The sequence below is a fragment of the Tinamus guttatus genome, unplaced genomic scaffold, assembly GCF_059628265.1.
Source record: "Tinamus guttatus ecotype Peru unplaced genomic scaffold, ASM5962826v1 Tinamus_guttatus_pri_ptg000685l, whole genome shotgun sequence".
Taxonomy (NCBI): domain Eukaryota; kingdom Metazoa; phylum Chordata; class Aves; order Tinamiformes; family Tinamidae; genus Tinamus; species Tinamus guttatus.
The window spans coordinates 40,912-183,480 of record NW_028289219.1 but is presented as its reverse complement, the minus strand read 5'-3'; the positions used below and the strand labels follow the sequence as shown (position 1 = coordinate 183,480).

Below are 142,569 nucleotides of genomic sequence, written 5' to 3'. Positions count from 1 at the left end.
AGCAATTTCACATGGAAAATGGCCAAATTATTTCCCGTGTTCAGTAGGGATCCGTTTTCCAGAGAGTTGTCTGCAGCGTTTTTGCACTTCGGGTCTGTTCTGAGATCTCTTGTTTGTCACTGTCCCTCTGAGTGTTTTTTTCTGGTGTGCAAATGCTGGGTTTGGCTGTCAGAAATCTGGGGACGTTCGTCCTGAATGGGCTGGGGACACGTCCCTGCGTGTGAACGTCCCTCCCTGGTAGCGTGGCCTCGGAGCAATCGTTTCTCCCACAGACCGGCAGCTGCGGTGCGGCAGGGACAAGCCTTTTTGGTGGAAAAAAACAGCTTTTGTGGGAAAAAAAAAGCCTTGCTTCTCTAATTGAGAGCATCCCTGCTCAGACCCAGGCTGGTTTCCTTCCCCAAGCTCCTTCTTGGGGTGTCCGCCGCTGGGTTCCTTGCAGAACCTCATGTCTCCTGCAGCACCCCAAGGGACGGCACGGAATTAGCGGCTTCTCCGGCTCTTTCTCCCGCCCGGGCACTCGGCTGGAGCGGGGCCAGGAGATGCTTGGCCGGCTGCGGTGACCCTGCCCTCCGCGCCACTCGAAATAGCCGGGCACGGAGGCCGCGGGGCCGCGGGAGGGACAGGAAAAGCGGTGGGTGGCAATTTGTGTCCCGCTCCGCGGTGCCGCGGGGGCTTCGGTGCCCGCTGGACGTCGCCCAAGTTTGGCTTTGCCCTTATCTGGGGCCAGACATATTGTTTGCACCGACTTCATTTACTGATTTACTCAGACACTCCTTAGAAACCCAGAAGTCAGGGGAGTTGCAGATAGTGGTTTGGGTGTGGGGATGGAAGCAGCATTTTTTTCCCCCCTCCAAACCCAGGAGAGCGTGTAATGAGAGTTTCAGAAGAGACCAGGTTGTGAGCACGGTTCTTCCAAGCCAACAGGAGTGCCCAGGACTACCTTGCGCTTGGATTTGCCCTGTGCTCAAGAAAGATTACCCTTGTACAAACAATTTTGCTTTGATTTGGGTTTTTAATGCTTTTTTTTTTTAACAGAAGACCAACAGAGAGGCTTGTAATGTATATCTTGGTGTCCAGCTGCCCTCTCCAGATTCTTTGGTTAATAAAAGTGTGTGTTCCCCTCTCGTGGCTATAGCTCTGCCAGGGAGGAGTTGGTATCTTGTTAAACGTGCTGTATAACCCATGAGTAGGATGGGGCCGCTGGGTTTCGGGCAGGATCTCTAGAAGGAGCCCGTCACCAGGGTGCTGGTGGCTGCCCCGTCCCTACCAACCTCCCCAGGTCCTGGGTGAGTGCCTGGGAGATCAGTCGAGCTGGGTTTGAAGCAGCTCCTCTCTCCTCCGGGTCTCCTCCAGGTGCTTCCCGGTCTTCCTTCTCAATGTGTCCCACTGGGCAATGCCTTGGTGGGCCTGGCATGGATGTTGGCCCTGGTTGGCAGCTCCCGCCCAACACACAGCCCAGGGAGAAGCTGAAGCAAATCCTGGTGTTCCTCTCTCAACCTGGAGCCAACTCCTTAGGTCACCCTGCCCAAAGTCGTGCCAGGAGCCCAAAGGGGAGACAGCTTAGCCTTGAGGAAGAGGAGAAGCTCTGTGCCGTGTGCTTCAGAGAGAGGTTCTGTGTTTGATTTTCCATTCCACTTCTCGGACAGAGCACCCAAGGCTCAGGGATTTCATCCCGATGGGTTCACCTTGTTTCACACAAATAGGAGTAATGGGAATATAGTTTATGGAAGAAGAGGGACAGAAGGGGGGAAAATCTCCCACAACTTCAGCCATGGAGCCAGAAGCTTCGCTGGGGTAAATCTGTGTAGTGCTAGAGGCTGCCCCCACATCCATTCACACCCGGGTGCGAAGCGAAAAGGATGTGATAAATGTGCTTGGAAGGGAAAAAAAAATAGTCTTTCTGAAGAACTTTCTGTGCTGGTTTTAAAAAGAAAACATGAAAAGATCCCGGTAGAATTGCTCCGTGTCCCACGAGCTGTTTAGACCTTACAGGTGGACGAGAAGGGCTGGCTGCCAAATACTTTTGGTTTAGAGGGAGTGGTGGGAGTGCGTTCTCCCGAGCACTCCTAGAAAGGCTCCGCGGCGCTCGGCGGCTCCCGAGAAGCCGGGCTGCGCCGGCGGCTCCGCGCTGCTCCCGCCCGGCCAGGCACCCCGGGACACCCCTCCGCGGAGCAGGAAGGTGGGTCGGACGCGGGGCTTCTCCATCTGCGCCGCTTTCCAAGCGGGAGTTACGAGCCCTCCTTTCCGGGCTCCTGCGGTTTGTTTAAGCGAGGGGGAAGCAGCCTGGATTTCACGCTCCGGGGCTAATCCCGCTCTTTCGGAAAATCTCCGCGGCGCTTTCGGAGCTTCGCGGCTCCCCTCCGTGCTCATCCCTTGCCGCTCGCATGAATGTTTAATTGCTGCTTAAAACTCCAGCCTGTGATTCTCTGATTTTCGTGTTTGGTATCTCGAAGCTTTACCAAGCCCGGAGCTTTTGGCTGCGTGTCAACCTCCCAGCGAGGCAGCGTCTCAGTTTATGGGGCTGGTTGGTTGTTTTTTGTTGGTTTTGCAAGTCCGGCTCAGCTATTTGTTTGTTTTAGATGGGAAATATTGGTGTGAAAACATATCTGCTAATATCTCCTGCTGGGAGGGCTCAGAGGAAGGCAAATGATTAATATTTTTCTTTAAAGTGATTTTTGCTTCCATGGTTCCTTATTAAAAAATGAAAAAAACTTCCAGCAGAAAGGATGAAAAATTCTCTTAAATAGTTAAAAAATGGTCTTTTAGTAGATTTAATGCACACAGGATAATTGCAGTGAAATGCTTGCTTAGAAGTGTAATTCTGGCAATAGATACCACTGGCTGGTGCATTTTGGGTGCAATTCCAAGCACTCGGTGCTCCGGTGCCTGCGCAGAAAGCAGGACTTGTCCGGGGGAACAACCAGTATTTTATTACTTTATCTACAAGTGTCCGGCCGTCCCTGTGCGGATCCCAGGCTGACACCCCTGCCTCTCTCCTGGCTCCTCGTGCAGACGCCGGGATGCGCCGCGCGCCCCAGGTAGGTTTTGATGTTTTTATTCGGTGCTGTGCCCGCCGTGCCCTCCCCGCGCGAGGGATCGGAGCCGGCGTGTTTGCGCGCTGAGCATTAGCCGTAGAAACCCGGGATTTTCCAAGCCAGCCTGGGGCTGTCCAGCACCGAACTCCCTCCGCCGCCTTTGAAATTCCTCCTCTAATTAATTAATAAGTGGCAAGTTTCGCCGGTGTGATTTCAGAGCTGTTGCTTTTAATTAAGTAGCAAGCTGTTAGATGTGTTCCGAGCGCTCAAGTCGCGTTCCCCTTGTCGTGTTCCCATCACATTTCCCTGATGGGATGCTTTCCCAAACTTGGAAGTACCAAGAATGGCAAAGGGTCTCAAACCGGATCAAAATTTACTATCACTAGGGGCATGAACGGCCTATCGTAGCAAACAGGGCAAATATAGTGCACAGAAATCTCCACTTTTACGCTGTTTCACCAGTCTCAGCCCTGTAATTTTTTTTCTGGTTGAAAATCCTTTTTATCAGTATATTTTTTGCTAGAGAATAGCTCTCGCCCAGCTGCACCGTGCCCCAGGTTGGTCCCACACTCTCCCTGCATGGTTTATTTTCTTTTGGCTGAGCCCTTTGGAGATGAATAGAGGGAGGGGAGCCGGGCCTGGGTTGTTCCTGCCAAGAACGATTTGGAGGCATCTTTTTATTAGTCAGAGCTTTTTATTCCTTACTGGAAGTCGTGCCTGAGAGGAAGCGTGGCCTGATAGCAACGTTGCCCACATGTCCGCGTGATCTTCAAGTATCACTCAAGTGAGCAGCTTTCCTTAATATATATATAATGATAGACACAAACATAAATATATATATGCTTTTCTTGTTGCTCTTGTTTGATGGTTTTGTTCCTCATCCCTCAAAAGGAGGCCCCTTAAAAAGTCAGTGCAGGGCACCCTTTTGGCACCCCTGGAGTGGGGTGCCACCACCATGTCCCATCCCGTGCCCAGGCACCGCGTGGAGATGGGCTCAGAGCCGCAGGGCTAAGGGCTGTCCTGGTGCTCAGCATGTCGGGCAGCCGCCCAGGGCGAGGAGGAGACATCCCATCCCGTGAGACATCTGCTCCCGGCAGGAGGAAGGAGACCACTTGGGAGAGATGCTGGCAGCGGTGGGAGGAGGCAGGGCGGAGGCGTGGAGAGGCGCCAGCTTCCTCGCTATGCAAACAGCCCACACCCAGGCTGCGTGTTTATCCCCGCTGCGCCCAGCACCGTGGTATCTGGGCACCCTTGGGCAAGGGGCGCTGAAGCTGGGGGAGCAGATCCGCTGCCCGGCTTCTCCAGCAATGTGTCTGGGGGGTCCTTTGGACTGCTCACGGCCGCTTTGTAGGATAGTCTTAATGGTTCTGGTGCTCACCTTGGGCTGCCAGATCCGCTTGTTGCCTCCTGCCTGGCGCTCAGGAGCTCCTCGGAGCACACACGGCCTCTGGGCTGGGGTGGCTCCCGCTCCGCGCTCGCTGCAGCCTTCAGGGGCGCTCCCCGCTCCCCCTTGGGTGATAATAAATGACGTCTTCCCTCTCCCACGGGTTTGGGGGTTCCCTGCATCCTCGGTGCGGCCCTGAGGGTGCCAGGCGGGCACCCCGCGTGTGCTGCTCGGTAGCAAAGAGCCAACCTCACAACCCGTTGCGTTGTGCTAGCAACCTTAGTGAAAATTTGGGTGCTGGCTGACAGCTGGAGCCTTCAGGGGTGAAGGTGGGAAAGCTCCTTCTGGCCTCCAGGGTCACCAGCATGGACCATTAACGAGTCCTTTTGGAACATATCCCCGATCCATCCTTCCCAGAGCGCAGCAGGGGTCTTGTGGGGGCCACAGCAGGGCTTGGTGATTTGCTAACCAGGGCCAGCCAGCTGCTCTGCTGGTGTTTGCACCTTGTTGTCTGTCACCACACACTGGGTTGGGTTTTTCCTCTCTGTGTGTTGATAATGAAGGAAGAGAGAAGAGGAGGAGAAGTGGGAGAGGAAGTGGGAGAGAGAGAGGGAGAGAGAGAGGAGAGGAGAGGAGAGGAGAGGAGAGGAGAGGAGAGGAGAGGAGAGGAGAGGAGAGGAGAGGAGAGGAGAGGAGAGGAGAGGAGAAGGGAAAGGAAGGGGAAGGGAAGGGAAGAGGAAGGGGAAGGGGAAGGGAAGGGGAAGGGAAGGGAAGGGAAGGGAAGGGAAGGGAAGGCAAGGGAAGGGAAGGGAAGGCAAGGCAAGGCAAGGCAAGGCAAGGCAAGGGAAGAGAAGTGAAGAGAAAAGAGAAGAGAAGAGAAGAGAAGAGAAGAGAAGAGAAGAGAAGAGAAGAGAAGAGAAGAGAAGAGAAGAGAAGAGAAGAGAAGAGAAGAGAAGAGAAGAGAAGAGAAGAATTAGGCAGGGTATTTTTCCTAAGAGCTATTTAGCTCAGGGAAAAAAAAAAAAAAAGAAAAGAAAACACAGTCATTTTATTGTTGGCGTTGGATACTATCTAAGCGGGAAATTTCCCCTCCTGCCCTACTGGCAGCTCGTTCCCCTCAGCCATTCCCGTGGCCTCACGGAGGGCGTGCGAGAGGCGGATGAGTCACCTCTCCTAATCCCTGTCTCCTGACTGCCTTGGCCCTTCCAGACTTTCTCCGCGGGCGCAGCGGTGGATTCCTGGTGCAGCTGCGCGTCGTGCACAGAAATAATCGGTGTTTGTGAAAGCCGAGGCAGCGGGGTGGGACTGGCTATATGTTTCTGCCTTCAAACCAGAGGCAGGCCAGGTGATGAAACCTGAGGCAGAAACTCAGCCGAATTTGGTGCTTCTCGTTTCCCAGTGACTGCCCGGCAATTACTGCTGCTGTTCTCACAGTCTGTGCCGAGGGGCTGAGCAACAGCAGCAGAAAGGGAGTTTTGGATGCTCCCCTCAGCAAGGATTAATACCCCAGTACCATAGCGAGATGCTGGAAATATTAGAAGGTGACAAATGGCAAAAGAAATAGACCGCATTTCTTTCCTTTATCGTCGTTTCTTCCATGTGATGAACAAGCCTGGGCTCTGTTTTCCCTGTAGGGAGGTGTTGCTCTGTGTCTTTTTAACTCTCATTTACTACAAATGAGAAAAATCTTCAGCATGGACTCAGCTATTGAGTGGGAAAAGCTCCTGGCCCCTTCAGATGCCAGGGGGCTCTGAAGATTGCAAGGGACCAGGCCTGGGAAGCCTGGGCATCCTAGGCCGGTGGGAAGGGTTGTGATTTACCCTGTTGAGTGAAGTCATCTCAGGAGGCCTCCGATGAGGCTTCCCAGGGCTGTTCAATGCCTTGACCAGTGCAGGGCAGCATCCTCTGTGCCTTGATCTCCCTCACCATAAAATAACTCGGTAGTCGCCTCTCTTGGGTCTTGGTCTGTTTTTGGAGGGTCGCGTGGATGGAAGGTGGCAAAGCGAATGCCAACTGTTGCATCAAAACGGGGTCTTAAGTTTCCCACGGACACTTGTTTTACACAGGCTGTTGCAGAAGAGAAGGAAGGCTGCAATATTTGAGCTTTTTCTGCTGCACACACACACTTTCCAAACAGTTTTTCTGCAATTAATTATAGCGCAATTAAAGCCGAACGACAGTGCTAACTAAGGGCGAAATCTTGTGAAACAAATAATGTTTGGGTTGATTTTGTAATTGCTTCAGGTTCCCCAGATACAAATTACACTGTCAGGGCTCCAGATTTATGGGAGAGCTATATACACACAAATAACTCAGGGCAAGAGCGCGCTGGCTGCCGGCGTGGGTTGCATGTGCAGACGTCCGTGTCCCGTCGCTCCTCCTCGTGGGCAACTCCGTAAGGATGGAGAAGGCCCTGCCTCCATGGTGGAGCATCCTGAGACACGGTGCATGTGCTAAGACGTGGTTGGCACGCCGTTTCCCGCTCTCCTTTGCTTCCAAGGTGTTTCCAGAGGTTCTCCAGGGGGTGAAGGTGCTGCCCGTGGGTCTGGTCTCTGCCCGGGTGCACAGATGCCACAGATGATGGGCCACTTCTCAGACTACGTCTGGGACGTCCTGCTGCAGAAACGTCTCCCTTTGGTTTCTCTCCCAAAGCAAAAGGCCTGGAGCAGTTTGAGGATGATACATTCCCTCCAAATCTTCCCCTTCCTTTCATTCAAAGCACATTTCCTTGGGGATGCGTAGTCCTCGGGAGCCAGCGTTTCCCACCTGCTCACAGCTCCTGCCGAGCTTGGCGCTCACTACAAGGAGCACCCACATACCCTGACTCCTAAAGGCAATGGGAATACGAAGCAGTTGTGCCCTTATCTGCTTCTCCAAGGGGGACCGAGAGTTTGATTTCCAAGGTTTGTTTCCTCTGCTCCGTTTTCCAGACGTATAAGGAATACCGAGCATTGTTTTTGCCATTGGGGCAGGAAGTCTCTCATAAGATTAGAGACCTGAAGTGGGTGTTTTCTCACTTTTAATTAAGAGAAGCAAAGCTGTGATTTTTTAGCAACAAAATCCTTCCTTCCAACCGTTTGGAGGTCATTTGAGTCAATGTCTTTCCACAGATGCAAGCAAACCCCAAAGTATTTTGACTTTGCTGCCCAGCTGGAGTTTAAAAATAGGGAGGCATGCTTCTAAAATGTCACAAGCTTAGGTTAAAAACAATGAGAGGAGTTAAAAAACAGCCGTTCTTACCATTAAACTGTTTTGTATTCTTTTTTTTTTTAATTTGCTTTCAAGTGCTGCTGCATTTGGGTTTCTGTGTAGAAACCAATGGCATCGTGTCATGTTAAGACCAGAAATTCTCAGCAAAGAGCAAAATGCAGCAGCTGGAGCTTGGATAGAAATAGCGAGGGCCACCAGGATCTCCGTTGCACGGCGAGAGCTGCTAGATGGACTTCAAACCAGTTTAAATAGGCCCCGCTTCTGCTCTCGGCTGCAGGGCTTGCAGTTCTTGACTCCATGGGGTTGCAAATCCTGCTGGCTCTCCCCTTCTCTATGGCCTTCGGAGCAGAATTCTCATTTTGGAGCTTGGGCAGCCGGGCGCAAGCTCTGTTTTCCCCTCGTGGAGGAAGGAGCAGCATTCCCAGCCGCGGTGGGTGCAGCATGAGGCCGCTCCGCCACTAGCCAAGGGCTCCCCGTGGGATTTAGCAAACATCTCACCCGCCACCACCAGGTCCCTTTTTGCTCCCCTTTTGCTCCCAAATTCAAATCCGGGATGTCCCGGCAGCCCCCAGTGCCTCTGACCCACCCGGTGATGCTAAAACCAACGTGGGTGAGAGCGGAGGAAGGAGCCTTGTGCTGATTAATTTGAGCCCGCACTGCTCTTATCCTGGTTTCAAAGTAATTGTCTCTCTTGTCCACAATTTTCTCTCCTTACATTTCGCTGCATATTTATTAGGTTTTGCGAGGCTATCTGCAGCCACATTAAACCAATTTACTCCTTGAAATGTCTGACCTTTGATCTGCCAGCCACTGCCTTTCAGAGCCAGAAAAAGAGCCTTTAATAACATGTCACATGAAAGCCTTGCTACCGAGCCTGTCACTTCCAAACCCACCTCCAGTTAATAAAGTATCAGATGAATCAATTATTGCCTAATAATTGTTAGATATAGTTTTGTGCCGAACAAGGGATGCATTTGCCTTACTTTTTCCCAGCTGCTTTATAATTCCCCCCGAGACAAAACCGCTTGTTCACACACATATGCACAGACACAAGGGGTATTTCCCCCAGCAGTGCCAGGTCAGATTTGGTCAGTCGGCCACTTTTGCATCTCTCCTTGACACAGAGGTAAGTTGGGGCACTGTCCCCGCGTGCTGCATCTCCTGGATCTCTCCAGCCTCCCGGATCCATGGAGGAAGAAAGGGCTCAGCGAGCCACACCACACTTTGCTGCATCGTTTGGGCCTTTTCCCAGACAAGGGCAATGAGTCAGGGAGGGCAACTTGACCATCAGGGCTAGAAAGGAGCCAGCAGAGAGCTCTGCCCATAGACCTGTCACCTCCGTGCTCCTCCTCATGGCTCATGTCCTGTGGGGAGATGCGGAGAAGACTGGTCAGCTCCCGTCATGGGTTCATCCACGCTTTGTGTGATGATGGGAACGCTGTTTGGAGGGTTTGGCTCCGTGACTCCTGCAGGGATGAGTGTTGGTGTTCATAGGATCGAGTGCCCACAGTGCTGTGGCTGATACCTGATGGCCCAGGGTGCAACGTTGGCAGTTTTTTCTTCCCACACCCTCTGTTTTCCTGCCCTGGTGACTTCACCGTGTTAATACGCTGTCCTCCCACCACCCCAGCACAACGGGTGCCAGCCTGGGGCAGCCTCCAGCTTTTTTGGCAGCACCATGTCTTGTATCGGGGTCCTCTGCTCAGCCAGAGGGGTTTTGCTCGTGCTTTGGGCAGTGTCCCCAACACTCCCCATCTGTTCCCTGTTACAGGCATCGATTCTGCTTCTACTGGAACTGGCAGTGAAACAGGCACAGGTTTTATGGGGATGAAATGGGCCAGTGAAGTTTAATCACAGCAATTACAGTTTCTGTCACCTGCAAGGTTCTCCGATGCATCACTCTGAAACAACATGTGGCCCCGGATCTTCACTTCACTCAAAGTGACATTTTTGCTGGGGCTGGAGCAGGCGGCCTCTTGGAGGAGAGTGTCTGAGGGTAGAATCCATCCTGGAGGTGGCCTTGGCAGTTTTTTTTTTTTTTTGTCATTTATGTATTATGTATTTTCCTGCTGCTTTTCATCTCTTGTGTGGTTGCTTAACAGTGCTAAGCATTCAGGAAATGATGGCGAAGGGATGATAAATGCAGAAAGCATCCCAGGTCTTCTCCATCTGCTTTAATCTTCCCAGGATAGCTTCCTTCTTTCCATGTGGGGAGGGATGTGCTCCTGGCATCCTTGGCTTGCAGAACCTTGTGGCATCAGGAACCCAAGTCTGCAGTTGCAGGGGAAGAGAACCCATCTCCAGCTCCCCTGTGCTGGCTGACCCGGCTCTGCAAGGACTTGGTTGCAAGTCTAGGGTTCATCCTCAGGAATGCTCATCATATTCGCCATCAAAATGGGAAGTGTAAAAGGAGGGGGAAGAAAAACAGGGAAGCTTGGAAATATCATGGGCTGATAATTCTTTCCTTCACTCAGGTGAGCAACAATCCTGGTGCTGTTGCTGTTCCCCTGCCTCTAAAACTCACCTTGAAGGAACATCTATTTTTATGAAATTCCAAATTTTATATGAGTTTCAGATGATCCTAAAGATCTTCATAAACTTGCAGACCTGCATAAACACGCAAGTGTACCAAAACATATTTCATGCTTTGTATTATCAATTGCATCTCAGTTGGAGGAACCTAATTTACCTTCCAGCTTTAATGTTGGCTCATGCCTTGTGCATTCATTTTTGCTTATCCAGTGAGAAAGGCCAGGATCACTTTTTATCCAGTTTTGTTTCAAACCTAAGTCTCAGAGGCAAAGTCAGCCTGGAACAAGACAGACAGGAAGAGGAGCTGGCCGTGACCATGGAAAGCCACATAACGGTGTTGGCTTGGAAGTCCAGTTCCGCTATGGAGAGGGCTATTAGAGGCTGAATGGACACTCCTGGATCTCCCGCCTCTCCTGGGACTTCTGTTGTCAGCCCTGAGTCATCCTGATGGCCTACATGGTGTTAAATGGGCCGTATTTAAGGCCAAAACCTGGTCTGAGTCGGATGTCACAGCCCCTGCCCGCGTCATCCCACACTGGCCCCACACCCAGATGTAGCTGTTGGGCTTGTGTAGTCTCACAAAGTGGGAGCACAAGCTCTCAGCAGGGAAGCTTGTGGCTCCCCAAACCCACCGCGTGTGTCTTTCTGTCCTTGCATGGGTCAGGTATCAGCGACCCTCTTCACTCCTTCCAACAAGGAGAGCCCCAGGTTGGGTTTTCCAAAACACCCCCGCTGCCGCTCTGCCACTCTTACCCCCATCTTTTCTATTCAACATCCAAGCGGGAGCATCCCTGCATTTCCCAACCAGCCCGGCTCCCGCTCCCTGCTCCAGCGGTACTGCAGATGGGTCCCAACGTGCCCCAGCAGCTCCAGTGCGGGGAGGACCAGGCCTCCTGACCTTCGCTTTTCCTCCCTGCAAGATGAAGCTAATACTTACTGCCATACCTTGCAGCGACGCTGCTAGCATGAATTAGTTAATAGAGCAAATCTCACTCGCCTGCCTCCGTGAGGGAAATTGCAGCGTGGCTGAGTCTAATCTCATTTACACAGGTTCGAGAGTGGTGCAAAGCCAAGATTTATGCTCCCAGTTTGCACTGATGTAAATGGAGAATCCGACCGCTTACATGAGCCCCTGGTCCCTTATTCTGTGTTTCCGAGTGCAGGAGAGGGATGTGGGCCTGACGCTGGCATTGCTGATCCAATCTTTTAAACTGCATCCTGCAAAATAAAAATATTTCTGTGCCCTTCTCTCCCTCATTGCAGAATAACAGGTGGGGAGAAGGGAACTTTTCACCCTGCAGGAGCGAAGGATGCAATCTGTGGACTTCCCACTGACCATGGTGGATTTTGGATTACGGTGGAATTAGGATTCAGCCCTGAAGGTGCCCAATGGGATCATCCTGGGCTCTGGGCCGGAATCCGGCCCTTGGGTGGTGCAAGCCGAGGGTTTTTGCCAACGCGACGTGGATGTTTTCCTCTTCTCCCAGCGATGCTGATCCCTGGCTTCCCAGCTGAGGCGAGTCTTGGAAGCCCATGTAATTCCAAGGCTCATGGTGCCATCTCTGCAAAGGTGGATGGAGTTTCTGTTAATACAGGGGAAATATCATGAGGAGCTGGGCTACAAGGTGGTGCACGAGCAGTTTCAGAGGGTGCTGGGCTGCAGCTGTGTTCTCCTGCAATCACCTCTACACATGCAGCTGCAGTGGAGCCACATGGGTTTTATTAATAGCAGCAGAGCACAGGGCAAGGTCAGGGGCTGCCTTCACCCAAAAGTCCCCAAAAGTCCCCAAAAAACCCAAGCTGGAATCCACCTCTGGATCTTGAAGCCCTGGATACCTCTTCATAGGAGCTGGCGCTACGTCTGTATCCCCCGCTTGAAGAAGTCAAGACATCTGTATGGAGCCGGCATCTACAAAGCTTTCTCTGAAGCAGCTCATGTTTGCTCTTTGGCTTGGCATCTTTTTAACAGACTTGTTTGCGCCAAGTCCCTCCTGCCCTCGTGTTTTGGGCAGACGCGTCTGGCGGAGGGAAGCTTGGTTGACTGACTGGCATCTCAGTCAGGATGTTGTGAAGGGAAAACAGACAGGTTTTACTCAGTCATGCCTCAAAACAGAGGTTCTGCGGTCAGGCCCGCTTGCATCCAGGTTGATTTTGATCCCACCGTTGATTTACAGGAAAGTCCCATGTGCTCGGGGAGGTAACACAGCAGAAGGCAGGGCTGACACGTCACCCAAACAGGTTGCTTTGATGTGCAGTGCGTTTCGCTCTGGCTGTGGGTGGAAATGGCTCGGAGACTCTCCGTGCTAATGAGGGAGAGCAAGGGTTCAGGTGCCCCCTGCCCTGCCCGTGTGTGGGACAAGGCCTCGGAGGAAACGTGGCTTTTCCTCCTAATGCATCTGCCTGGATTCCACCTTGGAGCAAGAGTCTGCGTCGTGCTGTTGATGCACAACGAGCTTTGGAGCAGGAGGAACCTGCCCGAGCGCCCGAGCACGTCTTCGGGCAATGTGGCCCTAGTGCCAACACTGCACCCTCTCGTGCTCCCTCCATTTCCCACCAGCGTCTCTGGACTCTACCTCCAGCACTTCCTTCAAAATCTCCCTCCTGTCCTCTCCTGGCTGTTCTCCAAGAGACAAAACCCTTGGGAGCAAACCCTGGATGGTGCCATTCATCCCATCAACTCGCACGTCATCTGAACCAAGGTCGTACCCCATTTTATCATCCCAAGCAGCAAGTGGTGCCGGGAGATCCTGGTGGCATCCATAGCAATCAGACGTGGTGGTCAGGGCAGGAAATCCCTAATCCAGCCAAGACCCCGGTGGGTTTCAGACTGGAGCAGCACTGGTCATGGGCTCGTCTCTCCTAACAGCCCGTTGAAGCTGAAAATGCTGTTTCTGGCTCCCCCTTGCAATGCTCTAGGTGTGGAATTCCCCTTTCCTTCCCTATGCAAGTGGGTTTGGTGTAGTTTTCTGTGCTGGTTTATTGGCGTGAAGTTAAAGAGATGTGGGTAAAATTAGGAGGCTGAGAAAATGCATGTCTTGGATGGGTTTATTTCCCCCTTTCCAAGGGCTGTTGAACTCAATGGTTACAACAGAATACTTGTAGGCAGGCACTTCATTTTAAATCCAGGAGGAGCTCTGCTGTGTTTTGCTTTAGGACACTCCAGCACACATGCCCATGGGGTCAAACGGAGGGATTGGTGTGTGTCTCCTCCAAGAAGCGACCTGGCAAAACCCATGGCGTGGTTTCCTACTGGAAAGCGGTGCCGGGAGTGTTGGCCACCGTCTTTCTTGCCTTTCATTGTGATGGATGGTGTTGTGCAAAAGCAGTGAATGGAAAATATGTGTCAAGGATAAAGAGTGATACTTAAAGGACAGGAATAAAGCCTTGCTTGTGCGAAGAGCCCACATCCAGTCTGCGCTGTTTCAAATTAAGTTTTCGCTTTCCTAAAGGCAGCAGACAATGCCTCACTCAATTTGGTCCCCACTATCATTAAAACTCGAGTGTGTTGTCTGGATATAGTGTTTTGCCCTGCCTTAAGAGCCCTAATCTTTTTAGGGCCATTTCTTGGAGCTCTCTGCAGACGCTCGAAAGCCTCCTTGCCGCTGGAGTGAAATACAATCCCTGTCTCCGGGAGCGTTACCTTCCCTTTGTCTTCCGCGAAGACAGGAGGAAAATAACCACTTAGCAGACGCGCCGTGTCTGAGTTTCCCCGCGTCCCCGTTGCCGCTGTCCCTCGCCGCGTGCCGCATCCCCCCGGGCGCCCGCCCGCTGCAGGATGGTGCCGACGCGCCGTCTTTGTCTGCCCGACAATTCCCTGCAATTTGCCGCTCGCCGTTTCTTGCGGGCTCCTTTAATCCTTCTCGATCCTTATTTTTAGCTCGGTGTCCATCTCCCCGAGCTGTTTGTGTTTGAAAAGCCCCGCTTTGCTGCCGGGGTTGCCGTCGCAGAGCTGCCCGGGGACAGGAGCTGCAGTTCGCGGAGGCGCCGACTTTCCCCCTTTCTGTTTTCCCTTAGGATCTCTCTGTAACCTGGCTTGGTTTCCACGAGCCCAGGAAATCCACTTGTCCTTCGTGCCAAAAATGTCTTTTTGCTTTCCTTCAGGGGAAATCTCCTGGATCTACTACGCGGGGAGCTGTGGAAGCATGAGCAAAACCCCCAGGACTGCCCTGAGGCCAGCCCTGCAATCCCTGCTCCTTTGGGTGACTTATTCTGTCCTGGTTTCAGTGACAATCATCTGACTGGCTCCCAAAACTCGGTAGGAACAGGATCTGCACGTTGGGCCAACACTCTTTGAGCAGCCTGCCAGCAAAGCTGGGTTTAGGGACAAGCCACCCAAGCATCAGGCCCACAGGCAAGGACCATGAGCACGTGGTGGCACCCAACGTGTTGGCCCCTGCCTGGGCCCATCCGAGTCCCACAGTGCCTCTAACTGTAGGATAAAACTCCGCCGTGGGCAGAGAGCCAGCTGGGGCTGATCGTCCAGATAAGGTGGTGAATTGTGTTTTGGAAGATCTCTCTTGAAATTTTGGCTCTGCCGTAGGCTTCCTATGTGGCCTTGAGCAAATCACCACATATCTCTGTCCCTCATCTGCAGAAACAGGGCAATCTTTCTTTTCTCCCACTGTTTATTTTGGGCGCGAGCTCTTAAGAACAGATTGCTCCTTCTCCTGCCTTGTTTTTGTGGTGCCGGTGCAGGGCGAGTGTCCTGCTCGTAGCTCTTCGACGCGGATGCAGTATAAATGGTTATTGCAGTTAGTAGTAGTAATAACAATAAAAATAATAATAAACCCGGCACCTTGCGCAGTAAAAACCTAATCTCATCTGAAGATGCTTCGCACTGTCATAGCGCAAACAGGGGCAGCACCGGGTATTTTTATTTACGCCACCTTTACGCACGCTGTTACGGTTCTGCCTTGCTCTTCTGATCTATAGCTGGGGAATTCAAATCCTTCTCCTGCCTGCAATCAGGATTTGGAGGTTCCAGCTGGACTTTCTTATCAGTACAAATATTTCCCGGGCTGCTCGCGCTGACTGCCCTGAAGGCAAATAGCAATGTCCCATGCGTAACCCCGTTGTCCGGAGCCGTCCGCCCCGTCCCTGCTGCGTCAGCCGGAAAGATGCGTTTCGTTTCTCCCTGTAGGTCCCTCTCCTGCATTGCTAATACTGCAACGCGTGTTGCTCCATGGGAATGCTGCCTGTCCCTGTGGGAGCCTTTGAGGCTCTGTGTTTCTTCCCAGAAGTCCTTCCTCGAATCCAGCGGACCTCCCATTCCAATAATATGACCTGCTTTGCCTGTATGCAATATTGCTCACTGCTTCCTGTACTGAGACCCAAAGAGCATCAACTCTGCCTTTTTCTAGGGGATACCTCCAGGTAGATTCGTCATCATCATGACTCCTTGCCACTTTTAACGAGCAGGTGAGTTTTTGCTGGAAAAGCCTCTTGGCTTTCCTGGCCCCAGGAATGCTTAAGAATAGGTCTGGAAACCCTCTCATGTTGGGGTTTGTTTCTTCCTTCTCCTCCTAAGCTGTGCTAATGGCTGGAGGTTCAACCCTGGAGCTGCGTCTTTAATTACAGTTTCCGTGAGCATCGCTGCAATTGCCCTGTGGTTTAGGGAAAGCCTGGGATCTCTGTTAACAGCTAACAGATCTTGCTGCCAGTGTCTCAAAACGGCAAGAAAAACACTTCTGCTATCTCTTAATAACAATCTGATTTGCTCTGTTGCCTTTCAGCATCAAATAGGGTCTTGTTGCTATTTCCTTGTAATAAGTGGTATTTTTTTTTCATTATTACTCAACAGCAAAACCTTTTCCAGCTCACTTTAACAGCAGTGGATTTACAGCTATCAAAATAAACTTGGGCGTGATGAGATCTTGTCATTTTAATATCAATAAAGAAACTTGCATGACTTGGTAGCTGTAAAAATGTAATTAACAGCTTAGATTTTTTCACATCTTCTCTTTCTGCTTGTTTTGAAGAGGGAAGGGATGGAAACTCAAAAATCCGTTTTGGGGCACCCCATCTCACCTGTAAAAAAAATCCCCGCTCCTGTCTGCGCCGCGGCTTCTTTCAGGGGAGGAAAACAACCAGCGAGGGCCGCGGTGGCCTAGACCTGCCCGAAAGCCCGTTCGTGTCGGGACACATCCTCGGGGCTTTCTAGATGCACGGAAAATGCCGGCGTTTCCTGGTTGCAGAGACGGCGCTGGCTGATTCGGGGCGGGCTGGTAGTTGTCGTCGCAGGTCTCTGGGTGTGGGCGAACCCTTGTATAATGCCCACACCCTTGGTGCGGCGTCGCCCTTGCAGCTCAACCTCTATTATTATTACCCAAAAGCTACACACCCTTCCGTGCTTCTTTGTTTTTATTAGGGATTGCTCGGCCCTCCGAGCACCTGGCAAATCTGCCGCTGGAGCTTTTGGCTCGTTTTGGGTGGAAAGAGCTCGGATGTTTCAAGGATGAGGAGCAGTTGAGATGGAGGGTGGAAAGCACCTGGGGATGGGTGGGGATGGGGCATGTAGCCTCGCCGATCCTCACTTTCCTCCTGAAGTGAGTGCTGTTCCCTGCATTACCCTGGCTGGCCGTGGTTTCCCAGCCCTCTGCAAAATGCAGCTGGTAATAACTACCCAACGGCTTCTTGCACATGGTACGGGCTCACGAAGGCGACCGGTTATAACCAAGAGTTTATCCAAACAAGGACTGTTCCTTCCAACGGCTTAGGGAAGATGACAAGGCCTGAAGAGCCCTTTTATGTGTCCCATTTGGCCTTTTCTGTAACTATAGGCGTTATAGTTTCTGTAACGCCGGATTTCACGTCTTCTCCACCCTGGCAAATCCGTGGTGGCTCCTCCACCACCGCCGAGCAGCCAAGCCTCACAAGCACATCTGCAGGGCCAGCACCCCTCTGTCAGCACCTTGAGGCCTGTGGTCCCTTCTCTGACACCCCCATTTCTCATTCCAGGGAGTGTTTTGCTACTTCTTCTTGCCTGAAGCAGGGGGCTCTATTTAAATGAAGCACCTGCAAGGCAAATTCGCGGAGAAGTCTCACCTTCCCCACGCCACATGATTGAATAGGGGGGCAAAGATGCAACCCCCTTATTAGAGTAATATAATTTTCCATCTCAAATGGGAAGCAGGGATGTTTTAATGATTGGGCTCATTAGGTGGACTTTCCACTTAAAGTGTCTGTCTGGCAATTAAGGCTGAGGAAAGCATGACGGATGACCACACCTTCTGTGACTTAATGGGGAGTCTGAAGGCTGATCTTATTATCACACTGATACAGTCTGTGATAAAAAAGAATTTAAGATACTCTCCTGAGATTTATTTGCCCATTAGGAAGCTGCCAGGAGAAGGTGAAGACAACTCGTAAGGTCAAAGCTGGAACAGAGGGAAGTACTAAATGCCTGGGACCCGGGTGAGCCGTCGGAGGGGACGGAGGACGCGGTTGCCTCTCTGCTCGGAGCTGCTGGAGGGCCTTGGAAAAGCCGCCTGATTTCTGCTGGTTGGGTTAGAGGCAGCGGGCCGTGGTGCGGCGCAGCGGGGCGGCACGCTCGCCGTTCATCATCGCCGCGCCGCCGGAGCGCGGCGTCCCGGGCACGGCGTTTCCGAGCTGCACCTGGGCAGGACGGTTGCATCAGCCGCCGCCAGGGCCTGGTGCTCGCGGCTCCTCGGCAAAGCGCTCCCGGGAGCCCTCGTGTTCCAGGGAATGCTGCAGGCTGTGCCGACGGGAGCTAAGATAGACCCGGGGAGCTGCTGACTCCAGCAGCGGGAGGCGAGGCGGCTTCACCCGTGTGCTTGCAGGTGGATCTGCTCTGTTCCACTTTTAATTTGCCCATTTTGACCTTTTTTGTGGTTGTTTCTGAACATTCTGAGAAACAGCACCGGGGCGGGATCTGCCCGTCCTTCCATTAGAAGCACAGGGAGAAGTTTGGCAGGAAGCCCCTGCAGTCGGGAGGCAAAGCCGAGCAGGGACCAAAACTGGAAGCAAGGTGGCTCTTTTAGAGAAAGGCACGGGCAGAATTTCCCTTCTCCCACATCCTCCTGGATCCTCCGTGATTCCCCGGCCGATTCTGCCCGCTTTAAAATGTGACCCACTGCAATATTTTACTTAAGCCTGGAGTTTAATGGACTGGAACTTATTGTAGAGCTCACCATGAGGGCTCCAAGCCTCCTGTTGGGTACCATTTTAGTGAAATTAGCTTGCCATAGCTTGTCAGTGAGTTTAACAGTGCTGATGGGTTGAACGCCCCAGGATACAGGAGCAGCCTCTCTTAGCTTTGTACTTAGCTTTAGCTTCTGTAAATACAGTTGGGAGAGATAATTCAGCCAAATATGTTTCAATGCAAAGCGAAGATTTGACAACATAAACACTTCCATGAATTTGGGTCAGTTTTGTCGTCCTAATGCAAAAGTTGTGGGAAAGGAAAACATTTCATTTCAGCGTTCGTGGAGCGAGGCTCGGGGTTCCACATGCAGGGTGGTTTGTTTGCTTCCACATTGCCTTTGTTTTTAATTAAACGTGATCGAAGTCAGATGCCCGGAACTTATACAAAGCTTTTCATTTCGGGACGAGCAAGAATTGAAGCTGACTTGGAGATAACTTCTTATAATATCTGCAGTGCACGGGGCAGAAATCCTGACTGTGGTCCTGCGTCTACATCACCCGCAGCAGCAGCAGAGCCTCCTCTGCTCTCCTGCCTCTGCAAACAGGTAGTGCAGGATCCAGCCCCGTCTCAGTGCGCTGAGCAAAGATTTTGGGACTTCTGTCATTTCTCCACTTTGTCTTTGTGCCAAACTGAGTGTTGGGGGAGTGAAAAAAAGCCATATATTACTTAGATTTGTGTGAAAACTAAATAATTGAATATGAAGGCATTGGCTTTATGTCTTTCAAGGAATCCTTTTGAAGTTGACTCTTTTGACCTTCGAGGCCCTGCATAATTTTTCCTCTCCTCTCTCCTCCTCTTTGTTGTTCCTTACCCGCCTGTAATCCTCTCTCCTGCCAGCTTCCTTCCTCTCCTCCCACCCTGCTCCGGGACTCCATTTATCCGTGCCCCGCGTTTGAAGCGCTCGGTGGCTCATATGGCAGCTTCCTCCCCCTGCAATCCTTCCTCCACGCTCTCCTCCATCGTGAGCATTTCCTAACCCGCCTTCATCAGCTGGCGTTTTCCCCGGGCTCTTCCCCTGGATTTTTTTTCGTCCCGAAATGCTTTTTCCTTCTTTGGGAAATCCTAAATTAGGGAAACATGCCCTATTCCTCTCCCTGGCCACGTGCAATGCATTCACCCATGGTTTTCAGCTGGGCACGGGCTTTCTTTGCTCCCCATCTGGACACAACAAGACTCCACTCATCTGCTGCCGCTACCCGGATAATTAATAACTGCGTGACCTTCCTGCACCGCATCCATATAATACTAGGGCTCGAGAGCGGTCTGAGGCTGCTTTGCCCTTCTCATCAAGCCCAGCTGTCATCCCCTCTACCGCTGGTCTCGGTAGGGTGGTCACAGCAGGTCAGCACGGTGATGATCAGAGCCAGGAGGATTTTGGTAAAGAGGTATAAGCCAGTGAAAAGGGTCGTTTGGGTGCTGTATAAAAAGCGCTACCGAGCTTCAGTTTTAGCAGCTGAGGAAATTGCTTTCTCCGTGGCTCTGCCAGTAACCGCTGTGCAGTTTATCAGGAATCGGAGCCTCGCTGGGAAGCGATGGGAAGGCTCAGCCGACTTCAACGGGATGAGCAGGCTTCTTTATGAAGAGTGAATTTAGGTGGGAAGAAAGGATGTGTGCTCATGCACAGAGGTTCGCAATGCTGTTTAGCATGAAAATGCTGGTGCTGGAGGTGAAGGAAATCCTGCTTGTTTATTCCCCTTGGAGGGAGGAAGATGGATTTGCTCCCGGTGCAGGTAAATGTCCATAGGGATTTCACAAGCATTTAAATTCCTCCTGCAACTAGCAAGTGAACTGAAAAAAAGGGCAGTGGTTGGTTTTATGAAGAACTGCTCTTCTTTCGCTAGGGATAGAGTTTGTTTTTCCACTGACACATCTCTGACAAATACCCAAAGACTGTGTGACATGGGAAGCCAAGTGATTGTGTTGTCATGGTAAAAGACTAGTGAAAGAAGAGCGAGATTTATATCGTGGCTGCTCAGAGGGCTGGAGGAAAACATGGCCCAGAGCCATAAGTCATGCAGGCCTGGTTGATAGGGCTGCAGTTTTTGCCAAGTGTGGGCTGGTTGGTGGCTTGCGTGAAATGGGCTGCATAGTCTTGGCCCAAGTCTTGGTGGGCATGATTCCACATCACAGAAACCAGCAGTGCAGCTGACACTTGTGCTGACAGTCTTAGCAAAAAGATGAGTAGCTGAATTGGCCCTGAAGATTAAAAAAAAAAAGATAAAAAAAGAAGATTTTTACAGCTGGAGAATAGCTTCCTTCTACCAAGGAAAAAAGAAGAGCAGATGACCCTGGGCTTGTGGCTGTGTCATCTCCTCCGCTTTGTGCCTCGGTTCCCTTACCACAAAAGCAGGACACGGAGTTGGCTGGCTCTGGTTGCTGAGGACCTTTGGAGGCCTCTTGCTCAGGCTTCCACCCAAAGCAGGTCTTAGGTCTGGCTTATGCCTTTGCATCAATGAGTTTTGGGTATCTCTAAGGGCAGAAGAAGCCTCTCTGGGTCCATGGTCCAATGTTTGCCCAGTAAAATATGTTTTTCTTATATATGATCATAGTGAAATATGTTTTTCTTACATATGATCATAACATCCTGTGCTGCAGTTTGTGTCTGTAGCACCTTGTTCTCCAAGAACTCCACCTTCTCTATAGCTGTTCCTTAAGTAGTTGCATAAAACAACGAAGTTCTCCCTTCACCGTCTGGTTTTTTGGCCCGAACAAACTCTACTCTTACACTGTGTGCTCCAGCCTCCTAGCCACCTTGCTGTACCTCCAGAATGACAACCTTTGTCCTGTCCTGGAGAACCCTAGCTGGACACACTCCGCCAGATCTCATCTCACAAGTGCCAAGAGAGAGGAAGATCCATTTCCCTCCATATCCTGGCAGCACTTTTTCTAATGCAACTCAGCGAGTGTCTGGCCTTCTTCCTGCTGACTCCGGCCCACCTTGTGGACCCTCAGATCCTTCTCCACAAAGCTACTGTCTGTCCAAAAGGAGATGAGCTCGGACACATGTGCTGCTGGCTACAGCTGGGCTTTGCTCAGCCTCACCTTTAGAAACCTTGAAGTCTGTTAATGACAGGGGTGAGGTGGCTGGAGGAGCCCAGCACTGCAGAAAACCCGGGGATATCCTTGAAGAACAATTTTTTTTGGTTTCAAGATTGTTCTTGTTCAGAGCAGATGCAGCTCGTGTGGCTGCTGCTCTTGCTGATGAGGTACCTGCCCTGTGAATATAAAAAGGAAGATTTCTGTCTCCACTGCTGCCCATCCATCACCTTTCACAAGCACTAGAAGCAAAAGGAAGAATAAAGGGAATAACAAGAAAATAAAGAAACATCATAGCTAGAAAGCTATCCTGGGTGTTTCACAATTCTATAAATTATACCCTTCCCTTCCCCTTTAATCGCCAGGCATATAAAATACGCTGCAGCAGAATCATATTGTTCACATTAAAGTTTCAGAAGAGAAATACAGGTCCCATCTGCCTGTTTAGCAAAGCAGGGCAGTGCACGACCGTTTCTTTTTTTTTTTCTTCCCCTCAAAATCTACTTTATGGCTGGAGTTTTTTCTTTTAGGGGTGGTCATTCATTTCATTTTCTCATTTCAGCTTGAGTTTTCACAAGCAGCCTTATCTTTATTCTCTCTCCAGACCTTATCCAATGCCTCCAAACTCAAATCCACAGATTTAAGCAGAGGCTTAACCTGTCCTAGATGAAGGTCAAAGCGGCTTCAAGGTCATTTAGGTCTTTAGAAAAGAGAAGCCAAGGTCATTTAGGGGTCCTAGCGGGAGGTTTCTGCTCTGGGGCAGGACAGACACTGTTTGAACAGCAATGGTTGGCAGTAAGAACTAAAAACGAATAAACTGCATGGTGCTAGGACTGTGGGGACATCCCAGTCTGTGGGGCATCACTGCCCTATGGCCTATCATGAGCCGTGTGGAGACACATAGAAATAGTCCGAGCAATTGCTCACAGCACTGGGCCCTCAGACATCCCTCCTCTCCTGCAGAAAGGACATGTCCCTTATGTTTTTTTCTTACCACAGAAGAACCTCATTTTTATTCAGCAGTGTTCAGAGCAGAACCGGTTCGAAGGAGCGGGACTCTCTGGTTTTCAGCCGTGCCTGGAGATTTACACTTGTGCTCCTGCTGCCGTTGAGGTTGCCCTGCCGTGAGTGTAAATCAGCGCGTGCTCCGCGCGGCGCACGCGGTCCCCACGGGTCCGGGGCGGCCGCGGGAAGGAGACTCTGCAGAGTTTGCACTGGCTCTTCAGGGTTTCGTGCTGTTCAGTGACCATAGAAGAGTTTTTTCTTTTTTCTTTTTCTTTTTTTTTTTTTTTTACCATCTTGGTCAAGAAGCTGTTTGGTTTGATATAGGTTCAAAGTTTATTTTTAAGCATCATATGAGAAATGTGGTGGAGGAAGCCACAGCTGGTGCCTTAAAATAAATGGAAGAAAAGACGGCGCTGCAAAAATATTCTGTGATGCATGTGCTTCGTGTGCAGGCCGTGAAGGAGCGTGTCCCTTGGTATGTGCAGCACGGAGGAGCTCTGGATGTTTAACTGCATGCAGATATTTGCAGATATAAGGTGCTTTTATATGACCTGGTGGAGCTCTTGGGCAGGTGGCGTCTATGGGTAAAATGCCAGCAAGTCCATAGCGAGCTCCAGTCCTGCAGGACTTCTGGAAGTGGAGGTAGAAACCAAACCTAGCTGATGACCTACCAAGCAAGCTTGTCCCCAAGGCCCTCGACAGGTCCTCGGCAGCTGTGGAAGGAGGATTCAGGGTGGTTTGGAAGGAGGTTTCCCCACGTGTAGGAGCAGATTCCGTGAGCCACGGCTCATCGGTGAGTCACCATGTGGGTCCATGCACATGGGTGAGCAGCAGGGCCCGGCGCCCGGCCCGCGCGGCCGCCCCGCGCACACCCGGCACACAGGGAGCTCGTAACCGAGTCACTTCTTCCCCAGCTGACGGGTGCTGCTGCAAACACGGGTTTCCCCTCGCGTGCGGGGACTCGGGGCTCCCGCTCCGCAGGTATGCGAGCAACGCGGACACGGCCCCGCGGCCCCACAGCGAGCTCGGGGCAGGGTTTGCAAACAGAGGCGGCGTCGGGATGGGGCTGAAGTGCGTTTTCAAACGTTCTGAAGTGCCACATGGAAAAGGAAAGTCCCGGCGTGGCCGTTCCGTGCCAGCCCGCGGTGGTGGCGAGTGCTGGAGAACCGCTTTGAAGGGCAGCGTTGGCAAGCGTTGCGCTCCTGCCCATGCCTAGGAGTGAAGGAAGGGGTAGATGTGTCTAAAAAAAACACATAAAATGCACGGCGCTGCATCCAATCTGGTTTTGGTGAGTGTTTTCCCTGACAAACAGGGAGAATAAATTAAAACCTTTTAAAGGTTATTTTGCTAATGTGATGCATAAATAAAGCTGCATAATGTGTATTAAAAATGCCAGGGACGGGAGGCTAGATGGGTGGACAGAGAGATAGATCTTTTCAAGTGTCTTGTTTTATTGCACCCCTTTATCTAAGGAATTTTTCCTCAGCTACAGAGAATTCACAGTAATGCGTTTAACACTGCCTGGCATCTCTGTGCTGAGAGAGGAAACGCAAAGCAGAGACAGGGAAATGATGAGGACAGTGGGGTAAAATGCTGAGGCTTCGTGCCCAGGGTGAAGACAGTGTCTTGGAATAGCACCGGGGTGCCGTGTACACATGCAACGTCCTTTGTGCACACATGCAATATCCCTCTCCCGTGCACAGACCCTGCATTTCCCTTCGCGCGGGACGGCAGGAGCGAGGCTGCTGCTCTGCTCGGGAGCTGGGAGCCAAAGCGCGGGCAGATATCGACACGTCACGCTGCTCCCCGAGACAGATCTGCAGCATCCAGTGGGTTTTCCTGGAAGCTGCAGAGCTTTAACTAGGCTGCCTCAGTCATAGCTGCACCTTTCCCGGTAGGTAGGTGCAATCGGAGCCTGCACACATGCAGCTGTGCCCATGGAAGACGACGCCATCCCACGCCGCTCCTGCACATCCTGCAACAGCCCTGGAGGCACCTCAGCCAAGGTCACTTACCCACGGCAGTTGGATGAAACCTGGCTGCTATTTTCGCCCAGAATTTGCAGGGGTATTCGAAGGAAGAGCCAGTTCCCTCTGGCCAGGTAGAGGGTTTGGGCTAATTCACACGACAGTCATGCAGACCGTTGTAAAACGCCCTTGTCCTCAGCTGCACTGGGGTAAATGCAGGGTAGCAGCGGTTAAATCACTGTAGCAAATCTGTAGTTACACCAAGGACAAACAAGAAAACTCTTTACCCAGCAAAGCCAGACAAAAGCATAAATTTCATGTGTTGGGTTCCAGCAGACCTGATTCTGGCTGCAATCAGTGCCCTTTAATTCAAGGCCTCCTTTGGACACCCCCTCAAGTCCAACGTTCGAGCAGTCCCAGCTACTTCACTTGAAAATGTTTCCTTGTAAAAACCCTTTGCGAAGCAGCGCATGTGTTTACGTTATGGTTATCACACATGTAATTTAATCTGACATCGTAATGACAGCATGGCAAGTTCAAAACGCAGCAGTAAATACAGTCGTTAGGGGGGAAAAATAAGAAGAGAATCCCAGCCCATCATCCCAAATGCCTCTTCACGTCATGGGAGGGATCCAGACAGAGTCCAAACACCATAAGCATTTCTGGGTTCCAGTTGGAAACTGCCTGGAGTTCAGGATTGGCCAAAACAAACACGTGGGACGATGCGGCTGCCTTTTCTGCTTTTCTCTCCTTTATTTTTCCCTTCTTTCTGAAGGGTCCCCGCTCTGAAAGCCCCACGAGGAGCGAGATTGAGGTTTTCCCCACACTTGCCCGTGCTGTTCTTACCCTGCGGTGTGAAACACCCCTTCCAGCCCCGAGCTGAACCCTGCCTGGAGCTCTGAGGGTTTTTGCACGCCGCCGGTGTGCAGTGCTATATTTAAGGGTCATTTGCCAGTTCCATTATAAGCCTCATTTACAAGCTTGTTGTTTTCAGTCGAATCAGACTGTAAGTTGGTGCAGGCTTGGAGTCAGCTTGGATGTAGGATTTGCCTTGCTGGGGGGCCAGTCCTGCCAGCCCCTACTTGCTTGCAGAAGTATTAGCTGAGAAATTATACCAGTGACGCCTATTTGCTCCATGGATTTGGGTGAAAGAGACAAGGCTGTGTATATCTTTCTTCTGCTCCTTCCAGGTTAACCCTTGGCGAGCAAGTTCAGATGTTTGGTCTCTTGGTCTTCAACAGCCTTGGCTCTATCTACCGAGTGGGACATGGGTAGACCCCACTGAATGTCACCAGCTGCTCAGGCACGTAAAGCCCTTTAGGATCAGGTGCAGATCTGAACCATTTAGCTGCTTTTCAGCTTTCCAACAGGTTGGTGGAGAAAAGCAGTGGCCTCACTCACCGAAGGAGTCGAGATACAAACGAGATCTGAATCTGACCCATGATCTTTAGCTAAATTGCTCTGTAACCTTGAGAGATGGATTAAAATCATCCCCTGAAGAGAGGGAGTTGCCGCTGGATATTCGGTGCTTTGGCCACACTGTCGGGTTATGCTCATATATTACCTGTGGTCTTCAGAGAGCTCATTAAGCAGTTGGTTTACATGCAAAGAGTCTAGATGAATGCATCATCCCTTTTCCCCAACTGTCCTTGCAGATGTCTGTCAGGGCTTCCTCTGGAAAGGGCCAACCCAGGGGTTAGAGAAATTATTTGAGTTTCAGCCGTGATTCAGAGAAGTGCCGCTTTGCAGAAAAATGATACTGGGGTCGGAGGAGGACGGGGAGACGTGCTGCTCGCTGCTCTGACTAATGCCCGCTGCGCTGGAGCTGGACCGTGTGTGACTGGGTGAAAAACAGCTGGATTTGGCCCAATAGATGTTCCATCCTTTCCGCCTTGGGCTTTTTCTTTGGCTTCATAAGTGTGTTGTTTCTGGAAAGTTGATTAAACAAGAGAGTAGGGTTTGGTCAGTGGTTTGGGGACTCTAAAGTAGTTAGAGAAAGATGTGCAGGGACGTCCTGTTTGCGAATATCCCAGTGCTTGGAATTAGGCTGGATTTTATGGTGTGGCTCAGAGCGTGTCTCACACGACGTTGGGTCAGCACACGAGTCCCCCAGCATCTGGGGACATCCAGATCAGCAAGCTGAGCCGGGGGCTTTGGTGCAGCGTTTGGGATGGACCTCGCTGGAGTGAGGCTGCAAATGGGTCATATAGGAGGTGAGGAGAAACACAGGGTTTCTGGTGACACTGGAGGGAAACGCTCCAAGCGCGGTGACCCTGAGCCCCCTCTCCCGCCACGCGGAGGGGACGCTCCGCCGGGACGGAGCCGCGTGGGGACGGAGCCCGCGCGGGCGCTGGGGCTTCCGCGGAGCCTCATCCCGCTCCCAAACACCCGTCCCGAAACAGCCGGAGCTCCCTCAGCGCCCGGGGAGGACGAGGAGGCCGCGGGGGCGCGAGGACGGGGCCGGACGGGGCGTCCCCGGCCCCGCGTCTCCGCAGCGCCCGCGGAGGCCGCGGCCAAGCCGCTCGCCGTCCCGTCCGCTCGGCAGGGCCCGCAGCCAAACCAGTTTTCCATGGTTAAACTGGGCACATTTTCCGTCTTTTTTTTTTTTTTTTCCCTCGTCAGGAAGCAAACCCACCCAGCTCGCTGCTCAATAGGAGGCTTTTATATACATATACATATATATATATATATATATATATATATATATTCTTTCTTTTCCTCTTTGTGGATCTGAGGAGAAGAGGAGGGAGGGAGGCGACCTTCCTCACCCCCCTGGGCTTGCAGGGAGAGCCAGGGCCAGCTCCAAAGGCTGGAAATGGCTTTTCCCAGCTCAGAAGGCCGTGCTGCAAGGGGGACAGCCGTCCCCGAAGGGTGGCAAGTGCAACCCCTGGGGATGGAGGGGTTTAGTAACCTGATGGCACCATCAGAAACAGAGGTGGCTCCATGGCCATAGGTAGAAGGATTGGGATTGAGTGTGGAGCAAACACAGGTGCAGAAAAACCTCCTGGACCTCCACATTCCTCGTGGACCTTCACATTCCTCGTGGACCTTCACCCAGCTTGCTGGAGATGCTGGGGGAACCCAGTGGGTGGCTGCAGCAGTGACTGATCCTTGGGCAGGTCAGCTCCAGTGCAAGAGCATCTCTGGTGAAACGCCTGGGGATCCTCCTCCTGCTCTCTCTTTTTCCTTTCTTTTTTTTTTTTTTTTGCTTTTAGTCCTCCTTTTTCCTCTCTTCCTCGCAGAGCCCTGCGTGGGAGTGAGCATGCATCACCTGAAGTCCGACTGAGTTTCCATGAAAGCGGAATGGTTGCAGAGCATGGATGGAAACTCGGTGGCGTTATGCTAGACACGCTCCCCTTCCTGCAGGATTTATATCCACCCACAAACACTGGCATGTCCTGTGTCCATATACTTACATCTATGGTACACCGTCCGTGCACAGGGTGGAAATATTTGGACACCCGGGTAATTTCCCGCATCTCTAAGACTTTGTTTTATATGGACTGGGACCCTGGAGCCTGGGGTAGGAGCGACACGCTCAGCTCGTGTCCAGGGCCACGAGGGCAGAGGGCTATAGTGAAAAGCTGAGCCTGGACCTAACCACCCCTAAAACCTCTTTGCGTCCACCCTGCCCATGGTTAGATGTTCGTGTGAGCTCTGAAACTGGGGAGGAATCAAAGTAAAAATGTGGCCCTTCAATTACCAGAGGCTTCGGGCCGGGCTCTGCCTTTGCCAAGGCTCTTGTGCGCATTTATGTGGTAGATTCAGGGATTCGGAGGGTGCAGGGTTGGTGCTGGCACCTCCAGCTTCATCCTGCAGAGCTGCCGGGCCCTGTGGCCGGTCCCTGAGATGTTATAAAGCCCCGTTTGGGCTGCACTGGGGTGCGAGACCTCAGCGGAGAGGGACGGGGTTGCCCACGCGATGGATGAGAGAGGAGACGCAAAAGGCTTTGGGGAGCTCGAGCTGCAAATCCTCACAGAGCGGTGGAGGAGCAGGCTGGAGCGAAAAGCCAATAGACGGATCGATGCCAATAAAAAGAGAGAAATCTGCTAGCTTGTTGGAAGCCTTTACTTAAAATGCCGTGGGTTTGGGCTTAGGTCCTGGCAGCAAATTCCTGCTCCTAAGTGCTGGTGCCCCTCTTGGCTTTTGGGATGGGTTATCAAAGTCTGCCTTTCCATGTCACCTTTCCAAAGGAAAGGGGGAATTTCCTGCCCCACCACACACTGGGGATCATCGGACAAGTTGGAGCAGTTGTCCAACCCACTCTGAAGGTGCCTTCTCCACCTTGGTTTTGGGATTGCCTGGTGAGCCTGGTGGTGAACACGTCCTTCGGGTGCCTGCTTATAGGGAACAAAACAACCAGACCAGAAAACAAGACAGTCTTGCACAGTATGTGTAAATATATATGGTTGACATGGGCTCAACCTGCCAGCCGCGCGATAGATGTGGTTAACGTGACGCTCTTGGCATCCTTCCTGCCCAGGCATCGCTTTGGAAACCGCTGCCCTTGCCTGCCACGTCCGGATCTGCACAAAATCCAGGAATTCTGTATTTTTTTCATTTTGTTTTTCTTATTGGCCTCAGTCATTAGGCGGATGAGCTTCTGCATAGCCCTTAGCAAGCAAGAACCTTTCCCTCCTCAGTGTCCGGCTCCCGGCGCGGGCAGTCCCAAGGGAAAGGCTGGACTCTGGCTCTTCCACAGCCTCCAATTGGCTCCTTTTAAAAAATATAAATGTATCTTTATATATATGAGATTATTTCCTGAGGAGGGAGGTGGCGTTTTCCTCGTCGGCTCGGCCTTGCGCGGCGGGAAGCGCTGGGAAGACACGGAGCGCTCCCTGCCCCACCTTGCTGCCGGAGGGGAGGAACGCCGGGTCCTAGGCTGGGTGCTTTAATAACACGTTCCTCGGGAGACAAGATGTTCGGAGGGGAGGTGCACTTAAGGAAATATTTGCCTCTTTGGCTTTTAAATTCTGCTTTATTTTTTTTTTCTTCCAACTAAAAGGGAAAAAAGTCCCTCCAGCTGCCTTTCCGAAGGGGCTTTTTGCGGATGCCCAGCTCTGCAAAGCAATGTTTCTTCTCTTTGGCACTGCCCCATGAGCATATCCATGGTGGCGGGCATGGAGCAAGCCCTGTTTTTTGGGAGAAAGCACCAGGTTCTCTTGAGGTCACAGGGCAGCCGGCGGCGGAGCCGGGAACCGATTCCCGATTCCCACGGAATAACAAGCAGACCGGGGCGCAGCCGGCAATACGTGGAAGGGGCCGGAGATACGAATCCGCGCTCGGCAAATCCCCTGCAAAGGAGCTGCTGCACCTTCACGGATGAGGGTAATCTCACATGCACATCTTAACTGCCTCACTGCTAGGACACACAGATAAACCCAATAATAACAATAAAAACCCCCAAAAAGCACACGTTCGCAGCCTGGCGCGGTGGAGGAGCCGGTGCCTCCCTGCCGGCCTCTTTGGCGCCGTCTTGGTGGCAACGAGCAGGGCCTTGCTCATCTACAGCCCATCTTACCCCGGCTCTTCTGGGAGGCCAAGGAGCTGGCGGACACTGGAGCCATCTGTGGCGATGACCTCTTCCCACTCGCAATGCAGAGAAGTGCAACTAATGCTATGTAATGTTAATATATCATTTATCCCATTGGATTCAGCAGATTTATATTTTTGACTTCTCAGAATGCTAAATGAGGGTTTCTTCTCTCTCCATTTTTTTCTGTTTTATGCTGGCATCTTTATTGGTTTTCAGAAGCTGTCGGGTGCCGGCGAGGACGTGAAGTTGAAAGTAGAAGTGGGGAACAGAGCAACCAGCAGCTTAAAAACAGCGGCAGCCGCCGGAGCCCAGGGCCGGCTCCGGGGCTCGCGGCTCCGACGGGCCCTGTCCGGGCCACTTCGGAGCATCTCTCCTTGGAGATGCTCCCTGCAGCTCCCCGCAGCGCTCGGACATGCCATTGGCAGCCAACGTGGCTATTTTAGGTGCCCTCCACCCTTTCCCCCGCCCCGGGTTTATTTTAACACCGCCGTCATTTTCTATTATAGAGGGGGAATCTGTGTCTAGCCGCTGTGCCGCGCTGGGCTCGCTTCTCGCGCTGGTTTTGCTGCTTTTCGTGGGTTATTCTGGAGGCCCCCACCCTGGGCTTGGCGCAGGAGGAGGGTGAGGAGGGCAGGTGGAGGAAGGGCAGCATCAGCATCGCACGCAGGAATCATAAGGTCATTCCTCAGGCTCCAGGCCCCGCGTGGCGGCGCAGAGCTGTCAAACCACCCTGCGAGGGAAAAATGCCCTTTCTGCAAACCTATGCAAATGGATTGCCTCCCTTGCTTCTCTTTTTCTTCTTTTTTTTTTTTCTTTCCCCACCACATTTAAATTACATGAATCACTTTCAATTTTGCCACCATCCTGTAAAGTTATCAGCTTCCCGGTTAACAGAAGCACATCTTGGGAGAGCCAGAATGGGAAGATAAAGGAAAATGAGGCTGTTTCCACAGAAGGGAGCTGTGCATCATTCTCAGCACAACAGCTGCCCTTTCCGTTTCCTGCTAAATCGGGGGGTTTATAATCGCCTCCCACCCTCGCTTCTAATTCCATTTTTCTTTCCCTCCTGCGGCTGCTGAGTGAACAATCCACAAATCAAGAAGACCTGAGCTGAGTGTCCAGGAGAAATAATGAAGCCCTCGGTAATGAGACCTGAGGAATTCAGAGCGATCTCGTAGTCTGCAGCTTTCCTGATCTCTTGCACGTATGCTGATCTGGCAAGAACAGGTCAAAATTCCTATGGACACCACGTTGCTTGGACATTAACGCTCTATCAAAGCAAAAGAAAATTACAAAAGGGTAAAAAATAAATGCAGCAGAGGGAATTGAATGCTTATTATTAGGATGCAAAGCCAGAGAAAGGAAGTTGTCTCTTCCTCCCCTGCACGGGGACTGTTTTACAATCTTCCACTCAACTTGGATAACACGTTGGTTTTGCTGTTGTTTGTCAGTGATTTTAAGGGAGGGTTTTCGGTGGAGCCTGTCGGGTTGTGAGGAGAGCGTAGCTAGTTAACATGGTTAAGCACAGCACACTGTAATGAACCAATTTGTTTCAGACAACAGGCGTAATTACTTCGCAGATAATGTGCGCGCCAGGGGATGCGGGGCTGGGATCTTTGTTCCTGAGACGAAAACAGGGGGCTCGGTGCCTGGAGCTGACAGAGGGACTCGTGGGGGTGTCCACGGCCTGTGCTCTTCTGGGCTGGCTGATCGGGAGCAGCATTGCAAGTGCATGCACCCAGGGGCTCGAATACTCCTGCGCTGTCCCTGCACATCAGCCCATGCTTGTGGCCTTCAGCTGGAGGCCGGCCAAGCCCTGCCAGATCCTGGGATCTCGGAGAGCAGCGGCACAGAAAGGGGTGAGCCGGTGGGATGGAGGAGGTCAGACTGGGTGCAGAGGTGTGATGGGGGCCATCATTATCCCTAAATCCTCACTTCTTTGGGCTGTGACTGGTCCTAAGTGTCTGGGGCTGAGATGGGGCTTCCTGCAGCACCGTGATGGCTGTGAAGGTCTCCCTAGGAGCAGCGCTCACAACCACCGCGTTGCACTGCCCTGGGTTGCACTTATCCCTCTGGACCTCACTCTTACCTGGCAGATTTGCTTGCTGAAATGGGGCCCTGGCAGAGCAGCCTCCCCGTCTGCAGGTGCCCCTGGGGCAGCTGCTCCGTGCTCTGCTCCCGTTGCGCCGTTTTCCCAAGGCCTTCGCCCTCCTGCTCCCACGCGGCAGCCGCTCGGCAGCGCTGATTAGGTGTAGGGGAGATAACGGCAAGGTCTCGGCTGCTGCCTGACCCTGCGGAGCCAGGAGGAGGCTGCCAGGGCCCCTTCTCACGGGAACACTTGCTGGGGAGATGGGTGCTCAGCAGCTCCCAGGCCAGGGGGGATGGATCCCAGGAGAGAGGCAGAGATAGGGTGGGATGGGAAGCTGCACATCAGTGCGCCATGGCATTGAGCCCTGAGAAAGGGCTAGGGAGTCTTCCTTAGGCATAGACTGGCTTTTTTTGGAGAATTTCTGCTCAGCAGTGAAGTAGCTGCTATCTGCAGTGGGGCTTTTGGAAGTGAAACGGCGTTAACATGTTTCCTGGGGGCTTCCAAAGGCCTCACGTAGTCCAAGCTATTCAGGCTGCTTGATATATCCTACATGTGACAGGACTAATGCATTCCTAGCTTGCTGGAGGAAGTCACTCTCCTTTCCTGGGATTTCTCATGTGGAAGAGCTGCTGGAGCTGTTTAAAAGAGGAAACATCTTACAGATTAAAAAATGGCAAAAAATAAGGTTTTCCTTTTGGGTGTGGGCTTTGTGTTTCCGAATTCCGCTTTGCAGCCGGCGCGGCTCTGGCAGGGGAAGGTGCCTGCCAGGCACACGGGGCATTTGATAGCACGTTAATGTGTCTGAACGGAATCAGGGCCAGAGCAAGCTCAGCTCCTTGGTGGAGTCAACACGCCGCCGTCTGCTCTGGCCAGGCCCTCACTCAGTGGGTGAGTGCTTGGTTGTCTTCTCTGTTTGCCCACCCGTTCTGCCTCCCCTGTTCCGAGACCCCTCAATAAGACACTCTCGTGCAAGTGTCCTAATTGGGGGGCTGCCTGGTGTGAGTGGAGCAGGGGACACAGAACTGGAGGGCTGCTGGCCCGTGAGGCCGCTCTCCTGCTGCAGCCAACAGCTGTGTCCCTCCTAGGTTGGGAAGTCTGGTTGTACCAGTCACCAAAACAATTGCGCAGCTCCAAGGACACTCCCTGGCTGGTCCTGTTTAGTGGTGCAGGTGCTGGTGCCAAGCGATGTGAGGCAATGCAACGTCTCCCTTTCCCCAGAGAGTGCCCAACATGGCAAATTCTGCAAGCGCCTACATGGTGTTGGCTCCGGGAGGGTGTGGAAGAGGCATCACGGGGAGGAAATCATAGAGCCAGGTTCCTGGGGGCAGGGTGTGGAAGTGAGGAGGGAGCACGTGCTGGTGCTGGCAAGGGACAGGCTGAGAGCAGAGGAGAGAAGGAAGGAGACAAGGAAGGAGACTTGAAGGGACGTAGAGGAAAGCAGAGGTTAATCATAGAGGACGTGGAAGGAGGTAAAGGTGACAAGGAGATTTAATGCATTGGGGCAGTGGAATCAGAGAGTCATTACAGAGACAGAAGTAATGTAAAGGAGAGAAAAATACTGCAGGAGAAGGCACATCCATTTAGACGTTACCGATTGGAAGTCCCCCTGCTAACGCCCTGCTCTCTGTGTTTTGTCCTAGGGCACTAAATGAGAATATGGCCAATGGCATTGAAGATCTTATCGGGATCCCATTCCCGAACCACAGCAGTGAAGTCCTATGTGGTTTAAACGAGCAGCGACATGACGGTCTCCTCTGCGATGTCATCCTCATTGTACAGGACCAGGAGTACCGGACTCATCGGTCTGTCCTTGCTGCCTGCAGCAAGTACTTCAAAAAACTGTTCACTACCAGCACTTTAACAGACCAGCCCTATGTTTACGAGATTGACTTTGTCAAGCCTGAAGCACTTTCTGCCATCCTCGAGTTCGCCTACACCTCAACCCTCACCATCACCACCTCAAATGTCAAGCACATCCTTAGCGCGGCCAAGATGCTGGAGATTCAGTGCATTATCAACGTATGCCTTGAAATCATGGAGCCTGACAGAGAGGCAGAAGAGGAAGATGACAAAGAGGATGAAGACGATGACGAAGATGAAGATGAAGATGAGGAGGAGGAGGAAGAGGAGGAAGAAGAAGTGGAGGATTTCGTCAATCAGGACAACCTAACTGATGTCCAAGAAGTAAGCTGTCACCAAAGCCCTTCTAAGTCGGACCTTACCGAAGAAGCATATACAGAAGCACCTAAAGACTTCCCAAATCACTATCCAGCCAATAACTCATCTGGGCACTTGGGTGTGATACGAGACTTCTCTATTGAGTCCTTGCTGAGGGAGAACTTGTACCCTAAAACAAACATCCCAGAAAGGAGGTCAGCTCTCTCTCCTTTCACCCCTAGCTTCTTCCCCCACCTCTGGAATGGCGACTTTAGCTCCTTTTCCCAGCTCGAAGAGCCACAAGTAGACAATGGCCCTTTGGATCTGGTGATCAAAAAGAGGAAGATCAAGGAAGAGGAGGAGAAGGAAGACCTGCCTCCTCCTCCTCCTTTCCCTAATGACTTCTTCAAGGACATGTTTACCAACACCCCAACAGCTCCCTTAGGGCATATTAAGGCAGAGACTGACTACAGCGCTTATCTCAATTTCCTAAGTGCAACCCAGTTTGGAGGAGTTTTTCCTCCGTGGCCCCTGGAGGAAGAGAGGAAGGTGAAGCCCAAGGCCTCGCAGCAGTGCCCCATCTGCAACAAAGTCATCATGGGGGCTGGGAAGCTGCCCCGGCACATGAGGACCCACACGGGAGAGAAGCCGTATATGTGCAATATCTGTGAAGTCCGTTTCACCAGGTGGGCATTGGGTTTCTCTGTCAGGATTCGTGAAGAGACAGGGGGTGGCTGGAGGGGACAGAGTTCTAAACCTGTGGGTGATTCCTGTAGCTCTACCATGGGTACCATGAAGGGAGACAGCACCATGCCCCTGGGCAAGTGCAGGCAGCAGAAGATAAAACCCTTACGGTGGCACCAGGTAGCCCCAAGTCATGGTGTTTGTTGCCCCCTAGATGGAGGTGACAACTGCAGCCAAAGGGCTGATATCTGCTCTGTCAGTGAAGGGCAGAGGTTTCCCCTTGCAGAAGTAGTAAGTTATCAACATAAGTTAAGGGCAATGACCCTCATCTGAAGTCACGGTGCCTTCTGTGCTGGGTCTACAGAGATCCTTTGCACTCATCTGCTACTTCAGTGCTTTGCTCTGCCAGCAGTGACACAGGGCTGAGAAGACACAAGCACCTGAACTATATCTCTTTTGTCCTAGAAGGGGTAGAAAAGAAAAAAAAGAAAAGAAAAGCTCTTAGAGCAGAAAAAGAAGGGAGAGAGAAAGAGATAAAGAAGGAGAGAGAAAAGGAAAGAAAACAAATCCATGTGTTTGGGTGGCTTGTGAGTGATCGGTCTTAATCACTTACTGTACAAAAGCTGTAATAAATGATAGAAGATTTTCAGCCTCACCATTGTTCACCACAGTTGGAGCAGAAAGTGCTGTTTGTGCCTAAGACCAGTGGAAAACAGATGGCTGCTTTTGGTGAAAGAGCCAAAGAAGCTTCAACCCTAATGTGCCAGGAGAAGTGCTGAGTTGGGAGGGACATTTAGCTGTGGGATGTAATTTGGTTTTGCACATCGTTTTGGCATCAGTGTAGGCGGCTGATAGTCTACATGACAGTGTAGACCATAGCAGTGTTTGCGCTTCCTGAGGCCAGAGTGGTCCTACTTGTTGTATGTTGATCTGCCAGGGTGGCATTGACCCATAACATCAACCAGCCAAGAGCCGGCAGCCAGGCTGACTCCATAGTGGGATGATACAAGCCCCTTCAGAGGCATTGGCCAACGCAAAGGTAGATGAGTAAGGGGGCCTCTCCATCCATAACTGCAAAGAACTTGTGGGACTAAAAATAATTTGTTTTTAGGGATTTCAAGTTAGGTAAAATGCATCTTAAGGGTTGCTTGCTCCAAGATAGGCCTGAGCAGAGACAGCAAGCTCAGATGCATCCTCTGTGTGCATTCCTGCTCTCACCACCTCTCTGCTCCCTCGCAGAGTCCTAGATGCTCATAAATCAGAATAGGCTCTGAGAGGGCTGTGCAAACGTAAGGCCTTTGAAAAGCTGGGCAAGTTTAATTGGTGAGCAGAGACAAATAGATTCCTGGACTGGCTCATGCTGGGTATAATTAATATCTAATGAGTACAATCTTTACCATAATAATAAAGCTTTCTGACAAGAGCATGGTATTTCAGCTGCTGGCTACGTGCGAGACAGAGAGCCCCGTTAGGCTGGGGCCAGCAAAGTGGAGGAAAATGATGTGCACGGTGGCTGCCGAGCTCCCGACAGCGACCAGACACCGGGGGTGCTCCTCTGTTCAGCCTGTCTTTTCTTCTCCCGTCCCTGTGATAATATTCAAGTGGAATTTATGCAGATGATGAGGATTTGACCTGACAATAAATTCCCGTGCTCTGCTCTGTTAGCACAGCAGACACTGTATTATAATGCACGGAGCGTACGCCAGCTCCGCGTGTCCCATACCGATGTCAGCACCCAGACATTACCTCCAGGTACACGTGCAACGGGACGAGCAGTGGGGTTCACCCCAGTGGATATATCTCCAGATGGGAGCCCAGGCCATGGCTGGGGCTCGGACAGGTATCTTCTGAGCCCCTGTCACTGCTCCTGGATGTGACACTTCAGTGATAGCTGCAGAGAGGAAAGTGGGATGACTTGGTAGATTGGTGACCCCTTTCCCATAACGGTAGTGCTCGAGTTTAGTCCTGCCTTTGCAAACAAGGTCAGTGCCCTGGGCTTTGTCTGAGGAGACTGAGGTATGGGGAGATGTTGGCATTGGCTCACACTTACTGCAAAGGCTACTAAGAGGGATTGGGTGAACATTTGGGTATCCTGACCCCTACTCCAGGCTGTGATAGAGCAGGCGAACCACACCTGGGACCGGGACGCTGCCTGGCTGCGTGTGGCTCTTGGAGGATCTCTGACAGCAACAGCTCGCGGGGCTGTGACCTGGGGCCGTTCAGCCTTGGCCATGGCAGAGCCTCCAACTGGAGCCAGTCCTGGCCCTGGTCCTGGTCCCGGCGTGTGCCGCAGAAGCACAGCTGGGGAGCTGGGCCCCGCAGCCAGCGGCTCCTTCCAGCGAGGTGACGTTTTGCGAGCTGCTCATCGCTGCTCTTCATGCTTGTGCTGTCATGTGGAGGTGGCCCTGCCACGTCAGCCCGGCCCAACCCAGACCCACTGCATGCGCTCGGAGCAGCTCCTGCCGCGCTCATGTTAGGGCGCGTGCGTCTTCCTGGCCGGGGGGTCTCAGGAAGCCACAGCACATTGAGCTCCTCCTCTTGGAGCTTAAATATTGAGGCGGTTTTGAACCACAGAGGCAGTTCCCACTTCATTTTGGCCATTGAGGCTCTGCTCCCCCTGAGCCTTGGGCTTCCCCATGCCACATTCTGTGCCCAAGTGGCAACTAGCCACTGTCAGAGGTGGTCAATGCCACCCATGGTTGGATTCCAGCCTCAGCACCTTGGGGTGCTGAGCTTAAATGGGCTGTCGGCTGGTCCCATCACTGCAGCCATATTCTCTACTACTGTCTTCTCTGCTACTTTTCCCCTGGGAAAATTGGGTGAGGAAAGCCAGTCTCGAATGGGGCAATGCCTGCAGTTGCAAAGAGCCTTCTCTTGCGCAGCATCACACCCCCGTTTTGGCCTAGCATGGACCATTACTAATCGGTGTGTAAACTTCACGGCTCCTTTGTGCCCTCCTTGTGCCCAGCAGCTTCTCAATACAAAGCACGAGGTCGGGAAAGTCGGGAGGACTTTCAGCCCCACGGCACCATCCCTTCTGTGTCCCTGTCCCCTTGTGTTGTCCCTCGCTGGGACAAAGACCTCCATATGCAGAGTGTTTGCAGGGTCCAAGGGAAGGCTCCCACCTCCCTGTGCAGAGCTGGAGGCTGGAGGGGCAGGAAACAGAGAGGGCTCCCTATGCCCCACAGCAAGGACCCTGCATCGGTCCTAGCTGTGATGGACATCTAATTGCAGGAGGCCAGACTTCATTCAATAGCTCATTGGTTTTTTCTTAAGCAAAGGCTGTTCAGGGTCTGAGCTGCTGTTTTTCACTGCTAAAAGACTGAAGGAAAGTGCAAATATTTCAGCTTTTTCACCAAGGCAGCCCCAGAGCATTCAAGGAGAAACCACTGCAGCCAGAAAGGTTGACTTTGTTTCCTCGTGTTATTTGTGTTGTGACAGCTTACAGAGCCCTAATAGCTCTCCCAATGCAATTGCCTTAGGGACATCCACATGCAGTGGCACATGTTGCTCCCCACGAACCTGCCACCGATCCTGCAACGGGGCACGCAGCAACCTGGGCAGCTTGCTCAAAACACCCACCCTACCCACATGGGAGCCACATCTGGCCACCCCTTTCCTGGGAGCTTCTCCCTGCACATCTGCATGTCCTGAAAATTACCATTTCGGAGGAAAAAGAGCCAAGAAAAGCTCCCTTGTTCTATATCCCATGCGCTGTGGCGGTGGTAGAGGCGTGCAGGGAAGGATCGTGGTTCTCCCTGCCTGCTGACAGAGATGGGTAATAGCCTGCAAGAGCTGTGCCTGTATTTACGTTGTATAACCCTGACACGCCGCGTGTTTGTTAGGAAAAGCGATCCTGCTAGGTTAAACATTACATATATAGCTTTAAATTATATTAGAGGTGGGGCTGGTAGCTCTGCTTTTTATTAACGTTTCCCAACACTTCACATTACGAGACCCTGTTCTCGTCTGCTTGTAACATTGCCGCGCGTGCTGCACTTGGGCTGAAATTTTCCATGCGCCTCCGTGTTGTTTCTGAGAACCGGTTTCAGCACTTTCCAAGAGCGAGGCTAAGGGGCAACGTGCCCACGCGGCACTCGCGGCACCGCAGCGTCTCTGCAAAGATCAGGCCTGGCTCTCGGGAGCGGGAGCTGGGGCTGGTGTTGGCGCGGGGACCATGAGGGGCATTTCTCTGCCTCCCTGCAGAACTCCCCAGGTTGCACGCCTTGGAAAACCAAAGGCTCTGCAAGCTCAGTTGAGCTGTGGAGCAAGCAGAGAGCATCTCCATCGCCTGCAGTGCTGCTGCATCATCCCCCGGGGGCAGGTTGTCCCACGGGGATGTAGGATCAGCGCACTGACAGCAAGTGGTTGGTCTGGCTCATCGGTCCATGGGTCACACTCCCAGGGGTCTGTACGGCCCCGTGGGCGTCCCATGCGTTGCATCGACTTTGCTCTGGGCACTAGATGACAGGACTCAGGCAAAGCAACAGGATTTGATCACGGCACCGCAAACTATTTCAAGAGGAGCATGGGCAGGGTGGCAGAAAGCTGTGTGCAGGCAGCACCTTGAACATTTGTAGTGCTTGACCTGAGCATAAGTATATTTGTTTTTTTTTTTTTTTGCATGCTCACATATTTTATGTATATGAATAGCATGGCTTTATATACTCTCTGTGTTCTTTGCCACATCACTCGAATGCCACATCACTGTCTCAAAGAGATCAAACCAAAAGCGTGTCAGAAACCAGCCTAAATGCCCTCGCTTTGCTGTTTCCTTGCTTTCTGCACCGCACTAAACTTTTGCAATCTCAGCAGCAAACTTGGCCTGGCTCAGGCAGCTTCGCTTTTTATCATCATGTGCCTTAGTTGTGAAGCTGCAGACGACAATATTTATCTATTGGGAAAAAAACAAAAACAAAAAAACCACAACAGTGACTGCATGGCCAGTTTGAGAAAACATTCTTGCTGCTTGCTGGTGTTTCCTCGCCCTGGAAATCCTGCCTCTGCACATAAAGGCAATCAGGATGGGTGCTCTGCCATCCTGTGGCTGCTTTTAAGAACCACCTCCAAAACGCGTGTAGTTGTTGGAGGCTGGAAGGGCAAGTGTGTGTATATATGTGTATGTGTGTGTGTGTGTGTGTGTGTGTGTGTGTGTGTGTGCCAGCCTTGGAGGCTGCACGCTGTAACCCCTGGAGCGCCCAGGCGTGCCCATGCTCTCGCCTGGGTAGCAGCTCCAGCTTCAAACGAAAGCTCCTGAGACACCCAGTGGTCATTGGAAGCATAAGAGCAGTTTGCCCGCGGAAGCTTCTCTCCTCTGTAGGTAGCCTTTATCTTTTCTTTTCTTTTTGTCATTTCCAATTAAGCTGTTTTGAGTTCACTGCAAGCTCCTAAAGGGCTGGGGCTGCCCATCTCAGGCTCCAGTCTCCTCTGGTTGAACCCAAACAAGCCCAAGGAGTCCTGATGCTCAATGTGCCAAAGCCCCTCCGTTGCAGGGCCAAAGTCCTCCTTGGAGGACAGAGGAACTGGTCCAAGGGCTGGGGGCCAGCCCCACACTGAGCCTCCAGGTGACCCAGTCCCTACCACCACCTCCTGCCTTCTTGAAGGTCTCAAACCCATCCTCTTCTCCTGATGTGTCAGAAAGGGGGAGATGCACCCGGGCGCCTTGCTGCCTCGCTGACTGCGCTCTTGTTTTTGCAGGCAGGACAAGCTCAAGATCCACATGCGGAAGCACACGGGCGAGCGTCCCTACCTCTGCATCCACTGCAACGCCACGTTCATGCACAACTACGACCTGAAGAACCACATGCGCATCCACACGGGCGTGCGGCCCTACCAGTGCGAGTTCTGCTACAAGAGCTTCACCCGCTCCGACCACCTCCACCGCCACATCAAGCGCCAGAGCTGCCGCATGGCGCGGCCGCGGCGGGGCCGCAAGCTGGCGCCGTGGCGGGCCGCCAGCCTGCTCCTGGGCCCCGGCAGCGCGCCGGGCGACACGGCGTTCGCCAACACGGCGTTCGGCGTGCCGCCCGCCCTGCAAGAGGTGGGCGGCCACCTCGGCGGAGCCCCCGTGTGCCTGCCCGGCCCCGGCGCCGAGCACTTCCTCGGCGGCGCCAAGGACGCCTTCAGCCTGCAGGAGCTGGAGAGCCGCTTCGAGGAGACGCAGCTGAAGCTGCTGCGGCGCGCGCAGCTGGACATGGAGAGGAACGCGGGCCTCTTCGCCTTCGCCCTGGGCCGCCAGGACAACCTGGCGGGCCAGCCGTTCTTCCCGCTGCCCGGCCCCTGGAGCGCCGGCTTCAGCGGCCTCGCGGGGCTGGCGCGCGTGGCGCCCATCTCCGAGGCGGGAAACTGAGGCGGCTGCCGCAGCCGCTCGAGGAGGCGCCGGCCAACGCCGCCCGCCTCAGCCCGCAGCCGCCTCCCGAGGACGGTGAGGGACGAGGCGGCCGCGCTTCCTCCCCGTACGCTGCGTTCCTCGGCCCTTTGGGTCAAGGGGACTCGTGGGGTGGCTTTTCTTTTTTTTTTTTTTAATTTTTGTTTTCACTCCCACATCTGGCAACAGGTTTTGCTCCATTGAGGAGCATGGGGATGGCAACAGGTGGGACACGGACACGGGCCAAGCTCCTCAGGCGCCTCCAAGAGCTTTCAGGGTGGCTCTGCCATCCTGGGAGAGCGGGGACCCTAACATAAAACAGGCTGAATATCATCCAGGAGCCGAGCCTAGGGAGGGTTATTTTGGTCCCATTTCAACAATTCTGATGAAAAACCAAATCCCTCTCTGGGCATTTCAACCGGGGCCACCTTTAAAAAAAAAAAAAAAAAAAAAAAAAAAAAAAGAATGTGATTCTGGAAGGAGGGGGATATGTTTCTTTCTATTTTTTTCTTAAACTCTCACTTTGCAACGATAATATTTTGATGTGAAAAAGCCTGTTCAAACCAATAAGGCAGAACAGCTCCCGTGGCTTGACGCTCTGCTGTCCATTTTGAGATGTTTGTCCTTAATTCCTTCCCCACACACCTTCAAAAAATTATATATATATGTGTATATATATAAATATAAATAGGTGACAAAAATTAGCACACTTGGATGTCACCAACACTGCAATTTTGATCGGATGAAAAGCTTGGCACCTGCACTGTCACATCTCAGGGGACCTTGGTATCAAAGGCTTCTACTAAAGATTTTCCCCAAAACACGAGACCCCGAGCTGATCCCATCTCCCTCGAGGCCAGTTGGCAGGATGCGTAGAATCAAAGGGAATGAGAGGACTGTAGTTTTATTTTTTTTTTTAATTTGGGGTTTGCCCGTTGCTCGGTGCCGGGACGCACCGAGGCCGCGCTGCTCGGAGAACACGCGGAGACGCACAATCCCAACGCACCCTCCATCCGTCCTGAAAACAACCCACCTCTGCAGAGACGCTGTGTGCCACAAACCAGTGGAGAAAAAATAGAAAAAGAAAGAAAAAAAAAACTTTTTCAAACATCTAATTTTTTTTTAATCTGTATCGACTTCTTATACAAACTACATTTTACAAATGCCTGGTTACTTCAGGTGTTTTTTGTCTACAATTTGGAGTCATTGTAAAGTATCCAAAGATGCCGAGTACTGTATAATCTACAAGAACTTGAAGCAAGGTGTTCTTTTTCGTCTTGTTTTGTTTGTTGGTTTGTTTTTTGTTTTCCTATTTGTCTATGGGGAAAAAAAAAACCTTTGCAATTTTTCTATTTATAACTATTTTTATGTGATTGCTTTATGTACAAAACAACAGGAAAAAAAAAAAAAAAACAAAAAAAGGAGAAACAGCAACAACTCATGCAAACTAAATTTGCCTTAGTTACTCACGGGACAATCATCCTTAACTTTTATTGAAGCTAGAAACCGAAAGAAAAAAGCAAAAAAGAAAGACTAGATCCTTTTATGTATTCATTAAACTGTATCAATCGATGCTCTTAAATTATCAGCAGGACTTGGTTCTTTTGCAAACGTGGGCAGGCCAAGTGGCTTGAGCAGCCAGAGGGCAGCGGGGTGAGCCGTGCTCATCCCTCCTCCGGTTTGCCCAGCACCCAAATTCGGCACTTTCCAAAAGCACCTGTTAAAAGAGACACCAATGACGTGTTATTTAGGCATCTGGCCGATAGCTTTTCTGGCTTGCGGAAGCTGGTTGCGTGATGACTCCCATGACCAGGAAAAGTTAAGGTTGATTTTCCCGGCTGGTTTGGGTTGTACATAGATGGTTGCTGGCTGAGCGCACAGGGAGGGAGGACTCGAGCAAACCCTGTTTCTTTCTACGTTGATGTTGTGCGGTGACTCCAGGCCACAGGTATCGACGTGGGGGCTCGGCCGAGCTCGGAGAGCGTCCCTGGGGGCTCTGCTCCCCGTCCTCCCCTGCACCGGGCAGGTCTTCTCCTGCAGCGACGTCTCTATGGTCAGTGCAGGCGTGAGCTGCACCAGGCCTTGGCGCGGTGGCTTCTTGCTCGTCCTCTCGCCGTGGCCTGCTGCAGCACATACTCGAGCACGCAGCTATCACTGACACAAGGTCTGCAATTTTTGCAGCTCAGAAGCTGCAGGATTTCCATGTTGTTTTAATGCTTCTTTTTGAAAGAGGTGCAAAGCCCTGGAAAACAGGCGTCTGGTTTGAACGGCGGGACTCATCCCACTTCATTCAGCCATTTCTTAGTTAGGTAACAGGCACCTCGTGCACACTGAGACACCTACATGTTGACACTTGAAGTTTGGGTGTCCTAATCCTCAAGCCGAATTCCAGCCTTCCTCTGAGCTTCCCACTGCTCCGGCGGGAGGCAGGTGCTGCTGGAAGGTGATTCATGCCACCTACGTTGGACCTCCCAAGCTCGGGATGAATCACCCTCGACGGCACCTGCCTATCCACTGTCTGCTGGTGTGGAAAACTGGCTTGGACTAACTGCTTCACTTGCCTGTAGCTGTAGCAAAGGGAGGTGTCTCTCCTTTCCCACCAACCCTGACACTGCTGGTGTTTGGGAAGCCAGATGTTCACCAGACCACCCGAGGAGCTGCCAAATCGCAGTTGTGGCAGGAAAACCAAGCGCCACGCTTGGCTGCGGGATCCTTCAGCAACCTCTGGGAATACATGGGAAGTCGGTCACGGCAGCGCTGGGCTCCAGGAGGAGGTGCTGGGCATCGGACATGGGCAAGGACGCGGTGGCGCTTGTGCTCCTGGGTGGGCTGCAGCACCGGGATCCACCAGCGCCATCCCAAACCCTTCCCAGGCCTTGGTGAGACGTTAGCACAGTCCCGGGACCGTCTCCAGCAAGCCCTTCGGAGGCAGCAACCTTCCTGCAGTCACGCGGAGGGCAGGGATCGTCACGTACCAGTAGTTTCCAGCTCTGGATAACGCACAGCAACAGTCCAAACAGGGCCATTGAACACCCAGGTCGGGTCAACACCTGAGGCTTCACCAGCCCAGAAACTAAAATCAGCCCATCCGGGCACAGCGTGAGGTGTTTCTCACAAATCTGAAAAAAAAAAAAAAAAAAAGAAAAAGAAAAAAAAAGAAAAAAAAAGAAAATTAAAAAAAATAAAATAATAAAAGGAAAAAAAAATCTGCAAATTCCTCCCATGGCCAAGGGAGGCAGCGGCACCCGGAGAGGCTGTGGGCCCAGCCGGGAGCGCCGTGCGTGCTGGAGGGCATCGGCAGCCCCGCTGGCTTCTCGTGAGCACTTCCAAACAAGCGGGGCACTTCCGAGCAAAAAATAAAAAAAAAAAATCACAGGAAAAGAAAAAGAAAAAAGAAAACCGAATTACATTATAGCTGTTTAATACGTTTCTGGAAATTATCATTTTTAAAAACTTTGTGCTTTTTAATCCAGTCTTATGCTCGCATGCTGGCTGGCTCTATTTTTTTTTTTTTTTAATGCCAAGAAGAAAAAGGAAAGGTTCAGGGGGAGGAGAAGGCGCAAATCTGAAAATTGCTCAGAGGAGCTGTGCGCTAATGGGGCACCTGGGAATCACAGGAAGAAACTGGCTCCACTAAATGCCTTTTAGCAGCAACATATGGTCACGCTCGTGCTCCCAACCGGCTGGGGGATAATCCAGAGTGTGGCCGGGGAAATGCTGCTCGGAGCGCGTTTGCTTTCACCGTGTGTTGCTGCAAAAAGAAGGGACGTCTCCGTGGGACAACGGTGACTCCCTGTCCTATGGGGATATGCGCTCAAGCATCCTCTGGCAGTGCTCTGGGAGAAGCAAAATGTTGCAAGAGGCAAAAAATAGCCATTTTGCTGCGCTGTAGGGGATACCTGTGGCTTGGAAGCACCTTTCCTCCTCGTTTTCCCCGCGGTTTCCCCGATTGCACTAATCGCTGCAGGGCGGCAGGCGGTTCCGTGTCTCTGTTCCGGTCGGTCGCTGGCTCGCGGCTCCCCTTGGCTGTGGAAATGGCAGCACCGTAACCGTGACCTGTTGCACATCCGCCACCCCTGGAGAAAATAAATCATTCCCCGAAGCAGCGAGTGGCTCGTGTCCTCACCGGCGCCGCGCCGCCTTCCCGGGACCTGCCGCTGCTGCGGTGCCTTTGGGCTGCTCCTGTTACCAGAAAAACGGGTGGAAATGCCCACGTTTTCCGCCTTGCAGCGGCCGCGCGGATGTGCAGAGTTTGCTGTGCCCCTGTTTAGACACGAGTGGTGTTGTCCCCAAACCACTCGGATGGTGGCGAAGGCTCCCAGCGCTAGGGATCTTCTTCCTTCAGAGCAGGAATAGCACACTGGGGTAAGAAGCGGTGGGAGACTAAGGAATCTCAGCTTATTTAGGCCATGAGTAGGGCGAAGATGTGATTGCTCTTTAAAAATAGATTGAGGGGAAACCTTTGAAAATGAAAAGGTTGTGCAAGCTAAAGGCCACGGCTGTCATGAGAACAAATGGGTTCAAAAATGAACAAATGGGTTCATTAATACCTCCGGGTTGGCTTTGGGAGGAAGTCAGAGGCCTTGGGGGATGGAGCTCTTGGTGCCCAGTGTGTCCCTGGCCCAACACATCCCTTGCCCTAAGACGGGCAAGACGCCCCCTCCAAGATGCTCCCTCATCTCTTGGGTTACAACAAGCACCCAGCAGCGTCAAGGGACCAGGCAAGGGGGCTTGATGGGTTTGAGAGCTCCTTGGATCCAGCAGGGCAGGAGGGATGAGCTCGGCCATGGAGGCGGGAGGAGCTGCATGGGACCGGCTCACTTAAGGGCCAAAAGAGCCCCAAAAGAGCCCAAAGAAGGGCTGGTGCCACCGTGGAGGGGAACACTGAGCCTTCACAAGGCGTTTCTCCCACCCGCTCTGGTAGGAAGCTGCGCGTGCAGATGTATGGAATGGGATTTCCAACAAGCTCTGGACAAATGTCACGCTGGCAATTGGAGTGGCCACGGTGGAGGCTCCTGTGCTTCGGGAGCAGCAAAGTGAGCTGAAAGGAGGGGGGATTCATCTCACCTGGGGTTAGACACCACCACATGGTGGTCCCCAAGCAGAAGCTCGGCAGTAGTCTCCCCATCCAAGGACTTTGGGATATTTGTCCCAAGAAGGGGCAAATTCTCCATTTCTGTCAGGCTTTAACATGAGGAGAGCACCAATTCCCCTGCAGACTTGGTAGCTCAGCCAGTTACGGGTGGATGCTCGCCTGCATCGTGCAAAAAAAGGTTGCCAAGATGCCTGCAAAGTTCCCTTTTGGCGTGAAAACTGCCAACCTGCATGCATGAACCGGAGCCGTGGCCTCACATGATGCAGGGACCTAAGCCAGGCTTAGCAGCCTGCTATTATATCGCAATGAACTGTCCTGTCTCTCCTCCCATGTGAAGAGCATCCCAAGCACTCTGCGATTCCCAACCCTGTTCCTGCTCAGGGCGAAACCCGCGGCACCGGAGCTGGAGAACAAGGCTCCAGCTCCTCGCAGCCTCGAGGGGAGGCACTTAATCTTTCTGCCTTAGTGGCTCTATTTGTAAAATGGAAATGATGGCTTGATCCATCTTTGCGGGCTGCGGCGAGGATTACGGCTTAATCCGAGGCTCCGCTGCGTGCCGCCGAGGGAGCCCAGCCGAGAGCCCCTATTAGCCCTATTGATCGGGGTGGCGCTTCCGCCGCTAGCGCCGTAATCGCTCCAAGGACACGGCGGGATTTGCGGAGGGCGACGGGGAAGGGATGGGGGAGCTAATGTCACTGCGGAGCCCCGGCCCGTGCGAGTCCTGCCCTGCCGAGGCTGGGGGACACTGTCACCACCAAGGGTGCTCAGCTGCCCGAAGGACATCTCCAGTGGGCAAAAATTCCTCATTGCACAATTATGGGCTGATGAATGTGTCCGGAGCTGGCAGGGTGGGATGCTAAGGTCAGTGGGCTTCAAATAGTCCCTTTAGGAATGGCTCCTGGAGGGCAGAGCGCTGCAGCCCTAAAACCAGCCTGTAATGTCCCAGGGACGCTTAAGCCCTGTAGTTGCTCTGCTGCCCGAGCTCTTATTTTATGAAGATGTGGAGATGAGCCTGAAAGGATGCGGGAAAGAAGATTTTGGGGGAACAATTCTGAAAGGGAGTACAGATGAAGAACGGATACGACACAGGCAACAGCTCCAAGCACTGAAAAGCAAGACAGGTGCAAGTGCTGAAACAAAAAGCAGACAAAGAAGCAGTAGGAAAAGGCAATTCAGAAGAGAACCAGGTGCAAGTGGTTAATCCGTATAAAGCCTCCACTCAGGGGTGAGGGACAATAGTGGTATGGCATGGAAAGGAAATTGTCCCCTTTGTGGTCCTGTTGCCCCATAAATTCATCCTATTTCCCTGTAGGTGCCCACATGTGATGCCCACATCAGGTTGAGCTCAAGCGCAGGTCTCCTTAGCAGGATATTTAAAGTCAGAGGAGAGTCAGAGGAGACGGACCCCATGCTCTGTGCAGGCACAAAAACTAACCCTGTTTTCAGGTAGCACATTTTGCTGCTGTGGCAAAATGAGCACTAATTAGTAAAAACCTCTCTGTTCAACCTCACACATGTCTTCTATGCCACCTCCTTGCAGTGGCCTTTCCCTCACTAGGCACAGGACCCAGCTGGGTGGCTATGGCTTGAGGGTGAGGCCAAGGCCCTGCAGCAACTCAAACATGTGAGCGCTCGTCCTGCCTCTGCAAGAGACAAAATCCCATCGTGCAAGTCTTAATTTCAGCTGGTGGAGCTGGACAGATTTGTGGTTGCATTTGCTGGTGAAGGACCAAAGCCTAAGAGGATCTGCATGTGTGAGTTGTCCTCCGGCGTCTTCATCATTCATCGGGGAATGTCTGAAATGAGCTTCCAGCAATGTGTTTTTGTTACTGCCCTTAAAATAGGATACAGAAGGAAAGGTTTATGGGAGATGATTCGTTTTATTGGCTCTTCTGCACCAGAAATAATTGCAGCCATATTTATTGCTCAGGAAAGTAGAGATGAGGTAGATAAGGGAATGTCTTTGTTTAGGGCAATGAATAATTTATATCGTAAATTCAGCAGAACCTTGAAATTTGAAGGACTGATTTTGCTTCCTTCTCTGTCCAGGGAATGAGACTGAGCCTTAACTCTTGCACGTAGCTGGTGTTTATGGCTTCCATGACCCTGATAATCTACTCAGCTCTTCTGTCCTGAAAAACCTGGTGTTTCCCTCAGGAGGAGGCATCTCACCTGGCGTGAGTTATCTATAGGTTTGGCCTCTAGGCTCTGTGTACAGTGTTGAGAGAGATGCATCCATGGGAAAACTCATATTGTTATACTATGGCTATAACTCATATATCCTTTGACAAAGTCCTAAGGTAGAATAAAACATAGCTTGGGAGTGACCTTTCTACTGACTATGAAGGAGCTGTGGCAACTGGTTTGGGTGGCTAATCTTTGCTGTGCCAAAACGGAACCCTGCATCAAAACCAGAGCTTCTACCTAAGCTGCTTTTTAGAAAGATACCTTGAACAACATGGACTAAAACCCTCCCAAATACAACTAGAAAGTGCAGTTTCTTTCCCAAAGTGGCTTCCCGAAGGCATAGGCACCCAACAAAGATCAGCTTCCTAACTCTCAGATGAAACACAACGGTTTGGGTCCCAAGAAGAGAGATGTTTTTAGGGATGTCTTCGTCCCCTGGGAGCCTGGGCTGCCCAGGCTGGCAGTGCTGAAACCTGCCTGTGAGCCGGGAGCTGCGTAGGGCTGTGCCTCAAACGAGGAGCAAATCCTGGTTTATCCACGTTGCCTCCTTGTGCTCCCGAGCGGAGCCGGAGCTCTCTTCAGGGCACGTTCCTTCGTGTCCCTTGGATGATCCCTCCCTTCGCAAAGAAGGAAAAACAGATAGTGAAAGTCAGAAGCTGCGACTTCAAAGGAAAGCTGGGATGGGAGAGGAATAACGGGGATGTTTTCAATTAGCGAGAAGGTAAAACACATGGTCGGGCTGAGCAGAAATGTCCTGCCATAGCTCTGTCCTAATGAAAGGAAGGGCAGTTGTGGGGGACACTGGCATTCTCAGTGGAAACTATTATGCCTTGGGAGGAAAAAAGAAAAGATCCATTTATTTTGTTTGACTGAGAAAACAGGTCTATAAATCCTTCTGCCTTGGAGAGACACTGACAGAGCAGTGCTTGCTAGATCCTTTACACATGACACCAGTATTATGGTCTCCTCTTTCACAGATAACAGAACTATGATAACAAACTGAAATTGAAAAAAAAAAAGAGGGCTATGAAAAAATACCTGTAGTCAAATTCTGCCTCCTCGGAAGCCAAAGGTGCCCTAGAAAACCACAGCTGCAGATCGGTGGCCCAGGTCTCCCAGTCTTGGAGGAGACACCAGGAGCACCTCCCAGCAGATCCCAGTGGGACCCTGCACCATTAAATGTATGCAGAAGTCCCTTTGGAGAGGGAAATGCAAGGGAAAAGTGGGATTTGCAGCCCATAGATGTTTTCCAGGATAACAGCAGCAGCAGGCTCATGGTGTGGAATGAGCAGGCCACAGAATGGCAGATGAAAGTCGAGCTTGGCAAATGCAAAGTTGCGGGGAAAACGCGATGCCACTGCTGTGATTTGGGTGGCTTGGCCAGAACTCCAGCAAATGCTTAAGTACCTGCTTAAGGTAACGCTTGCATGAGGAAAGCCAGAGTGGGGCACTTCCAATGAAAGTCCAGCTGCAAATTCAGCAGTAGCTGCTTCAAGGTGTTTTTGCAGATTCACCTTCTTCCACTTAGAGGATGAGAGCTCCATGTGGGCAAAGCAGCATCTTCCTGCTGGTGGAAAGCAGGCTGGCCACCGTCAGCACTGCTCCAGAACAAGTGGATCAGATCCAGTTCCTTGATCCTCCTGGACACACTTGCCACCAGAGATGGGGGGCCTCGGGTACCAGGAGGATGGGTGGTCACTCTGCGTGAAACGCCCTGGACCCGACAAAACCAGGCAAAATCCATCTTTGCATCCAAAACACAGCCTTCACAAAGAGTGGAACCAAAAAGAATATCTTCACCGGAGTTTTTAGTCCAAAATCCTTAGGAGTTAATTTTCCCTCCTTGGATGAGAAAGGAAGGTGCAACTCTGTTCTCCCCTTCTCATCCTCTACCTCCAATTTGCAGGTCACTGTTCATCCATCAGTTGAATTTTCAGGTGTCACAGAGGCAGAGAGGAGAAAAAAAGTCTCATAGCTAAAAAGGCACCTGCAGATCATTTATGACCAGACAGCCGGAGATGGAGGCAAGTAGGTAAGTCATTTTCACTGGCAGAAACTGGCAAATAGTAGAGATCATTTCACCTTGCGCAGGGCTGAGAGATGCCAGGCAGGGGGTGAGATGCTCTCCAGCTCGTGCTGGAAACTCTTTGGGACAGGAGAGGTAATTGGACAGCTGCTGAAGTGCATTAGCCCTGGGCCTCTCTTGTATTATGGGACACGTTCCTGAAATTCATCATTTTCATAAATTGTGGATCGGAAGACTTCAAAATCTGGGCACTGCTTCCACCAGGAAAGTATTTTTCTCTCCTGTTAAATCAGCTCTGTGAAGCAAGAGTTTAACATGGGTCAGAACCCAAACAGCAAACTTTTAACTGTATATCTCCCAAATCTTCCGACCTCATGTTCTCCTTCTCTTTCCCTTCTTTGCATCTGTCTTCCCTCAGCATTTCTATCTGCTCTTCCTTTACTCTTCCAGCCCCATAACTGCCCCCCTTCCTGGCTACAAGCATGGTGAAGACTGGGTTATGTTGGTTAGAAAATCATAACTCAGAACTTCGCTCATAACCTTGAGACCCGGGTGGAAGATGTGGAAACTGGAGGAAGGTCTGGGTCATCTGCTGACCTATCCAGGCTACTGTGGAGCTGAGCACCAGGATTTGCACCTTGCCCAGAGCTGGGAAGAATCGGAAAAGCATCGGGAGCCATGGAGCAAGCGGGCAGAAAGGAAAAGGGCATCTCCAGCGCATCTTGTCTGTGTTGGCTGTGGGTTTTGCAGGGGCCAGCAGGAGGGTAGTTTTTAGAGCACTCGCCTGGAGCTCTCTGAGGAGGCCAGGATGCCAAATTCACAAGTTGAGGTCTGGTATGGAAGTGGTGTGGGTCACCCCACTGCACAGTGGGCTTTTCAGCATGGAAAATCAAAAACAGAGGTCAATTTTGATCAACTCAGAGAAGGGAGATTTGACTAGTTAAAAACATGGCAAATAAATGAAGACAATGTGCTAATGTAAGTTATTAAGATATATCTATTCTCGATGATATAAAGGAAAAAAATGGGGTAATTACTTAGCTAAACTATAATTTCATTCATCGTTATTAGGTGGATTTAGATTACTTGCTTGCTCAAGATTAGAGATTTGAAGTACATGACCAAAATCCTCTTTGTAATCCAGAACCGATAAATCCTTGGGTATTTCTCCATTATTGTGCTTTGAGTTACATCCATGCCCACGTGCAGGACACAATCTCAGTACTATGGCAAGTGCCTTTTCCTTTCTTCTCCCCCTAAACATGGTCACTGCCTGATTGCAATCACTGTAAAAAAGCAAAATCCTCCCAGATTCCCCAAGGCTCCAAACACTTTGTGCTCCCACAGAGTGCTGTAACTGCAAGCTCTGAAGCAAATGATAAAGAATTAATTTCACTGAAATGAAAAAAATGCCAACAGCAACTTGGAGGAAAAATAAAAGTACCTTTTATGAAAATCTTTATACAACCTCTTGGTTTGGATTGCTGCTACCTATCAGAACTGAAATACAACCCCTGTGCGTTATTGCTCTGTCCTTTTGGCTCTTTCTGGCTGATAGTTGTTGCTCCATGTGATGGAGCTGGAAAAGAAAGGAGGGAGCAGGTGGATGTGGCACTCCAAGAAATATGGACTAAACTTCCATGGGTCAACTGGAGCGACTCTGCCAGTAGAGCTGCGCTAACCTAAGTCAGAAATGATAGAACCCTTCATTTTTGGATCATCTCCAGACCCTGTTCCTACTAGTTGTCATACTAACACATTTCTGTCATTTTCATAGCTGGGCTGCCTGTTTCTCCTTGTCATTCTTAAGAGTTATATCTGCGGGTGGCCATGGGAAGTGGCTGCTGGAGAACACGGAGTTGGTGAGCTGAGTACAATTTATACACTCAATGCAAGCAATGTCAGGTCACCCCGTTCTGCTCACTCACGTGAAACCTGCAAAATACTTTGGGGCGTTTTGCAGGGTTTCACTTCCCAGCAAGTTCTATGTGCTGGCGCTGGGATATTGCCTGGAGACACGGAGCGAGGAGTTAACAAACTCTTGCCCGCTGAGAACAGGCTGTGGAGGCAGCTCCTGAACGCTGGCCATTGCCAACCTGCCCATTGGCATTGCCAGAGAAGGCGCATTTTAAAGTAAAACAAAAACAAGAATCACCTGGAAAAAAAAGAAAACTTCACCTGAAAAACAGCCTGGTGGGAGGTCTGAGCGCAGCCCTGGGCTTTTCCAGGCGTTTTAGCGGTCAGAGGGAGCGGCTGGGAGCTGCTGGGAGTCATGACCACAGCGGGCAGCGTCATGTCTGGCTTCCCGCTCCTACCTGCTCGCCCGCCGCTGCCGCTCAACTCACGTGGCGTTTTCCCTGCGTGCAAGATGTTTGGTTAAATTCCTAATGCTGCGTGTGTGGAAATAAAAGGGCCAGTTAAGAACAGACAAGCGATTAGGCATTAGGTGAGGTATAATCCTCCCTAATCACATTTCTAAACCTGGTAGTTGGAGGTAGGATTAGAGTTATTAGCATGCGGACACAAGAGCATATAATTTATTTAACAATTACGGGCTCTTTGTGAAGGAGGGGATACACAAGCTGCAAGCTCAGCTTGGCTCCTCCGTTTTGCACAAGGTAAAGCAGAATATAGGCAGAAAATAGCAACCCACAGTCCTATCACAGGACCCCTATAGGAACACACCCAACCTGCAGGTATTAAGCTGGGTAAATATAAATAAAAAGCATAAGGTAAAGAAATGTCCCCAGTTTTTCCTCGCCCTCTTTTTCCCTGGATGACCTTGTAGGAGAATGTGCAGCAGGTTAAAAAACTGGACCTTCCTGGATGGAGCACAGGAGGCAAAGGAGAACAGCATTGATGTGCAAGAGCAGCAGGGAAGGGAGACCCACAGCTCCTACCCCAAATCCTTGCGCTCTCCCTATGGTTTTGCCAGCTCACTTGGGGACTACGCTGTTACACCAGGGGCTTCCCTGCCAGCTATAACCGGCACTACAAAGATCTATATTTTAATTCTTCAGTTTACTATGCAGCAGAGATACTCCTGCCTTAGGAGAACTAAGGTTTGACCTCATGATTTTGCCAAATGTTTGCAAGGGCAAGTTTTCTCTCCACTGTTGGAGGAAAAAATAAAAAAAAAGGGGGGGATATGAGCAGCTCAGCACAGGAAGAACTATGATATTCCCAGCTTTTCCAGTCTCTATCCCAGGCATTATGTTGCTCCTCTTCCATACATTTTGGATAATCTCAAAGCACTTGGATGTCAGGTCTACCAGGACCTGAGCAAGACGAGCAGAAAGACAGGATGCCAAATGCTGGGGGCCCCGGAGTGCCCACGGGGTCCTGCGGGAAGCCCTGGAAAGAGCCTGGATGCGGCTCCGCGGCTCCGGCTCCTCCGGCTCCTCGGCCCGGCGCCAGCTGCACTCGGACAGACAGGTCTTGGGCAGGGGTTGGGATTCATACGGAGCCGGGACCACTCGCAACAAGGCTCCTCGCGCGCCCGCCCTGTGTCGAAAGCGGGAAGTCTGCCGCTCCGGGCGTTCCCGCGTCCCGCTCCGTGCCCGTCCCATGGAGCGCTCTCCCGGCGCCATCCGCGCGCGGCGGCTGCAGACGGGGCGTCCCGTGGCGCTGCATGGGAAGGACCGGAGCGGGGGAGCAGTCAGCGCGGAGAAATACCCACTCCAGAGGGACAAACATCCCATCCTAAAGTGAGCCCCGAAACAGGCCACGTGCACAGTCCGCTGGAGATGCCTGTTTTTCCCTTTCAACTGCAAGGAAAATTTAGGGTGACTAATTTACACTTAAGACATTTAACTTTTGGAAATCTAATATGTGAAGTGCATCCATCACTGCAGCCTGCAGGGATAAGGGGATAGCAGCCTTAAGGCGCCAGAGATGTATGATCATTTTCTTTATCTGGATGCCCTGCAAAGCAAATAACGAGTTTCAAATATTCTTTTCTGGGGCTGGAGGTAGAGCGATGTGGTCAGAGAGGCTGGTCCCATCAATCTCCCTGCTCTAGGCTCTGTTCTGCAGCAGCCAATGGCCCCGTGATATCTCCTGTCCCAGAGAGCTCCGGGTAACCTGTGCAGCTCGACGTCCTCCCAACATTTCTAGTGGAGTCTCCACTCTGGTCATGTCACGGACCTCAATCACATCGATTGCTGCCGTGTCGTCCTGCTCCAAAAACAGCAAGATATCAGGAGGGCTGGGAAATGGCAGGATTCCTTCATTCCAACAACCTTGTATTTTGGGAATTGTACCCTTGCTGATCCTTGAGCCATTTCTGCTAGTTCTCCTTCTCCTTTCCATTCCTCACTGTTTTACTGGGATGAAAAACCTAAGCAGAAAAACTGAAGATGTGTTTCAAACAGCTGCTTTTCCAAGCAACTAGCCTTCCGTTTTAAACCAATGTGCAAACTGTCTTGGCTTTTCTTCTGGGTTTATCTAGCAGCAGGAGACCATTATCTCCTGACATTACCAGTTAAATAACTGCAAACTACCTGTAACCACAGTGTGCAGGCCTGGAGAATTTGACAGGCACATTTGGAAAAAACCTAGAACCTCTTGAAGAGGCAGAGTTGATTAACGAAATCAAGACTTCACCTGAAAATGTTGTACCTGCCGCTGACACAAATAACCTCTGAGATGATGACTGAAAGCGGATTCACAGGGAAAACATTCTCCCCTATCATTTTGTTAACTTTGTGCGTTTGACAGCACATCACGGCGTCTAGACGGTTTCATGGGGAGGCTGACAATCAGCTGTCTCACGCTCCATCACAGTAGGTGCGAAACTACATATTCTCTTGCTCTGGATCAGCTGGAGGAGAAATAGGAGGAACATCAGCTGAAGGATGGGAAGATAGCAGCCAGGACCCGATAAACAGAGAAGAAACCCTAGCACATTGCCCGTTACTGCTCTGAGCCCGACTAGGAAAGGGCAATTTTCCAAGTGGAGCATCATCATTCATGGCATTAGGGTGCCATCACTGGGGTCACTAGGATTTGGGGTGGACACTCTTCTTGGGCAGAGAAAAGCCCTCAAAGCCTCTCCAGGCTGGTGTCCACTGGGTTTCTCGAGGTTCAGACTGACCGTTCCTGCTGCTCTCGCTCCCAGACAGGGGAGTCACCTGCAAAGACAAGGCTGGTGCATTGCAAAATCCACCCGAGACCTGGGTAGGCGGCCAGCCCTAAACTCCCTGCTGCTCTGGTTACAGCACTCGCCGTAACCTGGGCTGTGAAATCCAAACCAGGAGGTTTACACTTCTGACTGAAACACAGACTTACCCTGGAAAGGATCTTCCAGATCATCCATCTCTTTCCTTTGGCATCAACAGGTTTTTTTTTGTTTGTTTATTTTGCTTTGTTTTTCTCACCTGTGGGCCAGAAGCAAGCTGAGTTTCATGAGTAAAATTCAACTCTAATATTGCCCCTCATTCAAGGTCCTTCAATGCTTTCTCTTATGATAATGCCACCTGTCAGGGCCACTTGAGGATTCACACAGGTGAAATGGTGCTGCAAGGGGACGAGCACCTACCAGCTGTGTTATTTAAGGAGAAACCTCTGGTTATATTCAGCACAGTTAGGGTCAAAACTACACACAGGTGGCAGCTGGATCGTTGGACGTTTGCTTTAAATCCTTCCATCGGGTTAACTTTTGTGTTTTTGCAATGGATTTCACCCTCTCATTGGATGTTTATACACACCGGTAAGATCCCTGCAGCCTTCTCTTCTCCCCGATCTCCTCGTACGGGAGATGCTCCAGTCCCCTGCCCATCCTCGGGGCCCGTTGCTGGACTTGCTCCCGTAAATCTGCCTTTCTTGTGCTGGGGACAATGTTCAACAGTGCTGGCCCCACTGCCAACCCCCGGGGGACATGGCTAGTGACCAGCTCCCGCTGGGCTTCGTGCCACTGGTCACAGCTCTCCCAGCGTGGGTTTTGAGACAGTTTTCATGCCTTGCTAGAGGCTGAGGCGCAAAACACTTGTGCTTTATTCTTCGAGTGGATGGGGAGTGAGACATTTCTCCAGAGGGATGTTTTGTGGGTCTGCTAGATTACATATCTCTGCAGATACAAACTGCTGCTCCTGCAGGTTTGCAAGGGGATTCTCTTGAAATAAATGTACACAACACTCCAGCATTTTCCTTTGTTCCTTGCTCTTCTCTGCAAACACTGTTGCTAATTGAGCTGGCGCTGCTGTTTATTTGTGCACCACGTGTATCCTCAATGTCTTCCAAGACATTTGTAGCTCTTTCTTGCCTCATTCCCTGCTTTGGGATATATCAACAAGCTGATTAAGTTCTGACTTTTGCAGTGTATGTGCTCTGTCTTCACTATGCCTAGTGCTTAAAAGTATATGATCTGTAGTATGTTTTCCTGCAGTTCTGTCAAACTGGCATGAAGAAGCCAGCCCGTATAGGCTGTAGTTTCACATTTGTTTTCGTTACATCTATCAGAAGACAAGCCTCTCTATTTACACTTTCAGTGACAATAGTATCCCAAAAACATTTAAGGATTTGATACTGAACTTTCTTTACCTTAGTGGAAGGCCTGACAAATCAGAAGCTCTGCTTCCCTGCAGCTGTAGGCTGGGAGGCTTTTCCTACTGCCACGTTTCATAAATATTGACAAATTACTTTTATGGCCCGATCTGCACAGCGCAGTAAATGTGGTAACTCAGATGGGTGCTTTTAAGACAGCTGTCTCAAGGAATCAGGAAAGCACTTCTCAGCTTTAAGAGCAGGGACTGCGTTTTAGAAAGGAGGGACTCTAAAAAGGATTTACAGGTCACTGCAGAAAACATATATTCCTACTTCTAGTACTTCCTAGTTTTACGCAGTAGCCAAGAGACAAAAGGAGGCCCTTGAATGTGTAAGCAGAAGACAACCGAATAAAGGCAGAGAAGTGTTTTGGCACCGTGAGCGTAGCAAAGGGCTGTGTGGTTTCAGTGCCCGTGCTTCGGAAAGGAAGTTGCAGAGCTAAAGAGGATTCAGGGAAAATGTTGAAATCTGGGAACTTGCCTTATGCTCAAACGCCAAATAAACTCCGTCATTTACCTAAGAAATGCACTGGGGTGCAACTTGCTCCCACTCACCAAATAGTTCCATGTATGACTAAAGACATCAGTCCAGCAAAACATAAGCAAGAAAAAAGTATAAAAGAAGGTATAGTGAGATCTAAGGGCAGGAAGCTGAAGCTGAGCAGATTCCCTACAGATCAAAGCGACTGGTGGTTGCCAGCAAAGGGCCTTCATGAGCACAACTGGGCAAAATTCCTCCATGTCAAGGGATGTGAAGCTGCTCGAGAGGGGCCAGCGCAGGGCCACGAAGGTGATGGAGGGACTGGAGCATCTGTCGTGTGAGGAGAGACTGAGCGAGCAGGGCCTGTTCAGCCTGGAGAAGAGAAGGCTGAGAGGGATCTGACCAACATGTTCAAGTACCTGAGGGGAGAGTGTAGGGAGGATGGGGCCAGGCTCTTCTCTGTGGTGGCCGGTGACAGGACAAGGGGTAACGGGGACAAGCTGAACCCCAGGCAGTTCCACCTCCATGTGAGGAAGAACTTGTTTGGTGTGAGGGTGCCAGAGCCCTGGCACAGGCTGCCCAGAGAGGCTGTGGAGGCTCCTTCTCTGGAGATCTTCAAACCCGCCTGGATGCCACCCTGTGCCCCTGCTCTGGGTGTCCCTGCTGGAGCAGGGGTTGGACTGGATGGTCTCTAGAGATCCCTTCCAACCTCAGCCATTCTGGGATTCTGGGATTCTGTGAAAACACGATTTCTGCAGAGGGCAGGTTTCAGTGCGCCGGGCACCTTCAGAGCAGAGGGTTTGTTTTAACGTCACCCCATTCCCTGGAAACGCGGCTGGCAAAGGTGCAGGCCGCAACACAACCTTCCCCGCAGGCCGCACAGAAGCAGCTACGAGCTTCAAGGGTTGTTAGAAGGTGAAGGGATTTCTGCATTGGTTATTTATCATGATAAATGCCAGGATCCAAAATAAACAACATGACAGTTCCGTGATGATAAAACCCCGGTATATTTTTAAAGCCTCTTTTTTTTTTTTATTACAGCAACATTTTTAGTTTGTGGTATCTTCACCTGTACAACAGTAATATATGTTTTATATCTCTGAATAAAACTAAGTAAGGAAGATTATTTTCTGGTTCTCTGAATTCTCACTTTATCTGTGCTGCTCATCAGAATAACAATAGCTATTTAAATTATACTGTCAGAAATCACTGTTTTTTGAAAGCTCAAAGAGAATATTCAAGATCTCTAACTAAAGCTTCGCAAGACCAATAATAACCCAGATAAAATCTTTACCTCAAAGGAGTCTAAATACTCTACAAACTAATATAGAAAATATACACAGAGATCACTTCCAACTCGGCTCCCAATCTCGCACAGATGGTGTAGAAAACTGGGGTAAATCTCATTGAGACTAATCTATACAAACATATGCTTAATTAGCATAGTGCATCTTACACAGTGTACAACAGAAACAGACTGTATTGCAATAACTGATCACAGCATAAATTGGTTTATTTTGATCCTTCCTAAGGAAGCACAAACTATTTTTTTATTGTGTAGATCTCACTGTAATGATGAATTAAATTCAGCTTCTTGGAAAAAAACAAAAATGGCACTGGAGAAAAAAAATGGAATAAAGATGATAGAAAAAATAATCACCCCCAGGTTTACATTTATGCTGCATTTTGTTTCTGGGAGTGATCCCATTGCCTTCATCCACCTCATTCATCGCATAGATTCGAAGAGGCCCAAAAATCCTTGCTGGACCAGAGCCTCCTATTAACTCAGAAACAAAGCTCTTGTCCCCAAGGCCTACTCACAAATTACTCTTGTTTATTTAAGACAATAAAGATAAACTGGCGTAAATCTCTGTGCAAACACGACTATTTCACGTTAATGACAGCTTATATGGGGTTAGCATAAATGTGGTCCTTATCAACTGCAAGTGATCCCAAATGAAGGGTGTAGGCAGATGAGCGGAGCAGCGTTTGGAACGAGGAGAAAGAGGGGTAGCCAGAAAAATAAAAACAAATAAGAAGCAGAAATTCTGACTACACAAAATATTTCTCATTTATAAAAAAACAGGCAAATAGGGGAGTGGAAGACAAAGGGCTGTTGACAAGTGAGTGTGGAGACCTTTAACTAGCCACGCTTTTGGTTCCTTAGGGCAACGGGGTTTATGGGCAAACAGGCACTAGGAATTGCCCAGATATCTTGATAAATTAAGACAGTTAAATAATTTGCTCGTAAGATTTATACACATTAAATCTGAAGTGTGAATGAATATATAAATCTCATGGAGTGGTGCATTTCTAACAATAGGGTTATTGTTTACCTGCATTTCCTCTAGTTAAGTGTAACATACCACAAGTAATGTACTTCATAACATAAATGCCAAGTAGCTCACTTTACAGGGGGTACAAAAAACATGTTTTTGCTTTCAATACCCTATTATGAATATTATTTATTTATGGCCACTTTGAAAAGGACACAGGACAGAGACTGCAGGCTTTTATCAAGGACTGACTAGATTTCTGTGCTGTGGGACTGTTCCTTTTTCCTTTCTTTTTGCTTTGCTTTGAAATCTTGTAACAGCCCTGGCTGAAACTACAGTAATTTATGTAATAGTGAAAACACTTCTGCATTTTAGAAGTGGTAGTGAACAGATTTGAGTTTCAACATTCAGAGAAATATATTTACTGAAGAGATAAATAGGAGAGCGAAAGTACAAAAATGTTTCTTCTGTGTATTTTGCTGTTCCTCTCAGCCTTAACTTGCAATGTTTTTTTTTTACAGTTTGAGGAGTATTGGCCCATTGCACATACTAAGTATATTACGTTTGACGTTCCCATTCATTTAGGAGCCTAATGCAGCAGCTTCTTTTCATTTATATTGTTAAGGATCTTCTCTAGTCAGTCCAAATGCCTCTTTGGACATTGCAAAAGCAGCTGCTGTCTTAAAATCAACTGCTTTTCATTATTTGATGGGAAAAGCAAAATGTGGCTTCCTCTTCAACCCTCTTCATGCTGCCACGCAAAGTGATACAGCACAAAGTTGCTTTACCAACTTCATGTGATAAAAGGAGAAGTGGTTTAAGCCCGTGTTTAGCCCTCTGAAGCAGGAGGGAGAGCCCACCTCAATCCTTTTCTCTAGATGAGCTGTTTCACACTATTACCTACACAGTGGTGGTTGCAAGCACTGCAATATTAGCCCCTACGCAAAGTAGCACGGAAAGACCCTTTCCACGCTGTTTAGCCCCAAAGTAATGCGGAATGGAAGGGAACCAGCCCTGCTCACAGCTTCCAGGCCCAGCCTCTCCGTGTTTCACAATCTCTTGCAGGCTCGTGGGAGACGATCTCCACCTTTGCGTAAGTTTAGAGCAAAAATAATTTGCTCAAATGGCATTTACAAGCCAGGAAGAAGCACTGCTGCAAGAGACTTCTTACAGGATCAGCTTCTTGAAGGAAACCCTGCAGTTTCAGCAGCATGGGTTGGAGAAACTAAGCTGCATTTAACAGTGGTTCTCCATGCGTTTCTGGTCATTTTCATCACATATTTTTTCCTGTCTTGAACACCCTGTGTGATTTTTTGTGTGCCTGAACTCTGTTCAAAGCCGTTTCTTCATTTTCATTGAACAGGTCACTCTGACATACTGGTAATAATGACTTCAATGCGAAAACCGCCCGCTCCCTCTCCAAGCCCTGCCCTGCTGGCATTGCACTTCGTGCCTGTCCTCTTCACGTGGTGACATCTGATGATAGCGCCAGGTCATTCTGAAACCCTGTTGAACTCACCTAATATCGGTGTTTTATTTCTTCTACCTTTTAAGGGATTTGGTCACATTTGGGAATTTGGTGTGTATCCTCTCTAGGATAGTTCCACCAATCATATTTTCATTTTTTTTTGGCAGGGAGGGATCATAGATTATTTCCCTTATCCTTCCTAGTAGGTGAAGCTGCGACTGTGAAATACTATCGTGCTACTTCTGTGTTTCTGTACAAGAATGTCATCCGTGAGGACTTGGAGCCCTCTGTGACCCGTTGTCTAGAGATGCTGATGCTCTTCCCTGCAGGGTTTTTCCAAACGGGACTGTTGCACCCCACTAGCAGTGCCAAAAAGGTGGTGACCTACCTTCTTATTTTATAGCCTCTAGGAATACCCAGATTTGGCATCGGAGCCTGCGTTTTGCTGCTGCTTTGCTTCTGCCAACCTGCAGCATCTCTGCAGCTGCAGGAACGTGGCTGGAAGTGCTTTCTAGAGCCGTGTTTGAGTTGCAAATGCACACCTTCTCCACGGCAATGCTGCTTCTCAGGTAACTTTTTGCTCTGAGATTTGTAGATTTGATACCTTCTTCCTTTTGCTTTATTTCTCCCATCCCAGCTCGCAATTTCCTTTCCTAAAGAAATGAGCTTTAGGTGATTGCAGTGCTTTTCAGGGCCTCCTGTGCATAAGCTCTTCAACATTTTTGGCCTATTTCGACCAGAAATGGGTGACACAGAGGTTTTGCAAATATGAAGTGCTGTTGAGTTGTGTGACAAGCAGTGGCAGCATTAGGAAACACAAAACCCTGTTGGGGTTGCAATGGCTGCCCGTATCCATTTCCAGGTGTAACACGCCTGGAAAACCTCCTTATCTTTCCAAAACATGAGAAAAACCCAAGGGATTCAGTGGAGCGGCTGCTTCCCGCTGGGAATCTGAGATCCCGCCTGCATTGCGGAGCATCTCAGGATGCGGGAGCCCTGATCCCAGCGGGGCCACGGAGCAGGGATCAGTGCCCAGGGCACTGGATAACCGTGCCTGGATGCCGGGTTCTGTGTTGCTAAGAGGGCATCTGATGGGCTTGGGATGTGGCCGGCAGTTTTGATGTGTGTGGGGAACAAGGTAAAGAAATAAACCAACGAAAGGGCGAAAAACAGAAGTGAAAAAACGGGGCATTTCCAACAGCCCATGGCAAAGTGAGAACAGGGATTCGTCCCTCGAGAGAGACAAAATGTGAAGGAAGAAAGAAGAAAACTGTGAAAAATAGTGAAAATAGTGCAAATAAAAGGCAAGCAATGAGGCTCTCTACCGAGAGTGGCCTGGGTGCCCCTCGAAGCGAGGTAGCCCAGGGGCTACCGCAGGCGGCTCGAGGAGCGACTCGAGGGTTTTGACAGCGGAAAAGGCGCCGCGGGGCTGCCCGGGCCAGGCCGCTCCGCCCGGAGCTTCGCGAGGAGCCACCGCGCTCGGAGCTGCCGGGGGAAACGCGGGGCCCCGCCGAGCAGAGGGGCAACGGGCCCCTGCTCTGTCAGCGCCCGGTTTTCGGGCGGCGCGGGCGGCCTCGGCGCCCCCCGCACAGGGAAGGGGCCCTCCGTGCCCGCTCCCGGGGGGCTCCCCGTCCCGCCACGCGGTGCCCCCGGGGCCGCCGCCACGCGGGGCTCCCGCTCGGCCCCGGCTCCCGCCCGCCGCCCGCGGGAGGGCCACACCGCGCCTGCGCGGTGCGCCTCACCCAAACCCCCGCCGCGCCGCCGCCTCGCGGCCAACCGCCCCCAGCGGGCGAGTGACAGCTCGCACGACCAATCAGCGCGCGTGGCTGCCGCTGCCCCTCCGCAGCGCGGCGCCGCGCTCCCGCCCACGCGCCTCCCCCGCCCTCCGGCGGCTTCGGATTGGCGCCGCCACCCGCCAATCTCCGCGGCGGCCCAATGGGCGGGCGCGAGCCGCCGCGGCGGAGTGGCGGGCGGCGCGGCCAACGGGCGCGCGCGGCGGCGGGGGCGGGGCGGCGCGGCGGCCAATGGGCGGCGGCGCGGGGGCGGGCGCGCCGCGGCGGCCGGCGGAGCGGGCGGAGGGCGGCCGCGCAGCTCGCGGCGGCGGCGGCGAGGTCGGTCCCGCGGCGGCGGCTGCGGCGGGGAGCGCTGCGGGGAGCGCTGCGGGGAGCCCGGCGCCGCCGCCGCTGCTTCCCGCGGACGGGCCCGGCGCTGCCTCGGGTGCGGGGCGCCGCCTCCCCCCGTTACCTCGGAGCCCCGCGGGCCGCGCAGCCCCCGGGCGCGGGGCGGGGCGGGGGGCGCGCGCGTCGCGTTTCCCCCTTTCTCCCCTCGCGGGCGCGGCGCGGGGCGAGGCGGGCGCTGCGGGTAGCGGGGGACGAAGCCGCGCGGCTCCTTTGTCCGCCCGGAGGGAGGCGGCCGCGCGGCGCTGGCCGAGGCCGCGGCCCCCGGCTGCCCCGCGCCGCGGCCCTGGGGGCTGCCGCCTCCCTCGAGTGGGCGGCGGGCGCGGGGTGGGGAGGAGGCCGCGCGCGCGGCCCAGGCCGCTCCGGTGGGCGCGAAGCGGGGCGCGCGCGCGGGTGAGGAGCCCCGGGGCCGCGGAGCCCCGCGCGCGGCGCTCAGGCCCGTCCCGCGCCCCGTTTGCGGCTGCCCCTCGCGGCTCCGTGCGCGCCTGTTGCGCCCTCGCGCAGCGCTTTTGCAAACGAGCGGGCGGTTTCGGCCGGGGCGGCGGGGAGGAAAAGTTTTTTCGCCGTGCGGCTCCGCCGAGCAGCTATTTCGTGAAAGCGCCTTCGTGCCGCCGCGGCGGGATCCCGTGTGCGGGGAGCGGTTCGTGAGGGCGATCGGGAGCCTGCACGTCGCAGCGCGTTCCCCGGTGACCCCCTCCCCAAAACGCCGCGCGTTCAAACCCGTCGGTGACATTGCTGCGGTGGGGGCAGCGCGAGGCTCACGGGGCTTTGCTCTGTTCTCCAGATTGGGAAAAAAAAAAAACCCTCTTGTTGCGAAGGCAAAAGGCTTCCCCTAGCAAAGCGAGGCTGCTGGCTAGACTTGGTCCGTGTTGTCCTGCTGCTGGAGCGTTAGCTGCGTGAGTACATGCGTTGGGTGCTGCTGCTTCTCAACTTTTGCATTCGCAGTGAATTAGAGGGGGACGAGTTAAGAAAAGGGGAGGTTTTTGAAGTCCCTTCTCTTCCTCCTTCCCCTTTACTTAGCACTGTTGTGGTGAGAGGTCACATTTAAATGCTTTGAAGTAGGGGAAGGAGGCAGGGTCTCGTTTGAGGTGGCTGAAGCTTGATTTAGGTATGTATTTAAAAGATCTCCTCACAGCATATTGGGATGTTTGGTGGAAGGGCTCTGTGCTGGGCTGTTGTTTTGTGGTTGTATGGTTCAATCTCAAATGTAGCTGGCGGCCACCAAAACCAGCAAACGTGTTTGAAGGTCCAGTTTGGTTTTATCAAAGAAGCTGTGCTTGGGGGCATTGTGGTCTTGAAGAATTCACCATCTTCTCTGAGGTCTTGCTTGATCATTAAAAAAGAGCGCAACTGGAGAAAAAAAAAAGTATTTTGGTCGGTTCAGTGATTTCTTCTTTCCTGCATCCCAAAGCTACGTTCATGAACAAAACCAAACAAGTTTGAATTTCCCAGCAACTCCAAACAAAAGGCCCTCCAGGGCCCACCTGCATCTTCCTCTTCCACTTGATCCTTCAGAAGTGTTGAGCACTAGTTGATATAATTGAGTTTATTGGAGCTCACACATCTCTGTTAGTGAGTGCGATTTTAAAAAATAAAACTTGCTTCCATCTCTCTAATCTCTTTCCCACAAAACTAGTGGGAGAACAGGCTTTGTAGTGGATTGGGGATAACAAAAAATCTGGGCTCTGATTGAAACTGAAGAGAATTCATAAGTTTTGTTTGTATAAAGAACAGGGCACAGAGTTTTAATTATTATAAAAGTATTCTAGAGTTTTCAAATGTATTCAGCGTTGCCTTAATGATTGTGCATGTAAATTCCCTGTAATTGAAAGCATCCATTTATGGGTCTGGCTTGCTAAGTGAGCTGTAAATTCTGCTTTTCAGATTGGATTTAATGACTTTTATCATAAAGCCACAAACTGGTTGTGAACTGTGCCGAGAGGCAAACAATACCTAAGCTTACTTTGCCAAAATATTTGTAATTGTTGATTTGTTAAACTGAATTGCTGCAGGTCATGCGATGGGATTAGTTTTTTGTCATAGAATGGAGAGTACAGGCAGTCCTGTGTTCAATACTCCCTGGGCTAGAAAAAAATTGGCTAATGCTGAAAAATCTTCCTAAATGCTGCTCTGTACTTCCAGCAGAGAAACTACATTGCAAAGAGTAAGGCTTCAATCAATGCAATTTTGTTGTGCATGTTTGACAGTCATAAGGTGAAGACCAAGAGGAGAGTGTGCAGGAGCGGTTCCTGGGTCTCATGGCAGCTTAGTCTGGAGCTCGAGCTTGATTAAGTTACGCTGGAGCAGGATGAGTAACATAAAGCTCTCTTCATAAACAGAGTTCTCATCGCTCTGTACCAAAGAGGAGCCTTTGAAGAATGTTTTTTAGGCCTGATTTGAAAGTGAACTTGAATAAACTAATAGAATGCACTTGTTTATTGTTCAAAAAAGTGGAGAAGCTGTGAGGCTCTATGGATGAAAAACGAAAACCAGGTACTTGATAACCTGGTAGGGGGCTGTTACTGCCAAATTTATCCCAGGAGTACGTCCTTTCTAAAATAATCAAATTGACACCTGCCCATTACACATGGAAAATTGTAGTCAAACAAAAAGCATGAGAAGACTTGCAAATCCACTGTGGTTCAGAATGCGTGTTTAGTGCTCTTGTGGAAATATTAGGCTCTCAGTTTTAAGGAGCAATTCTTGCATATCCTTAACATGAACAAGCTCACCAAAGTCTGTTGCTTTATGAAGACAGATGGATTGGCTGACTGAGTTCTTGATAATATTCCTCTTTGGTAATTCTAGGAGAGTTGCTAAAATGTTTTAGTCCTATTAGTGGCTCAATCAAACATCATTAAAATGAAAATCTTCTTTTTCATGTCTACTTGCATGCAGTTTTAGTGCACTGTGAACGCTTGTGCTGCTTCCAGTGTGCTAATGTTCTGATAGCAGTAAAGCTGCTCGTTATTACATTTGTCTGTAATTTGCAGCAGTCCTTGGTAATTGGAAAAAAAATCCAGCTTGAAACTTTCATAACATCATGTTGGTTCTTATTTTAATTCTGGGTATGAGAAGCGTAAGTTTTCTCCCTTGATTCATAATCAAACTTTGTGAGATGAGTGAAAGGAAAAAGTCTACTTTCAAAGTGGGTAGTTCATTCTCTTTTCAGTGAGCTATATAAAGATAATACAGTTATGCAGAATACTGAGAGGCCTTGCAATACTAGAGCACCCTGAGTTTCAAGAATTAATGTGGCAGTTGTTTCTAAGCTGGCATGTTACAGAGTCCTGCTCCGAGAGCTGTCCCAGGGGAAGCGTTTTCTCCCCTCCTGTCCCCCAGAGTCGCCAGCAGCCTGTCTCGAACTTGCATTGCCTTGTGTCAGAGCCAAGCAAGGACTTTGGCTCTCCCTGCTGGAGCTTTGGCCTGGGACATGGCCAGATGGAGCCCCTTGGGAGGGAGCTTTTCCGAGGTGCTCCCCGCTGCTGGCCTAATTGGCTGAAAAGCTGAACTGGGGAGAGGGGTGGCTGGGAGGGCATCGCGCAGCAGGGCTGGATTCCCCTTCCCTCTCCGCTGCCGCTAAAAGCGAAAAATCCCAAGTGCGGCAAACCTGCCAAGGAGATGTGTGAAGCTGGCCCACTCTACCCAGAACAGGGGGAAGAAGGATGTGCCTCATCCTTCGAGCATGGTGATTCCTCAAAGGTGCGTGAGCACCTTCGAGCTCCTCCAGCTTGACAAAAACAAGTGTCTTTAATACACCTTTGTAGAAGAAGAACGAATGAGCCTGTCTGGAAAGTGTTGAGATCATTAACAATGGGGAAACCTTTCTCAGGTTCCACTGAAAATAATTTGTCTTACTGCTGTTTAGAGCAGGAGTCTGAAGAATCTAGAAGGAGATCATAAATTTGGTTTACTTCTGATCAAGATGAAAGACTTGTTTTATCTTTTCTCAAGGTTTCTATAACCCTTAATGATTTTTAATATAGATGACATTTATAATGCTACATAAGCCATGCCCTTTAAAACTTCAAGTTTTAGTATCTTGCTATTAGCTTAAATAGGCTATGCTTCTGTAAATATAACCTTATTCTGAAACAACTCATACCAGAGGGAGGATGTGAAGGGAGAGGTTGTATATTCCTTCCTCTCTTTTAAGCAATGGGTACTTGGATAAGATTCTTTATCAATTCCACCAAATTCCAGGATTAATGAAGAACCTTTTCTTTTTAATAATTCTGCAAAAATGAGACAAAGATTGGGAGGAAATGAGCTTTTAGACAAACGATTCTTCCTGGATCTTCTTTCCTCAAGAGCTTAACTTCTGTCCCCTTTATGTGAGAAGAGCACTTGCAAATAAAACTCCTCTAAGCCAGAATGCTTCTAGTCAAACAAGGAAAGATCAAATTTCTTTATTTCAAGTTTAAGATGAATAAACAGACTGATATGAAATATGTTGCATAAGGTTTTAGAATAAATTAGCCAGAAATCACTTGATATTTTTGGTAACAGCAGCGTGTTTATAGTATGTTCCAGACACTCAGGATAGGAAATTTTCCTTGAAGGGTTTTAATTTGTTAGCATGCTGCCTTTAAGCTTTTCATCATCTTTTATGCTCAGTTGTTGCCGGGGTCATGGGCTTAACATTTAATACGGGTCCCAGAGGACTACAGCAGAATGGAATAATAGCAGACATGACTCAAACTGTGACTTTAGAAGTTGCCAACTATGACACTACATTTGACCAACTATAGAAACATGTGTGCAACAGGAAACAGGAATATACTACAGACATAGGATGAACCAGATGCCACCAAAGTTAGGCAATTTGTAAATTTTTCAGATTTAATCTGCTTGGAATAACTGATCTTTAACTGCGCTTTCTCCCAGTGTGCCAGCAGTTTAAAGCAGCATGAGTGGAATGGAAGCTGTCTGCTTTGTATAGCACTTCTGCCTTGATATTAGTAGCTCAACTGTAGTTGAGCTTAGAAAGGGATCTTGAGACTCAGTGGTGAATTACAGGAAGGTATTTGATATGTTGAAATGTTTTAGGAATAGTACACGGGAAGGCAAAAAGATTCAAATTTTGGTTGTAATATTGGACCTCAATAGAACAGAACGAGCAGAGACGGTGCAAAGAATGAATGATGGGAAGGTGCAGATGTCAAAATCTTTAAAAAAAAAAAAAAAAAAAAAAAAAAGCCTTAAATGGGTGCTCAGTATCTGGAGAAAGTTGACTGTGGACTACAGGGATTTCATGAAGATTGTATGACTAGGAAAAAGAGATTTGACAGAGTTAGCATCTATTAATTTAGACCGCAGCCATCTTTGTAATGTAGAAATGTTTCTTGCGGTGCTGGCAAAGTTCAGAATTGGAATGGGAAAGGAAGCATTTTATTCATTTTTATGGATCAACAAAGGATACAGGGAAAAAGCAGTAGCAGAGCATGGATGTCTTTTAGTAAGAGGCAGAGCCTAGCACGAGCAGTGATGGTGAATGAAAGGATGATGCTTAAAGAACAAAAGATTAGTGCCCATTATGTTACTGTATCCACCTGCAGGCAAAAAAAATAGGTGATGAGTTAAAATGGGTTTCTCCGGTCCAAAATGAGCTGCAGCACACTGATCCACAAATCCATGGGTATTTGGCACCTCAGGCTATGTGGACATGAATATAAGCTAATACACCTGGTGGAGGTGAATACAAGCCCTCCATTTGTGGAGGGAACATGATTCAGATCTACAAAATCCTCGAGCTTACGGACGAGATGGATATAAGCAGCTCTTCAGCAGAGCTTGCGGGAGTGATGCAAGAGGCACCCACTTCTGCTAGGAAGAGATCAAGATAAACACCTAAAATTTACACAGTGGGCCATGAACACTGGCGCTGGTTGCCACAAGAGGTTGCAGAGGCAGTTTGTATCATTAGGTCTAGAAATGATAGATAAATTCATGGACAACAGTCCATAAATGGCTACTATATGGGGAAGGTAACCTCTAATGTGGCTCCTGTAGTGGTTGGATGGGGAGTGGGCTGCACAAAGCAGCCAGGCTCTTGTGCTTTCCCTCGAGTAGCACATCTTCTTGCTACTATAAAGTAATAGTAATGCACCACTGGGTCAGAAGAGCGGTGCATCTGCCTTACTGCTTTGCCTCATGTAATTCAGATTTGTCTAAATTGCTTGGGGTTCAAGCTCAACATGCCGCATAGTTTGTAGTACCTCCTTTAGCTTTGTAGTAGAATGTAACTTCTGCAGAAATACTCTGCTGAAATAGACTCCTGGGAAGAGAATATTGCAATCAGTGAAGTCCAAGGGTGAATGAAGTCCTGTCTTGTCACGTTCTCTCTGCTCGGCCTTTTAAAGATATGGGGTTGTTACTGGAATAACTTAGTGAACTTCAGTGGCACATAGCATACCAGTGACTGGAAGGGAGCAGCTAGTTCAAGCTTCCCAGAATCTTAGACTATAGCTGTGCTGTATGTTTATTTTTTTAATCATTTGTTAAGGTGCAATAATCATTGTAATAAAGGACTTTTAAAGTTTATATAGATCTTTTTTAGTCCTTTTCATTGCTAGTGGGGTAGCAGCTCTACCTTTTTTGGACAGCTTCTACAGAAACTGGACTATGAACATGTATGTAAAGGAACTGAGTAAAGCAGTAAGTAAACTATCTAGAAAATTATGGTTAGTTATGTCTGAACTGACAGCCCTTTGAAAATGGGGAAAGGAAGACTTTTGTTTTTGAATGTGTCAAAATAGCTGAAGAATTCAAATGTAAAGAACAGGTACATATGGGGCTGATTTCTTCCTTGCTGCAAACGCTGGATGACTTAATATGCATTTGGAGCAGAAAGGCAAATTTTATTTAATTTCAGTACCGGAGAATACAGAAAATTGTATGTTAATAGAGATAATTGTATAGATCAGTGTTGTGTCTTAAGGGAGTAAAACTGCAAAACTGGACATCTCATCTCAGAAAAAATAGAGGCATTGGGCATTTTTAGAGGGCCTGTGAAAAGAGGGAAGTTACCTTGGTAGCGGATGAGACCTTAGTGAAATGTGTTTTATGAGACTGACCATCAATAATTATCCTGGGACGCTGAAAGGTGTCAAACCCGAAGCTAAAGAACAGGAAGTACGAGGATTGTGTGGAGCTGAGCTCCGGGAATTGGAGGAGAGTTGTAGTGTATTCACACTGATGTTGATCCTTGTAGTTGTCTACTTCTGAGCCTTGAATTTGGTGCTCAGACTTCAAGCCATCAATTACTGGTGTTTAAATGTTATCTTTGTGGCAAAATATGTTGTCCACCCTCATTTAGTTTTGGGCAATTTCTGGCGTATGCCTCAAGTGTTACTGCTGGCCCTGCTCAGAAGTTGTCTTTATTAGTAAAGTCCAGAGCTACTGCTATTCCAAGTCACACCTGGAACATCTAGTCCAGTTTCCTCTTTCAGGAGCGTAATACAAGCATTTCTTAAAACAGCAGAGGCTACGTAAGCCTCCCATTTTGTCTCTGGAGCCACTCAGTACACCAAATTTAGCGTCTAATTTGTTCAGAACCAGTGGAAATGGGAATAAGACTGCTTGATTAGGCTTTTTTTTTCACCAGAATTGATTTTCTCGTGTTAATAAAGTGTGTGCTCAGGTTGTAATTCAAGAGATGTAGTAAACTGAATATCACTACTGAAGGCTGGGGCTGAAGGAGAGCCTCTGGCTTTGGTTTGTGCTGTTTTAAGTTGCCAGCTATCAACACTGGTACTTGAAGTGCCATGTGTGAGCAGATGTAACTTGTTAATCTGGAAGAAAAGTAACTCAACCAAAAAATCTCATAATTTTATGCTAGGTTAGCTGAGTCTTTGGAAAGGTCTAACAAACATCAGGGCTGGTTCAGAGGAAAAGGTGGGGAGAAAGGGAAAAACAAAATCTGGACATGACCAAAAGTTACTGCATTGGCTTAGCTCCTGTGAGACCGTAGCTTGAGCGTCCTATTCAGAATTTAATTTTAAGATATTGAATATTGTGTTTATTTTTTCTTCTTTGCTGCAGCCAGGATTTCAGTTGAATGGTTTTGCTGGCTGCAAAACCTGACCTGCGGTCAGGTTGGACGCAACTGGACATAATTCTGCAATAATTTAATGTTATTGGGAGTTATTTTCATATTGTAGTCTTGCATGAAATGAATACTCTTGATTTAAGATTGATGGATTATTTTGAGTCCATTCCCTAAAATTAGCAGTGTTAATCTTGAGTGCCTGTTAATCAGAAACTCTGTCTCCTGGAGTCCAGACAGCTGTAATTCTGTCTTCAGTAATATTTTCAAGTGGTCTCAGAGGCTATTTTGTGGAGACTATAATTTAATTGGAAATAAAATAGCCTTTCTCTGATATCCTCAGTTTTGTGGAAGTCAAAAAGCTGCAATTTTAAGTTATGAATGTAATGTATCTTTTGTTGACTTGTTGGTTCCTTCTGAGGCTGCTAAGATATGACAAAGAGTAACTTAATTCTGAATACTTTGGCTAAAATACCCCAAATCAACGGTGCTATTTTGCAGATGGGTAAAATTTTAATAAAGCAAAATAGAAGTGTGTCTGTGCAGGATGGGGAGGCATGGAAGGTACATTGAACTCTCTGATCAAGTAGCTTGAAGGTAGCATTGATTCTTAGTTCAGTGAGCTGAAAAAAATGTTTTCAGCTAACTCACACAGCTACAGGTACTGAAGCTGGGAAACAGGGCACCTTTCTGAAATTCAGATACCCGGTTGCTGCTTGGGAATAAGTTTTATCTTTTGGCTTTAGTGCCACGCTTTTGTCCCCAGGACCACGATGTCCTCAGGCAAGCTCTAATAGCTGTCTGCCCAAAACAATACAGCTGGTTTGGGGCTTATATTTTAATACCTAAAGCCAGCCTAATAGAAGCTGCAAAACCAAAAAGTTTTTTGCTGACTATTATTTTTCTTTTATATGACTTAAAGTGTAACTCACAGGAAAAGCTGGATATTTTCAATCTAATCTTTCATTTTACATAGACAATCTAGTCAGGTGGCAGATAGTGAATGCCAAGTTATCAGCCCTGAAAACAGACAAGCAGTTCCACGGCTCAGGTACCTGAAAAGTCAGATGTTACAGATCCTTCAGAGAATTTGGGAAGACTTCTAATGATGTCAAGTAGTTCCACTTGAGAAGCTTCGCTGTCTATAGGCCATTTTATTCCAAGTTGGATGAAGACTTTAGCTCAACACCAAATTTAAGAGTGACGTTCAAATCAGCATCCCCAGTGGAACAAAAGTTGATTGTTATTTAAGTCATGGCAAACAAGACAAAAGAATTGCCAATTGGCTCGCTATTGGAAGACTTTTGTCAAGCTGTGATGACTATATGACATTCCAAATACAATTTTGCTTGGTAAATTAGTTTGAGGTCTGGCAGAACACGCGTATCTGTATTTACAATGTGACAATAATTTATTAACATTTTCATAAATGACTAAAATCTGCCAGTTTTGGTGCAAAGGTAGACTAAAGTCTATTCTTATTTTTACTGAAGCAGTTAAACTTGCCAGGGAAGGTTTGGGCAAAAATAAAATACCTAATCAAACATCAAGGTGTCAGTCAAAATTGTAGGTGCCCCTGCTGAGCAGGGGGTTGGACTAGACAATTTTTAGAGGTCCCTTCTGACCTCAACCATTCTGTGGCCAAGCTGGTGTACTAATTTGTGCAAACTGTTGAGGGAAAAGGAAAAATGTGCACTTAAATCACTTTGGTGACACAACTGACCATGATACAGACTGGTTTTGAACTGTTATCAAGCTTATTTGGGGAACCTGTGTCCTACAGTGTTCTGTAATGAAGTTCCTAGCATGGTGTTTGTCTTATGTAATGCCCGAGTGCTATAACGTGTCTGTTCTGGTTTGTGTTTTTAGGGATCAGACGGGAATCTCCAATTTATTGCGTGCTGAGTGTTCTGGCTGGTGAAAATCATGTCATCCATACTGCCATTCACCCCACCAGTTGTGAAGAGACTTCTGGGGTGGAAAAAATCTGCTGGTGGCTCTGGAGGGGCTGGTGGTGGTGAGCAGAACGGTCAGGAGGAAAAGTGGTGTGAAAAAGCGGTGAAAAGCCTGGTGAAGAAGCTGAAGAAAACAGGGCAGCTGGATGAGCTTGAGAAGGCAATTACCACTCAAAACTGCAATACAAAATGTGTGACGATACCAAGGTAAGTGCTGTTGTGTTTGAAATTGTTAATACCGATTAAGAAATGACTAGATGGATGTTTAGAGTATCTTGTGAATAAACAAACAAACCACTTGCATGCTTTTGAATTTTTTCTTGAAAAAGCCCTTAAAACCTGTTTTGCTTTTAAACAGCGCTTGCTTCACTTCTTACAACTGAATCACATGCTTTGTAAAATCAAAATTTCTAGTAATTTTACAGTCATTTTGCATTTCCAGGTAGATTATGATTTGTGTATATCCTTGTGGTGCCTAGCACAGCTTTTAGTTTGTAGCACTGCTTTACACTTTTTTTGATAACCCTGTCTATAATTGGAGGGGCTTGCTTAAACTTACACTTTCACATAACAAAAAATTGACTTCTTTTCCTTGGTCAACACTTCAGTCATCTAATTACTATTTTTCAGTAGCTTAAAGTAAGTTGTACAAGCTGCATTCATTCTCCCTTTGAAAGGGAGATCTTATCTTTGGAGGCAGGCTGCCTGCAAATCAATTTATTTACTGTAATTATTACTTGTTATTGGTTAATGAAAATGCTTTCCATTTAATAACTCAGAGTATTTCTAGAAATTCTCTTCTGCTCTTTTATATGTATATACATTTAGGTGAATGACTTGCATTCTACCCCTTTGACTTTCTCTACTTAATTCATAGCAACTGCTGTGCAAGAGGCAAAGGTTGTGTTTGTAAGTATTAATGTGATGTACTCGAGATTCGTGTTGTACAGAATTCCCACAAGGTTCATGTGTAAGCTCATGAAGTGTGCAACATAAATATCAAATCACAGGTGTGTTTTTTCCCTTGTTATGAAAAAGTTACAAGATCTTGTGACACAGGAATGTCCTAGGCCCCTAGCTCCTTCACACTTGCAATAGTTTCTAAGGGAGGGAAGCAACATGCATTTTATGAGCGAGGTTTCTATATTGGCACATTGGTCCCCACTGTACTTTTCAACTTTGTACTAATCATAGTGCAAACTAGATTTAACTGGTGTCAGTAATGGTTTCCACGTATCAAATGTGTTATAACCTTTATCTAATAATGATTTTAGCGTTCTCTTTTAGACTTGACGTAATTTTCTCAGAAAATCTTGCCTATTCTGTGAGTCAGTGGCTATTTAAATTCTCTGCTTTTTCTTTTCTTGATTCACCTTTTTTTTTCTAATGCTGCACTCTGCTTTATTTATTCATTCCCCTAGAGTAGTGTCAAAATTCTCTGTTTCTCCCTTCTGCTCTCTTTCTTTAGACACTAGGAAAACATTCTGAAATGAAGTATCTGTTAGAGCTTTGTGATCTTACTGTGGATTGGTAGGCTGAGATGAAACTTTTTGGGATGTATATTTTACTGAGACAGTTCTTTATCTTTTGGCCAAGTCTTTACCCTGCCAAAGACCGAGTGGTCGACTAGAAGCAGTCTTTGTGTGATGGAAACTAACTGTGCCTTACAACTACCCTCTTGACAAAGTGTATCTAACCTTTTCGCCAAATGTTAGACTTCCTAGTGCTGCCCTGCAGGGCTACTGGGATGGTAAATGTTATCCCTTTAGAGGAACAGCTGTCTCAGTATCTCGAAGCCCATGTTAGAAGATCAAAGAACTTTCCAAATTACAGCTGCTTTCCCGGGGCGCTTGTCTTTTCTATTCAAGTTGTTCCTCTTGCCTGCGTGACCTCTTACGTTGCAGTAATAACGGTACTCTTTAAAACAAAATGTAAAGATTGATTATCTGCTCTGTACAATGCAGTCTCCGTGTGGTGATCAGCAGTTTTTGCTGGTCTGTGGCACACTGTTCTCAGCTATTCTGGAGTCAGCTCTAAAAAGGACCAGATTTTACTATATTTTACTTCTTTCTCACCTGTCTTGGGAAGAAGCTGGCAGCTAGAGAGCGCTCCTGGTGGTGTTGGCTGTTGTGCAAGGTTTATTTTTAAACAAACGTGGCTGTGGTGTTAAAGGCTAGGTGATACTGGGGCTGCCAGCAGCGCTCCACAGACTTTAGTCTTTTAGTCGTTTTTAGACTGTTGGTCTTATTTCACTTTGACAACAGCAGTCTGAGTGCCCAAGAATGAACAGATGACAGCTCAGTACTGTAATGATTTTGGGAGATTCTTGCTCTTCAGTTTAAGAAGTTAATAAAACCTCTTCTTGAGACCATCTTCAGTGGATGACACAAAAAGGTGTAGGTCATCAGGCAAAATTTAAAAATATATATACTAAATTTGAAACTTTCTTTTCTTCCTAACCATTAAGAAGTTTGGGGTGCAAAGCTATTAAGCTACAATACTGACATAACTCTTCTGTTTAACTAAGAGTAGGTGCTGACCTGTACTGTCTACCACTTTTCCAAACTGTTGCATTACCAAATTTCGCTTGTGGCTTTATGGATTTTTGGTCCCACTGGAAATTTCCAGAGTTTGATACAATGTTTAACTCCCGCAAACCCTTTCATTGTGGAAACCCAACGCGGCTAGGAACATGGAGGCTCTTCTCCAGACTGAAAGAAGCTTTGGCAAAAGTTGAATAAAATTCCCACTTCAGAAATGTCCACGTGCTTCACCTATGTCACTTATAATCCTGCTGCAATGGGAATTGTTCCGTTTCTGCCCTGTCTGTCAAGGTAACCTCGTACTATAAGTAAGGCTGATACTATGTGTTTGATTCAAGCTGCTCATGTGGTAATTAACACAACTTCTTACGCAGCCTAATGGGGGTTCTGAGAAAGCAGAAGCAAACAGATGGAGTGGGTGTTGGCCTGGCATGGCAGGGGTGCTTAGCGCTTGGTAAGTGGGTCAGTAATCTAGAGCAGAGGCTAAATAAGTACAGCGGTCCTTTTGACACCAGCCCTCTAAGTAATTTGTAGTTATCTTGCTGAATCCTCCCAGCAAGCCAGTGGAATTCTAATCTCATAATCCCTGTGTATCCTCAAACTGAATGTTGGCGCTTGAGTTCACTTTTCTAAAATGTGTAATGAGCTTGGTTGTGTATAAGAGGGCGTCTTCAGGCTCTCCCATGTGGTTTTCATCCAAACATAGCCCCAGAGCAGTCACTGAAGACAGAGAACACGAGCATCGGTTTATATAAGACTTCTTTCAAAGGATCTGTTTGTAAACAAATGTTTTTAAATAGCAATAAATGAAATCCAAGCTTTTTACAAACTAAACTTTGTAATGTAGTGAATAATCAAATGCCATATCCATAGTGTATATTTGTTATATAAAAAGTCCTCTCAACAGTGACAGTTCAGGGTATTGTAAGCCAAAGCAGGGAAGCACAAGTGACTAGTTCTAATGGCCCCACAGTGTGGTGTGGTCAGCTTACATGTGTAGCTCTTGTGTCTTAAAAGAATATGGGTGTACTTCATGCTGTCTTCTTGCTTTCATGATTACACTTACAGAATCAAAGTCACTTTTGAATAATCATGAATATGTGGAACTAACATCAGGGGAGGTTAACTGGAGTGAGTTAGGGGATCATGTTGAATGGAGTGTTTTAGCTGTTTTTTTTAAAAAAATATGGGAGGAAGTGTTGTTTTGAGTGGAGTTCAGATGGCCTCCTGATGTCTTATGTTGCTCCAGAGCGCATGTTTCTGAAAACTAATGCAGAATTGATCATGTCATTGCTGAGCTGTAACCAAATCCATCCATACCACAGGTTGAGTTTTGCTTCTGTGGCCACCCTTGGGTGCCGTGACAGCTGTGGTGTCTTGTGTTACGTGAAAGGCGGCGCGTGATGATGGAGGTGACCTGCCTGTGTTGAGTATTCCCTAGGAGCAACTCTGATCCTGGTTTGTTACACATCGTAATCCAGTCACTCTCCCCCAGAGATGCCGTCTTGTGCTGTGCTTTCACTTACCTGTTGTTGAACTCACAGAGCTCGTGTCCCATCTCGTTGCTGGCAGTTTCCCTGCTCTGCAGTGACACAGTTTACAGACAGTGCAATGCTGAAAAGAGCCATACTGCATTTCTCAGTGTGTTTGTTCCCTCGGTATATTTGGATGATGAAGAACACATAGGCACATTCTTCCAGTCCCAGAACCTCTAGTTTTTATTCATTTTAGCTTTACACAGTGAAGGCAGCTTTCGTGTATGCCCTAGCATGGCTATTGCTAACTGAAGGGAAGGAGAGGAGACAGCTAAATGATGCATCTGTATCAGTATGTCTCTATTTCCTCTTTTCAGAGGTTTGCAAACTCATCTCAGTACTCTAGATACAGCAATCAGGAAGTTATCTGGGGCTGACTTAAAAGAAGAAACTTTCTTCTTGAACAGACAAAATTTTGGGTGATAGGTACGAAAGCTTCTTTTGGTGCTGTATGTAAAACAGCGCTCACAACTTGAACCCTAGTTGTCAAGGGAGACCTTGATTTTTTTCTGTAAAAGAGGTGAACTTTCTCTCCTTCATAACAGAGAAAGAGGCACAAGAGAAGTGATCGATCTGCCAGGGTACTTCACTGGCTGAGGTAAGGATTAAAGACTGGGTTCCTCAGTAGGGTTCTAGTGCAAGTGCATTAAAAAGGTTTTGGTGAAATGCACCGCAAAGGGAAGGTTAGTGCTGCTGCCTCAGCCAGTACAAGTTTAGAAGGTGCTGAAAATCTAAAAAATGGCTCTTCCTCCTTAACAGCTCAACATGTACATGGAAAATGCGGTCTTATCTGTGTGTGTTATCCTTGCTTAACGGGAGGATAGCATCTCTGCTGTGTTTCCTCAGTTTCAAATGCCTGTTTTTGCTTTGAGCAGCCTGCCAGTTCTGAATGAGATGGGAGGAATAACAGGAGGGGCTTAAATCCTGCCTTTGTTTTGGGAGAGCCCAGCTGATCTGTGGAATTCACAGTCATCCTGGTTTCTGGCTTCAAATGAGGGATGAATTCTGCATTGTTACCCTCCAGAAGAAGAGAAAAGCCTCACAGTATGCTCTGTAGTTTTGGTGAATCCAAGGGAGTATTGGATGAAATGAAGAGTAGGCAACTACAAGTGAATTGGTTGGTTAAGCTTTTAAGTCAAGGTCAATGGATCAGATTCAGTAGCTGTGCTGCTTGCTTTGAGTTTATTAGGATGGTATTTTAAAGCCATACCCATTGCCTAATTTTCACCTCAGCTACTAGTGAAGATTGATAGCTTTTTAAACAGCTGCCATGGACCTTATCACATCCTGGTTCCCAAGAATCCACTGCAAAGTTCCACAAAATACCTAAAAAAAACTAAAAGTGAGAAAACGGCCCAAAAAAACTAGAAGTGAGAGGAAGTGTTTAGAATGGTCCATTTTATCTGAAGAAATCAGTCTGCCTGTGTTGTTCTCTAATTTGCCTGCTGTACAGCCCCTTCTCCACTCCTGTGATGGGTTAGCCATGTGGATAAGGTAAACAGCCTCGGCATGGCTGGTTGCACAAATTGAAATTGTTTTCTGAAAGCTGATACTTGTGTTAATTATCTTCCCTAGATGGAATTAAGTAATACTGATCAAAGTATTTAGGAGTGAGCAACAGCAGAAGCAAACTGGGCACAGAGGAGGCATTTTTAAAGGTGAGAGGTGACTGGGAAGTGCTGTTTGAGAGCAAACAAATCTTTTAAGATGAGAAGATGTGGGTGCCTTTTTCTTCACATTACAGAAAGTCACAACTGATATTGGTCTAAAGTCCACAGTTTTTTTCCAACAGAACTTGTTCTGTCAGTTTATATGGATATTTGCATTCCCTAGGAATATTTGGCAGGAAAATGGTGACATAGCTGCATGCAGTAACCTAGTTTTAAGGGTCCTTTGATCACCACTGGCTTCTAGAATACGTTTTTAAGATCCTTTCCCCAAATAGGTTGCTTCAGTTGTTAGAAACGCAGCAGTCCCTGTACTGTGTTCTTCCCCCAAATAAAGCCTTACAAGATGGGTGATGTCAAACTAGAGAATTTAAAAAAGAAAAGTTCCTTTGGAAACAGTTACAGGGGAGTTCAAGCATCTGCATCTCTGCTGTCAAGGTAGGTAAGAAGACAAATGCAGGCAGTTGAATTGGCACAGTAGATCCTAAAATAATAGTGCTGTCCAGGCAGAGGTGAAGTCTGTTTTCTCAGCAACAGAACTTGGTACCATCTCCTAGTTTGTAGCAGAGATGTGATCATTTGCTAGTTGAGTTGAGGACGGACATTAATCCTTAATCATGGTTCACAAGTGGAGGACTGATGGGTTAAAGAATGTCCTCAAATGATACACCGTATTTAATTCTGTATGCATTCAATGAGATAAATTAAAATGATTCTATAAATGTTTGAAGATCCACAGCTGAACATCTTAAGCATCCTAAAATGTGCATAAAGTTGTTGGAAGTGCAGGGGCATACACTGAAGCACTACCTTTATTGCTCAGATTACTGGAAACATGATTGTAAATTGTCTGCTGATGAACTGACTCCTTTTTCTCGTAATAGGATTATTGAGTGGGTTCTGCTTCATCCTTCTTTTCTTGTGATGGAATTTAAAAATGATGCCTTAGGACAACAAAGCGGGGCAAGTGATGACTGATAGTTGGTGAGTTTTAGGTATGATCTGCTTCAAAATCTCCTTCTGTGATAGCTGATGCTGCGTGAAAACACTGGGTGCCTTCACTGGAAGGTGTAGCAGGAGGAGGATCAAATCACGGTGCTGTTCAGATTCCAAAGTCTGGATGTTCTGGATGGTGTGGCTCTAGAGAAGGGGGTGCTGGCCCTAACCGTGTGCTTGAGGTCGCAGGCCACCTTAGATGCTGCATGGACAATATGTAACAGGTACTCTGGTTTCATGGCAGGTTTGAATTCTGGACCCTGTGAAAACTTGATTTCTGAATTTGGAGTTAATTTCTGACTTTAGAGTTAAGCAGTCAGTGATGGTGTTGATAGCACTAGACACTTGTAATTTGAAAGTTACTTTAATGCATATCCTTCAGCTACAAAGCTATTTTAAAACTCAATTTGATCAGTGTATTATTGCAAAATTCAACTTGGAAGTGGGGCAAGTGAAGATCTGCTGGTGCTCATTCATGAGTTTCTCAATTCTTTTAATCTTAATGAAAGAAAATTAAGTTAGCTCTGACCAATTTTTAAAAAATAACCTTAAAGGATACCATTAATTCTCCTAAATCATACTTCCTTTAAATGTTTACTAAATATTTTATCATACTACATAACCTTTGAAGTGCTCTTTTTTAGAAACTGACTTTAAATGACTTTTTTAGCTTTATTTTAGAAATTGGAATTTCAGCATACTGTAGGAAAAATGTTCTGTTACAAAATCCTCAGTGCTCTTTTGTGCTGCTGTTTTAGGAGCTCCTGTGGATGGAGGTGAGTGAGATGCGACAGTGAGTGAATGCCCCAAACCACTCAAGTTAATTGGGATAACAAGTAATGACTGTATTGAAGTGTAATTGAGGTTTTGTTAAATGCACTAAAACACAGTTTTATCTTCTCTGGCTTTGTACCCAGCTGTGGCTGCTGTTAGGTTAAGCTTTAGTGCAGCAGTAGTTCACGTTACGGCAGCTTGTGCCATCAGTGTCATCCTGAAGAAAGGAAGTCTTAAAGCATTAAACAATGACACTTAATGCTGCCAATTTTAAGCTCGTGCAGTCCAGGAAGCCATGTGACTTGCCCACATTTGTTGCAGAGTTGGTATGCCAAGCAGACAGTATTGGCATGTAAAAAATGTAAATGCACAGGGGATTTATGCAAAGGTTCAAAGAAGCTCACTTCTCGAGTGAGGAAGAAGGAAGTGTTGAGTTTGGAGGACCATACAAGTTAAATGTTGGATCTGGGCTCTGGAGATGTGGCTTTCAGGCTTGACTGTGCAGCTTGTTTTCTGGGTAACCTTCAAAATATTGTTCTATTTGTGGCAATTTCTCAATCTGTAAACAGAGATGAATTTTTGCAAGGTATGTGTGATAATGCCTCATTCACCTCAGTGGCATAAGCTGAATTATTGTTTGTGGAGCGTAAGTTTAAGATGTTTTCTTGTCAGAGTGTGAATGTGCTGAAAGCAGATTTGGGGATGAGGAGTTGTGTAAATCTGTCCTCTTTGGTTTCAAGTTACTCTTACGATGATGATTATTGCTTTAATGGTAAGAAGCAATACTTTCTTCAAGATTATGAATAATAATAATAAATAAATAAATCTCACTTATGCACCTTATTTGTCCCAAGTTAACAACTGATTTTTAGACACATGAAAAATAGCTCTTTGTGATTACTTTAGCAGCTGACATATTCGATAGATCCCAGTACAATGCTTTAACTAGGAAGAATAATATCTCTGCCTGACACTTTATGCTGCCATTAAGAAGATATGTTGGTCACTCAAGACAAAAATGTGGACTGTGCTTTATTGTCAATATTGAGGCCCAAATGCCCTCATAAATAGTAGATATTTTTCTCCAATTAAGGCATCTGGTTACAGTCAGCCCGTGTCAGTGCTGAACTATTCCCTGGCTTACGGTTGTAATTAGTGTCTTTATATCAGGCCAGCTATGCGGTGTGAAGACTTCTCGTTATATTTTTCCCCTGTAGAAGTCAGTCAATTTAGTTTTCTTGGTATTATAGCAAGAAAAATGAGCACTGTTTTCATTAACATGGCTTTCGACAACAAGAGCACAGAAACTTCCCAATTGTGTAGCTCAGTCTGTGAGGCTAGAAAGTGTATACAAGGTAAAAAACATGCTGCAGTTCTTTTACTGCTGCAGCTTTGGGCACAAATAGCTAGTTAACTGGTTTCCTACTGATTGAATCCTGTTTATAACCTATACCTGCTAATTTAATAAGAAAAACTTCCCATGTCTTATTTACTACTTATTAGTAGTTGGCCTACTCTGACTTGATGGCAAAGTGGATTGGTGCAAAACTTTTAAATTTACTGTCTACAATACTGTGTTTTGATTGTGAACAGCTTTTGTAGGCTTCTGTCGTGCTGCATGGTCTGAAGCAGACCAGCAGGATAAGAGAGCAATGGGGAGCTGCAGGGAGTTTGCATCTTGCTGCACATGCTTCAAAATTGGCAGAAGAGCCAGGAGATTGGGGGAATCTCCTTGCAAAAAGTGCTATATGGTAATCTGACTTCAGAGTTTTCAGAAAGTTATACAGATTGTGGGGTTTTTAATTTTTTTTAATTATTATTATTTATTTCAAAATGTATAATACCATTTCAGTAGGTAAGAAATGTAAAGTTTTAGAGTCTTTGCCTGTCACTGGTAAACTGACCATTTCCTGGGCTGCTTGACTGTCTTTCTCCTTCAATACTGGAGAGGTAAAAAAAACTCATAGAAAATAAACAAACTTGGAGATTTGCTTAAGTGCAGACTTTCAGCGTTGCTGTTTAGTAATTTGGTGATTTGTGTCTCCACTGGTATTTTCTTTCTCACAGTTTTTGGATGCTTCAAGTCAAGTACCTCTGTGATATTTTAAATAACTTCAACTCATGTTGTCATTTTTGGTATTTTGAATGTGTAGTCCTAATAACTAATGCGGATTTTTTTGGCTCTAAGTGTAGTGTAAAGCTTCATACATTTGAAGTAACGTTCAACTGTCAAGTTTTAGGTTGAAAAAGTCGTCTCAATAACTCAGTAGCTCTATAAGTAACTCAAAAGTTATTTTCATGGACTTAATTACATTTGCAAAAAGCCCTTTCCGAACCTTGAAGGTTTGTGTAAGTCAACACCCGCATCTGATCACCAAAATGTTTTGATAGTTCTTAGTGTCTTTCCATAATAAATGTTTCCCTTCCCTATTTGTGTAAGGGGAACTTGAATGTAAAGCTAATGGCTGTATCAAAAGAAAGAATTTAAGTATATCCACAAAGCTGCAGCTGATGATGAATCCCTTTTTGTTTTTTTTTTTATATATAAATATTACTGCTTGGATGTTCTGGGAAAATACCTATTAAGCAATTGTATGTGAGGCAATAGCATTTGTGGGCAAACACCTAAGGTGAGTTTTCTGGGATATGAGCATGAGCAAGACCCCTGAGACTTCAGGATTTGGCCATAATTTTAACACTTCCCTTTTGTCTTGTTCTAGGCAGTGAAGCTCAACGAATAGGTTGTGATTCCTGCTCCAAGGGATCTCCGTGCCCAGACTCTCTGGGAGTGGGAGCTGCTGTGGTCTCCCATATCCTGCTCTGGTCTGACCTGTAGTTAGGCATCTTGCATGTCAAACTTTAACTTAATTGAATCCACTGTATGCCCTGTGGAGCATAGTTATATAGTACTTGATCTTTTTTTGAATTTTTGTATCCCTCATTTCTAAAGATATTTTTCTTATTCAAAAGTGACTCAAGGTCAGTGTTTCTCTCAATTCACTGATTCATCCATTTTCACATTAGGTTTGCATCAATAGACTGCAGCAGTTTTTCCACCATGGTATAGGAGCTTTCCTATGGCAAGCACTTTTTAATATATATGTTAATTTGTCTTCTCGGGCCTCTGTCCTTGGGTTCCTCAAGACACATGGAATTCATAGAGAAAGCTGTCCAGAAGCACCTTCTGTTTGAAATGCAGAATTAAACGATGTAATTCTGTTCTAAGAGTATTTTGCCAAGTCTGCATATTTTTCAAGCAACAGACCAAGATGGGGGGTTTGCAGAGCCAACCCTTCCTCCTCGTCAGCCCAGATACCCGCAGGTTTGAGACAGTTGAAATCGTCACATCTCAACTTTGTCTGCTGTCCTCTGGGTTACGAAACTCGCTCATACAGTAGTATCAGCTGCTCACCTGCTAGGAGGATGACAACCTATTTGATAGAAATTGTTTGACTTAGCCATGGCTTGCTGTACCTGTTAACTCTTGGGGCAAACTTTCACCAGTGTAGAGATTGTCTTTGCACCTGGGATGGCAAATAGTGATTGCAGAACTTAAGATAAAGGTCATCTTTAAATGTCTGGAAGTCTGGAAATGTATATGTGAGCTCTGTCTTTACCTCTTTTGAAAGCATTACCTTCTGTGAGATTGCTATCTGCTGTTAGCAGACCAATTTGTGGACAGATCAGCCAGTAGTGTGATAGGTATGACCGTCTTTAAAGCTTCTTTGTCCTCTGATACTCCTGGTTTTGTTTGGGTCTGTCTTCAAGTTAGGGATGATGCAGAGCTGTCACTAACATGTGAAATACCATTGTTTGTCATGGTAATGTACAGCATGGCCTTACCTACTGACACAAACTAAAGAAGGGAAAAAAAAGTAAGTGCAGATTGTGTGAAACAAAATTGGAATGATCTGTTAGGTTATTCAATCTTTGTGTAACTTGCAAGTTAAAGAAAAGAAGATATTTATAGTGGTTTGACCTAGTGCCTTTTCTAGAAGATGGTGCTTCAGTTGGAGCTTTTCTGTGGGAATTTAAATATTAGAATGGAAATGTGCAATTTACTGTTTTAAAAGACATGTTAAAATGAGAGAGTAGCGGATGGATGATGGTTTCTCAGCTAGGTTGTGTTGCTGAATATGCTTGCTTGAAAAGTGTGTGCAGCATGATGTGGTGCAGCATCTTACTAGCTACTCCAAGCTGCAAAAAGCTGTTCTCCTAACTGAAAGTTTTTGGGGTTTGTGAATACCTTTATTCTACTTTGATAATAGAATTTTAATCTTTCATTTCTTTCATGAGGGGGTGGTCTTTGTGTTCCCTAGCAAGCTTTTATCAGAAAATCTGAAGATGTTTTCAAGTATAATGTGCTCATTATAGGAGATGCAGGTACTTTCTACGTTCAGTGCTAGTTCACTCAGTCATGTAATGAGCACAGTGCTTTTTTCAGCTTTGGAAACCTCAAACTTAGGAGCTTTTATCCCAGTCAAAGTACTCTGTTTACATTTCTCGGAAGATGTTGTGAGAATCTGTGAATAACATCGCAATCAGAAAACCCATATTGCAGATAATAGCATAACAAATGAAAGCAGTGCAGCAATTTGAGGCTAAAAAGCCACCTGAGCTTAGAACATCTAAAGCTTATGGACCATGTGCTGGTCAGTCCCTTTTTCTGCATGGTTATTCTGACTTGTTCCTGAGTGGATGCAGGATTTAGTGGTCAGTGTTATTGGTGAATATGTGATTTCATGGGGTTCAGTGATGTCTGTTGTGGTTTCTTGTATCTCCAGTGAGATTGCTTCAGAGTTCATCCAGCAAGAAAATATTTTATTTCTGCTTGATTCCCCGTGGCATCCAGCAAGGTTAATCTTAAACTCTTAAGGTGCTGCTTTCCTCCTTGTATTTCCTACTTGGGAAGAAAATAAAGATAAGAGTGGTTGCCACTGGCACCTTTATTTTGCCTGAGTGCTGCACTAGTATATCAGGATTTGGGAGAAGGGAGGAGGATAAAATGCTTTGAGGGGGCCTCCCTCGTAGCTGTATTTTTTCCCTTTGTAAGTAGTTTTCTGATTGTGTGACCAGGAAGCAGCATGCCTTTAGTAAAGGCGAAAGAAGGATTGTACTGTTCGTCGGGATGACTTGCTGGCCTGGCGCTCTGCAAAACTGGAAGAAACTACCTCCTTGCCCTGAAATGTGCACTGAGCAGCTCTGATATTAGACTGGAACTGCATCCTTTGCACTTTTGTTCCCCTTGCGTGTCCTGTGGACACCCTCAACGTTTAAAATGAAGCAAATGGAGCTGCTTAATGACTTTTTTTTTCCCCTTTCCCACAGTGTTAGAGAGGTTAATTGCATCCTGTGTCTCCTGCTTTTCTGGCTATTTTGATGTGTTAATTTTTTAGCATATATCCATTTACTAAGAAGTATGACTTCAGTCATTTTCCAGAGTTGAAATGCTGTGTTTTCTATTTGATGTAACAATTTTGAATGTATTGCATAAAATTTTATGTACACTTTGTTCTTAAAAGGGTATTTGATCTAGAGGAGCTGCTTACTGGTCCTGATTTGTATTCCACTAAACATGCGCATGCATAAACATCTCTTCTCGGATGCAGTATGTCCTCAATATGTGTGAAAGGGGGCGAGGGAGCTGGGAGAAAAGGTACAGTTACTGTTTTGAACAAGTAGTCTTCTTGTGTACTGCATCTGCTTGAAAAAAAGTCTGCTTTGGGGCTCTGGGGGTAGAGCAGAAACAAAGCCTTTCTGTTTTGTGTATGTAAGACCAAAAAAAAAAGTAGAAAAAGGTACGCCTCGAGAAGTGTTTCTATATTCTAGGAGCTAAATACGCAGCTGCCAGTGCTGTCATCATTTTGCTAAGCTTGTACAGAGAGTACAAGTTGTGCTTAGGTAAGAATTTTCTTTTCTGGGGTCCAGGCTTTTTTAGACATTACTTAATATCCTTTTCCTAGATTTAGCAGGCTTTGCTGCTCCCTTGAAAAAATGGGAGAATCTGTCAGCAAGGTAATTGCCCAACTCTATTTATGACATGTTCATATACCTGTTTACTGTGGTGTTAATACTACTCAACAGAACCTGTCTTCTGTTTTTTGCCTTTTTTTTTTTTTTTTTAAACCTTCTTTCCCAGTAATCTTTTTTACTGCAGTATGTGTCACCGACAGCAAAGGTCTACAGGGAGGAATCCTGTCCAGCTCCTAAGTGCAGCTGCTGATCTAAGTCATTATTTTAGAAGGAAATCAGACCTGTACTTTTGATTTAGCAGTGACTGACATACTAGCTTATCCCTTTAACACGTACCTTAAAAAAATGTACTAAGCAGTTCCCAAACCTTTACATTTTCCCTTGCAAAGAAGGGAGGTCAGGACCTGCATTGCTTCGCATGATTCCTGAGCAGGAGTGTCCTGCTGTAACACTGGGTTGTGCGATTGGATGTATGTGCACATGTGGTTATGTACATTAAAATGAAGAGGTGACAGCCTGTCACTATAACATCGGGTGTTGGAAATGCAAGTAGAAAGATTGGTCGGTTCTCCTGGGACACAAAATGTTGTAGGGTAGCAAAAAGGGGTCGGGTAACTATTGTCTTGTGAAGGCAGCTTTTTTTTTTTTTTTTTTTTTTTAGTGTTAATGCAGTTTTCGGTGTTTTCTAACAGAGCATGGTGCAGATAAACTCTTCTGCCATCCCCAGTGTGGGTGAAAATCAACCCTGTGCAACGTACAGTTCAGAAATTGAGACATTTCGGCCAACTATATTTTGCAGTAAATTTTTGTTTAGATGGCTGGCCAAACAGCTAGCTGAGATGCTATTTCCAAAGACAGGTCTCATAATTAGTGTTACTACTAGCTGGTGCATAGACATTTCAGACTGTAGTAAGGAGAAATGCTGATTGCCGGCATAAAGAGAAGATGATCAAGTCAGAGTATAAAAGTAGCTGAACACTTAGCATGTTTTTATTTGAAATGCAGAATTAAGAAACCATGATCAAGTAGATTTGGTAACAACTGCCTTCTGTGCTGAACGCAATTGAATGAATCTCCTTAATTTTTGACTTTGGTTCATCTATAGCCTATCTCGACCTACCATCTTCAAGACCTTCAGAGCTAGTCCCCAAAATTTGCTGTATCATTTCTCATCTTTTCAGCTATATGAGCTCTTGAGCCCTTCTGTCAGCTGGAAGAAGAGACTGGAGCAAGAGGAAGGATTGAACTCTCAAGTCGTCATCAGCGGCGTAACAGGCAGCAACTTAAGCTACACTAGTGGTGATCTATGGTCTAACACAAATAGCTGTGTTCCTACCTTGGATTTCTGCCCAGTATGTTGCTATATAAAGTCTTCAACCTAAGATTTTTATATAGCAAGATTTTTGAAATCGAAGGATCAAAGTTACAATGCAAGATGCAGATCTCGAATCACTAGATTTTTATCCTTATTTTTCAGGCATATCTCACAGAAGAAGCCATGAACTGTGCTACTTATGTCACTTGCTGCATCCCTATGAGAAAATAAACTTTCATAGCTCTAGTACACATCTTTCACTACCTCAAATCTGGATTGCTTGGTATAGCTCCTCAAGCAAATTCTGTACCTTTTGTCTGCCTCCTTCCCCTTGCAAAATCTTAAGTCAAGGGGGTAAGTACTGTGGCTGTCAGGTTGGTAGTTGTCTGGCTGTCTGAAGGTGTTTGGGTATTTGCCTGTACTAAGCAACCTTTATCATTCAGGTCAAAAGCTGATCTTCATTATTTCTTTTGTTTGCTTTTTGTTTTGTGAAAATGAAAATTCTGAATCTGCCTCTTATAAGTAAAAACTGTCTTTAGTTTTAAAATGGATAAATGGAGTTCTGTTACAGTTTACTAAAACTGTTTTCACTGGCAGCACTGCAACTGTCTCAGAAGAGGTAGGGGCAGAGAAACTTGTTTGAGTGATAAAAAGACTCATGAGTGTGTGATCTGGGAGAAAGAATAGGAAGAACATAGTCGTGAGCACTCACAAACGTGTTACTGGCTGTGTATTTTGCAGAACATGATAATGAGGAAAGATGTTAGAGATCAAAACTGAGCAGGTTAAATGCCCAGGACTATTTTGTAGTGATCCCTGAGTACTATGGGCTTTGACTAGTAGGAGCAATTGGCTTCTGTAGTTTAATTTGTTCTTTCTAGTACTTGTGCTTCAGGTAAAAAGGAGGTTGTCTACTGAACTCCTTGCTTTTTAGCTGCTTTACAGCCGTTCCACTCCTTTGCAGAAATAAAGTGGAATTCTGGTTATCTCTGAAGTGTGACAGTATTTAATGACTTCTGTGTAGAGCTTCTGCTATTTTGTATCCCACTTTGAAGTGTATCATCTTTGAAGTGGTTCTGCCTAACTTGCATCTGAAGTAGTATTGTTGCAAGCACTGCATTTAGTACAAAAAAAGTAACTAGAGCATGTAGCCTGGCTAATACCAGGAGCACTTGTAGTGGTGGGTTGGTATGGTTGCTTTCTTCATTCTGTCGCTCTTTAAAACGGTCGTAATAAATTTATATTAGCAAAGGGATGCCAGCCAGAGCATGACAGTGGCAGTGTTTGATTCCTTTGGATTCATGCATTCTTCAAAACTGTGTTGACTTCAGATTCTTTCAGCTATAATCTCAGTCGTTGCCAAGTCTTGCCAGTTTAATCCCTACTTTTATTTGAACAGTCCTTCTGCTTTGCAGATGCACGAGGGGAAAGTTACAGGGACGTCTTGCACTGTTTGCTGTAGCCATCGCTGGCCAGGCAGCACTTGCACTTGCTTGGATCTGCAAATCAGTACATCCAGCCCTGAGCAGTGCTCAGAAACTAAACCTAAGAGACCTACCTTGAGCACCAAGCTGAGGTGGCTTTATTAGGTGGCATTTGGCTGTTCATGAGAGCTGTGAGCTATCCTGGGGTAGGTGCATCTCCAGTTACTGAAGCTTCTAATTTGGAATTGGTGCCAGACAACAGCAGAACGCAAATGGCTGTCCGAATTCATTGTGATCATATAGATGTCTGAATTGATGATGATGAGGTTCTGCTGTTGCATACTATCATTAATATGCTGGTTGGTAGTGGCCAGCTTCCAAAAACCTGGGAATGGTAGCCTTATCCTGTTGCCTTTTTTACCTAGGTGAGTCAGTGCCCTTTGCCACCTAATTATATTCCAAATGCAATAATCTGTTTTTGAGCAGTGTGTTCCATTTCGGATGTTGTCCATTCACATATTTGGCCTCCTGGATGTAACTCTAGCATGTTATTTTATCCATCTTCATCCTGGGTAGTTTATATCTGGCTAGTATGGAATTTCATATGGATGTTGATTCTTCAAACAGGGATGTAATAGATCAAAACAAGCAGTTGTATACTTAGCAGTAAGGTTCAAATGGCATTTGTCCATGTCCGTTGTTTATTGGTAGGGAAATAACTCTTCTGCACTTGAATTGCGGTGCCAATCAGTTTTGTAGTAGGTTTATGGGTATTGTTGCTATTCCAGTATGGTTTGCATTATTGATGCTGCTTAGTGTCAACATCTGTAATATGTAGATTTAAGTAATGCAAATACTTTTCATTTATCTGTGATGTTTAGGGTTCTTCCCATGTCATCATTTTTCTTCTATATGTCACTATTTTTTATCTTACTAAAAGAAAGGCTGTTTTGGCATTTGTCCCCAATTTGCAAAACATCACTACAGCTCTTTGCTGTTGAGGTAATTTCTTGCCCAGAGTAGGGTTTTTTGGAACTCAGATTTTCCTGTTAAAGGAAATGATGAAATGGAAGAATTGAAGGCATGCTCTGTACTGTTGCATGCTGATAGCCACATTAAAGATTTTTCTTGCCAGAGCTGTATAATATCATCTGAGATGCTGCTCCTTATAAGCAGATAAAAAGTCAAGTTGCGTTGCCAACTCTTGCAACCCTTTCCATTTAGGGAAAGGCTCCGACGGAAGTAGCTTCAGTTCCACCCAGTAATGACGATCTGACCCTTTATTCACATCTGTCTTCTACTCAGCCCAGAGATTTGAATTGCAGGACTAAGTTGTCCCAGGTTTAGAGTAACAGCTTAACCAGATGTTTGCTAGAGCTTTGTCTTTTCCCTGAAAATCTCTTGGTCTCTAAGGGGAGCTGTTTTCCCTTGCAGGTATTCTTTGAATGTTTCTCCTTCTTCCTGGAAATAGCTTTTTCTTGTTAGAACTTCAAGACATGGGGGAAATTGAGCCAATTTGATGCTTTAGATCCCTAAAGTCCCTTATAAACTCGCCAGTTCTGTTGTGTCTGCAAAAGCAGCAATCTAGTGTTGAAGCGAGCTTGCTGTGGGAGTGTTGGCAGCCACAGAATGTGGCAATTTGCTCATCTAAGCCATTATTGAAAAGATAGAAACGCCAGCTTTTGTCTAACTGAGACCTTGTTTATGTAAACAGGACAAATTGTTTTGAGAACAGCACTGGAAACGCTCCTTGGGATGAAAGCATCCTTTCCGGTTGGAGGAATTATATTCGTTTCAAATTTTTAGCTTGGAATTGTCCACACAGGAAAGATTTAAGTCCATCTTGGATGCAGGAGTCAAAACAGTGTTTTGGAAACAGCGATGGCTTAGCAATGCTGCCATATACAGTGGATTCAAAAACAAAAATCCCTGTTCTACAACACATGAAGCCTGAAGTGTGCTTCAAGGCTCTGGTTTGAGGGCAGGCTGCTTGCTAATGGTTAAATGGTGATATGTCTTGGCTGCTACTCTCCTAATAAATTAAACGTGCCTGGGAATGTTCTCAGGCACTGGGGCCAACTGCCTCCCAACTGCCCTCGTCCACGCTCTTCAATCCCCTCTCCCAGGACAGGGGGGCTGCCTCGGAACTGCCCAGTGCCGGTGGTCCCAATCCTGTGCTCTGGGAATTGTGTGGGAGAGAGCTTGTTGGCATGGGCCCGTGTTGGGCAATGTCCTTTGGAGTGCGCATGGTGGTTTTCCAGAGCCTGGGAATGTTCCCAGGCAACCTTTAGTTTGTGCATGCAGATGTTAGTCCTTGGTTCTTCCAGATTCTGTATGGGCTAAGTCTAAGACTGACCCTTCATCTCAGAAAAGATTTGGGGCAATTTAGAAAGACAGGCTTAGGAGAAAATGCCTTCTGTTTATTTTTGCTTCCCTACTACATAAAGGGGAGACAGGAAGCGTAGACCTTCAGATAGGTGGTTTTGGTGGTGTTTAAACCAGAATCCACCCTTCACCCACCAGCGAGCTGGGATGAGTAGGAGTGCCGGCCCCTCATCGAGCTTTTGCTTGTATATGAATGAACATATTGTGTCAGATAGTAACTGTGGCCTTTCATGGAAGTGCTGTATGTAAAGTATGCTTTTATGGTTGTGAGGAATTTCATTCTGATTTGGGGTCTTCCTGAATGTTGAGAGTCCTGGTTCACTGACCGAGTGGCATGGGAGGAGGCAAGGGGGGAAGTCTGGAGCCTTTTGGGCAGTGGATCTTTATGTGAGTAGGAGAGTGGGGAGACCCTTTCATTTCCCCAGATGTTTCTGCTAGTGGACAGGAGAAGACCGATGTGGAGCTCACTTTATTATTGATCATCCAGGGTGATTTCCAGAGGGTTCTTGAGTGTTTGATCATGAATCATTGGAACGGGAGTCAAGCCCTTGTGTAGATGAGCCATTAAGAACACTGATGCTAACCCTAGTTCTAAGCAGACCTTCCTGGAAGTTCCCTGAAGTTTTGCTGCCCTCTTTAACAGATTCCTGTTTCTGTATCCCTAAAAGTGACTGTAAGTGCAGTGCTGTGATGTCTTCTGAAACTAATGAAATCCATTAACAAATTTCTCTGTGAAAGGAGGAGAAATAAAAATGTCACTTCTCTTTCTTAAAGCCCTGAATCCAACCTTGTAAGTTTATCAACTAAGCTTAGCAATTTAAATTGAAATTTTAATATCAAAGCTTGCGTTTATACCTCTGAGTTTGGAGAACTTGGCTTCTTTATGGTAAACTTTTCAGAGACTCTTAACTTCAAAGGTAATGTACCACCCAGCCAAAGGCACTGTGATTAGCTGGTGGAGTTGCAAGGGGCTCATCAAACAAATCCACTTCGTTGCTAAGATGCAAAACCTAGCTGAGTGTTACTTAGGTAAAATAAATTAACAATTCCACTGGTCACAGAACAAGTCTGTGGCAGAGCTGAGCTTGATATATGGTCTGAAGACATGCTGCCCATTTGCAAACCTAAGCTTTTCTTGATTTACTTAAGTCTGCTCTTAATATGTGTCTATCACTGGAGGTTCAATTTTCTTTGCTGCTCTGATCTTGTCATTGAAGCAGCTGTGTCGACTAAAGGGTGGTCTCTCCTTTCCTCTTGCTTTCCTGGTCTGCTTGATTTACTGGTTAAAGTTTTGTTAGTCTATAATTAAATCTTAAAAGTACAATGCTATAAAAGTCTGTTAAACATTGTGTTTTGTGCAAAATAGCGTTTAGTTCTGTAATCAGGGGGAATACAGGAAATGATGACTTTTACTAGGTGTAACATGCTCTTCCTCAGAGTCCAAATTTAGCTGTGTTGGGAAAAGCAGCCAGTTAGTATCTGCATGGAGAATGAGGTTGATACTGAAGTGGTGATACCTCAAGAATTAGGCTATGACAGTTCAGTTTCAGCCACCCGTGGTGCTTGTTTGAAAGATTAGATAAGTTTATGCTTAAAAACAAACAAAAAGGAGCAACCCTGAACCTCCCCTTTAAAACTGAGTTTTGTTAAGAGCTAGGCTGAGGAAGTTTTGCCTGTTTTAAGGAGCATTACAACTGTACCAACTACTTAAAACCAGAGAACTTGTTCACCTTTTAAAAACATTATCATTTACCTTGAATCACGTGTTCCATTTTAATAGCCTCCTTCATATAGAAAATATAGCATTAGATGCCAGTTTAAGTGCAAGCGTGATGATGCTTTATCTTCTATGTGAAAGGACCTACTTTGTACATTTTTCCATGTTTGACATCATGGTGTTTTGAATAACCATGTTCCATATTCATATCAATTTTTTGTTTTTTGTTTTCAATTTATGCACAGCACTTGCTCTGAAATTTGGGGACTGAGTACACCAAACACGATAGATCAGTGGGATACAACAGGCCTTTACAGCTTCTCTGAACAAACCAGGTGAATATTCTGCCCTCTCTCGCCTCATAGAAGTCTCGTGGGAGGGATTGGCTTTGGAGGGTCTGTAGTGGGATGCTTTAGCTGTAAAATAGACTAAAATGTTTCCTAGGCCTCTCATGGTACAGCATTTTAAAATAATTGCTTGCCAGTATGGAAATCTAAATGTTCTCAGCTGATGTTTTGACCAATGAAATTCTAATTCTGGAGTACTCCTTTTTTCACGCCAGTGCCATAGAAAGAATGGGAAGACTTGTTAAATGCAAGCTCTAATGTGATTTGGTACTTGTATTAACAAACTTGAGATGCTTAGTTCTTCTAGACCTAATCTTACAAAGTGTTTAAACTGCTTTGTATGCCACAAGCTTTCAGTTAAATCTCGCTAATTGGATCAGCTACGAGCTACTAAAGAATTGTTTGTAAACTCTTCAGTAGCTAATATGGTGGGCAAATTCTAAACAGGGTCTTTATTTTTTCATGTCACATTACTTAATTTGTGTATTGAGGTTTGTCTCCCATCCCATAACAATCATAAACATCTGCATTTGTGTAAGCATATGCAGTCTTGTCTTAAAACTAGCAAAACGTTTTCAGCTGGTAGCAAGGCAGATGAAGTCAAGATGAACTGTATAGCCCTTGCAAGACGTGCATTCGTGCTTTTTGCATTACAGTTGCACTGCCATGTGGATCCCTTGGGCAACTGACTGCTTCTAGGCTTATTTGCAGTCCTGTGGGAATTTTTGTGCTTAAAGCCATAACGTATCCATGCCACAGCAAAGCTAAGGGGTTTAGGAACTCAAGGGAGTATTAAATGTGTGTGTATATATATACTTTTTAACAACCATCTTATCTAAAAATTGTATATGAAGCAATCATCTTAAATACTTGGAGGTAAAGTGGCTTTTCAGTGAATCCCAAACTCACTGGCAATAATTTTTGCAGCTCAAAAATAATTTAAAGCATTGTTCGATGTTATCATTTTTCTTGCAATTTGAAGCCTTTTAGCAAGCATATAAATGTCGCTAACAGTGCCAATCCACAGAATTCTGAGAATAAACAAGCTACCCATCCCATACGCGTACGCTGTTGTGTAGGTGACTGAGGCAGCATGCAGTCTATAAATTCTTCTTCACGTCTTTCCCATATAGATCTCTCGATGGCCGTCTACAGGTATCTCATCGTAAAGGATTACCACATGTTATTTACTGTCGCTTGTGGCGCTGGCCAGATCTGCACAGTCACCATGAACTTAAAGCAATCGAAAACTGTGAATATGCTTTTAATCTTAAAAAGGATGAAGTATGTGTAAACCCTTACCACTACCAGAGAGTGGAAACACCAGGTAGGAAGACTTTCGGCAATTCTATAGCAGCATCTGTCTGTACTTATTCAGCATAATGTTTTAAATGAAAAATAGAGAGGGAGGATATGTCCTCTTGCCAGAACTGCAAGATGATTGAAAATACAGATTTTGAGGAATACTAACAACTGAACATTTTTAATAGTAAAGCTACTGAAAAATCCATACTTCACAAATGCGTTGAATGCTTTTGATAAATGTTTTCAGCACTACTAGCAATTTCCAGTTGGCTAAGTATCATCAAAAATGAGAATGGAAATGTATCTTAGCTAATACAGAGTAATTTTACTCAAGAGGGACATCACCGATCAGTTTTGGATAGCTAACAATTAGAAATCTTCAAGAAATAAAAAGACATTTTTAGACTTTTTCGATTTTTTTTTCCCTTTTGGCTCAGAGAAGTGAAGTGTGTATTTTTTTGAGTCCAACTAATGCTTTAAAACTTTCTTTCCCAGTCTTGCCTCCTGTGCTAGTGCCTCGGCACACCGAGATCCTGACAGAACTTCCACCTCTCGATGACTATACCCATTCCATTCCTGAAAACACTAACTTTCCAGCTGGAATTGAACCACAGAGCAATTACATACCAGGTATTTTCTTAACTTTAACTGTAAACAGTATGCTTAACATTGTACCATTGAAAACAGATGGGAATTTCATCCTCCTGAATGATCAAACGGCTTGGAAGATGCACAAGTGCACATTTTTTTATTATTTTATTTTGTGGATGGATGTATTCCTCTTGAAATATCTGATGGTAGTTATTTGCAAAGCACAATCCTGTGCCAAACCACATGTGCAGTTGTGTGAATTCAATAAGCTAGCTTAGGTTTCAAAACACTAGTGAATTTAAGTGGACCTTTGCCTCGTGCTTTAAGCCTGTTTTACAAAACATATAGAGGTTGCCAAATGCTATATATTGGAGGCTGAGCAGTGAACTGCTGCTCAGTTTCTTAGCACATAAGTATATGACTGGGAGAAAACCTTTTATGTCACTGTTCTGGCAGCTGAAAGTTCTGGGTTGTTCTCAAACTACAGGTTGCAACTGATGGAAGTCTTGTTCGCGTGTTTGCTCCTGTTATGTCCATATACCCTGTGTCCTTTTTTAATATGGAAGAACAATGTAATAAAATGTGAAATAATTCCTCCTTCACCTGTTTGCTTCGTCCTCACGCCAAGAAAGTATCAGGCCGCTCCTGGGCGTACATATGCACGTGTCCATATTGTTAAGTGAAATCAGCAACTGTTTCCTTCCCTAAGTTCCTGTTTCCTGTCTCTTCAGGAAGTTGCCTAGCGTGTGAAACCACTCAAAGTTGAAATTTTCTCACTAACGTTTAATGCAACTACCTTGTAGTATCCAAAAACTGATGAATATGCTAAAAATTCAGAAAATAAGATTACTACCTTGAGCATCAAAATGTGTAGTGTACAAAGCGTATGTACATGTCTTAAGCAGAAGGGTGTTTGCATTTTCTTAAATATATCTCAGAATGAAATGGCATCTGAAATCTCAGTTTATTTGATATTTGGCGTGTTTAACTGGTAACACGTTTGTTCCAGCTAAGGAGAGCAGATCTTTTGAGAGCAATTTAAAGTATTGGAAATTGGTGTCGCTTTTTAATTTTTTTTTTTCCCCACATGTGTTTGAGGGCTTTTCATAGTGAGTGCAGACACCTTACTGGAAAACAACCATCTGAAAATTCAGTGCATTAGGTAAATGAGCTAAAGCAGCTCTAGACAGTAATTTGCAAGCAGTCTGAAGGAGGCCGTGAGTATTCATGTGATCTTCCAGTGCTTACGCAGCTCCCCACAGCTTGAATTTCTGCAGGGGTTTTTCCTCTCCTTGCCATTAACCCTTTTCTTTTCAGTTCATATTGTGGAGTCCTGCTGTGTTTGACCTGGCTAACTAATCTGAAGTGCTTAACAGGTTCTGATAAGTCTCGTGTGTCTTCAGAGCCTGCTGCAGAGATCCTTTTTCTGTGGCTGCTGACCCGAGTAACAGCCGTGGTAGCTCCGCACTGCGACGCTGCCACCCTGCTCCATCTACATAGAAATTGGTGTCACCTATGCCCTAGGTGACACCTACACCGTATGCTTGTCGGGCAGGTGGGGACCATGGAAGCCTTTTGGGGCAGCGTGTTCCCTTCCAAACTATCCTCGTTCTGAACAGCGTTGTCCACCGCTTTGGCAGCATTCCCTCTGCTAGGGGTTTTTAACACTGTGTTTGAGCATTTATTTCCAGCTGTGTTTGAGCTCAACCTCTGACCCAAAAACTGTATTAATAGTACTAGGTGGGGGAAATATCTGTTCAGATAGACTAGATATGGAAATTATCTGTGCCAAAGTGCCTAGATTAGCAACTGGAAACAGGAGGTGTGGGTTAGATTGGAAATGGTTATTGACCTTTACCATGGCTGTGGGTTTAACTATAACAAGTTACTCAGAGGAGGGTGGAGCCCACTTTATTGTATAAAAATGTTCAAAACAGCATGTTTTTTTTATCATCATACTCCTTTCTAGCAGAGGTTTTCCTTAATCTTCATTTTAAATGCTCATTTGAGTTTTCTTTGTCATGAATCTCTAATATTTGGCATGATAGTTTTATGGAATGCACGAAAGAGGTAATTTTTCAGTTCATTTTTATTTAATCGAGTTTCCTCCTGCTGATTTAATTCTGATCTTGTCTTGCTGTGAATCTGTGGTACTTCGTAAAATTTGATTTCAATTCTTAAGTGAAAAACTAGCTTCACAGTTCTGCTTTTTGGCAACATTGTAATTAAATGTGTTTATTCTCTGTCGCAATGACAATTCTGTGACTGTAGCAGAGATTAGTTACAATCAAACACTTTCACTGGAGAAATTGAGGTTCTGCCTTTAATTTATAGGAAAAAACACTTGTCCGGTTCAAAGACAATTATTTCCTGAACAGCAGTTGGTTAACTCATTTTCTGGATTGCAAAGTAAATTTTTGAATGGAGAAAAAGAACAGCTATGCTCTCTGGTATTTTTAGATTCTTTTCTACAAATAGACACAGTTTCAAGTATCAAAATGCTTCAAACTTGTTGCAGAGTTTCCTTCAGTCTGTGAAGCACCTTCTTAAAAGAAAGTTAGTTGAGGGAAGAGATGTTCCTTTTTATAGAACTTGGAAGTTGGAATAATAAAAGCAAAAACAGAGTTTTATGAAGGGAAACTGGTTAGATAATGTAGCTGCATTTAATGAGTGAAATCAATTGTTGGGTGTTAAGGAAAAATAGTTTGGGAGGGGGTTGAATTGGAAGATAGTTTTTATTAAATCTAGCAGCTTCTAACCTGTGGGAGGGAATCAGATCCTACGGTTCTACTACATAAGGCAGCTCATATTTTTCTGTAGAAATCACCAGATGGTTTTCTTGTTTGTAATTCTGGTAAATGTGAAAGGTGTTGATCACAACTGCAAAATTGTTACTCATTGTAGTGAAAGTGTCCTGTCTTGTGTGGAATAAACAAGGATTGTCCATGAATCGTGTAACTTTGCCCAGTAAGCAGTTGATAGACATACAAGAGAATATGATTTATGTAGGCAATGGACATTTAATGGGTCTGAAGTCCTACTGGAAGGGAAAAAGGCCTGAAAAGTAAAATTCTAACTCAGTGCTTAGGTAACATGTGAGGCTCATGACAACCTAAGGACAAAACCCCAAAATGGCAAATCTTACAAACTTCTCCTGCCATTGAACCAATAAATGGATATTTTTTTGACAGAAACACCACCTCCAGGATACATCAGTGAAGATGGAGAGACAAGTGACCAGCAGTTGAACCAAAGCATGGATACAGGTAAGATTTCTCTTTTTAACTATTTTCAGGAACAGGGATTACTAGCTGGGATTCATCTACACAGTGTCGTGAATTTAGCTCAAATGAGGATGGATGATCTCCTCTGTGTAATCTGATCTTGAAATTATCGCTATCATTTTTTTTGTGGACAAAATTACATCTGCTAGGGGCATATTTTTAGAGGTATTCTGCCGTATTAAGTCGCATTCATTTAGTTCATAACAAATACCTACAAATCTGAAATCTTCACTGGAAAGCTTTAAAATAGACTTTGAAAGCTGGCTGTTTTCAACGTACCCCTGGCTTCCTCTGCTGAAGACAAGCAGGAAGATGTTAGGTTATTTGGAGACAAGATGTCTGTAGGTCTAAAAAGGTTGCAGAAAAGCTACTTTTAAAGAACCTGTCCCTGATACCTTATCATTTCTGCCATATTTCAAATGAGTTATTGTATAGAAGGCTCTACTGAAAGAATAGGAGTGTCTTTGTATCTAGATAATCTGTTTGACTTTAGCCTTGGATGAAGAATAGTTCACATGTTGGATAAGAACCTCCTACTGTGTGCTGGCAGGCTTGAGAGAGTTTTTGGTTAGCTAATGTTAGCTTCCTTTTTCAGTTAATTGGAATCAACTGCGCTAACTTATGTAAGAACTGCAGTGTTTTCCCACTGTGTGACAGTGGGTACCTTAAAACCCTGGCTTCAGCAGTAAGTGTAGGAAAGTTTCTGTGCAACCCCTCTTTGCACCTACATTTTGCCTACTGGCGCTCAGATTGCATTGGGGAATCCATGTTTTTCTGAGACTGTTTCTTCCTCTTGCCTCAAACGAGGAAATACAATTTGTTCTTTTCTAGAGATAAACCTTCTCCTCTGAAAACAGAGAAGTAACCTCAGTTGTCTTTTTCTGTCCACTTTTTCGTGGCTGTTCTGATTGAATCTTGGAAGAAGTCATTGATTTCTCACTGGATTGTAAATACTGTACATAAGTATATATTCACATAGTGTGCATGCAGTGAGATCTGCCAAATGCAATACTAAGACATTAACAGAATCTCTGTGAGCCAAAGTTAGGTTCCCAGGTGTCTGGAAAATTAAATGTAGTCTTAATTTAAAATGAGGATGTGACATGCTGGAAAACTGGTTGTAGGATTAGTGAGGTTTCTTAATTCCAAGTAATTGTAGTGTAAAGCTAGTGCCTAGATAATGGTCATGCCTTCCCATTTGAGATACTGAGAATTGTTTGGATACTGAAGCCATGCGTTTTGCTCCAACAGGATCTCCAGCAGAGCTGTCTCCTAGTACTCTCTCCCCAGTTAATCACAGCCTGGGTAAGATGGAAATACTTTCAATTGTTTGTGTGTGTGTGATCCCTCCTTTCTATACGTTAATTATGTTAAAAATGTGCTCTCAAAAGAGTGGGAGTAGGAGGAGACTTCTGGGTTCACTTCCCAATAAATGCAATATGTTTGGGTTAGTAACGAGTGCTAGTTACCCCTGTAACGCTTGAGCTCCTAGCAAAGGCAGGAGCTGCATTTGTAACATAAAGGGTAACTTAAAGGACAGTATCTAGTCTTATGGAGGCCATCGAAGCTCCTCAGACCTGCTGTCTTGCTGTGTGCGGCTGTTCTGCTGTTCTCCTAATGCACTATTTCACCTGGGACAACAAGACAATAGTTGCTCCCACGTTAGCTACCAACCTGCTTTGATCAGGTGCCATTGCTAAGTGTGTTCAGTGCCTAGGGAAGATCAGATTCCCTGGGATTGGCTTAAGGAATGGGGAGCTGATAGGACAGGAACATGCTGCTCAGAACGTAGAGTGAGTAATTAGGCCAGGTTACAAGGGGAAGTAAAGCAGCAAAAGCTGAAGATGCACAGGGAAATTGCTGAGGTGTGGAAAGGAGAATAAAAAGAATTTAGAAGTGCCTTGTAAGAGGGAGAGGAAAAATGGAAATAACATAAAATAAGAGATAAGATAACATAAAGAAATAAGATAACATAGATCACTTTCTTATTAATCATTTTTGTTCTGTGTTCAGTGTTTGATAATTTCACTTTAATATTGTCAAAGTCCTTGCAAGCTACAGAAAGACAACAGAGGTGCCTCAATATCTGTCATTCGCTATTTGTCACTATGTTTAGCTTAACTATTTTGCTGAGCAAAAACACAGGTACTGAAGTACAAGGACTGCTGTCAGATTAGGTCACCCTTTCTCCTCCTTCTGTAATCCTCTTCCTATTTTCCTATATTCCCTTATCCTCCACCCCTTGAATTCTGTTCTGTTTACTGGGGTAGATAAATACAATGCCAAGCAAGATTTAATTGGAGTAGTGTGAAAAGTCTACACCCGTCCTTCCTGGAGGAGACGAGTAGAGAGGTTTCTTTTCAGCCTCAAATTCTCCATAGCTTTTATTTGCTTGTCTCTTTTTTTTTTTTTTTTTTTTTTTTTTAGACTTGCAACCAGTTACTTATTCAGAGCCTGCATTCTGGTGTTCAATAGCATATTACGAATTGAATCAAAGAGTGGGAGAAACCTTCCATGCTTCGCAACCTTCACTGACTGTAGATGGCTTTACAGATCCATCAAATTCAGAACGATTTTGTCTAGGTCTGCTTTCCAATGTAAACAGAAATGCTACAGTGGAAATGACAAGGCGACACATAGGTAAAAAATCGTTGATCTTTTAACTATTTGATCTCATTTTAACCATTAAACTGAGGCAATGAAAGCAGGATGAGCAGAGCTGTCCTTCGGGCACGTTTTACCCTTGTGCCCCCAGCAGTTGAACATCTCCCTCGAGGCTTGTTCTAGAGAGCATGATTTGCTCCTGCTAGGGACAGAAGTGAAAAGATGCAGAAGTTCCCAGTGCCCAACCCAGAGAGAAATGCAGCAGCTTCTGGTACAGAAGGGGAGTTTTAGTGATGTCTGAAGATGAAAGGAGCTGCTGCCTTTCCTCTGTCAGTATCTCCAAGGTGGTGGCAGCAGCAGTGTCACAGCTGTCAGGCTGAGAGCAGGCACAGGAGGAAGCACTCACCTGTACAGGTATTTTTGGTTGCTCACATAGCTGTTTCCAGCCTTTTGGAAGATGATGTGCTGAACAGAAGCGCCCGTGGGCAGGTTGTGGCCTTCGGGTGCCTCGCTGGACTGCACTGCCCTGGGTAGCACTTAAATTCATATTTGTTTATAGTTGACTTTTAAGGTGTAATTAGAAAATACCAAAAGGTTGCTCAGTTTATTCTAACCTTTAAAATGCAAATTGGACATACGCAGTACCTCTTGACTTTTCTGAAATGTGAAAAGCTGCCACTGGGGCAACGTGCTGTTTTGACATGATCAAGATTTTCTTTGAAACTGTTAATAATGAATGTCATTTGCAGCATCTTTTAAGTTTTTGTCAAACTATATTTTAATTTTTGCTGAATTTTGGGGTTTTTCTTCATTTGGTGGTATTCATGAGTGTGTTTATTTTTTACTGAAACCTCTTTAACAGAAGCTTCTGATTCCTCCCACCCTAAATCCAAATGTTTATGTATTAAAATTTAGATGTGGAGAAATCCAGGATATGCCTGTGCTGGCTGATCCAAATGGTTAATGATGAGGAAAAGCGAACATGTAAGGAGGTTTTTAAGAGAAGATCATTTTGTTTGAAATTTTTTTTTCAAAAGAAAAGAGGGAGAGGGATTCTTAGAAACAAGGGCCTTTAAAAGATGTGTTAATCATAAGCAGCTTGTTTTAGAGATCAGTCCTTTATTACTGCTTTTTTTGTGTGCCAGAATATCTGTTTTTTTTTTTTTCCGACTCAGAACAAGGCCATCATTTAGAAGTGAAGGGGGTAGCTTTGGGATCTATTTTAGTAATAGGGCTGATTGAAGTCCCATTGGTTTTGACAAAGAAATAGGGAAAAGAGTTACAAGGTGGGTTACTTAGTAGTGTGAGTGCATGGGATGAGTCTGTAGAGGGGAATAATTTGCCTTTTTTTCTTTTTCGCTTCCTCCCCCCTCATTATCAGTGGTGTGTGCTGCTTTAAACATACAGTATTTAGTGCCAGCATAAATTTTGATAATGTCGATTGGATCCTCCTTTTACTCCAATTCTAAGTATTTCTTCAAGTGAAAAAGTTCTTTAGGAATGATCTCTGCTTCCCAGCCTGGACTTGGTTGCAAGCCCTTTCGTGGTAGAAAATTCAAGCTCCCTCTTGACCAAATATTTTTACGTTTTTCCTTCAAATGGTGGGTGTTTGAAAGAGGAAAAAAAATGCTAGTCGTGCTCTGCTCTCGCTACAGCTGTCAGCCCAGCAGTCTGGTCATCTAGATAACTGATTTCTGCTGCCGTTGTAAAGAAAAACCTTGTCCTTCTCTGGGAGAAAAAAAAAAAAAAAAAGGGAAGAAAAACCCTTTCTTGTTTGTAAATCTATTTGGGTCGTATCATAACTGGAGTTCCTTTGGGTTTGTTACAGGAAGGGGAGTACGTCTCTACTACATTGGTGGGGAAGTTTTTGCCGAGTGCCTAAGTGATAGTGCAATTTTTGTTCAGAGCCCCAACTGTAATCAAAGATACGGCTGGCATCCTGCAACTGTGTGCAAAATTCCACCAGGTTAGTAGTCTGAAAAGGTCTTTTATTCCCCCCCAAATCCAGTGCATGCATTTATTTGCTGTTCTTTGGACGCGTAGGAGGGATTTCTTCACAGTTTTGGGCTCCTGTGTAACGAGTATGAGTATACATTAATTGTACCTCTATGATTTTTATTCTTTTCTTTGTAGGATGCAATCTAAAAATCTTTAATAACCAGGAATTTGCTGCTCTTCTGGCTCAATCTGTGAATCAGGGTTTTGAAGCAGTCTATCAGCTTACTAGAATGTGTACCATAAGAATGAGCTTTGTTAAAGGATGGGGAGCTGAATACAGGTAAGGAAAAAAAATCTGTGCTCTTTAATCATTTTCTTGTTTCGGCAATGCTCTGTTTCTGTCCGGCTCCAAAGCCATGGATTCTTGCCATTAATATAGATACTCTCTCTGAAGGTTGAACACACAATCTTTTTCCTCTCCCTGCAACTGTGGAGCTTCCAAGTCAGTAAGACAAGTAACCTGATTTTCACATTGCATGGAAGTTAGCTGTTGAGCAAGAAATGTCATCAAAGTTCACCAATCAGCCCTGCTTACTTCTTTGTGGTCAGTGGAAAACACAGACTGCATCCAGAAATTTCAATGTTTGTGCTATAATTATTTGCTAAACCTACTGTCATTTTAGGCTCTGTGTGGAGTGTAGGGAGCTGTTTAGGATGTGGTGTTGGATTCAGTAGATGGTACCCGAGGGAGAAAACTGGAGCGACTCTTAGGCCATTGTGCAGAATAAAACAGCTGGAGAAGACACGTTTAAGGGATGGCAAATACTTTGGAACTCACAGCGGAAAAAGTTTGCAGGAGTAAGATGACTCTGTGCCTGTATGCGGTACAACAGCTAAAAATGATTTTTTGAGTGGGGAAAAAATTGTCCTTTCTCTGCCTTTGAGTGGATTCCAATTTTATTCTCTATTAGCAAAACTAAAAGCTAACTTAGGATGGTGCCTGTTTTTAATGTAACATGGGATTTGGGAAGGAAAAACATCTGACTACTTCTAACTGAGCAGTTTTAAAGAAGACTTCATTGTTTTGGAGAGTTTAGAGATGGTGATTTAAAAAAAGAATCCCCTAAACAGACCTAAAAAATATTCCCTGAAAGAACAGAAATATCATCACATCATATCCCATTGCAATACCTAATGACTTTTTTTTTAATCCAAAGCATTCCTGATTTTGAAGTTGAATGTTACGGTGTTGGTTGCACAGCAGATCCTGATCTTTTGATTCTTTTATCTGCCTTGCAAAATATCCACGTAGATGTGAGCACCGATATGTGGGGGAGGACTCTCAGCTAAGTGAAGCCAGTTTTGTAAAAACCTAATTAGATGAAATGAGATATTTGAGTAATGGAATAAATTGGTACCTCTTTGTTCGCGAAGGTACAGAAGAAAAAAAAAACTCTGGCTCGAGTTTAAAGAACTGTTGGATTTGGCTCAAAAGGAGTATGTATACACTTAGGCATAATTAAATACAACATTCAAATCGGAACAGAAGAAAGGCTTAATCAGTCAGATGATACAGAGACAACTTGGAAGTGAATGTAGTGCCAGTGCTGGGTTAGAACAGTGGGGAGGCTTTTGTTAAAGGGGAAGCTTTTGTTTCTAAAGAGGGAAAATGTTGGTTGTTAGTAATCTGTGAACCCTTCAGAGATCATAGGGTTGAAGAGGTTCCAGTGGAAAGCTTGCCAGAAGAGAGCACAGTTGGGACTGGAATAAAGCTGTAAATTTGCGTCTGTTCATTACAGCACTGTTAAATTATCAATACAGGAGACTTCTAGGTTGTGCTGCAGTGGTGGTGAGAGCAAGAAGATATTGCTGCTATCAACACGACTGTGAATTTAATGGTTACAGTTTGAATTGTCAAAATAGTTGGTGAAGTGGGGTAAAATCAATCCAGTCAGACCAGTAGTTAAAATGTTTGTTTGATATGTTATTGGCTTGCATTGAGGATGAGGTTAGAACACACAGAATCATCTTTGGAAGAAAGTTAAGTAGAAGTAACTATAGCAAAGAACTGATGTGATGTGCAAACTGGAAACTCATGGGTAAAATAACTGAATTCTAACTTTGAGCAGACCATTAAGGGGCTGCCACTATTTTCTCTTTTGCCAGTTCTGTGAAGAGTTAGGGCTGTTGAACCAAACCAGTTACAAAGCAGGGAGGAAGTATGGTATGGAACACATGGCAGGGGAGTTGACAGCAGTGGAATAATGTACTTCCTTCTTTGGGAGAGGATTTGAGACTAAATGGAATTGTATTTCCTGTGGTTTAGATTGTTCTTTTATTGGATCACTTTGTTTTGGCATCGGCATTTGGGACTAAGATAACAGTGTTTTTCGGAACGCTGAGAGAGTGCAGACCCCAGCCGCTCTCTTGTCCTAGGAAATGTAAAAACCACAGACAACTCTTGAAATCCGTCCACTCGCTGGCTTAACTTTTCTGCCTTTACAGTTCCTCTTGTTTATATAAACAGATTTATTTAAGGCAGAGGGGTGCAGTGCCAGCACCAGAAATGAATGGGGGTTGTATTTGTGCCGCGTTAATCTGCCATTGAATCTTTATGACTTTCTTTGACTTTGAAATAGTTGGAATTACCAGGAATGGACTTAGCAGCAGCAGTGCTGTCGTTCTAGTTCAAGAAAACTCCTATGCCTGGAGTGCGTAGTGTGGAAAAACAGGATTTCTCATGTAGAGGATGTCCAATCCCAATTTAACTTGGAAATGGGAGGGAAGACTTTTGAACAGCAGATCCCTAAAACAAAAACACACAGCAGAATGAGTGCAAGTTGTCAAACCCTTCAACCCTTCAAAGCGTTATTGAGGCTTTCTATGTGATGTTTAATTAAAGGCTTCTATCCTGGAAAAATAGAGATGTTTATATAGAAGACAAAGGAAACATAAAAAATCTTACTTAAATGGTTTGCGTGAGGATGCTATAGTACAAAACAAATGTAGAAGTATAAATACAGGAAATCGGAGACAAAGTTTGGTATTCCTTTGAGATAGCATCTCTTAACACTGTGTAACCACGTACTGTGTCATGATGCAGTGTTTTTGACAGCGGCCCGTGCAGTTCCCTTTTACATATCTCTTAACGATTGCTCTAAAAAAACAGTCCTTGTGATTGTGATAGTACTGTGCCAGGCAGCCTTGCTGACCCCGCAGAGCAAAGGGTTTCTGTTTCTTCTTTTTCAGTACTTGTCTTCTAAATTCAAGCCCAGTTATGTGTGCAAACTCTTTGAAGATTATGGTACCAGCTGTGTCAGGCTGACTGTGGTGTGAACACCAGCTCATCTTCAATTCTGAATCTCTTTTGAAAGTAGGACTTCTGATAGGACACTCGGAGCAATTCCTGTGGTTTTAATCTGCAGAGTAAAACTCCATTCTGAACATTGAAGATATGACTGTAATGGCTGACAGGTTTGGGGTATTTTTGCAAGGACTGTCTGAAAAACCTTAGTGTAGTTATGTAATAGTTTCAGATTTTTATCTTTGTGTGGTGCATACGGATGGAAACATTTGATGAGGTGATGGAGACCTTTATGGTAACCAAAGCTGCTTTCTGACTCTTCTATTCCCCTTCCTTCTGCAGGCGGCAGACGGTCACAAGCACTCCCTGCTGGATTGAGCTCCATCTGAACGGACCTCTGCAATGGTTGGACAAAGTATTGACTCAGATGGGCTCCCCTTCAGTACGCTGCTCCAGCATGTCGTAAAACTCCTTCCTCCATTACCAGTGGGCTAAATACCAAGTCCAGTCAACAGACTTAATATAACAGCTCGTCTGTCGTAGTATTTGTGTGTGGTCCCCATGAACTGTTTACTATCCAAAAATGTTTTTTTTTTTTTTTTTAAAAAAAAAAAGAAAGAAAAGGAAAAAAAAAAGGAAAAAGAAAACAGCACTTGAGGTCTCATCAATTAAAGCACCTTGTGGATTCTGTTTCCTATACTCTGATACTAGATGAAAATTTAGTGTATAGAAATGCCTTCTTCAGAAAGAAGGGACAGTTCTAAAGACTCTTAATGGTGTTTTATTGGGTATATAATTGAGTGTCCTAATGGTTTATCAATAACATGAATAGTTAAGTATATGTACAGGTAACGTATCATGATCTCAAATATCACAGTATTGTGCTGTTCTACATTTTAGTTCCCATAAATAGATGTTTGGTTTTTTTGATTGGGGCAAATCTCTCAAAATTCCAAGACTCTACTCCTTTATTCTTTTATATTTTTTTATATAAGCAGGTGTTTGAATTGTCCTAAGCATAAAAAGCAGACTTTCCTTGTAGAAAAGCTTAACTTTTTTCCTGCCTTCTTAAAGAAAAAAAAAATCCCTCCATTGGAAGGGAAAAAAATGTCTGAGATTCATCTCTGAAATCTTAAGACACATTATATGCTTAATGGGGCCTAAAATGAATTCATATTTTAAATTCCAAGTATCCATCACACTAGGAGTCTACTTTTCCCTACCCATCTAAGTTGAAGCACATTTTGCCAGCAGTAGATGTGCTGACATTGATGGCACTGATGAATTTGGGACTTTTTTTGTGTCTTGAATCATTGCGATCAGTGTTTTTTTTCTCATGGAATGAGAAATTTTAGTAGCATTGGATACTGGATTAAATAGACAAGGTTACTGGCTAACCCCTTACATCTGTGTGTTGCAACCAACCAAGCAGATGTCACTAAGAATCTTATTTTTAATTTGTGAAGCCAAATACCTTGAAAAATCCTCTCCCAGGGTAAACTAGACTCTTTCGTATAGGTTTTAAATAGATGCAGCTTAACGTATTTCAGTAACAGAACTTTAAATTTCTGATCTGAGTGGCTTTGTATAGGTTACTTACATACCAGATCATACGCATTCATAATGTCATAATGGGCCTTGTTATTAAAAGTAGTTGCTTCTGCAAAACCTCTAGGATAGTGGTTGCTGAGGTATGACCAGCGAAGGAGGACTTCTAGGTTCTTCATGACAGTGCATGTTATTGTGAACCTTTGGACACTACAGCTGCACCATATTAAAAATACTCTGAAATATATTCTACAGATAAGTCTGGGTTGGGGAAGGGTTGGGAAACTGTATAGAAGGGTTATTCTGACTTGAAAAATATACATCTTACTAACAATCTTGTGATCTAGCTGTCTGTCATTCTTTTGTTATTGTGGCAGTAGCAGGATTGCCTTTGTCTGTTTTTCCTGTTGTTTCATCCATTACACTAGCACTGTACTTTGTAAGTACAGCTAGTGAGAACTTAGCTTTGAGAACAAAAATGTGGCCAGTGTTACAGCTTTTAATCAGTTGACTGAATTGATAATAGTGGTGGATATTTTTATGCCATAATGATTAGGGCATAGAAGCAATACCAAAAATCAAGCCTTGAAAAAGTGGGCCAGACAACTCTTAAAAATTGGCAAAGCAGTTACCCGTTTGTGCTAGTTTTACCAGTAGACTAATGTATTGGTAGAACTTGTGAACCTAAGAAATAAGCTTCATGCGTGTTGCATTTGCCTAATATGTGAATACACTAATAAAAGTTCTAATTCTCATGATGGTTGTTGTTTATTATTAGTAATTGCTGTATGTATGTATATATTTATATATGTTTCTTGTCATGGGATAGGAGTCATTCTAACCAACGTAAGTAAATGGCAGGTCTCCTCCATGTTATGGCTAGAAAGCTATAACTTGGTTAAAATCACTTCTCATGCAGTTATCTTGAAGGCTGTGGATCTCTGTGTTTTTTAGTGATACAGGCTTCTACATCAGATTTATAGAAGTAGTCCCTTTTTCTCTACCAAACAAATTATTATCTTACTAGCTCAGATGTTTATTTCACGTATAAAACGGTTAGATAAGAGTGACTGGTGGGGTGAAAGACTCCCTTATGGCATTTACGAGCAGGTTGCAACTTGAATCAGTTGGGTGACCTCATTCTCTCATCTCGTTGCTGCAGGTTTCTGTGTGTTCCCTTTCAGCCGTGGCAATATTGCTTGCCTTGCCTTGAGCGTTGCAGTAACCTTGATAGTAGGTTTTTTTGGTGTGTACTCCCAAGTAGTTAGTGCACAAGGACAGCACCGACACTGTTGGTGGACCTGTGGCAGCACCTGCGTGCAAGGTCATCTCAGCCTGCATAGAAGTCGAGTTTTATGGCTTTTGTTAGCATTGTATGAAATATTCTTCTCTGCCGTTAATGTTTCTGCAGCAGCTGTGTGGAACAAGGGAGCTAGTATGCACTTGAGATGTTTGCTTGCCTGTATTTCACTTAACTGCCTTTGGCAGTCTGAGAGTAACTTTAACCTGCTCCTGTTTCCAAATCCAGTGCCTTTCTGACTTGTCCGAGTGCTGTTCTGCTCTTCCTCAAAATGTGACCAGTGCCTCCTCAAGCATCTTAATGCAGATTTCTGCCTCTGGTACGTAATGTACATGACTTCATCTTTCTTCTCCTCTGCCAGTTGAAGTACCTGAGTCCAAACTACAAGTGAGAATTGAATTACTTTTTTTTGAGTTTTGTTAATAAACGCTTTACCAAGAAAGGATTAATCAGCTTGGGTGCTCTTTAGCCTGGATTGTCAGATGGTTATCTGCATCACGAAGCTTGGAAAAAACAGCTCTGTAATGGCTATCAGCCTGATTTTGGTCTGGGATTCCCCGTACCTGTTCTGGTCTCTCATGTGGCACTAGCCCAGTCTCACCTTCATTTTCATAGTTCTACCAGAGTCAGGTAATCAAAACTTAGCTCAAGTAAGCACTGAGGGCAGAAGTGTTTTTGAGTTGCCTCTTGGCTGCTTGGATGTGTTCAGATCAAGTATCAGGACTCATCCTCCAAAATTACCCACAATTTTGTTTAAAAGTTCTTCCAGTTATACATATAGCTGGACTTCAAGAACAATGTCAAAAATGTGGCATCTTGCATCTTTAAAGTGTAAGGATTGTTGGTGGATCATCATCTCTGCAATTCCCCCTTCCTTCTGTGCAGGTTTCCTATTTAGGTCCTTTCTGCAGCAGGAATTCCCTGCTGAAACTGAAGTGTCCTGCACAGAGTCCTCCAACCTGCTTTGGCTTCTAGATGCTGTTATACAAATGTTGAATATGATTAAATCTCTGATGTTGTCTTGTTCTCATTCAGAGCATTGTGCTTAATTTGTACTTCACCTTTTTGAGACTGATTGCAGGTAAATAGTGTAGTTTGACTTCAGACTCTAATCAACAGGGAGAAGTGAGCTCTAAATGTGGTTGGTTGCTTCCCATCGGAGAGCCCAGGCTGTTGGCTAAGGTGCCTAATTTAAACGCTTTAAATAAGCATGAATATCTGTTTTATTTAAAAACAAAAGCCTGGGTGCCATCAAAGTAGGCTGCTTGGATGTTCAGGAGTAGTAGCTTTAAAGTAATTTACACAGTAAAAAGTAGAAATCACACCTAGAGTATTTCACTAAGCTTTCTTTTTTAATGTGCCCAACTTGACTTTTCATGTCGAAGTAGGAGGGTGTGAAGTTTGGGGGTTTGATAATCATCTGCCTCCATAGCAGCTCTGAAATTTGGCACAGTGAACTGAAAGTGTTTCGTTTAACCTTCAAACTTGTCATACTTCATTGTGGTTACAGTTTTTTTTAGCGTTGCAAACTGAAGTTTTAATGCAGCTGGGTTTTGAGTTAAAATATTGTGAAATACAGGATTTCACTACTCTCCACCCACACATACTGTTTGACTTGAAGAATGAAGCCGTCTTCCTTTTACCAAAACAAGTTTGAATATAACCTGATTTGGGGGGCTCTCAAGGTCTTCGTCATTATTTTCAAGAGCTGATGAAGTATTGTCCTTTCCAGAAGAAATACTCTCCTCTCACGTAGCATGCCAGCTATATTTGAAAGTCCTTTTAGGAGGGAGGAATTAAATTGTTGCTTGTCTTTGTTACTAGCAGGAAAATACTAATGAAATGTGTCTTCTCCTGCCCTCTTAAGCTTGGGTACTAACTCACCATCACAATCTGTTCATACTGTGCTGATCCTCTTCTCTATTTTCTGCAAGGATTCCTGTAGGAAAGGTTGGTGGTGCAGCTTCTCTTGGGAAAGCTCAGTTTGCAGAATAAGTTTCTAGTAATATGTTGTCACAGCTACAAAAACTAGAATGGAGGCTTCAAAGCTGAGAACGGCCTTTGATGTTACATGAGCTGTTGTTTCATTAACTGTAGTCAGGATTAAATCTAGTCAGCTGGCAAAAGAAAAATGGATGACAAATAATGGATATGCAAAGATGGGAGATCTTGATGCTCTTGATCTTCTTCCCCCGTATGGAAGATCTAGTCAGAGGGGATTGTACTAAAGTCCAGTTGTTCTTTCTGGTCCTTTAGGAATGGTGGCAATGGACATGACATACAGTCCTGCACAACTATTTTTTTTTTATTTTTAATTTGCAACACTCAAAGATTCAGTGATGCTGTTGGTGTTTCTGTGTTAACAGTATCTAGCTGTGGGCTTCTCTAAAACTTTGTTAAAATATCTAAAAGTTATGGCTTGTGAATTAATTGACTCTAGAGCAATGTGCACCTGATGAAGAGCAGATTATTAAATTTAGCTTTCAGCAGTTGCAGTTTATCTCTTAAAGGGGTGCATGCTCCCCCATCAGTTCTTAATTATCTTTTGAAAGGAATTGCCTGGGCAGTTGGTCATCTTTAATCTGGGAATACTAGACAGGGAGGCTGGAGCGTCTAAAGCATTGCAGTGTTTTGCAAGGAGGCAGAAGCAGAGGCAGTTCTGGTTTTAGAGCCCTATTCTGGAGCAGGGAGTTCCAGACTTCTCAGTTATCTGTGATATGCTCCAAACTCTTCAGAGAGATGAGGTGGTGTGACCAGGAACGGTATATAGATAAGCCTGATTTCTTGAAATTCTTGAATTCCTTTGAAATAAAACTACTGCATGGTTAATCCATGGTTAATCTAGAAGCACTTAAAATTTAGTTTGTGCTGTCTATCCTTGAAGAGTTGACCCTTAGACTTCACAGAGTGGATTTGAGAGGAGGGTGTTCTTAAGCTATTGAGTCTGTGGGAAGGAGAATTCCGTGGAGATTCCCCAGGGCGGCTGAGTGTTGGTGCACTCCTTCCTGTGGAATTCCTGAAGGAGCCCGGGGTAAGGAAAAGCCTTAGGCAGGCGAGCCTGGCTGCTTGGGAGAGGAACAAGGCTGTCCCACCGAAGCATCGAGAAGAGCAAGAGGTATTTTACCATGAAACAGGTACAGTCCTGATGGGAGGCACTATTTTCTTTCGGAGCCGAGCTGTGTGTGTCTGCAATAGTTGTGCTCTTTGCATGGTGCTTCATGGTGTGTTTGGCTGCAGAGCTGGCAAGGGCAGAAGCAGCTCAGCTTTGTCCCTTCTGCCAGAGCGGATAGTGGCTCTTCCCTGGGTGGGATGAATGTCCCACCAGCTGGAATCTTGTCTTAGCAGCGGGAAAATGGCAGGGCCTGGGCTGCGGAAGAGACAAATGTGCAGCACCGAGCTGTATACTATACACCAACTTAAATCTGCCTGCTGTTTTTGTAGTTAGTCTTGGAAAGATAACACTAACTTAAAAACAATAGTTGCTTTTGAGATAAGGATGCTATCCTTCCTTTTACAGCTTCAGGAGCCTGATAGCCCTATGGGAGGAAAACCCACAGCTATTAATTAGCAAGGCTGATGCTAGTACTGATGTGAGGGCAAATATCTTTATAATGTGCTCAGACTTTGAGGTTTGTGCTGCGTAAGAAGTTAAGATGGGAAAAGGGCCAAGATTGAGAAATGCTCGAGTTTCAGTGGAACAGGGCAAGTGGTGGAGCTGAAAATACTGGGAGGCTGTGTGAGATGCTCATCTTCAGCAGTGAAACTCCATCATTTAAAAAAAGTACCTTAGCAGTATCTGATCTCTTTTAATGTGTATTTGCTAATTAAAGATCACAAACCTGCTTTTTTTTCTGTTTTTGGTACAGTACTGAAAGAGGAGTTGTGGCACAGGAGCGAGGTTAATGGATTTGGGGAAATGGGAGCACAAGTCTAGTTTTGCATCTCTCTTGATCCTGAAGCTAAGGCTCAGTATAGCCCCTTTAGAAGCAAGCTGAAGAGCTGGTACAACTTGTGCTCTGCATATCTGGGCTGTTACATGTCCACAAGGAAAGAAAGCTCTGAAGCACCTTAGGAGCGTTCCTAGTGCTCATCAGCAAATAGGACATCTCATCCTGCAAAGACAGTATTTTGGGGGGACTTAGCAGAAGGATCTGACCTGCTGAATCTCTGCATGCCTTCTTTTGCATTCTGTTTCATTCTAAAAATTGCTTAAATCCAAAACCATTTGATTTTTTCATGACAAATAGCAGTCATCCTTGTTAAATGTGTAGAAAGAACTACATAGATCTAGAGGTTCCTGACTAGAATATTAGATTAGTGTTTAATGAGAGTACTGGGTTGAAACTTGCCTGCTTTTGATGGTCCAAAGCCAGGTTTAACTTGCTTAAACTTAGTTAAACTTGAAGAGGCTTAATTTTAGGTGTAAAGCATAGAATGACTGGTCAACAAGTGTCTGTCGTATTTTCAATTTACTGTGGCCCGTCTTCAACAACAACATGGTGAAACAGGGAACTGTGAGTTTAACTACTCATCTTATGCCATGCGAGGAATGAACTCGCTGCATCCAGGAAGGTGGTTTTGGTCTTGATGCCAATCCCAAAGGCACAGGCTAAGGGACCCTTTTCCTTGTCAACCGTTTGAAATTGGAGACTAGTTGGGTTTCAACTGGTGTAATAATGCCATAATTACGTGGTAATGACTGCAGTTGGTGAGTTCTCTCCGTGCTGTACCTGCTGTCAGCAGATCTGCATCCCCTTTACACGTGAGCTGGTGATGGATGGAGTCAAAACCTTTAAGCTTCATTGGTGATGATCAATCACCAATGTTGTGGAACAAAAAAAGGCAACTGTAAGTCATTTGAGCAAGTTGTCTGTGTCTGTGTGAACAGACACACTCTGGAAGTTGAGACTTCAGGCTTGGAAGAAGGATTTATCATGACGTTGGCAGAACCAGCAAGATTTTGGTAGTGTGGATCTCTCCGCTTTGTCCCCCTTGGTGTTGGCACTGCTGGAAGGCTTGTGTGCGTGCAGCACTCCAAAGCTGCTGATGAGTAGGGCAGTAGGTAGCCCCGGCCATGTTAATGTTGCAGCTGTCATGGCCAACTGTGTGGTCAACAAAGACACATGGCAATGGATTAACTGACTTCTTTGATTCTGGTTGGCTTCAACAGCTCCAGTCTGTCTTGTAGGCTAAACGTGCCTTGTCAAAAGCCAGCTTAATGAGTTAGCGAGGTATAGAAGGGCATTTGCAGGTCTTCAAAATTCAGATCCATCCCAGAGCAGACATCTATTTGAGAAGAAAAATGGCTGAATTATAACAAGGGAGCAGGGAGGAGTTGGTGGACTTCTTTTGTGGTCACAGCATGTTGAAGCGGCATTCCGTATTCAAGGAGAAATTCATCTTTTGGATGCTGTGCTGCCGTGCATGTGCCGCTACGAGACTTTTTATCAGCAGGGATCAAGTTAACGCCAAACCTAATGCTGTCTAAGCTCTGCCTTTCTAGGTGAATGTGAGCTGTTCCTCCTCCACTGCTGCTCTTAAATGTCTTGGAGTCTGGCTGGTGTTGGTGACAGACCTGGCCATTCACCGAGCTGGGATCTGGGATCTTTTGTGGATTTTTTTGTCCTCACTATTCCCGTGGTCAAACCAGTATGAACTCTATCATAAGACAATCCTTTAGTGGCCGTTTTCCCACAGAAAAAGAACTAATGAAAAGTGAAGGGATCAACTAACTTGCATCAGCGGGATAGAGATGACATGACCATAATTTCAGGGATTTTATTTATTTATTTATTTTAGATAATGTGGGAAGGCTCTCGGCTTCGCTCAGCTCCCTTCAAAGGTACTTTTTGAGGTGGTTTTATACGTCAGAGGCATCAGGTTCTCCACGCAGGCACCAAACCACCACCACTGTGGAGGAGTAGGGGGAAAATGGTCCGTTAAAATCTGTGAGGAGGAGGACCAAGGCAGACAGAGTGAGGGTATGAGGAGCGATTTGTACCCAGAGATAAAAAATGGCAAGTTGATGGATAATATTTTGCACCCTTATCTTGACGGAGCTCTTGGACGCGTCCTGTGTGTGTCAATGCTACGTGCTCTTAATTAATTTAAGCTGGTGGGTTATTTCTCAGTCCCTGCTACCTGATGATGCAGCAGCAGAGGCAGGATTAAAACCCACATCTTCCTGCCTTTCAGCCCCAGGCTGATTTCACTGAGCCGCAACGGGGTTTTGATGGGCTACCGCCACTGGCAGCCCATAGCTCTGAGTCATGGAAAGTTTGAAATGACTTATACAGGACAAGGGATGTATGCATTGCCGTCTGGCTCCCTTCCTTTCGCCTGCGGAGCTGCTTTGGTTTTGATCCAATGGGACTTGCAATGGTGGCTCTCGTCCTTAGGGAAGGAGGTGGTGTTGGCGGAACTGGGATCGAGCTGTAGCTGGGGTTGTTCTCCTGGCCGGATGGAATCAGGAAGAATCTCCTTGGAAGATTTCAAGGAAGAATAAAAATATTTGTTAAACACATTAAACACAACATCTTAAGGGATGTAAAATATATCTATATAAAGTCTTCTAATAGTGTAAGGTGACTTTTGGGGAGATTTTGGGGTATGTGTGATGAGGAAGAAGCCTCAGTTACAATTTCACTAAGGAGAAAGGCTGCTCCATGAGGATCTTCCTGCAGATTCTCAGATCCAGCAAGTTACTGTTTATATTAACACAGAAGGTTGCTTTTAATTGAAGTGATAAGGACCTTTCCGAGAAACGAGCTTACTCAGTCTCTAAATACAGCCTGGCCTTTGTATGTTCATCCAGGACTAATGCACAAAGGCTGAATCACATATTACTGTGAGCACGGAGTATATTAAAGCGTCTTGTGACTCCCTGGCAAGGCAACCTTGACTTCCCATAGGCCGCGTGCCCTCTCTGATGAACTTGCCTCCACAGTTGACTTCCCAGCCAACCGCTGTGGTCACATCGCGTCTAACCCTCTTGGGCACGCGGTCTTTGTTCTTCACAGGAGGTTTCGAGCATGAGCTTCGCCCCGGGTGTTCCCAGATGGAGCCGTGTGTTCTCCACGCCGCTGCCAGGCTTTCCCACAGCAGCCTGGTCACCCTCGGTGCCACGGCAGGACCCGTCGGTGGTTTGGGGGTATCTGTCTCTGCCTGGATTAGCGCAGCCGGCTGCAGTAACTCATATAGGCAACCTCACTAGTCTCGGTCTAGTCTCGGTAGAAACAAATTTCACATTCATGCCCTAAAGCTCCGGATTATTTTAAAAGGCATTCATGCAAAGCTTTCTGGTCTGTCAACCACTGTTGGCTATATCAAAAAGATTACTTTTTCCTCTGTCAGGCAGTCCCGATTACCCTGTGGGTCTGGTGCAAAGACAACAGGATTTGCTTGTCTCAGCAGCTCCCCTCCTGATTGCCCTTGAACGCTGTAGGAGATGAATTGAGAGGAGTTTTGCTTTTTTTCCTCCAGGTAGGAGATCTATTTTGAAATTATTTCAAAGACTTCCAGTGTAAATAAACCCAGCCTGCTGACTTCCCATATGACCAGGAGAAGATACTTCTGTTTTGGAGCAGGTGAGTGCCCAAGCTCTTTCTCAGCTGATTTCAGATTGCACAGCTGAGGACTCCTGGAAGGGCCCTCATGAGCATCGACGCTTCTCTGTGGGGCTCTAAATAAGCTCTAATAATTCTGCTCGTTGGAGAGGGGTGGAGGCAGTTTTTGTATCAGCCTGGCAGAGATTGTTGAAGTCACTGAAATTCCTCTGGGTTTCCCCTGACCTTCAGAGACAGGGATGGTCCCGCTTGACTCATCACATCTCTCCAATGCTGTTCTTCATAGCTGGGATGCTCTGTAGACCTCCCGCCTTCCAGACTCCTCTCCTTGGTTGTGAGATAGATCAGAACTGGTGGAGACAGGAGTAGCTAACTGAATCCTTCCTCTTTTGTTCTACGGATTCTAACTATTTTGGGATATTCTATGGTGCTGGGAGTTTGGGATTCTCCCTTGGCTCTACTAAGATCCGTTTTGTCCCTGTGTCTGCTTCTGGGCTGGGCATCTATTTCCTTCATCTGCTTTCTTAGCCTGTGGTGGGAGGAGAGAGGAGACATGACCCATTGGGGCTAATATAGCTCGGTTTTGAAAAATATTCCTTCATATCCATCCACATTTTTCTCTAAAATGGTGCTTAGTTCAGCCAGGAGGTTAATCTGTCTCCCACCTCGAAGTGTGTGAGGAAGAGAGCCTGTGAGTTCTCTCCTTTGAAGAACTTTCTACTAATCATGGAATCATAGAATGCTTAAGGTTGGAAGGAACCTCTAGAGATCATCTAGTCCAACCCCCTGCACATGCAGGGTCACCTAGAGCACGTGGCACAGGACTGCGTCCAAGCGGGTTTGAAGATCTCCAGAGAAGGAGACTCCACAACCTCTCTGGGCAGCCTGTTCCAGTGCTCTGTCACCCTCACTGTCAAGAAATTTTTCCTTAAGTTCCTGTGGAACTTTTGGTGTTTCAGTTTCCGGACGATTCCTCTAGTTCTCTTGGTGGCCACCAGTGAAAAGAGGCCAGCACCATCCTCCTCACTGCCTCCCTTGAGGTACTTCTAGACACTGCTCAGGTCCCCTCTCGGCCTTCTCTTCTCCAGGCTGAACAGGCCCAGCTCCCTCAGCCTCTCCTCATAGGGCAGATGTTCCAGGCCCCTGATCATCCTCGTAGCCCTGCGCTGGACTCTCTCCAGCAGCTCCACATCCCTCTTGTACTGTGGAGCCCAGAACTGGACACAATACTCCAGATGCGGCCTCACCAGGGCTGAGTAGAGGGGCAGGATCCCCTCCCTCGACCTGCTGGAGACGCTCTCTTTAATGCACCCAAGGATCCCATTGGCCTTCTTGGCCACGAGGGCAACTGCTGCCTCATGGGCAACTTGTTGTCCACCACGACGCCCGGGTCCTTCTCTAATGTTGTGGAAAGTTGAGAATCAGCAACTCAAGGGAAGTTCAGCAGGGTGTATAGAGGGTTGCTGTGATGTTGTGAGGTGCCTCCTCTTGGTCCTTGCACTTCTTGCAGCCATCACACAGCAGCCTGGGTCTCTTCCACGCCTCTGAGCAGGGCCCTGGCTCCAACGCTTTGAGCACAGCGTTGGGTTGAGCACTTTCCTGGTAGATATTGGTGTGAAGGACAAAACCTCTTGTTCAAATTAATGGGAGGTGTCTTGGATTAGCTACAGGTGCCACTAAGATAAGGAATGAGTGTATAGAGAGACCATGCATGTTAGTTGGCCGTTTTCTCCCTGCTTTCCTTCCTGAGGAGACGTCTGGATTTCTGAATTTAGGGGAAATTGGAAATGCAGCTTTTGCAACAGTGATGCAGAGTTTGGGAGACAAATCCCACACGATGCAGAAGATACACTGACGATGCATATAGATCTATAAAACCTTAAAAATACGACTTTGTCTTCTCATGTAACAGCATGAGACAATTCCATCAAGTGGTAACTGGGAAAAAAAAAAAAAAACAAGAAACAAGTTTTTGAAAATGTTTTTGAGATGCAAAGGGCCGCCACTGTATCTCTTCACACACAGAGAATTTATGCAAGCAACACGCATGCAAGAACAGTCTATAGGGGATCTGGGATGTGTTTGGTTATCTAGTATGACTTCGGCCAACTGTTGTTGGTATTGAAATCACATTCAATGTGAAGAAAGCTTTGTGGTAGCCCCAAGCCATGAAAAATCAGAATTTTCTTTTTATTTTTTAGAGAAAGTGCAGAGCAGAACTTGAAATGAGATAGCTAATGAAGTCCGTATTCTGGGGCACATTCGCGCTGCAACTTTATAAACATGAAAGGAAATATTCCTAAGTAAGCTAATACCCATTGCAAGAGAAGGATTTTCTTCTCCACTCTGATATGACTTGAACCACGCTGTATTTCAGGCTGTTGGCAAGATAATGAGATTTTTATATCACAAGGTATTTTTTTCATATATATTACTTAAAGCAATTCCTTCCAGCCATTGTAGGACCAGCTTGTTAGTCACAGGCACTGCACTGGTTTTATACTGACTGTAAGCATCTGGCCTCCAAAACTTCTCTTTTTTTTTTCTTCCTTTTTCTTTCCTCCTTTTTTTTTTTTTTTTTTCCCCTCCCTCCAGATAAATGTAACTCTAACACGCAGTACTTTCCTTGCAAGTGGAAGGGTAAACATGTGAAGGTTTCCAGGAAATTTACGGTGCTGCAAGAAGGTGAAACCTTGAAACACGCGGGCATTAGCAGCATAATGTTATAGATGGGAAAAGCCATCAAATACACCTCGGCGCTGGTTGGGAGCAGGGATTTTTAAAATTCTTGTCAGCCAGGACAAAGTTATGTCTAAGCTCCCCTATGGCCTTGGCAAGCCGTAACAGCCCGCAGAGGAGCGTACATGTGGCGCAGCACATAAAAACGCGCCGGCTCCGATGGCACTGGAAGTAAATTAAAGGAACAGGTTTGATCATAAACGTCCCGGAAAATATGAGGATATCAAAGCAGGCTGGGTAATTAGCATAATTACATCATAGTGAATGCAAAGGAGATCGTATTAAGGGATATGGTATTGTGGGAGCTCGGCTTCCACTGGCAGTGCACGTCGAGCGCGGGCTGATAGACCGCTCCGGGGAGCAGAGCCGTAAAAGCTTGTTACGAATTTGTTTATCAAGAATGCAGAGATAGGAAGAAACAATGATGGCAGTTAACCAGCTGAATTATTGCTTTTTTAACCTTGCTTTCTGCTGATAGTCTTCTGTCAGCGCCTGAGCATCCTCTTTGTGGTACGGGTGGAGGAGTGGCAGGAGCCTCAGGAGGACTTTTGGGCCACGAGAATGTTGAATACCCCAAAACTCAGAACCAGTTTGTGTGATTGCCTCTCCCTTGGTCTCTCCTGTTCCTTCATGGGGGACTCTGTCATGCCTTTAGCTGACTTCCTATGTCATTTCACTCATGTTGGTTTTAACAAGCCTGAGCTCCTCCCTCTTGAAAGATGATTTGGGGCATTATCCTCTGTTGTGTTGGGTGTTTCCTCCTTGGTCTGAGCTGCTACTAGCTCAGGAATGGTTGTGCACTTGGCCAAAGGGCTGATTTTCCTTCACCATCCTGTCTTTGAAAGGGTCAGCAGCAGACAACAAAGAGGCGATGCTTCCTTGGAATATCCTTGGAATATCCTCATGCTTTGTTGCCTGCGTTTTTCTCCCTTCCCGCAAAAGTTATAGGAAAAGGAGACTTTGCAGCTTATTGTGTCAGCACCAAGCATCTTAGCAGCATTAGGGGTACAAGAACAGTGAGGATCAGATGGGTTGATTCCTCCATCTAATTCCCAAAGTTTTACTGGGCAAGCAGGATATGTGATAGTACTCAGAGCTGCTGCATGGAAAAAAAGAGTGATTTCCACCTCCTAAATTAGCCCCTGCTTTTCCTGGAAAGGGCCAAAGCATGCCTGAAGCTCTCTGCAAACACTGTGGTTTGCAGCACTTCTCAGAAGTCATCTGGGGAGACACACTGCTGAAAAATTGTGGTATTAGATAGGAACAGTCCTTGTCCAAGGAAGCTTTCAGGCTGGACAGTCTTTGCCATATGGATTGGAAAGCCAGCATCGCTCTGATCCCCTATGCCTGATGTATCTGAACCCTTTCTCTGGGCTCCCATGGAAAACTTGCTGCGTGACCACAGGGCTGAAGCCTAGAGAAGCTGCTTCCCACATATGAGGTGGTTACAACTAGCAGGAAAGCAGAAAACATCGCGGAATTTTGCAGCTTTCACTGGAATAAAATCAAACATCCACCTGATGGCAGCAGAGGACGAGGAATGGAGTGGACGAGGTGGTGGCCACCCCGCTGCCCAGCCTGCCTGACATACTCAGGGGCTCTTACTAAGGAGCATCTTGATCCTGGGGCATTTGTGCCTGTGTCCTTCCTGACAGGATATCCTTGGCCAGGAGAAGGCTTCTTGTAGGTGAGGTTTTGGTGTTTCCACCTCCCTGCAATGCCCAGGCGTCTGGCTGTAGCTCCTGCATCGAAACTGCCCAAGCTACTCCTTTGTGTTAAAGAAACCCTGCAGCTTCAATAAAGTCCTGTTTTGATTTGTTATTGAAGTTATTATTTACACTCACAGCTATTTTTTTAATTGTCTACGAATAGAAAAGTCTCCACATCTGCAACAATCTGCATTGTTGCTGGGACCTTTTGGCATATCGGACACCAAGCAAATAGGTTTTGAGCAGGTGAAATTATATGTAAGAAGAGGGCGACAGGGAGTCCAGATTAACCTTGCAGGCTGACTTTTCTTAGAGTAACTTTCCTCTCTCCTTGTGCCACACGGATCCCAAGCGGCCGCCAACCAGGTACCCGCTGGTGGCTGAGGATGCTCTCTTGCTCTGCCTGGCCAAAACAACCGATACTTGAAACCGTCTTGCTGCAAATACCTGTTTCTTAGCAGTAGTCCAGGCCTGGTTGTGGTGCTGGCAGGGAGATCTCAGCCCTGCAGCTCCGGACCCGGCAGGCGGATGCTGCCACCAGCAGGTTGCTGCGCGTTCGGGATGCGGGCGCCCTTCCTGGGAATGTCAGGGGAGAGCAGCTTCCACAGAAGATTTTCTCCAGGAAAAAGTGCGAAGTTCACCCAGTTTCCCCCTAGACAGGAAAAGCAGCACTGCTCTAGTTATCCAGAGGGAAATGGGAGAAATTGCACTTGCAGAAACAAGCATTAAACCTCCATCAGAGAAGGGACATGCCTTGCTGCCTGTGGAACCATGGGCAACCTTTGACTTTAGGTGAAGGATTTGGGTTTAGAGGATGGGATTTGATTTTTGGTCAACTTTCTGTCTAGATAGGCAGATTTGGATAGATTTCTCTGAGGATGCATTACCTTGTTCTGTTTGCTAGCCAATATTTGAGGAAACCTCTGATGCAGCCTGAGGCTGAAGACCATCTCCTGCTGATGCAACATCACATACGTGGTCACACTGGCATACGTCCATGGCCTCTCTTACTGGTTGAGATGTGACTTGGCTGATAGGTGGGAGAGAGGAAACCAGGATTTTTTTGTGTCTGAAAGGCAGACGGATTAGATGAAGCCAGCGTTGGGCCTTAGCAGGGACACAAGGGGTGGCCAATTTGTACAAAAAAAAAGTGTTAAAGTTAGTGGAAAGCTACTTTCTCAACTGAAAGGCCAAATTTGCCTCAGCTTAGCCCTACCACATCCATTAGTAAAATATTAGTCTACATTCCTGTAATTTGGTCTATTTGTTGAGGCTGAATTTCACTACCATGCAGGGAAATGCTTGCTAAATGAAGAAGTCAATGCGAGGATGAGAATCCAAGTTTAAATTTTGGTTGAACTAAAAATCCCTCAAATTGGATTTGGTTCTCAAAAAAAGCTGGCAGGACACCACAACCTGGTGTATGGTCTGGATTTCTGCAGTGCTGGAAGGGAGATTTGTGCTTTGCCAGGAGCTGAGGATCCCCTCAGTCTGGGCTGAATTTGTGCATAAACAAAAGGGGCAAAACCACAGAATCTCCTGGAGTGATTACTCATTGGCAAAAAAAAACCAGATGTTACATGAACTTGAAAAATTTAAATCCCGATGGCAGCCACTGCCGTTCCTGGCTTCAAGGATCTGCCTGGACTTTGCGTGGTTGCCAGGCCGTTCATCAGAACAAATGAAGAATGTTATTTATATTCGTGTGACCTTTTAGTGACCAAGTAATCAGAGCAAGAGCATGCCAATGATTTGGTGTCAGATGAAAAGCCAATGGTACAAACAGGCCCACGTAGAGGGAATGCAGAAGCAAAGGGCCGGAGGGCAGCGTTGCTTGAAGACTAAGGGGAGCCGAACAAGACGATTTCATAGGTAACTTCATTCTCCATTCAAAGCAAACCTTTAGCTAATAATATTAAATGCCAACAAAAGCGACTGTGGTCAGTTACGGGTAATAAACTATTAATTAGAGCTTTGTCATAAATGACTCTCGACCTTTGAGCCAAGACAATAACCAATTGGGGATCCTTTGTTCCATTCTTTGGACTCCAGCAGTGTCAAATGTTGGATACAGGTGAATAGTTATGTTGTTCTCCCCCTCTGGGAAAGGTGATGCCCGGTAATTTGAGGTTATTCAGCAAGTTAGAAACTAATTAGTTGAAAATTAAATTTTCCACTCTGCCAGACCAAGCACAATGAGGCAAGTCTTAAGACACCAGAGGCCACTTGGGAAAGAAGGAAAGGGTGAATGGGCAAATGAAATAGTCTTGTAGGTCTGGTAGGACTAATTACGTGGAACAAAAAGCCACTCTCTGGTCCCGTAAACCTGAACTTTCCCCTGCGCTCATGTGGTCTCCATGGCCAAGTGCCACTGGGGTCAGGGGCCTGGGCTTCCCCCAATGTCCTCTGCTCTCCCTGGTCCTCTCCATCCAGCCTCTCTACCTTCTCTTTCCTTCCCACCTCCTTCCCTTGGGCTGAGACTCACCTAACGCGTAACCTGCTGAAGGGCTAAAACACTCTACACTTGGGTAGTTAAGCTTACCAAATATTGTTAAAAATCATCTAAAGGTGGAATGAAGTGAGGGGAGTGTGGGGCTCTGCATGCCTGCTGCATCCGCTTGTTGAGCTTGCAGAAATCTTTGAAGGAAGGTGGCCAAATTCCCATGGTTTCTCTGCCATTGGGATTTTTGTCTTGGTACCTCCCTGGTTTGGGTAAACCTGCTGCTTTTCAGTGGCTTCTGTCCTCACAGATATCCCAACACCACCTTGGTTTATTCCTTCCCACCCCAGGGCCCAAAGCAGCTGAGCAAGCCCTAAGAGCCAGGAAACTTCTCTCCAGTGCAGTCCAATTCAGGCTTTCGCAATTAATCTGGGTTCCTACAAAAAATAGTTCTTTTAATTAAAAAAAAAAACTGAGTGTCCTCAATACTCTTAAATACATAAAAATAGAAAATATTTCCACAGGGTAAATTACCACAGCTAGAAGCTCCTCCCTGCACCCACAAGGCCCCAGCACCGTGTCCTCAGCCAGCCGCGTGCCGTGGTCCTGGTGCTGCCGAGGGCTGGAGAAGCTGCAATTGCTCCAGAAAGAAGTAGCACTTCCCAATGTACAGTATTTGCTTAATGGATCGTTAAACCAATGCAAATAGTGCTGAAGTACGCGTGGAAGCAACAAGAATCTAAGTGTAATTACAGCGGGAGATGTGGAGTGTGGTTGTCATCTTTCAGAGGATGCAGCGGAGTAAAACCAGGCCAGGGTTTGGACACTCCATGGCTTTCTGCTTCCTTCCTGTTTTAAGGGAAATTTCTGGGACAACCTGTAATCTTTTCGCTTTATTCTGGGAATAGCTCTCTCTCTAATGATTCCATCAAGATCCATGAAATTAAATGGAAAAAGACCATTTCTGCCATCCTGGGAGCTACTATAAGTAAAGTGAATTCAGGTATCAGGGGCAAGTCTCAGCTTGCCCATGTGAGGCTGGCAGCCATAGCCTGAAGCTCCTGATGACCATCCAACCCAGAGCTTGGTTTGGATGATAACCAGCCTGTCCAGTACTTGATGGAGCAACCAGAAGCATTTTTGCAAACTCTGGTCAACGCAAGCTGGGGAGCCAGAATGATGCATGGGGCTGCCCTTGGCCAACCGCACCTAAGACTTGTTCCACCATGGCTTGAACACTGAGTTTCCCATTATTTTTTACAACACCCAGCACACCCAAAGGCTCCAGTTGAAGATTGTGGACCACTGAGGGAGGTGAATATTTCTATTTCTGCAACTAACACTCATGTTTCACCACTTCTAGCTTGAGTTCAGATATTCGCATAAAAACGCTATGTCTATGTTGGCCTTCTCCAGTCAGCATGAGCTTGTCTGAGCTCCTCCGCTGCAGGGGAAGGTACTTTTGTCTTCTGAAAACGCTCTGCTGCCGTGCACGCCGTGCTGGCTGTTACGGACAAGCGATCAGTGAGGGTTTGTTGGCCTGTTAATTATTGCTCGTGTTAGTGCAAAGGAAGGTGGTGACAAACGAAAGTGCCGTGTGAGGGAGATGATCTAGGCTGATCACTTGACCGTGTTGTGTGCGATGGGGATGGAGCCAGGGAGATCCTGATGGCCAAAATATAACCTGAATTAGGGAAAAAGTGGGGCCTGAAGTGTCTTTCAGTCCTCCCCTGTGTTTGGTGTATTTGATCAAGACGAATACTTGGTTCTCCCCAGGTTGCGTTTGGGGCCAGCCAACTCGGTGCACCTAAGGGTACCGGAGGCGCGGGAATTTCCCTTCCAGTCTCCGGGATTTGGCACCTCTTTCCCCTTGGCAGACCTGGAGAGGGCAGCAGAGAAAAGCGGAGCGGCGGCGGTGCCAGCGCGGGGCTGCAGCAGGAGCAGCTGCGCTTCGGCATCCGAACGCACTTCTCGGTGAGGAGGGTAATTTAGAGCAATTACACCGATTATTATTGCTTTTCTAATTAGTGCTTTTCCTACAGAATTAGCTGAGTGTTTATTAGGAACCGCTTGTTGCCAATAGCTTAACTGCTTCGGTACCAGCTTTTTGCTGAGCGTCGGAGGGGGCTTCATTTTTATTTTATTCCATTTGTTTATTTATTTATTTATTCCTGTGCTTAACTGGTTTCGTTAGCTGGTCTCACATAAAAGCACCAATTAAATATTCATTTTGCTTCGTTACCCATGGCATTAAATTTTGATGAGCTGCATGTTCTCCTTGAAATTGGGGAGGGGGTGAAGGGCTCCGAGATGCAGAGGCTCCTGTAGGGCCTGGAGAGGGGACCCAGGAAAAAAAAAGAAGCAAAAGGAGGAAAAAGTCAAAAAATATATTTTGTTTATAGTGTCAAGATTCAACCTTAAACCTGCCAGCCCAGGGGGAAAAATAATGTGAGACAGGTGGATTTTTAATCCCTGCTTTTCTGCATCCAGCGAGTTTCCCATGCTCCATAATCCGCATAATTCTTCCTCTATCCAGCCGGAGTATAAACTTTTTCCTATAAGAGTCTTTTTTATTATTTTAATTTTTATTTCAGTTATGCCTATAGAATGTGTTGGGGGTGGCTTGAGTGGAACAGTGAAGTATAAATAAGCAGTGGTGAGAAAATATCTGAGCCCCTGGCATGGGTGCAATGTAAGGATCCTGTAACACCGTTAAAGAGAAGAGAAAGAAATGGGAGAGAAATGTGAAATTCTGAATTCCTAAAGAGGAAATTCAAATGGAAACAATAGAAGAGGAAACTCTGTGTGAAGCAAATGTGTTTCAAGCTGTCCCACAGAATTGATTATTTATTCTTGTTTAATTATTGCTTCCAGTAGCTTCCAAAGTACAACTCATTCTTAAGCCACATTAAAGATTTCTCTTTTTTTCTTTTTTTTTTTCTTTTTTTTTTTTTGATTGAAGGGAAATTTGTTTTTGGTTAATTTGGGGATTGATTTCTCCCTGGTCACCTCTCAAGTGGTTTTAGGAGGTAGATGGAAAAGAACCCTCTGCTCAGTAACAGAAACAGCAACGGTTCCTGGCTTTACTTCAAGTGAAAAAGGGGAAAAATAGCAAAATGGGAGAAAAATTGGATTTTCAGTTTTTCTTCTTTTTTTTTTTTTTACTTTTTTTTTTTAACTTTTCATCTCTTCTTTACTTGCTTCTAAAAAGTTCACATTTCTAGACCTTTTCATTGCTGCGGAGGAGTGATGCAGTCCTCAGAAACAGAATTAAAACCTGTGATTAAGAAGTCATGCCGTCGTGCTTGGATGGCCAGTGCATGAACCCAGTTTTAAGGTAAAATAGGTTGTATACGCTCATCTGGCACAGCAGGTGAATCAAACATCCAAGGTGTTCTGGGTGTTTGCATTTACTTTAAGGTATTTTTCCCACTGCGGAGTAACTACAGCACTTGAGGCTGTGAGGGCCATCAAATTCACTGAGTTTTGCCATGCTTAGGGGTTTTCCAAAGCGAACTTTAGGATAAATTGCTGGGGATAAATACCCAGGAAATACCCAGGCTAATGTGCATGCACGAGGAGCGAGCAATACTGCTCTAACCGCTCAAACAGGAGGAAAGCAGTGAGAAAAAGGAAATCTGTGATCAGTCAGTCTTTTTTTTATATAGGTTCAAGGCTGGGTCATTTGGGCTTTTTTGCAGAACCCCATTTGGAAAGTCTGGAATGGATCTACAAAGTGGAGAATAGGTGAAATGCCTGCAGAAGAGTTAGACAGAGGCAATGGACAGACAGATGGACTGTGTGCCAGGGAATGGGTCCTATCCTGCTGCCTTTATTCCTGAGGAGCTGGGCATATCCCAGGGTAAGGAAAGTCACCATGGACCAAGGTTGGGCCGTGGATAATGTCATGTTAGATAGACAGATAGATAGATGCTTGCATCTATATGCACTTCTATATATATATAAAACATATATGTATAAAACATATTACAGATAGATATAGATCTCTAAATATATATAGATCTCTATATATCGATCTCTATTTATATCTATGTATGTTATTCAGATGAATTAGTCATCCCTCTTTCTCTCGTCATTTCCAACAGTATATTTTAAAACATGCTTTACTTAATAAAAATTATGGACCCTATTAAAGGTGAATGAAGGATGGAGGCGAGAACAGCTGAGTGGTTCCTGCATCAAAAGGTGTACTTTTTGCATACCCAAACTTGCATTGAACTAAGGGATTATTTTGACAGGGAGTGAGGGGAAAATCCCCCCAGATTTAGAGGAAAAGCATCGCTGTGAATAACTTTGAATGTGTGTGATGTGTGTTTTGTTTCAAAAGGGTATTTTGAGACTGCTCATGACTGATTTAAACCTTATCATCACTGTCTCAGAAGGAAAAAAAAAAGAAAAAAATAATAAATGTCAAATCAGACATTCATGCAGTGGAAAAATTCATGTTCCCAGGGCTTCAGCTTTGTGTGACAAATTTCAAGATCTTCCTCTGTGGCTTGGACAAGCTGTTTCTTCCCTGGGTTTTTGGAGCAGCCTGAAAACAAGGCCAAAACTCTGTCAGGTTCTGACTCAGAAGGTCGGTTTTAGAGAGGTCTCTGCAGCTCTACTGGCCACTAGGCAGGTGGAAAAGATAAAATCATTAAATTCAAACAGTTTTGGGGCACTTCGTAACACAAAATGGCTAGAGGTTTCTGTTGCAGGTGTTAAACCAGAATTCTGTGATTCTGTAAAACAGGTTTTTGCTCAAAGCTTTGAGCTTCGTGGTCTCAGTATAAACCATGTGGCATCCAAACCCGTTAAAAAATTCACGTATCAGGGTTTTGGAGGCAGGCACCGATCTGGGATTGTTTTCACTGATTTCCCAGACAGTTTGGGGGCCTGGACCAGAACAGGATGGCATGAGATGACTCACTGCTGGTACCTCGCCTGTAGAACTCCCAAATTCCAAGGCTTCGGGGCTGGAAACAGGAAACCAAGACAGGTTCCTTGGTGTGTCAAAGCAGAAACCCCCAGAGCAGATTAAGAGGCTCTTACACCTAAAGGATGAAAAGGAGGAGGAACAAAAATGAAAGAAAAAGGGAGAAAGAGCCACTGCCATTGAATAATTGATGAGTTTCAGACCAATCAATGCTACAGCAGAGCAAGGCTAATTAAAGGTTTCTAAGGAATCCCTGTAGTAATTTACTTGAATGTAAGAAGTTCATCCTCTTGCTCTCTCTTTTTTTCTTTCCCCCTCCCCGTTCCTAGGAAATTCCAGTTTTAGGCTTCGGCGGTCTCTAACCACCGCTCACTTTTCCCCTCCAGGGGGGTGTTTGCTATGGAAATATGCAATTAATATTGCAGCAATGGTAATTGCTAATTATTAAAACAATACTAACCCCCCCCCCTTTTTTTTCTTTTTTCTTTTTTTTTCCTCCTGGCCTACTTTTTGGCTCAAAATCATTTAAATAACAGGCAAAAAAAAAAAAAAAAGGCAGTAGTGAGATGATGCAGCTGCGGATCAGCAGATGCAGGAGGAAGCTTCGCACGTGGCTGGAGCTTTGCCCTAACACCGCTCGCCCTCCTAACGTGTCCTCCTGAAAAATCCATGTGCTGCTGTCACCTTGTCATCATCGCCCTGCAGGCACCATCCTAACCTATTTACAGAGCAGTCCAGCTGGATGCTCATATATTTTGGGAGCCTCCTTGAGGGGCATCCTTAAAAACAGTATGGAATGTTTCGCAGCAGAGCCAGGAAGGGAGGAAATCCGCTCCCAGGGATGCCAGCAACGGGTCGTGCTCCGTGCTTCCCACGTGGTGTGTTGGACTGTAGGAATCCAGAGAGGGGGCTTTGGAAGTGTTGTGGGTGGAAATAAGGCTAAAAGGAAAAAGAAAAGCGAGTCTTGTGTGTTGAGCCATCTTCTCTCGCTCATAAATGAAATCAAAAAGCGGCAGAGTTGTAATAAAACATGAAAGGCTTATGTGTAAGCTGGGAAGCAAGCCTCTGAATGGGTTCCTGGTGGTCTCAGGTGGTTGAAGCTGTCTCTATAATGTGGTGAGCAATTAGGGACAAGTTTTCTATTAACCGTCTCCCTTTGCCGGCTGCTGTGATGGAGCTGACCTTTCCTTGGCAGCCCGTCCCGGAGCAGGGGACAGGTTGGAGACAACCCGGCCCTCACCCCACCACGTTAAGCACAGGTTTCACTCCCCCATTTCCCATCTTTTCTGCTGGAAGGCAGCGATTTGGTGTCTGGAGGGGTGTCCAAGCATTGCAAACCCATAAATGAAAAAACAGGAGGATTAGGCTGAACCAGGCCTTGCTCCCCTAAGAATGACTTCCTTAGAGAGTAAAGATTCCCTAGCAGGCCTGTGTGCTTTTTAAGGAGCCTTTTTTATTTTATTTTATTTTTCTTTTTTCTCATTGCAGAGGATGCTTCGTCTCTAAAAAATCCCATTTACTTTGTAGCAATATCAAATTTTTGCTACAGGTGTCATCAGCACTGCTAGCACCAGCTCATACTAATCTGTCTGGATTATTCATGTTTATCCCAGGAGCGAATGGGGAAGCTGTAAGAGAAGGAAATTTTCCTGATTTGCACAGATTTCGTTTTCAGGTGATTGAACTAAGTAATCGCCTCCTGCAGCTGATGAAGCTGCAATTAACTGATCTAGTTTCAAATCCAGAGCTGCCCCTACTGGGATTTGAGCCTATTGCTTGAAGAAAAGCTTTCTGTTGCTTTTCCTGGGTGCACTCTGCTTTTTGGTCTTGTTGGGTCATCAGTGATGGACTGGAAGAACATTTGGGCGGTGGGTTACCTGCTCCAAGAGCAGCAGTGGGCATCTCTAGAGAGACTTACGATTGCAGGTACCTGGTTTCTTTGAGCTTTGGAATCCACAGCATAGGATGGGAAATTGGTCATATTTCATTGCTGCCAGTGTTGTGCTGGCTTTGCTCCTGCTGTGGCTTTTGCTGCTGTGGTGAGCCACCAGCAAGGAGACACCAGGGCTTCCCAGGCACTGTAGCATCAAATAGCAGAAGGCAACTGCTGAGTGGCAGTAAAATCGATGCAGATATCAATGTATATTCACATCATTCTCTTCCCACTTCTCCACTAGACCAGATGTCTGCTTCCAGCCTCCCCACTACTACGATGTTCATCGGGCACCAAAATCCTTTGTCTCCACGAGGTGGGTCTCTGGAGCAAAGTTGCCAGATGAATTTGGGGGATTTGGGGAATTTTTCTGCCCAGAGCACATGGCCAGGCTCTTTCAGGTTGCTCCAGTCCTTCTGAGTTTCCCATTGCTCTTTTGTCATCCTTGCCTCTGAGATACATGAGCTGCTCAAGGCAGAGGGAGAATGGGAATTACTGCCAGCTTCACTTCCTAGGAGTAAATCGGTTAAGCTTGAGAACTGCAGAGGTAGAAGAGAGAAACCTGCCTCTGACACAGCTCCAGCCAGGAGGCTCCTTTCTCCACACCAAAATCCAGGTCTGTTGTCCATCTCCTCAAGCTGGGCCTTTTTAGACCAAATACATGGAAAATAAGGACCTAAAAGCTAAGAATCACTCGAGACTGGTGAGGAGCCAAGAGGAGAACAGATCTCTTTTTAAACTGCTGTTAACCAAAGCTTTGCCCAGCACATCTCCCAAATCTGTTTCCATCACCTCATGTGTTCCTCATCACCATCATGCTGATGATCCCTTCGTGTGGTCTTTAAGGACCAGGCGGCTCAGCTGCACATCTCCCCTCCCACAGCTTTGAGGAAGGTTCATGGGATGTTCAGCCCTAGCCCTGAGGTCTGAGAACTTCCGAGCCCATGGTTTTTGGGAGGATACCCAAGCACAGCCGAGGGCTTCCAGCATGGGCCAGGCGGCTGCTCGGCCTGCGAACGCAAGGAACCAGCTCTGCTCTTGAAGAGCAGCAGATGGTCTAACAAACTAGACCGTTAATCCAGCCAAATTATGGCAACAGATGTTTTTGAAGATGTTTGCATTCTAATTCAAACTGTTAGCCCTCTTGGATGAAGCAGGCAGAAGGAGGAGGCTTCCTGTTAATTAAAAGGTGGAGAGAAGGAATAAAAATAAAATATAAAATAAAAGAAAGTAAAATAAAAGAAAGTAAAATAAAAGAAAGTAAAATAAAAGAAAGTAAAATTAAGTAAAATAAAATAAAATAAAATAAAATAAAATAAAATAAAATAAAATAAAATAAAATAAAATAAAATAAAAAAATAACATGGTGGTTGTGCCAAATTGCCAGGATGTTTTTCACCACCTGTAATCGACCTGTATTTTTTCCCTCCCAAGTGTAAAGGGAGACTTGGACCTTGCATGGCCAAAGCCGGGGCATGGCCAGGCTGCCTCTTCCCAGCCTCAGCGGATGAGCATTCCCAAAGGAGAGGAAGTGGTTAAAAGCAGCGGCATGCTGTAGCAGCAGGACGCGCTTCGGGAGCCGTGGAAGACTGGTGGGGCGCGACGCCGCGCGCCCGCCGCGTGGAAATGCCCACCGGCCGTCACCGCGTCCTCGCGGCGGCACGGGAGGGGGCCGCCGCCGCGTTATTGATGCGCTCGCCTCGGGGCGGCCGGCGGGTAATGGATGTGGGATGGGGGCCGGGCTTTGTCATCCAACAAGGGGCCTGAACGATGGCGCGACGGGATGTTATCACTCATTCCGCCCATCAAGATGGAAAGTCACCGGGGTCCTGTTCTTCTCTGCCTTCTTCTCCAGCGTGGCCAAAGCTCCTATGCAGCGTCCTCAGACCCCTTTCCATGTCAACCCAGAACCCACCGTCTTCCTCCTCTCTCTCCTCTCCATCCACCCAGCCCAGATGTATCCGTGTGGACTCACATTTCCTGCTCTGTGTGGCCTCATCCTACGAATCGAGCTGCCCTATGCTTCTTATTCCCCCACCCAACCCTTAATAGATTGTGTGGGTGCCTACGCGTGCTTAAGTTTTATTTTTCTGGCGCTATAGGTAAGAATAGTTCTTCATAAACAAATGAAAAAAAAGGCCAGTCCCCGCTTTGATATTGCCATAACACAGCAAGGGATGGCAAATAAGGGGTTTTATTGCACCTCACCTGTATTTAGGCAAATCAAACAATTGCATTTTTTACAGCCCTGTGTAATGGCCTGATGCAGCCAAATGAGACCTCTCTCCCAGGGAGTTTAAGCAGCATATTAGCTTTATCACTTGATGACCCATAAAATGGTTGTGCACCCCTTAGTGATTACCTGACGTACTCAGCACAGCTCTGCAGGGAGGATATTTAAACATTTTTTGCATTATCAATTTAATAATGTCATAGCTCCAGTCATCAGCCTTTTAGAGGCAGCGGTTTTCCTTTCCAGCTCTGTGCGAGGAAGAAAATGGAGAGAGGCAGGAGCAAGAAATAAGCCCAAGTCTTCACCGTGTTGCAGCAGAAGAACTAGAATTTGGGGCATCATCTTTCTGTCTCCTCTGGTGACATTTCATTGAGCTAGACACTCCTTCAGTAACCATCTAACCAACAGTGACGATGGTCACTATATGTGCATATATTTATGTATATTTATCATCCTGCAAAAAAAAAATAAGATTTCAAAATTTGCGTTTTACCTAGTTAAGATGAACAGCCAATATTTTGCTAGCTTTTTGAAATTAGGATTTGGGTAAAACTAGTTCTGAGTGCGTTTTACTTAAAAAAATATTAACTACTAGAAAGGTGAGATGAAAGGTAAGCGCACTTCAGGATGAAACGAAAATCTTGAGAAAATAATTGAAATGAGATACTTAAGTATTAAGCAATACAGTAAAGAGAAACTCTTTTGCATTCTCAAAACTGCAGTTTGCTCTACTCACCACACTTTTGTGGACAATCAATGCACTGGGATTTCTGAGGCTCGGGGCTGAATTCAGGGGATAACCCAAGAATGCACAAACACATCCAGCATCCTCACAGCTGCTGTACAAGAGGGAGGCATCTCTTCTAGGCCATGTCGTATATCTGCCATCCCCATAAGGATATCTTGAATAGTCCTAAAACACCTAGCATAAGATACCTGTGCTAAGGCACCTTCTTCCCATCCACTTCGCTAGTTTAGCTGAAAATTGGAGCTGATGGAGATGAAAACTCCATCCACATGGATGTTCTTGAGATGTTCATGAATGAGCCCCTGCTTAGCCACCTTCCTTTCACAATATTCTACTAAATTCCAGCTTTGTACATTTTTACCCCAAATTCATTTTACTCCAAATTCATTCGTATCTCTAGTTCTTCTTGGACATGTCACCAAATCAAAAAAGAGCTGTGAGAGGTATTTTGGAGGGGGTGGAGATGTGTCTCCTTTTAAATAGTTCTGAAACTGTGCAGATCTCCCTATTTTCACAGATTCTCTTCTGTAAATCACACTGAAACTTGCTCTGTTTCTCTGGGAACACAATAAGTAGATATCACAATGGGTCTGCATGGCACAATGATAGATCATCTATGCTGAAGTACGCGCATTGAGCATATCAATAGTAAAATTTACTCCCAGGAGCAGTCCCCAGAGACAGCTCTTAGGCCTTAGTTAAAGACCACTGTCTCCATTCATTATCTTGTCACTGGTTCCAGTGTCGGTTTGATCTATAGATGGTTCTGTAGGGAGCAGGATTTAATAACTCACGAATGGAGAGTGCTCTGGGGTTTTGCTACTGGCTAGGTGTAGTCACCTTGTGCAAGTCACTCCTCACTAGTCAAAAGTAGGTTATATTTCAAACCTGTTGAGATGAGCTTGAGATGTTTTTGAGTTTGTTGGCCCTTTCTTGGGTTGAAATAGACCTCTTGCTCTGCTCCTGAAAGGTGGGCTGAGAGGAAGGACATGGTGAGGACGTGGCTCTCACATGGCAGCTGCAAGAGTGGGCATCACTTGGAGCAACTGGGACAACACTGAAGATTGCTGTATGTTGGAGCAACATGCCTTGGGATATGTGGGAAGGGATCTGTAAGAAAGGAAAGGTTAGCAAATGCATGCCTGGGATTTTACTTCAAGATTTTCTGGAGGAGTGGTGGAGGGATGACGCTAGCTACTGCTTAAATCTTTAACAAATACTTTTTTCAAAACTACCTCTAACCCCCAAACTAGATCTTTGAAGTCCTAATTTAGTTTGAACTTATCATTTTTATACCTGTAAAATTCATAGTAAACATACAAACCATCCTACTATCCTAATTTTTACTTCCCAGGAAGAATTTTGAGGCACTGAAGCCTGTTATCAGTAAGTAAGTGACCCATTCAGAAATACTCAGTGAGTAATGGAAGGTGAATGAAGGCAAATGGCATTGACCCATTTCTAATTAGTTCACAAAAATAAGTGTTCCCTTTTCATAAGCATCAAAGACTAAAGCTTCCCTGCCTCTTTCATTTATTGCTACTCCACCCAAATTGCCTATCATGATAGGAATTAAATTCACATCATTTTTCAGTTTATTTTTAGATGTCAAACAAACAGTAAGACAGACTTCTGAGAAAAAAAAAAAAAGTGTCTTTTGTAAGCAATTTTTTCCTAGGCTTTAAAATACAACTTTATCCAAATGCTTTCTAAATCAGAAATCTGCTTTGGCTTTGACAAGTCTTCTGTGATTTCTGAGACTTATAGAGAATAATGTAGTTGGCTGGTAGGGGGTCTGCTGTGGGTGTTAGTGCATGGAAAAAAATTCCTAACTATCTTGGTCTATAAATCCCGACCATGACACTATGAGACTTGCATTAGTGAATTCTAGCATACTGGCATTTCAAGTTTTGACAATCCTGTTGAACCATCTATATTGATCACAGGTTTGTGATATACAAAGGAACCTTCCCATGGGGAAGTTTGAATTGCATTGGAGTGGAAGGAAAGCCTCAGCTCATTTTAATGCAGTTTAGTATATAATTTTCAATCCCAAGAAACTGTAATTTCAATTACAGCAAAGCCATCACACATAACCTGTCCAGAGACCTGAGAACCTGCATGAACATGGCAATATTCAACAGCGCATAGTGAAACAAACCCAAAATATCGAAACTCCTTAAGGCACCATTTCCTTTTGTTTTTTTTTTTTTGTTTCTTATTCCTGTAGTGGCTTTACCCACCTGTAATTGCAATAGAAAGAAGGAGCCGGAGATATTTCTTTGCAGACGAGACAGTGGTTGTATTATTATGGTGTATTATGTTACTTTCCATTAGACCAAAAACTTTTCATCTCTAACCCTAGGAGGTGACCTACAGTAAATACAGTGTCGTATTTAGCTTTTGTAAATAGCTTAGCTCTCATGAATGTTTTATAGTGGGGTAAATATCACGTTCTCTCCACTTATTTACATCCGCACAGCATCACAGAAGGCTTGTTGGTATTAAATATTAATTGTAAGCTTCAGTGAATCTATGCTTTTGTCAAGAGTGCACTGGGCCACGCATCTTTTTTTGGCCTCACACATTGAGAAACCACACAGTCCTCCAAAGAAAGAACTGCAAGTTCATTATCAGTTTTTTTTACCAAACTTTCCCTCAGTTTGATGACAAAGGTTCTGCTAGGTTAGCTCAGTTGTGTGATGGGAGGAGGGAGAAAAGTCTTCAACAAAGATGTAGATGCCTGACCCAACCCTTTGACTTTCGTTTGTGTTTCCTTCTGATCCCAGGGCAAGCCTCTGTGTGACGATTTCACAGATTTATGAAGGCCAGAATGGATCAACTATCTTCTCTTGCTCTGTATCTCTGTCCAGTGACCCCTTGACTGAGCCAAGACCTTGTGTTCGTTAAAGGTTCATCTCCCAGAGAAACAACCAAGCTTTTGACTGGAAGGCATTAATCAATGGGAAATCCACCTTATCCCTTGGTATATTTCTATTACTTCATACATGGTTAATTAATTTTAGATTTATTTGTAATTTTGTGCTATTGTGCCTGGCTTTCACTTCCAGACACAAGTTTTGTTGTACATTTTCTGGTAGATATTCAGCTCTTGTCTAGTAATCTTTACATTCTCCCCACAAAGGGCAGATTGCTCTTCTCATAATGTTCTCTCTTTCTTTTTCCTCTCTTTCTTTTGATACAATAAACACATGAAACTCTTGATCTTTGTGAGAATTTGCCTCCAGTCCGAAATTTTTCACAGCAGTTTTTTTGCATTTCATTCAGTTTTTGTATCTTGGCTGTTTTAAAACTGGGGCAGCAGTAATGTACTTGGTGCATAGGATCAGTCTCCTGTCAGCATATGAAATGCAGTCCAGGAGGCCTACATGGAAACACGGGTTGAGGACAGTAGAGACAGGAATATGGAGACAGTGAGAAGCTCAAGGTGGCTTTTTCAGCATTGATTCTTCCTGCAAAGTGAGGCCAAAATTTAGCCTGAATGGGAGTGCGAAAGGTGGTCATTATTGCCCTGTTGTGCCCCACAGAGATCCACAAACCTTTTATGGTTGCCACTGATGAGGATGAGACTGAAGTACTCCTGAGCACTCGCAGAAAACCCCATGAGCCTCCTTTTGTTGGGGTGACGACACTGCCCACCTTTGTGTCCTGCAGTGTTTCGCTGCCCACTTCTGTCACTGCTATCAATTAGAGAGAACAGAAGGTGGGAAAATGCAAAGGAAGGAAGGAAGGAGATATTAACTTGATTTTCACCCCATGCCGGTAACTGTCATGTGAACGCAGAACAGGATGGGGAATCTATAGCAAGTGGTTATTCTGCAAGAATCTTGCAAAATTTGCAAGAATCTTGCAAAATTCGCAAGAATCTTGCAAAATTCAGTACATTAAAGTACACTTTGCAGGAACATATTTCAAATGGATACCTTTAGAAGAGCTCTACTGGATCATTGCAAAGGAGCATTGAACAGTATTTTGCTGTGCATAAATCCTTTCAGCAGTGTGCATCAACTTTTAAAATTCTTCCTAAGTAGTTCTCTAGGTTTTTCTGCAAAAAGAAATCACTTTGGGCAGGTCAATTATTCTTTCCCTGTCCACAGATTTTCCTTGAACACAGCCTAGGTTTCCCCCAAACTTCAGAAGAACTTTTTCTAAGGAAATAAACATGGATTATTTGAGATCCATATGCTTTATACATCCAAACATATCTGCACCAAATGCTCTGGTCTTTGTGTGATTTACTTCTCACTGGCTTAATGTTCATTGATTTCATGCTCACTCATACTGGTGTATCTCTGTTGCCTTCAGGCAAGTCTCTGCTTAATTGTACAAATGTGGGCTAGTGGAGAATAGGCACATTGGCCTGTGGAGGTTACCAACCTGGTGTCAGAGGCAGGGACAACAGATCGATTGCTATACATATATTTAGGAGCTTGAATGTCTTTGAGATCTTCCTGTTAAATAATCCCCCAGAACTATTTGTTTGAAAGACATCTTCTCTTTTTCCCTGTCTGTCCCCCTTGACAATTGGGATCACTATTTATGCTCTGGTTGGGTATCAGAAATGTGGTTACTTAGGTAATGGAGTTTAACAGCATTGATTTTACATGGAAGGTTAATTCTGCACTTAAACTCCTCTTCCTCTCAACAGGAATACCTTATTTAAATGGTTGATATATAATTTTTTAATGAGACATTCCCTAATCCATCCGACCAAAGACTAGGAAGACTACTACTGTATGAGAGGGACAGAAAGCTTCTGGTTTTGTTAACTGTCTTTAATTTTCTGATTCATTTGCTCCAGTGGCCTTTACTCGGCCTTTACTGCTCCAGCTGACCCAAGCCTGTTAAAATGACTATAGAAATCGGAACAGTTCTTGGTACCTGCTAAGGTTTGTCAGGTGGCCATCAACCCTGAGGAGCAACCTGCTTATTTTCAATCAATGCAAATCAAGTTTTGATACGTCCATTATGTCCTGGGCCAGGGCAAATGTATGAGGCCACTAAACTCCATTACAAAACACTTAAGCCCTGTAAAATTTCCCAACCTCTGAAATCTCTTACAACCTAGTTGCAGCTTCACCATGTCAAGCACTAATCTCTCCATTAAAGCCTTTTCACCTATTTCCTAAACTGCATACAATGTATGTATTTAGACAAAAGCAGCGGCTTTCAGAGCCATTAAAGGCTCAGGCCAAAAGCAAAGATGATTTTCTTATGGCTGAGGATGTCTGACAGCCGGGGCTGGGGGAGGTTTGGACAATACTATATTCTTTTGCTGACTTTTATTTAAGCTAACCTGTGAGTGTCAGGATTACAGTGCTAAGACTACTGTGGTATTTAAATATTATGTTATTAGTTAAATGCTGGCATGTATAAACCCAAGGTTTTTTTTTTTGTTTTTGTTTTTTTCCCACTATCAAGGTTTTAGCTATTAGATTCATCTCATGGCTGAATCTTAAAAAAAAAAAAACCTCTCTTCCCCTCTTATAAACACCTATTTATGTGTATATTGTCAAATTAAGTCTTTCCTCTCTATTTTGATGATCCTGACATGGTTTGTTCACATTTGCTGAGCACCAAATTACTTTTCTAATTAAACCACGTATGTTCTGTTTGTCGGATGCTGTATTATATTTGCCAAGGCTTCCTGTTGGGATGTAAGTAGCACCTGAAACCTCGGTTTGTCTCCCCAGTTTTTCTTTCCCAACTTTCCTCAGTGTTCATGTAAAGGACACACTCATCCAGATCCTTCCAGTCTTTTAATGGGAACTCAGAGTACCTCAAATATGATCCTGCGGTGATGAGAATGTTTCTCTTTGTCAATAGAATAAATTTTGCTCTTATCTATCCAAGTCGATTCCTTGAGTTGTCCCAAGGCAAAGATTGGGAAGTGTAGGGAGCTAAGAGAGGCGCAATATGGCCCATGGCTACCGAAGGGCTCTCCCTGGCCGCCAAGAACAGAGCTGTTTGCTCCTGGCAGTTGTGCTTCTCCAGGAGTAGGATCAGCAAGGGAGCACATCTGTATCCTTGACCAGCAATTCTGGGATGAATTCTGAGCAGTCCAAGCCTAAGAGACTCTCTGAGCAGAGTTCAGCTGATTAAATGATTCCCACAAGGGTAAGTACATCCAGCCCTTCATTGCCCTGCAGTCCGTGCAGGACAGATACTTCCTGAGGTTCAGTGCATCCGCTCCTAAGTCAGATAGATACTGAGTAGAGGTCGAAAGAGTCGCTCCTAAGGGCCCCCTTTTCTCTGTTGATTGGGCAGCGTGATCAGTCCAGCTCTCAGCATCTCCATCCTAGGTGTCCAAGGTAGAGGAGATCCATCCCACCTCAACCCATTAAGACTGGTGATTTTTGTAGGAGGTACAGATAGGAAGGAACCTCATGGTTGAAGACAATATTCAGTACTTCTCAATACAAAAGAGTACTGCTTTTTTTTCCCATTCTTTTTCTTCACCACCCATTGGAACAACCCTGGATTAAATGCTACACTACTAGGAGCCTTCATTTCCTCCTCTATCAAATAGGAATGGTTGAAAAACTCCTCAACACTGAGGCAGAGTACTAGACCAGATATTGAGTTATTCCAGAGCAGCAGAAGCATGGAAAGCACATGGAAGCTCCATGGAAAGCACACTGCTGGCAGCATGGTGGTCGGAAGAGGTTTTCCCATGGGAAGCTCCTGGTTTTGATTGCACAGTCTGCAGTTGTGTCATTTGTGTTCTCTTAATCTTCCATTTTTTATTGGAGATTTTTTTTAGTTGTCATTCTTCACAACACTGTGGTCTCAGGATCCAGTTAAGCAAACTCCGCATTAGCCACACTACCTAACAGTGTGACATCTGTGAATGGCTTTCTAATTACTCAAATAAATCAGCATGATTGGAAATTCTTGAGATTTTATTGGGAAGGAAATTTATTGTAATTAAACCCAATTAATTTTGGATTTCTGTTAATCCAAAGAAGGTTTCGGAAGCTTTGGTTTAGACCTGCATTGTCTGCAGGAAGTGATATGAGAGGAAGAATGAGAAATTGATTGATTTTGGACAATATGTTTTTTTTTTTTTTCAAATTAGTTTATTATGTATCTTGCAACCAGTGTAGAGTTTCTTTTCTGGCATTTAAAAATATTGTTCGAGGCTTTTACTGAAGATTCAAACAGACTGAAAGGAATCTTTTTTAATCAAAATAAAGAACCCTTTTTAATTACTCAGACTCCTTCACAGTTGGAGGTAATAATTGTCTTATGTTCTTAAGTAGTGCTGTTATTAGCCTGCCCTGAGGCTTTTCTATTTTCCAGAAGTTAGCATCGCTCTCTGTTGAATGTCAAGATAGACTGTGCATCAGCTTAAATATTTTTTGTGTTTTCAATGCTGGGAATGATGCATGCTCAACCCAGCCTCTTCCTTCAGGGCTGCTCTTCCCAAAACAAGCATGTACCGCTATAGGAGCCTGGGAGCTGCAATGAGTACCAGGAGATACTTAATCTCATGTTTTTCAAAAACACTAGTCTCCAGTTGCACTTGGAAAACCATCATCATCTTTTTTTCTTCTCATTTTTGCTGTAGGGTGGAGGATATTTTGGCAGTTAGGTACATAAGCATTCTACCTGTCTCTTTTTCTGGTGTGCACTTTGAACCAACCTTCCAACACCAATGGAGGGGAAGGAAAACTTGTGGGATATGTTGTAGCCCTTCTCCATAGCAGCACAAGTAGAAGGTGGTAGATAATTTTATCAAGATGGAAGAGTTCAGCTGTCAAGTCCTCATTCTTATCACATATCAAAACTCAAGATACAGGTTCAATATAGGTGGATCTGGATTCTGCCACCATGACCTCTCTAAATTTACCAGTATTGTGAAATAAACCTGTTACTCATCTGCATGAGAGAGTGCCCTTTTTACATTGGAATTGGCCAAGGGTGGCTGAGGTCTTCTTCTTGCTGTTGTCACTGTAAAGGTATCACTGTAGTGTGGGCTCAGAAGCACTCCCATCCCTTGATCTACAGATGGAAAGTGAGATGAAATGAAATATGGTTCATCTCAAGGTGCTCACAGAAGAAGCTGGGTGCAGAACCCAGCTGGACCTGCACTTGCTGTTGCAAACCTATCAGCTATCCAACTATCAGCTATCTTCAGTTTTCATCTACAGAACCCATAGCAAGACTAAGCATAAAAGTTGAGATTTAATATAAAATTGACCTGCTGAAACATCCTCCTTTGGAGTTAGGTGAATATCAGATTTTCTTAGTGCACTATGAATGATAATAA

The 142,569-nt window shown here is 46.0% G+C and overlaps 2 protein-coding genes across 2 annotated transcripts; both read left to right on the top strand.

Annotated features, from left to right (window-relative positions):
• The first annotated feature begins 33,603 nt into the window (after positions 1 to 33,603).
• On the top strand, positions 33,604 to 41,148 carry LOC104564688 (zinc finger and BTB domain-containing protein 7C). Its single transcript, XM_088536630.1, has 2 exons — positions 33,604 to 34,801; positions 40,497 to 41,148. The coding sequence occupies exons 1-2, from the start codon at positions 33,615 to 33,617 to the stop codon at positions 41,146 to 41,148; spliced, it is 1,839 nt and encodes a 612-aa protein (XP_088392756.1). The 5' UTR covers positions 33,604 to 33,614.
• A 23,071-nt stretch (positions 41,149 to 64,219) lies between these two features.
• LOC104564687 (SMAD family member 2) lies at positions 64,220 to 107,716 on the top strand. The gene is made up of 11 exons (XM_088536635.1): positions 64,220 to 64,314; positions 73,335 to 73,627; positions 93,995 to 94,084; positions 95,230 to 95,423; positions 95,897 to 96,031; positions 99,184 to 99,258; positions 100,528 to 100,581; positions 101,704 to 101,916; positions 103,709 to 103,846; positions 104,014 to 104,158; positions 107,465 to 107,716. The coding sequence occupies exons 2-11, from the start codon at positions 73,392 to 73,394 to the stop codon at positions 107,586 to 107,588; spliced, it is 1,404 nt and encodes a 467-aa protein (XP_088392761.1). The 5' UTR covers positions 64,220 to 64,314; positions 73,335 to 73,391; the 3' UTR covers positions 107,589 to 107,716.
• The last annotated feature ends 34,853 nt before the right edge of the window (positions 107,717 to 142,569 follow it).

Coding starts and splice junctions, on each gene's coding strand:
- LOC104564688 (XM_088536630.1), top strand. CDS start 33,615: ATGGCCAATGGCATTGAAGATCTTATCGGGATCCCATTCCCGAACCAC. Junction 34,802..40,496: donor TGTGAAGTCCGTTTCACCAG/GTGGGCATTGGG, acceptor TTGTTTTTGCAG/GCAGGACAAGCTCAAGATCC.
- LOC104564687 (XM_088536635.1), top strand. CDS start 73,392: ATGTCATCCATACTGCCATTCACCCCACCAGTTGTGAAGAGACTTCTG. Junction 94,085..95,229: donor AGCTTCTCTGAACAAACCAG/GTGAATATTCTG, acceptor TTTCCCATATAG/ATCTCTCGATGGCCGTCTAC. Junction 103,847..104,013: donor TGTGTGCAAAATTCCACCAG/GTTAGTAGTCTG, acceptor TTTTCTTTGTAG/GATGCAATCTAAAAATCTTT.